The sequence below is a fragment of the Pseudophryne corroboree genome, chromosome 7 (assembly GCF_028390025.1).
Source record: "Pseudophryne corroboree isolate aPseCor3 chromosome 7, aPseCor3.hap2, whole genome shotgun sequence".
NCBI classification, from domain to species: Eukaryota; Metazoa; Chordata; class Amphibia; order Anura; family Myobatrachidae; genus Pseudophryne; species Pseudophryne corroboree.
In genome coordinates, this window is record NC_086450.1 from 321,439,277 (window position 1) to 321,583,455 (window position 144,179).

Below are 144,179 nucleotides of genomic sequence, written 5' to 3' on the forward strand. Positions count from 1 at the left end.
TCTGCCCTGTCCGAATGGACAAACAGATATAGGCTTTTTTGAGAAAAAAAACCCACCAATTTTACACTCGCCTGGTCCAGGCCAGGTCCAAGAGCATGTTCACTTTTCATGTGAGATGCTTCAAATCCACAGATTTGACTGGTTTTAAACCAATGTGTTTTGAGGAATCCCAGAACTACGTTGAGATCCCACAGTGCCACTGGAGGCACAAAAGGGGGTTGTATATGCAATACTCCCTTGACAAACTTCTGGACTTCAGGAACTGAAGCCAATTCTTTCTGGAAGAAAAATCGACAGGGCCGAAATTTGAACCTTAATGGACCCCAATTTGAGGCCCATAGACACCCCTGTTTGCAGGAAATGCAGGAATCGACCGAGTTGAAATTTCTTCGTGGGGCCTTCCTGGCCTCACACCACGCAACATATTTTCGCCACATGTGGTGATAATGTTGTGCGGTCACCTCCTTTCTGGCTTTGACCAGGGTAGGAATGACCTCTTCCTGAATGCCTTTTCCCTTAGGATCCGGCGTTCCACCGCCATGCCGTCAAACGCAGCTGCGGTAAGTCTTGGAACAGACATGGTACTTGCTGAAACAAGTCCCTTCTTAGCGGCAGAGGCCATAAGTCCTCTGTGAGCATCTCTTGAAGTTCCGGGTACCAAGTCCTTCTTGGCCAATCCGGAGCCATGAGTATAGTTCTTACTCCTCTACGTCTTATAATTCTCAGTACCTTAGGTATGAAAAGCAGAGGATGGAACACATACACCGACTGGTACACCCACGGTGTTACCAGAACGTCCACAGCTATTGCCTGAGGGTCTCTTAACCTGGCGCAATACCTGTCCCGTTTTTTGTTCAGACGGGACGCCATCATGTCCACCTTTGGTAATTCCCAACGGTTTACAATCATGTGGAAAACTTCCCCATGAAGTTCCCACTCTGCCGGGTGGAGGTCGTGCCTACTGAGGAAGTCTGCTTCCCAGTTTCCATTCCCGGAATGAAACACTGCTGACAGTGCTATCACATGATTTTCCGCCCAGCGAAAAGTCCTTGCAGTTTTTGCCACTGCCCTCCTGCTTCTTGTGCCGCCCTGTCTATTTACGTGGGCGACTGCCGTGATGTTTTATCCCACTGGATCAATACCGGCTGACCTTGAAGCAGAGGTCTTGCTAAGCGTAGAGCATTATAAATTTACCCTTAGCTATATTTATGTGGAGAAAAGTCTCCAGACTTGATCACACTCCCTGGAAATTTTTTCCTTGTGTGACTGCTCCCCAGCCTCTCGGGCTGGCCTCCGTGGTCACCAACATCCAAAACTGAATGCCGAATCTGCGGCCCTCTAGAAGATGAGCACTCTGTAACCACCACAGGAGAGACACCCTTGTCCTTGGATATAGGGTTATCCGCTGATGCATCTGAAGATGCGATCCGGACCATTTGTCCAGCAGATCCCACTGAAAAGTTCTTGCATGAAATCTGCCGACTGGAATTGCTTCGAAGGAAGTCACCATTTTTTTACCATGGCCCTTGTGCAATGATGCACTGATTTTAGGAGGTTCCTGACTAGCTCGGATAACTCCCTGGCTTTCTCTTCCGGGAGAAACACCTTTTTCTGGACTGTGTCCAGAATCATCCCTAAGCACAGGAGACTTGTTGTCGGGATCAGCTGCGAATTTGGAATATTTAGAATCCACCCCTGCTGTTGTAACAGTATCCGAGATAGTGCTACTCCGACCTCCAACTGTTCCCTGGACTTTGCCCTTATCAGGAGATCGTCCAAGTAAGGGATAATTAAGACGCCTTTTCTTCGAAGAAGAACCATCATTTCGGCCATTACCTTGGTAAAGACCCGGGGTGCCGTGGACAATCCAAACGGCAGCGTCTGAAACTGATAGTGACAGTTCTGTACCACGAACCTGAGGTACCCTTAGTGATAAGGGCAAATTTGGGACATGGAGGTAAGCATCCCTGATGTCTCGGGACACCATATAGTCCCCTTCTTCCCGGTTCGTTATCACTGCTCTGAGTGACTCCATCTTGATTTGAACCTTTGTAAGTGTTCAAATTTTTTTAGATTTAGAATAGGTCTCACCTAGCCTTCTGGCTTCAGTACCACAATATAGTGTGGAATAATACCCCTTTTCTTGTTGTATGAGGGGTAATTTAATTATCACCTGCTGGGAATACAGCCCGTGAATTGTTTCCCATACTGCCTCCTTGTCGGAGGGAGACCTTGGTAAAGCAGACTTCAGGAGCCTGCGCAGGGGAAACGTCTCGACATTCCAATCTGTACCCCTGGGATACTACTTGTAGGATCCAGGGGTCCTGTACGGTCTCAGCGTCCTGCGGAGAGCTTGTCAGAAGCGGTGGAACGCTTCTGTTCCTGGGAATGGGCTGCCTGCTGCAGTCTTCTTCCCTTTCCTCTATCCCTGGGCAGATATGACTCTTATAGGGACGAAAGGACTGAAGCTGAAAAGACGGTGTCTTTTTCTGCAGAGATGTGACTTAGGGTAAAAACGGTGGATTTTCCAGCAGTTGCCGTGGCCACCAGGTCCGATGGACCGACCCCAAATAACTCCTCTTCCTTTATACGGCAATACACCTTTGTGCCGTTTGGAATCTGCATCACCTGACCACTGTCGTGTCCATAAACATCTTCTGGCAGATATGGACATCGCACTTACTCTTGATGCCAGAGTGCAAATATCCCTCTGTGCATCTCGCATATATAGAAATGCATCCTTTAAATGCTCTATAGTCAATAAAATACTGTCCCTGTCAAGGGTATCAATATTTTTAGTCAGGGAATCCGACCAAGCCACCCCAGATCTGCACATCCAGGCTGAGGCGATCGCTGGTCGCAGTATAACACCAGTATGTGTGTATATACTTTTTATGATATTTTCCAGCCTCCTGTCAGCTGGCTCCTTGAGGACGGCCCTATCTATAGACGGTACCGCCACTTGTTCTGATAAGCGTGTGAGCGCCTTATCCACCCTAAGGGGTGTTTCCCAACGCGCCCTAACTTCTGGCGGGAAAGGGTATACCGCCCATATTTTCTATCGGGGGGAACCCACGCATCATCACACACTTCATTTAATTTATCTGATTCAGGAAAAACTACGGTAGTTTTTTCACATCCCACATAATACCCTCTTTTGTGGTACTTGTAGTATCAGAAATATGTAACACCTCCTTCATTGCCCTTAACGTGTGGCCCTAATAAGGAATACGTTTGTTTATTCACCGTCGACACTGGATTCAGTGTCCCTGTCTGTGTCTGTGTCGACCGACTAAAGTAAACGGGCGTTTTAAAACCCCCGACGGTGTTTTTGAGACGTCTGGACCGGTACTAATTGTTTGTCGGCCGTCTCATGTCGTCAACCGACCTTGCCGCGTGTTGACATTATCACGTAATTCCCTAAATAAGCCATCCATTCCGGTGTCGACTCCCTAGAGAGTGACATCACCATTACAGGCAATTTCTCCGCCTCCTCACTAACATCGTCCTCATACATGTCGACACACACGTACCGACACACAGCACACACACAGGGAATGCTCTGATAGAGGACAGGACCCACTAGCCCTTTGGAGAGACAGAGGGAGAGTTTGCCAGCACACACCAAAAACGCTATAATTATATAGGGACAACCTTATATAAGTGTTTTCCCTTATAGCATCTTTTTTATATATTTCTAACGCCAAATTAGTGCCCCCCCTCTCTGTTTTAACCCTGTTTCTGTAGTGCAGTGCAGGGGAGAGCCTGGGAGCCTTCCCTCCAGCCTTTCTGTGAGGGAAAATGGCGCTGTGTGCTGAGGAGATAGGCCCCGCCCCTTTTTCGGCGGCCTCGTCTCCCGCTCTTAACGGATTCTGGCAGGGGTTAAATATCTCCATATAGCCCCCGGAGGCTATATGTGAGGTATTTTTAGCCAAAAATAGGTTTTCATTGCCTCCCAGGGCGCCCCCCTCCCAGCGCCCTGCACCCTCAGTGACTGCCGTGTGAAGTGTGCTGAGAGGAAATGGCGCACAGCTGCAGTGCTGTGCGCTACCTTAAGAAGACTGAGGAGTCTTCATGCCGCCGATTCTGGACCTTCTTCTTGTTTCAGCATCTGCAAGGGGGCCGGCGGCGAGGCTCCGGTGACCATCCAGGCTGTACCTGTGATCGTCCCTCTGGAGCTAATGTCCAGTAGCCAAAGAAGCCAATCCATCCTGCACGCAGGTGAGTTCACTTCTTCTCCCCTAAGTCCCTCGTTGCAGTGATCCTGTTGCCAGCAGGACTCACTGTAAAATAAAAAACCTAAGCTAAACTTTTCTAAGCAGCTCTTTAGGAGAGCCACCTAGATTGCACCCTTCTCGGCCGGGCACAAAAATCTAACTGAGGCTTGGAGGAGGGTCATAGGGGGAGGAGCCAGTGCACACCACCTGATCCTAAAGCTTTACTTTTTGTGCCCTGTCTCCTGCGGAGCCGCTATTCCCCATGGTCCTTTCAGGAACCCCAGCATCCACTAGGACGATAGAGAAATACCGAGCGAACAACTCGGAATGAGGGCCTATGTAAATAAAAAAAACAATAAAAAAATGTGAAAAAAGAAACCCACGAGATTTTCACAAATAAGTCTCCAGACTCCGTGGAGGGGAAAATATCCAATCTTGATCCTGTGGTATAAACCAGTTTAATTGCATCCCCGCATTAATTCCGAAATTATCTTAATCCCTGAAAGTGGAGAAGGGGGTACAAATTTGGAGGCTTTGGCCCCTAGTTTTTCAGCTTGTCCAGTAATGTGTTAATTATACATTTGCTTGGTTGAAGTCCTTTCCGTTCCACACCAATATAGGAGTGGAAGTGAAAGCCTCTGTGTTGTTCCTGATTGCATGTGCCTCTCTAATTTTTAATCACCTTCTTAACATTGTCCTCTTCCTCTTGCCTCTTATCATGATGTGAAAAGTCATCAAATATGGAGGTGGTATGTTTGTAGCTAGGTATGATTCGGAGAACTTGGCGAGCTTTTGCCAGGGGGACCACCTGTCGCTGAAATTATGGGTTTATTAAACTGTGTATGTCCTGCTTAAACAACATAAGGGTGGATGGGAGGGCCTGCATTATGTGCTCTTTGGGGCCTAGTTTTTAAAACTGCCATCCTGTCTGCTACTGCAGTGCCACTCCTAGATGGACCAGGTGTTTGTTCCGCCCACTTGTGTTGCTTAGCTTAGTCATCCAGCTACCTCGGTGCAACCTTTTGGCCTAAAAACAATATTGTGAGGTGTGAGGTGTCATTGAGGTTAATAATATTGAAGGATCAAAAATACCCCCAAATTCTGTGATTTTAGTTGTTTTTATGTTTTGTTTTGTTTTCAAAATAATCCAGATCCAAAACCAAAACACGAAAGGGTGGTTTTGGCAAAACCAATCCAGATCCAAAACACGAACGGAGATCCAGATCCCAAACCAAAACACAAAACCCGAAAAGTGTCCGCCGCACATCTCTAATTTAAACACATCTTAAATATATTTTAAACCTGTTGCAGACTATTAAGTATACTCTGCTTTATACACCAATGCAATGCAGATCAGCTGCAGTGGTTTACACAAATGTATATTTTTACACAGCTTATTATATTTATATGTGTGCAATACTGTTGGCACTAATACCAGCTCCCAGAACTGGAACTTGTCTATTCCATGTCCCGACATCATGCAGCCTGGCTCTAAACCATACTTGCCTATATTTGGGCTGCTCCCTCTGGGAGGGAGCAGCCAGGTCACAAAGGAGGGGGCGCAGAGGAGGTGGAACGAGGGCATTATGACGCGATTGCATCATTGTAGCCCCACCCACTGCTTTACAATGCCTGCATTACCAGCATTTTAAAGCAGAGGGCGGGGCTACGATGGCGCGATTTAACACGAATCGCGTCATCTCCCCGCCCCCTTCTGCCTTACAGGTTGCCGCACAGTTGAGGGAAGCTGGAGGATGAGGTGAGCAGAGGAGGGTGAGCGGCATGCGGGAGACTTTCCCACTTTCCCAGGGAGCAAGGAGTGCCACCCAATTTTCGGGAGCCTTCCAGCCTTTCCGGGAGAGTAGGCAATTAAGCTCTAAAGGCTCCCATCCACTAGTGTGATATGGCCACTTTTCATCCGATTCCGAGCTTTCAGAACGAGGGATCGGATGAAAAGTGTCACATCGCATGTCATTTTCCTCTGACTCTGATCCAAGGCGCGTACCTGTGCTCCTCGGATCGGAGTCGCAGATCGTCATGGCTGAAATTTATATTTATTGCAATCAGAGATAAAAAGGTGCACATCAGAGTGCATTTGTACACCTGTGATCCTATTGCAGACGATAGCTCGGAGGAGTCACTTGACTGGCACCTTGGACACACCCATCTACATGCCCAGCAGCAGCGGATGTGATATATCGGATGTAAAAAAAACACTCAAGTAGCAAATCGTAATCGCAGGACTCCCGGGAAGCTGCTGGGCAGATCGGGGGTAAATCGACTAAACTGCGACTTGTAGTTCAGATAAGTCACACTAGTGGATGGGGGCCTTAAGTTTTCCTGGCTCTAGTCCTGCTCCTTGCCAACAGCTATCACATGGGCAACTGGCCCCTCAGTGCTGATTGGTCCATTCAAAAATTATGCAGATGCATGATGGTTAACCCCTTAGTGCTATGGCTGCAATCTTGGCATGTGTGTCTGGTCTCTGGCCACAGTTGCTCAGAGGTCCGATGGTGCGACCAGTATGCGTCGGCTGTTTCTGATGTTCCCGCTTATGTACAAGAACAGCAGGTGTAAGACACTGGCAGTGGGCAACTCTGTGCACAAGATGGTGGCTGAGCTATAGTATATTTTACAAGTACTGCAAGTGAAATTGCAGCTTCGCATGCAACTGCATGCAAGACTCAGGCCCAGAGACCACTGCATCAGTGTCAGATGACAAGGATACACTTCCTTTTGCACATGTGCAGAATGGATATCCTCAGTAGCAGCCATGGAACAAAGTGGACAGCATGATTGCATAGGATGGCACTGTATCAGTGACAGCTCAGCTGGCTCTAGTTGCAGCTCATGCAACCATGCCAGTTAACTGGTCAAAACTGAGTGCAATTGTAAAGAAGAGCATTTGTGCGTTTGCTGTTTCTGATGTTCCCGGTTATGTACATGAGCAGCAAAAGTGCTATTAATTTACACTGTGTTTTAAATATACTAGCGCCAGGAAGTGCAAAATGTCACTTGTTCTCAAACTGTGTGCAGTGGCACCATGAGATGCTTTGTGGTACTTGCAAAGATAACACAGGTTTGTTGATCGAGGACCAATTCCAAATTATTTATGGTCAATGTCACAGACAAAACCAGTGCTTGTAGCTTCCAATCATAAAGTATGTAGACAAGCAACACAGCCCTGTCCATAGCCACATACCTGACCCTAAGGATGACATATACAGTAAACACAATTTACTTATTTTAAGATTTTTTTTTCTGAACATCTTAATAAGAAACAATAAGAAATAATTTTTATACTCTAGGGCGCCGTGAATAAAAAAAAGTTTGGGAACCACTGTCACATGTGATTTGGTTCACATTAGCATGTGTGATCTTGTGGAATGTGAGTCACAGGAATGCACCAGAGCAGTGGTTCCCAAATTCAGGGGTCTATTTACTAAGCCTTGGATGGAGATAAAGTGCACAGAGATAAAGTACCAGCCAATCAGCTTATAAATGTCATTTTTCAAACACAGCTTGTGACACAGCAGTTAGGAGCTGATTGGCTGGTACTTTATCTCCATGCACTTTATCTCCATCCAAGGCTTAGTAAATATCAATCCTTAAGCACCCCAATAGTGCAGGTCCTAAAGATATCCATGGCTCAGCACAGATGGTTATATAAAATTTATTGAGGTACTAATTAAGTCACCTGTGGTCTCCTTACTTCTGCTGTTCCCATCTTTTCCACCTCCTCAATCTCTCCGTCTCATCAGGCACTGTCCCCTCCACCTTCAAGCATGCACAAGTCTCCCCTATTCTTAAAAAACCTACCCTTGACCCACACACTCTCTCCAACTACTGACCCATCTCTTTCCTCCCTTTGGCCTCTAAACTCCTTGAGCATATTGTCTACAACTGCCTTACTGCCTTCCTTTCCTCCCACTCTCTGCTTGACCCATTCTAGTCTGGCTTCCGTCCTCTCCACTCCACTGAAACTGCCCTCACGAAATTCTGCAATGACCTTTCTGCGAAGTGCCACTACTCTGCCTATTCTCCTTGACCTCTCTGCTGCTTTTGAAACCGTGGACCACCCTCTCCTCCTGCAAATAAAACATTCCCTTGGTCTGCATGATACTGCCCTTTCCTGACTATTTTCTTACCTCTCTGACTGTTCCTACTCTGTCTTCTCTCATGACTCCACTTCCCCCCCCCCCCCACACTTCCACTAACTGTAGGTACCCCCCAAGGTTCTGTTCTTGGTCCTCTCCTTTTCTCTCTCTATATGTCCTCTTTAGGTGAGCCCATTCATTCTTTTGACTTACAATATAAAATTTCTATGCTGATGATACGCAAATCTATCCACCTTTAAGAGGTGCACCCAGCCATTACACTGAGGTCAACGAACGCTACTGTGATTCTGTCAGCACCAGTGAGGGGATGAATGGAGGAGCTGCCCACTGAGGAAGCACCAGTCCACAAAATATGTTAAAATGTGGGACAGACAGGGCCTATGTTGTTTTGGAGATAACGCAGGATGACAGGGGCGCTGAGTGGAGAGAAGGAGGTACTGATTACCCAGGCCCAGGCTTGTCTGTAGTTTTTCAAGTTTCATTTTGTTCAATAAGAGCAAAACACAGCCAGCTTTTACTACTGAAAGATGTTGATAGATAATTTAATATAGAGATGTTGGAAGAAGATGGTGATATGAGGGGATGTGAAGATGATGAAGAGACTTGATGATGTACAATAAAATGATACAGTAGGTGGCAGTAAACACACCCATCAGGCAGCACTAAGCATACCCACCCCTGTGGAGCATATGTAGGTCTTTAGAAGCATTAAGGCACACCTCCCAAGTCCAGTGACGTGCGGTGGGGTGAGGCAGGTGAGACAGAGCCTTTCCTGTCATACTAATTTTTGTGCCAGGGTTTTGACTGTATAAAGTATATGAAAAATACGAAGAGTATGTTTGAAATATCTTCAGTACATTATTCTAGTCATTTTTATAGCCAAAACTCTGGCGTAAAAAGTCTATGGCAGGTGAGGCAGTGCCTCATCTGTCTATCTTTTCTACACATCTCTGATCAATACACACCAAATTTCCAGGAGTTTATATTGCTGCACCTGTGTATAATGCCCACATGTACCCTTTGGCTCATATATTGCATGTAAATCTGGCTCTGGTGCAAGCCAGTACCTCCTGAGCCACTTACATCACCTCACGTCCCTGCTCCTAACTTCCTCAACTGAAATGCCAAGCTGTCGAGCAACATACCCCATTTTTGCCACACTGGGGTCATAACCAGTGTTCTGGTAGCTGCTGGGCATAACCCCAGTTATTCTTTCCAGTGAACAGATGCCACACATAAGGGCACTGCATCTGCTGCTGGTCAGAGCTACAGGTGAGAGGGGGCCTCTCACCTTCCCCTCCACATGAGACACTGCAGCCCATGGTTGGAATGACAGGACAGTACGAAAAGTGGGACTGTCCCACCAAAATCAGTACGATTGGGAGGTATGATTAAGTGCACCTTCAAAATGTTGTTATTGGGCTCACAAAGCTCTACTTACACCCTTGAAAGCATTGTTTGTTTGCTTGATTCTTGACATTTCAACCTGCAACTTTGTCATAATTGCTTTTAAAAATGAAATAATGTTTTACATTTAAAGTATACATTTATTAAATCTTCTAAACAAGACAAGTGGAGATGTTTCTAACACATCAGATTCTAGCTATCGTTTTATAGAATGCACTAGATTAATGACAGCTAGAATCTGTCTTTAGATGATTGCATACATTTCCCCCCTAGTCACAATCACTAGCAAAGAAGGTATTACACATTACAGTATATACACACCACCCAGAAGCAAGTGATTCCAGGTGTTGGCAAATGGGGATGCAGTCATAATGCTGACAAGACAATGTAGGCAGTAATAATGTCCACATTGTTGAAATGTTGACATTCTGTAGGCAGGGCCGGTTCTAGCCCTTGCGGCGCCCAGGGCAAAAATAGGGGCATGGCTTCATACAGGGGCGTGGTCAGTTACGCCCCCTGTAGAGTTGTGCCCCCATTTGTGCCCCCTGTAGAGTTGTGCCCCCATTTGTGCCTCCTGTAGAGTAGTGCCCCCATTTGTGCCCCCTGTAGAGTAGTGCCCCCATTTGTGCCCCCTGTAGGGTAGTGACCCTATTTGTGCCCCCTGTAGAGTAGCGCCGCTTCAAAAAAAAAATTAATACTTACTATCCCCGCTCCTGTTTCCCGACCGCTGCTGACCTCCGCCGCGCCGCTCTTCGGATCTATGGGAGAGACGTCATGACGTCTGTCCCATAGCACAGCATAGACACTAGACGTCAATTATGACCCCTAGCGTCTATGTGCCGCTCCCACAATGCTGTGCGGTGCGCGATGGCGCACCTCTACACGAAGGGAAACTAGACGGGTAGCGTCTACCTGTCTAGTTTCCTTCACAGCACCGCACAGCACCGGGGGGCACTGACTACAGTAGCGGATCTTGCCATGTCGCGGCGCCCTCCGGAAGGTGGCGCCCTGGGCAAAAATCCCGTGTGGCTGTAGCACGATCCGCTACTGTCTGTAGGGAACGTAAAGCTAGTATTAAGCTGCAGCTGCAGTGGGTTAGGCTTAGACTACAGGAGCGGAAGTCCTCATCAGCTGAGTGCCGGATCCGGCAAGACACCGCTGGAGCCACTGGGCCTGCCGAACCAGGTCAATCCCCACTGAACCACCAGGATTGTTTTGACAACTTTCTTCTCATGTCAACATGATGAATGTCAATGTAGCTAAGCATTTTCATGCTGACACTATTAATTTTGACATGATGATGTCGACAAAATATACCACACCCAGTGAATAAGCCTAGTGCTCCATGTGTTGTCCTACAATTAGGGGAACCACGCCAGTGTGTAGTTGATACTTACAGTTGGTGAAAAACAACATGTCCCTGGCAGTAAATGAACCTTAACATCATTTATCAATTACCACACTACGGCAGGGTGGCAAAGTAAGTCCATCCTGGCATTAGACAAACAATTAGAATATTTAAAACACAGCACTAGATGCTAATTACATACTTTCAAACTCTCATGATTTGTACATGAGAATCCTGTAATTTTGCTTTATCCCAAGCCTCCTAATTAGCATCTTAAATATTAATGTGGAGTACAGGCGTATCCTTGCGGCACCTCTTCCCTTCCTTTTGCTGACCCTGTGAGGACACTGAACACGATCACTTTACTATTCTGCATTGATTTGCATTCAGTGCAGGACAGAATACTGAACTGTGTGCTGATGGGAGTTACACACATCTACAGAATATCTACTAGGGTATGTGCAGTACACCATACACTGAGCAACATGGACTCTGCAATATAGTGTACACTGATCACCATGGATTGACCTCTATAATGCACACTTGGGGCCTAATTCAGATACGGGTGCAGTCCAGATTCGGCAACAAATGAACGATGATTTCAGGATTGCAGGAGCCACAGTTGCTGCAACCCCAGTCACAGTGCACTGTACACCGCAGCTTGTTTGACAAGCTGCGGGCATTTGGGGGAGAAGGGAACCGCTGCTCAAAACGGAGGCATACCAAAGTCAGAGACTGCGTCTTCCGATGCAGATATTCTGACCATGGCACCTTTGTTATGGTGAACATTCTAAACCGTTACTCAGATGTCTGATGCAGGTCCGGACTGCCCATCTGGCACTTCTGGCAAATGCCAGAAGGCCTGATGAGTTGGTGGGCCGGTCCAGTCACACAGAGAGCTAGGAAGGCCACACGCAGCTCTCTGCTATGGCCCCTCCCCCTGACTGACGGCACGCCCCTGTGTGCCATGTCACGTGCCCATGCCCTCCCGCCTGTATCCATGGAAATGCCCCCGTCGGTGATGGGTGCACGCCCTCTCTATCATGGCGTGCACGCACCTTTGGCACGCAAATGCCAGGGCTAATTTCGGCCCCCAGTCCGTCCCTGGTCTGATGGTCCACCTGATGTTGCCAATGGTGATCTGATGCTCCATCTATGCACACAAGCAGCGAATCTAAGAAGGCACAGGTGGGAATTTCATTTCAAAAGATGACACCTGTATCACTTACATACCTTCTCTGATCCGAAGACGCAGCACCGATCACTCCTAAGTCCACCTCTGAATCACACCCTTGGTTATTGTAGAATTCATTTTAAACAAGGTGGATTTTTTTCAGCAACACGATTTTGTCTAGATTGTATTATAGTATTTTTTTCTTTTATGTATTTTGTTCTCAACACTCTATACAGTGCTCCATGTTTATTCATTTTTTTAGACAAAGGGACATATTTGTGAAGACATGCAGGCAACTCCTGAAATAATAACACCTTGCTTCTTTAAAATGCCACCTTTTAGTGCGGGGAAACATGTTGAAGATACGAGGGTCTGCACTAACCTTCTTTTCTAACTACCTGCATTCACCTGCAAACTCCATCTCTATCAGGAACAGACATAAGGGTTCCTGTTCGTGGCTGGAGCACATCTCTCGTCAGCTACAACTGCAATTGTTCACCAGCCAGCTTGAGTCCGGTCCTGCCAACAAAACGGGACACACACTAACACTGTGTGCTACAGCATCACTTGCCCCGTGTGGCATCTCTCCGTGTGGGCTCCTGTGCCGCTAGCCAGCAGGCTACGGACCGGACCTGTGCCACTGCCGGAAGACTCTCATTACAACTAGTGATGAGCGGGTTCGGTTCCTCGGAAACCGAACCCCCCCGAACTTCACCCATTTTACACGGGTCCGAGGCATACTCGGATTCTCCCGTATGGCTCGGTTAACCTGAGCGCGCCCGAACGTCATCATCCCGCTGTCGGATTCTCGCGAGATTCGGATTCTATATAAGCAGCCGCGCGTCGCCGCCATTTTCACTCGTGCATTGGAAATGTTAGGGAGAGGACGTGGCTGGCGTCCTCTCCGTTTATTGTTGAACTTGATTGATTGTGCTTTATTGCTTAATTGTGGGGAGGACTGGGGAGCAGCTGTATAATATAGGAGGAGTACAGTGCAGAGTTTTGCTGATCAGTGACCACCAGTTTTATCCGTTCTCTGCCTGAAAAAAACGCTCCTTATCTGTGCTCAGTGTGCTGCATATATCTGTGCTCACACTGCTTAATTGTGGGGACTGGGGAGCAGCTGTATATATAGCAGGAGTACAGTGCAGAGTTTTGCTGACAGTGACTATCAGTATACGTTGTCTGCCTGAAAAACACTCCATATCTGTGCACAGTGTGCTGCTTTATTGTGGGGACTGGGGACCACCAGTATAATATAATATTATATAGGAGGAGTAGTACAGTGCAGAATTTTGCTGACCAGTGACCACCAGTATACGTTGTCTGTCTGAAAAACACTCCATATCTGTGCTGCATTGTAGACAGTATATAGTAGGAGTACAGTGCATAATTTTGCTGACCACCAGTATATAATATATTGGAGTACGGTACAGAAGGCCACTGCTGTACCAACCTCTGTGTCGTCAAGTATACTATCCATCCATACCTGTGGTGCATTTCAGTTTTGCACAGTTTGCTGACCACCAGTATATAATATATAGCATTACGGTACAGTAGGCCACTGCTGTACCTACCTTTGTGTCGTCAAGTATACTATCCATCCATACCTGTGGTGCATTTCAGTTTTGCACAGTTTGCTGACCACCAGTATATAATATATAGCATTACGGTACAGTAGGCCACTGCTGTACCTACCTCTGTGTGGTCAAGTATACTATCCATCCATACCTGTGGTGCATTTAATTTTTGCACAGTTTGCTGACCACCAGTATATAATATATAGCAGTACGGTACAGTAGGCCACTGCTGTACCTACCTCTGTGTCGTCAAGTATACTATCCATCCATACCTGTGGTGCATTTCAGTTTTGCACAGTTTGCTGACCACCAGTATATAATATATAGCAGTACGGTACAGTAGGCCACTGCTGTACCTACCTCTGTGTCGTCAAGTATACTATCCATCCATACCTGTGGTGCATTTCATTTTTGCACAGTTAGCTGACCACCAGTATATAATATATAGCAGTACGGTACAGTAGGCCACTGCTGTACCTACCTCTGTGTCGTCAAGTATACTATCCATCCATACCTGTGGTGCATTTCATTTTTGCACAGTTTGCTGACCACCAGTATATCATATATAGCAGTACGGTACAGTAGGCCACTGCTGTACCTATCTCTGTGTCGTCAAGTATACTATCCATCCATACCTGTGGTGCATTTCAGTTTTGCACAGTTTGCTGACCACCAGTATATAATATATAGCAGTACGGTACAGTAGGCCACTGCTGTACCTACCTCTGTGTCGTCAAGTATACTATCCATCCATACCTGTGGTGCATTTCATTTTTGCACAGTTTGCTGACCACCAGTATATAATATATAGCAGTACGGTACAGTAGGCCACTGCTGTAACTACCTCTGTGTCGTCAAGTATAATATCCATCCATACCTGTGGTGCATTTCAGTTTTGCACAGTTTGCTGACCACCAGTATATAATATATAGCAGTACGGTACAGTAGGCCACTGCTATACCTACCTCTGTGTCGTCAAGTATACTATCCATCCATACCTGTGGTGCATTTCAGTTTTGCACAGTTTGCTGACCACCAGTATATAATATATAGCAGTACGGTACAGTAGGCCACTGCTGTACCTACCTCTGTGTCGTCAAGTATACTATCCATCCATACCTGTGGTGCATTTCAGTTGTGCGCAGTATATATAGTAGTAGGCCATTGCTACTGATACTGGCATATAATTCCACACATTAAAAAATGGAGAACAAAAATGTGGAGGTTAAAATAGGGAAAGATCAAGATCCACTTCCACATCGTGCTGAAGCTGCTGCCACTAGTCATGGCCGAGACGATGAAATGTCATCAACGTCGTCTGCCAAGGCCGATGCCCAATGTCATAGTACAGAGCATGTAAAATCCAAAAAACAAAAGTTCAGTAAAATGACCCAAAAATCAAAATTGAAAGCGTCTGATGAGAAGCGTAAACTTGCCAATATGCCATTTACGACACGGAGTGGCAAGGAACGGCTGAGGCCCTGGCCTATGTTCATGGCTAGTGGTTCAGATTCACATAAGGATGGAAGCACTCATCCTCTCGCTAGAAAAATTAAAAGACTTAAGCTGGCAAAAGCACAGCAAAGAACTGTGCGTTCTTCTAAATCACAAATCCCCAAGGAGAGTCCAATTGTGTCGGTTGCGATGCCTGACCTTCCCAACACTGGACGGGAAGAGCTTGCGCCTTCCTCCATTTGCACGCCCCCTGCAAGTGCTGGAAGGAGCACCCGCAGTCCAGTTCCTGATAGTCAAATTGAAGATGTCACTGTTGAAGTACACCAGGATGAGGATATGGGTGTTGCTGGCGCTGGGGAGGAAATTGACAAGGACGATTCTGATGGTGAGGTGGTTTGTTTAAGTCAGGCACCCGGGGAGACACCTGTTGTCCGTGGGAGGAATATGGCCATTGACATGCCTGGTCAAAATACAAAAAAAATCAGCTCTTCTGTGTGGAATTATTTCAACACAAATGAGGACATCAGGTGTCAAGCCATGTGTTGCCTTTGTCAAGCTGTAATAAGTAGGGGTAAGGACGTTAACCACCTAGGAACATCCTCCCTTATACGTCACCTGGACCGCATTCATCAGAAGTCAGTGACAAGTTCAAAAACTTTGGGTGACAGCGGAAGCAGTCCACTGACAACTAAATCCCTTGTAACCAAGCTCCTGCAAACCACACCACCAACTCCCTCAGTGTCAATTTCCTCCTTACCCAGGAAAGCCAATAGTCCTGCAGGCCATGTCACTGGCAAGTCTGACGAGTTCTCTCGTGCCTGGGATTCCTCCGATGCATCCTTGAGTGTAACGCCTACTGCTGCTGGCGCTGCTGCTGTTGTTGCTGCTGGGAGTCGATGGTCATCCCAGAGGGGAAGTCGGAAGACCACTTGTACTACTTCCAGTAAGCAATTGACTGTCCAACAGTCCTTTTGCGAGGAAGATGAAATATCACAGCAGTCATCCTGCTGCAAAGCAGATAACTCAGGCCTTGGCAGCCTGGGCGGTGAGAAACGTGGTTCCGGTATCCACCGTTAATTCAGAGGCAACTAGAGACTTGATTGAGGTACTGTGTCCCCGGTACCAAATACCATCTAGGTTCCATTTCTCTAGGCAGGCGATACCGAAAATGTACACAGACCTCAGAAAAAGAGTCACCAGTGTCCTAAAAAATGCAGTTGTACCCAATGTCCACTTAACCACGGACATGTGGACAAGTGGAGCAGGGCAGACTCAGGACTATATGACTGTGACAGCCCACTGGGTAGATGTATCGCCTCCCGCAGCAAGAACAGAAGCGGCGGCACCAGTAGCAGCATCTCGCAAATGCCAACTCGTTCCTAGGCAGGCTACGCTTTGTATCACCGCTTTCCAGAAGAGGCACACAGCTGACAACCTCTTACGGAAACTGAGGAAGATCATCGCAGAATGGCTTACCCCAATTGGACTCTCCTGGGGATTTGTGACATCGGACAACGCCAGCAATATTGTGCGTGCATTACATCTGGGCAAATTCCAGCACATCCCATGTTTTGCACATACATTGAATTTGGTGGTGCAGAATTATTTAAAAAACGACAGGGGCGTGCAAGAAATGCTGTCGGTGGCCCGAAGAATTGCAGGCCACTTTCGGCATTCAGCCACGGCGTGCCGAAGACTGGAGCACCACCAGACATTCCTGAACCTGCCCTGCCATCATCTGAAGCAAGAGGTGGTAACGAGGTGGAATTCAACCCTCTATATGCTTCAGAGGATGGAGGAGCAGCAAAAGGCCATTCAAGCCTATACATCTGCCCACGATATAGGCAAAGGAGGGGGAATGCACCTGACTCAAGCGCAGTGGAGAATGATTTCAACGTTGTGCAAGGTTCTGCAACCCTTTGAACTTGCCACACGTGAAGTCAGTTCAGACACTGCCAGCCTGAGTCAGGTCATTTCCCTCATCAGGCTTTTGCAGAAGAAGCTGGAGACATTGAAGGAGGAGCTAAAACAGAGCGATTCCGCTAGGCATGTGGGACTTGTGGATGGAGCCCTTAATTCGCTTAACCAGGATTCACAGGTGGTCAATCTGTTGAAATCAGAGCACTACATTTTGGCCACCGTGCTCGATCCTAGATTTAAAACCTACGTTGTATCTCTCTTTCCGGCAGACACAAGTCTGCAGAGGTTCAAAGACCTGCTGGTGAGAAAATTGTCAAGTCAAGCGGAACGTGACCCGTCAACATCTCCTCCTTCACATTCTCCCGCAACTGGGGGTGCGAGGAAAAGGTTAAGAATTCCGAGCCCACCCGCTGGCGGTGATGCAGGGCAGTCTGGAGCGAGTGCTGACATCTGGTCCGGACTGAAGGACCTGCCAACGATTACTGACATGTCGTCTACTGTCACTGCATATGATTCTCTTACCATTGAAAGAATGGTGGAGGATTATATGAGTGACCGCATCCAAGTAGGCACGTCAGACAGTCCGTACTTATACTGGCAGGAAAAAGAGGCAATTTGGAGGCCCTTGCACAAACTGGCTTTATTCTACCTAAGTTGCCCTCCCTCCAGTGTGTACTCCGAAAGAGTGTTTAGTGCAGCCGCTCACCTTGTCAGCAATCGGCGTACGATGTTACTTCCAGAAAATGTGGAGAAGATGATGTTCATCAAAATGAATTATAATCAATTCCTCCGTGGAGACATTCACCAGCACCAATTGCCTCCAGAAAGTACACAGGGACCTGAGATGGTGGATTCCAGTGGAGACGAATTAATAATCTGTGAGGAGGGGGATGTACACAGTGAAAGGGGTGAGGAATCGGAGGATGATGATGAGGTGGACATCTTGCCTCTGTAGAGCCAGTTTGTGCAAGGAGAGATTGATTGCTTCTTTCTCTATCGTCCTAGTGGATGCTGGGGTTCCTGAAAGGACCATGGGGAATAGCGGCTCCGCAGGAGACAGGGCACAAAAAGTAAAGCTTTAGGATCAGGTGGTGTGCACTGGCTCCTCCCCCTATGACCCTCCTCCAAGCCTCAGTTAGATTTTTGTGCCCGGCCGAGAAGGGTGCAATCTAGGTGGCTCTCCTAAAGAGCTGCTTAGAAAAGTTTAGCTTAGGTTTTTTATTTTACAGTGAGTCCTGCTGGCAACAGGATCACTGCAACGAGGGACTTAGGGGAGAAGAAGTGAACTCACCTGCGTGCAGGATGGATTGGCTTCTTTGGCTACTGGACATTAGCTCCAGAGGGACGATCACAGGTACAGCCTGGATGGTCACCGGAGCCTCGCCGCCGGCCCCCTTGCAGATGCTGAAACAAGAAGAAGGTCCAGAATCGGCGGCATGAAGACTCCTCAGTCTTCTTAAGGTAGCGCACAGCACTGCAGCTGTGCGCCATTTCCTCTCAGCACACTTCACACGGCAGTCACTGAGGGTGCAGGGCGCTGGGAGGGGGGCGCCCTGGGAGGCAATGAAAACCCATTTTTGGCTAAAAATACCTCACATATAGCCTCCGGGGGCTATATGGAGATATTTAACCCCTGCCAGAATCCGTTAAGAGCGGGAGACGAGGCCGCCGAAAAAGGGGCGGGGCCTATCTCCTCAGCACACAGCGCCATTTTCCCTCACAGAAAGGCTGGAGGGAAGGCTCCCAGGCTCTCCCCTGCACTGCACTACAGAAACAGGGTTAAAACAGAGAGGGGGGGCACTAATTTGGCGTTAGATATATATAAAAAAGATGCTATAAGGGAAAACACTTATATAAGGTTGTCCCTATATAATTATAGCGTTTTTGGTGTGTGCTGGCAAACTCTCCCTCTGTCTCTCCAAAGGGCTAGTAGGTCCTGTCCTCTATCAGAGCATTCCCTGTGTGTGTGCTGTGTGTCGGTACGTGTGTGTCGACATGTATGAGGACGATGTTGGTGAGGAGGCGGAGCAATTGCCTGTAATGGTGATGTCACTCTCTAGGGAGTCGACACCGGAATGGATGGCTTATTTAGGGAATTACGTGATAATGTCAACACGCGCCAAGGTCGGTTGACGACATGAGACGGCCGACAAACAATTAGTACCGGTCCAGACGTCTCAAAAACACCGTCAGGGGTTTTAAAACGCCCGTTTACTTTAGTCGGTCGACACAGACAGGGACACTGAATCCAGTGTCGACGGTGAATAAACAAACGTATTCCTTATTAGGGCCACACGTTAAGGGCAATGAAGGAGGTGTTACATATTTCTGATACTACAAGTACCACAAAAGAGGGTATTATGTGGGATGTGAAAAAACTACCGTAGTTTTTCCTGAATCAGATAAATTAAATGAAGTGTGTGATGATGCGTGGGTTCCCCCCGATAGAAAATATGGGCGGTATACCCTTTCCCGCCAGAAGTTAGGGCGCGTTGGGAAACACCCCTTAGGGTGGATAAGGCGCTCACACGCTTATCAGAACAAGTGGCGGTACCGTCTATAGATAGGGCCGTCCTCAAGGAGCCAGCTGACAGGAGGCTGGAAAAATATCATAAAAAGTATATACACACATACTGGTGTTATACTGCGACCAGCGATCGCCTCAGCCTGGATGTGCAGAGCTGGGGTGGCTTGGTCGGATTCCCTGACTAAAAATATTGATACCCTTGACAGGGACAGTATTTTATTGACTATAGAGCATTTAAAGGATGCATTTCTATATATGCGAGATGCACAGAGGGATATTTGCACTCTGGCATCAAGAGTAAGTGCGATGTCCATATCTGCCAGAAGATGTTTATGGACACGACAGTGGTCAGGTGATGCAGATTCCAAACGGCACAAAGGTGTAGTGCCGTATAAAGGAAGAGGAGTTATTTGGGGTCGGTCCATCGGACCTGGTGGCCACGGCAACTGCTGGAAAATCCACCGTTTTTACCCTAAGTCACATCTCTGCAGAAAAAGACACCGTCTTTTCAGCTTCAGTCCTTTCGTCCCTATAAGAGTCATATCTGCCCAGGGATAGAGGAAAGGGAAGAAGACTGCAGCAGGCAGCCCATTCCCAGGAACAGAAGCGTTCCACCGCTTCTGACAAGCTCTCAGCATGACGCTGAGACCGTACAGGACCCCTGGATCCTACAAGTAGTATCCCAGGGGTACAGATTGGAATGTCGAGACGTTTCCCCTGCGCAGGCTCCTGAAGTCTGCTTTACCAAGGTCTCCCTCCGACAAGGAGGCAGTATGGGAAACAATTCACGAGCTGTATTCCCAGCAGGTGATAATTAAATTACCCCTCATACAACAAGAAAAGGGGTATTATTCCACACTATATTGTGGTACTGAAGCCAGAAGGCTAGGTGAGACCTATTCTAAATCTAAAAAAATTTGAACACTTACCAAGGTTCAAATCAAGATGGAGTCACTCAGAGCAGTGATAACGAACCGGGAAGAAGGGGACTATCTGGTGTCCCGAGACATCAGGGATGCTTACCTCCATGTCCCAAATTTGCCCTTATCACTAAGGGTACCTCAGGTTCGTGGTACAGAACTGTCACTATCAGTTTCAGACGCTGCCGTTTGGATTGTCCACGGCACCCCGGGTCTTTACCAAGGTAATGGCCGAAATGATGGTTCTTCTTCGAAGAAAAGGCGTCTTAATTATCCCTTACTTGGACGATCTCCTGATAAGGGCAAAGTCCAGGGAACAGTTGGAGGTCGGAGTAGCACTATCTCGGATACTGTTACAACAGCAGGGGTGGATTCTAAATATTCCAAAATCGCAGCTGATCCCGACAACAAGTCTCCTGTGCTTAGGGATGATTCTGGACACAGTCCAGAAAAAGGTGTTTCTCCCGGAAGAGAAAGCCAGGGAGTTATCCGAGCTAGTCAGGAACCTCCTAAAATCAGTGCATCATTGCACAAGGGCCATGGTAAAAAAATGGTGACTTCCTTCGAAGCAATTCCAGTCGGCAGATTTCATGCAAGAACCTTTCAGTGGGATCTGCTGGACAAATGGTCCGGATCGCATCTTCAGATGCATCAGCGGATAACCCTATATCCAAGGACAAGGGTGTCTCTCCTGTGGTGGTTACAGAGTGCTCATCTTCTAGAGGGCCGCAGATTCGGCATTCAGTTTTGGATGTTGGTGACCACGGAGGCCAGCCCGAGAGGCTGGGGAGCAGTCACACAAGGAAAAAATTTCCAGGGAGTGTGATCAAGTCTGGAGACTTTTCTCCACATAAATATAGCTAAGGGTAAATTTATAATGCTTTAAGCTTAGCAAGACCTCTGCTTCAAGGTCAGCCGGTATTGATCCAGTGGGATAAAACATCACGGCAGTCGCCCACGTAAATAGACAGGGCGGCACAAGAAGCAGGAGGGCAGTGGCAAAAACTGCAAGGACTTTTCGCTGGGCGGAAAATCATGTGATAGCACTGTCAGCAGTGTTTCATTCCGGGAATGGAAACTGGGAAGCAGACTTCCTCAGTAGGCACGACCTCCACCCGGCAGAGTGGGAACTTCATGGGGAAGTTTTCCACATAATTGTAAACCGTTGGGAATTACCAAAGGTGGACATGAGTGGACGTTCTGGTAACACCGTGGGTGTACCAGTCGGTGTATGTGTTCCATCCTCTGCTTTTCATACCTAAGGTACTGAGAATTATAAGACGTAGAGGAGTAAGAACTATACTCATGGCTCCGGATTGGCCAAGAAGGACTTGGTACCCGGAACTTCAAGAGATGCTCACAGAGGACTTATGGCCTCTGCCGCTAAGAAGGGACTTGTTTCAGCAAGTACCATGTCTGTTCCAAGACTTACCGCAGCTGCGTTTGACGGCATGGCGGTGGAACGCCGGATCCTAAGGGAAAAGGCATTCAGGAAGAGGTCATTCCTACCCTGGTCAAAGCCAGAAAGGAGGTGACCGCACAACATTATCACCACATGTGGCGAAAATATGTTGCGTGGTGTGAGGCCAGGAAGGCCCCACGAAGAAATTTCAACTCGGTCGATTCCTGCATTTCCTGCAAACAGGAGTGTCTATGGGCCTCAAATTGGGGTCCATTAAGGTTCAAATTTCGGCCCTGTCGATTTTTCTTCCAGAAAGAATTGGCTTCAGTTCCTGAAGTCCAGAAGTTTGTCAAGGGAGTATTGCATATACAACCCCCTTTTGTGCCTCCAGTGGCACTGTGGGATCTCAACGTAGTTCTGGGATTCCTCAAAACACATTGGTTTAAAACCAGTCAAATCTGTGGATTGAAGCATCTCACATGAAAAGTGAACATGCTCTTGGACCTGGCCTGGACCAGGCGAGTGTCAAATTGGTGGTTTTTTTTCTCAAAAAAAGCCCATATCTGTTTGTCCATTCGGACAGGGCAGAGCTGCGGACTCGTCCCCAGTTCTCTCCCTAAGGTGGTGTCAGTGTTTCACCTGAACCAGCTTATTGTGGTGTCTTGCGCCTACTAGGGACTTGGAGGACTCCAAGTTGCTAGATGTGGTCAGGGCCCTGAAAATATAGGTTCCAGGACGGCTGGAGTCAGGAAAACTGATTTGCTGTTATCCTGTATGCACCCAACAAACTGGGTGCTCTTGCTTTTAAGCAGACTTTTGCTAGTTGGATGTGTAATACAATTCAGCTTGCACATTCTGTGGCAGGCCTGCCACAGCCAAAATATGTAAATGCCCATTCCACAAGGAAGGTGAGCTCATCTTGGGCGGCTGCCCGAGGGGTCTCGGCTTTACAACTTTGCCGAGCGGCTATTTAGTCAGGGGCAAACACGTTTGTAAAATCCTACAAATTTGATACCCTGGCTAAGGAGGACCTGGAGTTCTCTCATTCGGTGCTGCAGAGTCATCCGCACTCTCCCGCCCGTTTGGGAGCTTTGGTATAATCCCCATGGTCCTTTCAGGAACCCCAGCATCCACTAGGACGATAGAGAAAATAAGAATTTACTTACCGATAATTCTATTTCTCGGAGTCCGTAGTGGATGCTGGGCGCCCATCCCAAGTGCGGATTATCTGCATTACTTGTACATAGTTACAAAAATCGGGTTATTATTTGTTGTGAGCCATCTTTTCAGAGGCTCCGCTGTTATCATACTGTTAACTGGGTTCAGATCACAGGTTGTACAGTGTGATTGGTGTGGCTGGTATGAGTCTTACCCGGGATTCATAAATCCTTCCTTATTGTGTACGCTCGTCCGGGCACAGTATCCTAACTGAGGCTTGGAGGAGGGTCATAGGGGGAGGAGCCAGTGCACACCACCTGATCCTAAAGCTTTACTTTTTGTGCCCTGTCTCCTGCGGAGCCGCTATTCCCCATGGTCCTTTCAGGAACCCCAGCATCCACTACGGACTCCGAGAAATAGAATTATCGGTAAGTAAATTCTTATTTTTTTTGGTGGGGGCCCAAACCAACCAGTCATTTCAGTCACAGTCGTGTGGCAGACCCTGTCGCTGAAATGATGGGTTCGTTAAAGTGTGCAATTCCCTCTTGCACCTCTTTTTTCTTTCATTTTTCTTTGCATCATGTGCTGTTTGGGGACAATTTTTTTGAAGTGCCATCCTGCCTGACACTGCAGTGCCACTCCTAGATGGGCCAGGTGTTTGTGTCGGCCACTTGTGTCGCTTAGCTTAGTCACACAGCGACCTTGGTGCGCCTCTTGTTTTCTTTGCATCATGTGCTGTTTGGGGACAATTTTTTTGAAGTGCCATCCTGCCTGACACTGCAGTGCCACTCCTAGATGGGCCAGGTGTTTGTGTCGGCCACTTGTGTCGCTTAGCTTAGTCACACCGCGACCTTGGTGCGCCTCTTTTTTTCTTTGCATCATGTGCTGTTTGGGGACAATTTTTTTGAAGTGCCATCCTGCCTGACACTGCAGTGCCACTCCTAGATGGTCCAGGTGTTTGTGTCGGCCACTTGGGTCGCTAAGCTTAGTCACACAGCGACCTTGGTGCGCCTCTTTTTTTCTTTGCATCATGTGCTGTTTGGGGACAATTTTTTTGAAGTGCCATCCTGCCTGACACTGCAGTGCCACTCCTAGATGGGCCAGGTGTTTGTGTCGGCCACTTGGGTCGCTTAGCTTAGCCATCCAGCGACCTTGGTGCGCCTCTTTTTTTCTTTGCATCATGTGCTGTTTGGGGACAATTTTTTTGAAGTGCCATCCTGCCTGACACTGCAGTGCCACTCCTAGATGGGCCAGGTGTTTGTGTCGGCCACTTGGGTCGCTTAGCTTAGCCATCCAGCGACCTTGGTGCAAATTTTAGGACTTAAAATAATATTGTGAGGTGTTCAGAATAGACTGAAAATGAGTGGAAATTATGGTTATTGAGGTTAATAATACTATGGGATCAAAATGACCCCCAAATTCTATGATTTAAGCTGTTTTTGAGGGTTTTTTGTAAAAAAAAACAGAATCCAAAACACACCCGAATCCGACAAAAAATTTTCAGGGAGGTTTTGCCAAAACGCGTCCGAATCCAAAACACGGCCGCGGAACCGAATCCAAAACCAAAACACAAAACCCGAAAAATGTCCGGTGCACATCACTAATTACAACTGTGTGTTGCTCCAGCTGTATCATCGCTGTGTGCGGCTCATTCACACACACGAGCCACCGCATTCCCCACCGGTAAGCCACGGTCATATCTTATCACCGTGTGCGGATCCCGGTGGTGTGGTCATATCAGTCATGGGACAGCATACCATCGAGCACTTAGCTATTTACAACCATTACCGCTGTCAATGATCCCTTAGAGCTGAGGAGTACACTGGCCACAAATTCATTAATTGAATTGTGTGCTACCCATCTATAGAGAGTCTTCCCCTATAGAAATTGTATGGCAGCGTTGAGACTGGCTGTATTGGAACTGAGAGTCTCCGCTGTCTGGACACCATTTATCTGGTAATATACCATTTATCTATGTTTCATTTATATTGGAGATGTTGCATAGTGCAGATGTTTCATGAAATAACACCAGCCAAATACATCTGGTTGATTAATCCTTTATAATACTGGTGTTGTTCTAATTGTGATTTTTTTTTTATCCATTTATTATTAACAATTTTCTTTGCATTAATATTAAGCGCCCATTGGGAATATTTGTTTTTGGTTTCTGTTTTAAGAGGCTGGCATACCTCTTTCCCAATTGGCTGCATCTATTAAGAGCCACATTCAGTACAGCGCCTTAAAGATATCTTTTGTTGTTATCCTGAAATAATAGTGCATAACACAGCAATACTCTTTTTGGGGGGACATTAAACCTGCCTGGTGATAAGTAATTTACTTTTGTGATTACTTTACTTCCTGATTTGGGGTCATCAGACCACACACGTGTGACTGGTCATTGCCCAGGGATCCGTCTCCCAGTTAATTTTGTGATCTGTAACTCATAGGTAACAATGGCTAATGCTATCTTCACAATCTGGACCTTTGTATGGGAGCTACTTATGCCATAAAAAGGAGGTATCAGAAATATCTGAGGCAATCCCCTGTACACATATCTCCAGTGGTTCTTAATATTTTGTTATATTTGTTGGTAACCGCCCACACACCCCAGGAATGGATGTTTTGAGCGGGATATCCCACAAATAGTCTTTGATCAATATGCCATATAATAGATTTGCTTTCAGCACTTTACCTATATAAGGTCTCTCTTCCAATGCCCTGCAGCTCTATTTAAACTATTAGTCTTCACTGTTCCAATGTATTTCTCCGGAACCCTCGCCAGGAGTGGCCGCCGCGCATGTGTGGTCAGCGGGACCGCTCATGCGTATGAGTCCGGCTACCAGTCTGATCACATGGCAGTGATGGACTCATTTACAGCCACTGTCCCAGAGACTGTTCATTCATACATCTGCCCAGTGTAATCGCATATTGCAATGTATTTCTGGATGCTGCTAATATTGCACCCAGACTGCACTGAGTATGCGATTAATGGCCCTCATTCCGAGTTAATCGCTCGCTAGCTGCTTTTAGCAGCATTGCAAGCGCTAGGCCGCCGCCCTCTGGGAGTGTATCTTAGCTTAGCAGTATTGCGAACGAAAGAGTAGCAAAATTGCTACTAAATATTTTCTTGCAGTTTCTGAGTAGCTCCAGACCTACTCCTAGATTGCGATCACCTCAGTCCGTTTAGTTCCTGGTTTGACGTCACAAACGCCCTGCGTTCGGCCAGCCACTCCCCCGTTTCTCCAGCCACTCCTGCGTTTTTCCCTGGCACGCCTGCGTTTTTTAGCACACTCCCAGAAAACGCTCAGTTGCCACCCAGAAACGCCCCTTTCCTGTCAATCACTCACCGATCAGCAGTGCGACTGAAAAGCGCCGCACGGACACAAGCAAATCTACTAAGTTTTGTGTTAAATAACTTAGCGCATGCGCGCTGCGTACCATGCGCATTTTCCACCTAATCGCTGCGTTGTGAAAATCGGCAACGAGCGATCAACTCGGAATGACCACCAATGAGTAACTCCTGTGCGACTGGACATCAATGCTACCTGAATATGGGCCAAAGAGTGGGGTTAGTAGTGTCAAAGTCAGGGAGACAGAAAATTTAGATTTAAGCTTAAACGCTACTTTGTTAGTAATAAAATAACAAAACCAGCTGAGAACAGAATACAGAGCTCTAGACCCCAGAATAGAATAGGAGTGAATCATACTGCTTCAGAGCATTTCAGAGGTTCCAGCATGTAATTAATCAGCCAGCAGTGTAAAAATTAAACAGACAGGGTAAAGCCAGCAGTTATTTTTAACATCCTCTGACATAAGGATAGCTAAAATTAAACACTGCCATCTGCTATGTACTGTATGTGATTTTCCTAAAGATTACTGTATTACAGTTATAAAGGAATTTACAGGGATTTTCTGATATATATATATATATATATATATATATATATCTATATATATATATATATATATATATATGAAGTATACTAAATTCCCTCTCTTCCCAATACTAGTATCTTGGCTGGGTGTCTGTCTCCTCTCATTCCTAACAGTCACCTGGTTTAGTTGTGTGCCAGTAGTCATATTGAGCTGGGACATCTGCCAGTTCTCTGTTGCTGCTCGCTGCCTTTATAACACAGGAGAGCCAACACAGCAGCTCTAAGGGGGATCGGTGAGGATGCCTGCTATCACTATAATGACAGCAGCATCCCGTCCACCACACTGCCGGCAGCGGGGGAGCGCATCGCTTGCCACAGGTTATATTTTCCCTCTATGGGTGTTGTGGACATCCATAGAGGGAGAATCACCTACCTCGCTGGTATTCCAGTGGCGGTATCGTACCCCTGTCAGGATTTCGGCATCTGTATTGCGACCATCGGAATACTGGCGGTCACTATTTTAAATGCATACTCTATGTGTGGAGCAATAGGGAAGCCCCTGGTCATAGCCCCAATTAGCATAGACTGCTGGCATGAGACCGAAAAGTGTTCCCTCCTGGGATATCTGGGGGAAGAGGAGGATGATGGCGGCACCACGACGCGAGTGCTGTGTACAGAGCACCAGTGACATATATGGGGGACATGTACTAAGCAGTGATAAAAGTGGAGAAGTGAGCCAGTGAAGAAGCTGCCCATGGCAACCAATCAGCTGCTCTGTATACTTTTACCATATGCAAATTATAAATGTTACGTCGATGCTGATTGGTTGCCACGGGCAACTTCTCCACTGGCTCACTTCTCCACTTTTATCACTGCTTAGTACATGTCCCCCATAATCAGCAAGAGTAACCAGCACTTTACATAGAGTATGTGGAGCAGGAAAATTAGATCATTCCTCCATCACAGCAGAAAAGAACCTGTCTTTTTTCAGGGCATGGTGGCAGATACATGGATAATGGGAGCATATGTGACAATGAGTTGGCTTTGACAGCAAGAATAGTGGGGGACATAAGTGATAAGGAGAGAGGGACACCTATGTTATAGGGGAGATATGATGGGAGTCATGTATAACAAGGGTACAGTGTGGGTATGTGTGACAACAAGAGTGTTGGATGGAGCCCATAGAGTAACTATAGCTCAGGAGCGGCCCACAGATCATCTTAAACCATCACTGAAAGGAGGGTATTAAGGATCTGATTCATACATTAAACCCGGTGGTTTACACATACATCTCTGATGTTTAGAGATATGCACAGATGCCGCACTGCACATGAGCAGGTCTCGCAGTGCCACCAAGCTGCGTCATGATTGACATGCTGTGGCCATTTGGGAGCCGGGAGGAATGCTCTCTGCATTTCCAGAAAAGGGGGACGTGTCAACCACGATTTCTTTAAGTGGCAACGCCAGTGTCTGCGTCTTTCAATGCAGATTTTTTGAACCCGCGGATGGGCAGGACTCACCCATTTATAGTAGAGATGAGCGGGTTCGGATTTACTCGGTTCTTAACGCCAGAATTATTGCAAAATCAGATTTTCCGGATTTTTCTTATTGGCTAACCAAAACACGTGACATCCGAGAGCCAATAAGGAGATTCGAGTAAATCCGAGTAAAACCGAACTCGCTCATCTCTAATTTATAGTAAGCTTACTCAGATGACCGATCCTGTCACCATTGCAACCGAGGGTCGCTATTGTGACTTGATGCTGCACTTGGATCTGAGATCATGTCAGGAGGCATCTTTTTACCTTCAGATGCCTCTTGCAGGCATTAGCATATTTTCGCACAGCAGCTGCATCCAACGTTGAATCTGCTGTGCATAAGCGTCAATCTCTGACTCAGGCCCTAAGTACATTTATTTACTAAATTGACAATCTCTTTAAGGATATGTGGTTCACTTTATTACAGGTTGAGTATCCCATATCCAAATATTCCGAAATACGGAATATTCCGAAATACGGACTTTTTTGAGTGAGACTGAGATAGTGAAACCTTTGTTTTCTCTATCGTCCTAGTGGATGCTGGGGTTCCTGAAAAGACCATGGGGAATAGCGGCTCCGCAGGAGACAGGGCACAAAAAGTAAAGCTTTAGGATCAGGTGGTGTGCACTGGCTCCTCCCCCTATGACCCTCCTCCAAGCCTCAGTTAGGTTTTTGTGCCCGGCCGAGAAGGGTGCAATCTAGGTGGCTCTCCTAAAGAGCTGCTTAGAAAAGTTTAGCTTAGGTTTTTTATTTTACAGTGAGTCCTGCTGGCAACAGGATCACTGCATCGAGGGACTTAGGGGAGAAGAAGTGAACTCACCTGCGTGCAGGATGGATTGGCTTCTTTGGCTACTGGACATTAGCTCCAGAGGGACGATCACAGGTACATCCTGGATGGTCACCGGAGCCTCGCCGCCGGCCCCCTTGCAGATGCTGAAAAGAGAAGAAGGTCCAGAATCGGCGGCAGAAGACTCCTCAGTCTTCTTAAGGTAGCGCACAGCACTGCAGCTGTGCGCCATTGCTCTCAGCACACTTCACACGGCAGTCACTGAGGGTGCAGGGCGCTGGGGGGGGGCGCCCTGGGCAGCAATGAAAATCCTTTTTTTGGCAAAAAATACCTCACATATAGCCTCCGGGGCTATATGGAGATATTTAACCCCTGCCAGAATCCATTTTTAAGCGGGAGACGAGCCCGCCGAAAAGGGGGCGGGGCCTATCTCCTCAGCATACAGCGCCATTTCCTCACACAGTTCCGCTGGTCAGGAAGGCTCCCAGGCTCTCCCCTGCACTGCACTACAGAAACAGGGTTAAATCAAGAGAGGGGGGGCAAAATTTGGCGAAATTGTGATTTTATAAAAGCAGCTATAAGGGAGCACTTATTATAAGGCTATCCCTGTAAAATATAGCGCTTTGGTGTGTGCTGGCAAACTCTCCCTCTGTCTCCCCAAGGGGCTAGTGGGGTCCTGTCCTCTATCAGAGCATTCCCTGTGTGTGTGTGCTATATGTCGGTACGTGTGTGTCGACATGTATGAGGACGATGTTGGTGAGGAGGCGGAGCAAATTGCCTGTAATGGTGATGTCACTCTCTAGGGAGTCGACACCGGAATGGATGGCTTATTTATGGAATTACGTGATAATGTCAACACGCTGCAAGGTCGGTTGGCGACATGAGACGGCTGGCAAACAAATTAGTACCTGTCCAGGCGTCTCAAACACCGTCAGGGGCGTTAAAACGTCCTTTTACCTCAGTCGGTCGACAGACACAGACACGGACACTGATTTCAGTGTCGACGGTGAAGAAACAAACGTATTTCCCTTTAGGGCCACACGTTACATGTTAAGGGCAATGAAGGAGGTGTTACATATTTCTGATACTACAAGTACCACAAAAGAGGGTATTATGTGGGATGTGAAAAAACTACCTGTAGTTTTTCCTGAATCAGATAAATTAAAGGAAGTGTGTGATGATGCGTGGGTTCCCCCCGATAGAAAATTATTGGCGGTATACCCTTTCCCGCCAGAAGTTAGGGCGCGTTGGGAAACACCCCTTAGGGTGGATAAGGCGCTCACACGCTTATCAAAACAAGTGGCGGTACCGTCTATAGATAGGGCCGTCCTCAAGGAGCCAGCTGACAGGAGGCTGGAAAATATCATAAAAAGTATATACACACATACTGGTGTTATACTGCGACCAGCGATCGCCTCAGCCTGGATGTGCAGAGCTGGGGTGGCTTGGTCGGATTCCCTGACTAAAAATATTGATACCCTTGACAGGGACAGTATTTTATTGACTATAGAGCATTTAAAGGATGCATTTCTATATATACGAGATGCACAGAGGGATATTTGCACTCTGGCATCAAGAGTAAGTGCGATGTCCATATCTGCCACAAGATGTTTATGGACACGACAGTGGTCAGGTGATGCAGATTCCAAACGGCACAAAGGTGTATTGCCGTATAAAGGAAGAGGAGTTATTTGGGGTCGGTCCATCGGACCTGGTGGCCACGGCAACTGCTGGAAAATCCACCGTTTTTACCCTAAGTCACATCTCTGCAGAAAAAGACACCGTCTTTTCAGCCTCAGTCCTTTCGTCCCTATAAGAGTCATATCTGCCCAGGGATAGAGGAAAGGGAAGAAGACTGCAGCAGGCAGCCCATTCCCAGGAACAGAAGCCTTCCACCGCTTCTGCCAAGCTCTCAGCATGACGCTGGGACCGTACAGGACCCCTGGATCCTACAAGTAGTATCCCAGGGGTACAGATTGGAATGTCGAGACGTTTCCCCCTCGCAGGCTCCTGAAGTCTGCTTTACCAAGGTCTCCCTCCGACAAGGAGGCAGTATGGGAAACAATTCACAAGCTGTATTCCCAGCAGGTGATAATCAAATTACCCCTCCTACAACAAGGAAAGGGGTATTATTCCACACTATATTGTGGTACTGAAGCCAGAAGGCTAGGTGAGACCTATTCTAAATCTAAAAAAATTTGAACACTTACAAAGGTTCAAATCAAGATGGAGTCACTCAGAGCAGTGATAACGAACCAGGAAGAAGGGGACTATATAGTGTCCCGGGACATCAGGGATGCTTACCTCCATGTCCCAAATTTGCCCTTCTCACTAAGGGTACTTCAGGTTCGTGGTACAGAACTGTCACTATCAGTTTCAGACGCTGCCGTTTGGATTGTACACGGCACCCCGGGTCTTTACCAAGGTAATGGCCGAAATGATGATTCTTCTTCAAAGAAAAGGCGTCTTAATTATCCCTTACTTGGACGATCTCCTGATAAGGGCAAAGTCCAGGGAACAGTTGGAGGTCGGAGTAGCACTATCTCGGATACTGCTACAACAGCACGGGTGGATTCTAAATATTCCAAAATCGCAGCTGTTCCCGACGACACGTCTGCTGTGCCTAGGGATGATTCTGGACACAGTCCAGAAAAAGGTGTTTCTCCCAGAAGAGAAAGCCAGGGAGTTATCCGAGCTAGTCAGGAACCTCCTAAAACCAGGAAAAGAGGCTTCCTACGAAGCAATTCCATTCGGCAGATTTCACGCAAGAACTTTTCAGTGGGATCTGCTGGACAAATGGTCCGGATCGCATCTTCAGATGCATCAGCGGATAACCCTATATCCAAGGACAAGGGTGTCTCTCCTGTGGTGGTTACAGAGTGCTCATCTTCTAGAGGGCCGCAGATTCGGCATTCAGGATTGGATGCTGGTGACCACGGAGGCCAGCCCGAGAGGCTGGGGAGCAGTCACACAAGGAAAAAATTTCCAGGGAGTGTGATCAAGTCTGGAGACTTTTCTCCACATAAATATACTGGAGCTAAGGGTAATTTTATAATGCTCTAAGCTTAGCAAGACCTCTGCTTCAAGGTCAGCCGGTATTGATCCAGTGGGAAAAACATCACGGCAGTCGCCCACGTAAACAGACAGGGCGGCACAAGAAGCAGGAGGGCAATGGCAAAAACTGCAAGGACTTTTCGCTGGGCGGAAAATCATGTGATAGCACTGTCAGCAGTGTTTCATTCCGGGAATGGAAACTGGGAAGCAAACTTCCTCAGCAGGCACGACCTCACCCGGGAGAGTGGAAACTTCATCGGGAAGTTTTTCCACATGATTGTGAACCATTGGGAAATTCCAAAGGTGGACATGATGGCGTCCCGTCTGAACAAAAAACGGGACAGGTATTGCGCCAGGTCAAGAGACCCTCAGGCAATAGCTGTGGACGTTCTGGTAACACCGTGGGTGTACCAGTCGGTGTATGTGTTCCCTCCTCTGCTTCTCATACCTAAGGTACTGAGAATTATAAGACGTGGAGGAGTAAGAACTATACTCATGGCTCCGGATTGGCCAAGAAGGACTTGGTACCCGGAACTTCAAGAGATGCTCACAGAGGACTTATGGCCTCTGCCGCTAAGAAGGGACTTGCTTCAGCAAGTACCATGTCTGTTCCAAGACTTACCGCAGCTGCGTTTGACGGCATGGCGGTGGAACGCCGGATCCTAAGGGAAAAAGGCATTCCGGAAGAGGTCATTCCTACCCTGGTCAAAGCCAGGAAGGAGGTGACCGCACAACATTATCACCACATGGGGCGAAAATATGTTGCGTGGTGTGAGGCCAGGAAGGCCCCACGAAGAAATTTCAACTCGGTCGATTCCTGCATTTCCTGCAAACAGGAGTGTCTATGGGCCTCAAATTGGGGTCCATTAAGGTTCAAATTTCGGCCCTGTCGATTTTCTTCCAGAAAGAATTGGCTTCAGTTCCTGAAGTCCAGAAGTTTGTCAAGGGAGTATTGCATATACAACCCCCTTTTGTGCCTCCAGTGGCACTGTGGGATCTCAACGTAGTTCTGGGATTCCTCAAATCACATTGGTTTAAAACCAGTCAAATCTGTGGATTTGAAGCATCTCACATGAAAAGTGACCATGCTCTTGGCCCTGGCCTGGGCCAGGCGAGTGTCAAATTGGTGGGTTTTTTTTCTCAAAAAAGCCCATATCTGTTTGTCCATTCGGACAGGGCAGAGCTGCGGACTCGTCCCCAGTTCTCTCCCTAAGGTGGTGTCAGTGTTTCACCTGAACCAGCTTATTGTGGTGCCTTGCGCCTACTAGGGACTTGGAGGACTCCAAGTTGCTAGATGTTGTCAGGGCCCTGAAAATATAGGTTCCAGGTCGGCTGGAGTCAGGAAAACTGACTTGCTGTTATCCTGTATGCACCCAACAAACTGGGTGCTCTTGCTTCTAAGCAGACTATTGCTAGTTGGATGTGTAATACAATTCAGCTTGCACATTCTGTGGCAGGCCTGCCACAGCCAAAATATGTAAATGCCCATTCCACAAGGAAGGTGGGCTCATCTTGGGCGGCTGCCCGAGGGGTCTCGGCTTTACAACTTTGCCGAGCGGCTACTTAGTCAGGGGCAAACACGTTTGTAAAATCCTACAAATTTGATACCCTGGCTAAGGAGGACCTGGAGTTCTCTCATTCGGTGCTGCAGAGTCATCCGCACTCTCCCGCCCGTTTGGGAGCTTTGGTATAATCCCCATGGTCTTTTCAGGAACCCCAGCATCCACTAGGACGATAGAGAAAATAAGAATTTACTTACCGATAATTCTATTTCTCGGAGTCCGTAGTGGATGCTGGGCGCCCATCCCAAGTGCGGATTATCTGCAATACTTGTACATAGTTACAAAAATCGGGTTATTATTGTTGTGAGCCATCTTTTCAGAGGCTCCGCTGTTATCATACTGTTAACTGGGTTCAGATCACAGGTTGTACAGTGTGATTGGTGTGGCTGGTATGAGTCTTACCCGGGATTCAAAATCCTTCCTTATTGTGTACGCTCGTCCGGGCACAGTATCCTAACTGAGGCTTGGAGGAGGGTCATAGGGGGAGGAGCCAGTGCACACCACCTGATCCTAAAGCTTTACTTTTTGTGCCCTGTCTCCTGCGGAGCCGCTATTCCCCATGGTCTTTTCAGGAACCCCAGCATCCACTACGGACTCCGAGAAATAGAATTATCGGTAAGTAAATTCTTATTTTCTGATGGCTCAATGTAACAAACTTTGTTTAATACACAAAATTATTCCAAATATTGTATTAAATGACCTTCAGGCTGTGTGTATAAGGTGTATATGAAACATAAATGCATTCTGTGCTTAGACTTGGGTCCCATCACCATGATATCTCATTATGGTATGCAATTATTCCAAAATACGGAAAAATCCCATATCCAAAAAACCTCTGGTCCCAAGCATTTTGGATAAGGGATACTCAACCTGTACTTGATACAAAAAGAAAACAAAAATGTAATCACTGAACTAGTAACTTGTCACAGCTGTAGGGCGGTTGTGTGTTTATGAAGGGTGTACTAGGTGGATTTAGGGGTGAGGGTGCCCATAGGCACAACAGTAATGGCCACCTCCTGCCTGCCTAATTTTATTATTTTATTATTTTTATTGATTGGTTATAACTCCTCATTTGATGATAGCCAATTTAATAGAATAATAAAAAAAGCCACTAACCACAGTATGACATTTAAAAAAAAATTATGTATACATATTTACTAAGTAGGACAGCTTACACGAGCAGTATGTGCATGCATGTCCTACCCGCTGACACTCCATTCAAGATGGCATATGGTACGGTACCGTGGAAATATTTTGCAGTTACAGGTACTTTTTGGGCTGACAGTACCAACACAAGCATCCAAGTGCCGCCCCCAAACAAGTGCTGCCCCTAGGCATGTGCCTCACGTACCTAATGGGAAATTTGCCACTGCTAGAGATGACACTGTACTTGCTTAGTACCATCATTATAACAGTTTATTTATTCAGGAACCAATAAAAGGGATGTAGTTACATTGCCGGCAGTCAGGATCCCCACGGTCAGGATACTGACGCCGGAATCCTGACCACTGACAATGTCACCAGCTGGAATCCCGGCTAACGGGCTATTCCCACTTGTGACACAACACCCATAGAGTGGTAATAGAACCTGTGGAGAGCGCAGTGAGGCATTGAGCTTACAGCGTGGCGAGTGCAGCGAGTCCACAAGTGGCTTCGTTATGCTCCCCCCTGCCAGCATTCTAGCGGCTGGGATCCTGGTGTCGGTATGCTGACCACCGGGATCCCGGACGCCGGCATCCCATACCCAACTCCAATAAAATTAGGCAGCAATGAACAGAGAATATATAATCATTCACAACAATCCTAGCCCAGCAACGTTCATGTGTTGAACAAGAAGGAAACTGAAGACCTAGAAGAAACCCATGCAAAAGCAGGGGAAACAAAAAACCCACACAGATAGGGTTCTGGTACCAAGTTTGCAATTGCCTAAAAAGCCTATGATAATTAGACACACAGCTTTTCTTACTACTTTGACATTTCTACCAAATGAATGCAGGACTGTAGGGAGGCCCTTATTGTGTATGTGCATCAGTAAATCCCAAGAATAATGTAGAAACTATAGAACCATTATGTCCACTCAGGTGCCCTTAACCGCAGATAGGGGTATGTATTATAGTCTTTCCCCTCACTTTCACTTTGAGACACATTTATAGAGTTTATAATTAACTCCTCCCACTATGTTCATTTATATAGGTCATTTTAGACCATCGTTGAGATACTGCATATTAGTGTATGGACACTTTTTTCCGTAATGGAGCCACATCACGCTGAGATTTTTCATACTAATTATTAGTCTGGTATGTGTCCTCATTTCCTCTCACCACCACCTATTTCCTATCTTCTTTAATTTATAGTCTAAAGTAATTTATTATTCATTAACTAGATATCATATCCAGATAACCTGGCTTGAATAGAGGCTTATACATTTCATCAGATTTTCTTCACATCATTGGGGTTAATTCCAAGTTGATCGCAGCAGGATTTTTTTTAGCAAGTGGGCAAAACCATGTGCACTTCAGGGGAGGCAGATATAACGTGCAGAAAGAGTTAGATTTGGGTTGGTTATTTTGTTTCTGTGCAGGGTAAATACTGGCTGCTTTATTTTTACACTGCAAATTAGATTGCAGATTGAACACACCACACCCAAATCTAACTCTCTCTGCACATGTTATATCTGCCTCCCCTGCAGTGCACATGGTTTTGCCCAATTGCTAACAAAAATCCTGCTGCGATCAACTTGGAATTACCCCCCTTGTTTGAGCATTTTGGTATGTATGGTTTCACATATGTTGTAGCTTACCATTCCCAAATGTAGTCCACGTGGATCGTAAAGTATGAAAAAGTTCTAAAAATGAAATTTGAAAAACTCATGTCGACCTAGAGTCCCTGTCGACATAGAAACCATGCCGACCTATTTACTGTCGACCCATAGTGGGCGACCTAGACAGTGTCGACCTACTTACTGTCGACCTAAAGACCGGATCCCTGTCCTGCATTGTGTGTAGCCCCCCATCAGAGTGTCTTGCATTGTGCTGTCATGTGTGTGCTCCGCAAACCCTGACTCATTGGCACTGCCAGATCCTGCACAGTACCATCCCTGACATCCTGGCATTGCCAGGCCTCACTGATACATCACCCCCTAAGGTTTTGTATTGTCCTCTGCCTCCGTATGTTTTATTTATTGTCCTCTGCTTCCCAACTGTTTTGAATTGTCCTTTCCCCCTATTTTTTTGTACTGCCCTCCCTGTGGATAATTTACCTTTGTATGCCCAGGTCCTTCTTGTGAGCCTCTACTGCTCCAGGTTATGCCACTGATAATCTCTCCAGACGACATCATCATATGAGGAGGGACACTGAAATCAGGGGGCGTGGATTCGCGGGAAGGGCTGCGATCACCATTTTTGCCGCTGTGGGGGCCATGCCAAGCACAGTGGAGCAGTTATATTAACCTGGAGAAGGCATAAGGAAGTGATAAACCAGTGATAAGCGCAAGGTGATAAACGCGCCGGCCAATCAGCTCCAATATGTGATTAACAGTTAAGAGCTGATTGGCTGGTGTGTTTACCACCTTGCACTTATCACTGGTTTATCACATCCTTATGCTGTCTCCAGGTTAACACTTCTACCCCTCTGTGAGCTGCTGGCATGCCTCCTGTCCCTCTCCAGGTGAATAGACGTTGTGCACATGTGAGAGGGTCTACCAACTCAAACCCCCCAGCGCAGGACACTGCGACCCGCAGGTGGGACAGCGGGACAGTCCCAGAAAAATGGGACCATCCCACGAAAATGGGGACAGTTGGGAGGTATGCATACCCTCCAACATTTTACACATAAAAATCGGTACAAATTAGAAAAGGAGGCGTGGCCACGGGTACGCCCCTTTTTGTATACTGTCAATGGAAGTTTGGAGAGCAAAAAATCGGTAGAGACCATAAAAAAAATAGGATTTTAATTACCTGCCGGTAAATCCTTTTCTCGTAGTCCGTAGAGGATGCTGGGGCCCATTTTAGTACCATGGGGGTATAGACGGTACCGCAGGAGCCTTCGGCACTTTAAAACTTTTCAACAGTGTGAACTGGCTCCTCCCTCTATGCCCCTCCTCCAGAACTCAGTATAGGAACTGTGCCCGAGGAGACGGACATTCGAGAGAGAGGAATTACTATTAAACATGTGGCGAGATTCACACCAGCTCACACCATCCATAAACAACATGCCAACCAGCATGCATAACGCAAGAGCAACAGCTGTTAACATCTTAACACATGAAAAATGTGCAAAAAGATATACGTAATCAGCAGGAAAAATGAGCACTGGGCGGGCGCCCAGCATCCTCTACGGACTACGAGAAAAGGTTTTACCGGCAGGTAATTAAAATCCTATTTTTTCTTACGTCCTAGAGGATGCTGGGGTCCATTTTAGTACCATGGTGATGTACCAAAGCTCCCAGTACGGGCGGGAAAGTGCTAATGTTCCTGCAGCACTGACTGACTAAATCTTAGGTCGTCAGCAGCCAAGGTGTCAAACTTATAAAACTTAGCAAACGTGTTTGCACCTGACCAAGTAGCAGCTCGACAGATTTGTAAAGCCGAGACACCCTGGACAGCCGCGCAAGACGAACCCACATTCTTGTAGAGTGGGCTTTTACCAAAGTCGGTAACTGCAATCCTGCCATGGAATGAGCGTGCTGAATGGTACCCCTGATCCAGCGCGCAATAGTCTGCTTAGAAGCAGGACCCCCAATCTTGTTGGGGTCATAGAGGACAAACAAAGATTCTGTTTTCCTTATCCTTGCTGTTCTTGCAACACAAATCCTCAACTCTCCGACGACATCCAAGGATTTTGAGACGGCTGAGGTGTCAGAAGCCACTGGCACCACCACTGGTTGGTTGATATGAAAAGAAGACACAACCTTCGGAAGAAAGTGGTGACGTGTTCTCAGTTCAGCCCTATCTTCATGAAATATTAAGTAAGGACTCTAGTGTGAGAGAGCTCCTAACTCAGACACCCGTCTGCCTGAGGCCAAGGCCAATAGCATGACCACTTTCCAAGTGAGAAACTTCAACTCTATGTCTTGTAGAGGTTCAAATCAGTCCAATTTAAGGAACTGCAACACCACATTAAGATCCCATGGTGCCGCAGGAGGCACAAAGGGCGGTTGGATGCGCAGAACCCCCTTTACGAACGTCTGGACCTCAGGAAGAGAAGCCAATTGTTTTTGAAAGAAAACTGACAAGGTCAAAATCTGAACCTTGATAGATCCTAATCTCAATCCAGCATCCACACCCACCTGTAGAAATAGGAGAAGACGTCCTAATTGAAACTCCACCGCAGGACACTTCTTGGATTCACACCAAGATACATATTTCCTCCAAATACGATGGTAATGTTTGGACGTTACCCTTTTCCTGGCCAGAATAAGTATGGAAATGACTTCATTGGGAATACCCTTACGAGCTAGGATCTGGCGCTCAACAGCCATGCCGTCAAACGCAGCCGCGGTAAGTCCTGATAAACTAAAGGCACCTGCTGAAGCAGGACCTCGCGAAGAGGAAGAGGCCGAGGATCTTCCAGTAATAACTCTTGAAGATTTGGATACCAGGCCCTCCTTGGCCAGTCTGGAGCAATGAGAATTGCTCAAACTCTTGTTCTTCTGATGATCTTGAGAACCTTTCGAACAAGTGGAAGTGGAGGGAACAGATACACCGACTGAAACACTCACTGGGTTACCAGTGCAACCACTGCTATTGCTTGTGGGTCTCTCGACCTGGAACAATATGTCGGAAGCTTCTTGTTGAGATGAGATGCCATCATGTCCACTTGAGGAACGCCCCAACGACTTGTTACCTCCGCAAAGACTTCTGGGTGTAGGCCCCATTCTCCTGGATGGAGATCGTGTCTGCTGAGGAAGTATGCTTCCCAGTTGTCCACTCCCAGAATGAAAATTGCCGACAGAGCTTTTGCATGTCTTTCTGCCCAGAGGAGTATCTTTGTCACCTCTGCCATTGCCGCACTGCTTTTTGTTCCGCTTTGACTGGATCTCTATGGGACGACCTTGAAGAAGGTGTGCCGCTTGATGAAGGCTGTTGTACACAGCTCTCAACTCCAGAATGTTTATGTGAAGGCGAGTTTCTTGACTTGACCATCTTCCTTGGAAGCTTTCTCCTTGCGTGACTGCTCCCCATCCTCGGAGACTTGCATCCGTGGTTACAAGGATCCAGGCCTGAATCCCGAACCTGCGTCCCTCCAGGAGGTGAGAAATTTGTAGCCACCACAGGAGCGAAATTCTGGCTTTCGCCAACAAGATTATCCTTTGATGCATGTGGAGATGCGACCCTGACCACTTGTCCTGTAGATCCCACTGGAAGACCCTGGCATGGAATCGGCCATATTGTAGCGCCTCGTAAGCCGCTACCATTTTCCCCAACAGGCGAATGAACAGATGAATTGATACTGTTCTTGGTCTCAAAAGTTGTTTGACCATGCTCTGGATCTCCTGAGCCTTTTCCACCGGTAGAAATATTCTCTGTACCTCGGTGTCCAGTATCATTCCCAAAAATTATAATCTCATTGTCGGTTCCAACTGGGATTTTGGAAAGTTGATGATCCAACCGTGCTGTTGAAGCACCTTCAGGGATAATGCTATGTTCTGGAGTAGCTTGTCCCTGGATCTCGCTTTTATGAGATCGTCCAGGTATGGAATTATGTTGACTCCTTGTTTGCGAAGGAGAACCATCATCTCCGCCATCACCTTGGTGAATATTCTCGGAGCCGTGGAGAGCCCGAACGGTAATGTCTGGAATTGGTAGTGGCAATCCTGAACCGCAAACCTCGAGTATGCCTGATGTGGCGGGTAAATGGGGACATGCAAGTAAGCATCCTTGATGTCCACTGACACCAGAAATTCCTTTTCTTCCAAGCTTCCACTGCTCTCAAGGATTCCATCTTGAATTTGAATCTTTTCAAATAAAGATTCAGAGATTTTAAGTTTAAAATCGGTCTGACCGAGCCATCCGGCTTCGGCACCACAAACAGGCTTGAATAAAAACCTTGGTTTCTTTGTTCGGCAGGAACCAAGGCAATTATTTTGTCTTGACATAATTTGTGTATTGCGTTCAGGACATTTGTGCCATCCTGAGCAGAACTGGCAAAAATCGGCATGGGGGAAGGTCTTGAAATTCCAACCTGTAACTTTGGGATACTATCTGTAATATCCAAGGATCCAGGTCTGAGTGAAGCCAGTACTGGCTGAAATATAATAGACGTGCCCCCACCCGATCGCACTCCCGCAGAGGAGCCCCAGCGTCATGCTGTGGCTTTTGTAGAAGTAGTTGCTGACTTCTGCTCCTGGGAGCTTGACGGTGTTGTAGATTTTCTACCTTTTCCTCTCCCTTTTCCTGTGACAAAAGGGGTACTCTTAGCCTTTTTGTACTTGTTGGGCCGAAAGGACTGCATAGTATGAGAATTATATACTTTTTAAGCCGGTGTAGCTGCCGATGGCAGAAATACTGACTTCCCAGATGTAGTAGTTGATATCATTGCATCTAGTTTCCAAAGAGGGCCTTCCCATTGTAGGGGAGCGCCCCAATTTTCTTTTGGACTCAGCGTCAGCATTCCATTGGCGGATCCAGAGCACCCTGCGGCTGAAATCGCCATAGTAGAGGCCCTTGAGCCCAGTAAGCCTATGTCCTTCATAGCCTCAACCAAGTAACCTGCAGAATCTTTGATATGACCTAGAATCTGCCGCATATCATCTTTATCGACCGTGTCAATATTAACAATTAAATTGTCTGCCCACTTTTCCACTGCGTTACCTACCCACACAGAAGCAATTGCGGCCTGAGTAACGTACCTGTAGCAACATAGATGGACTTTAAACTTAGTCGTCTCTAATTTGCGGTCAGCAGGTTCTTTTAATGAAGCTGACCCTGGGGCAGGTAAAATGATTTTATTTGACAACCTAGAGACTGAGGTGTCTATCATTGGGGGTGACTCCCACTTACGCCTATCCTCTTCAGGGAAAGGGTACGCTATCCTTAGACGGAGGAAAAGTCACCACCTGTTTATTTAATTTTAAATAATCTTTTACCTCAGGTAGAGGTGTTGTGTCAGGAAATTCCAACACCTCTTTTATAGTGACTATCATACATTGAATGCTCTTGGCCAGTTTGGGATCTACCCCCCTCAAAACTCCAGTGTCGAGTTCAGTGTCGGAATCTGTGTCCGTGTCCCTTTGCATAATTTGGGTCAGAGACCTTTTCTGGGAACAGGAGGGGTCCCGAGTGGGTGACGAGGAGGAATCAGCAAACAGAGCATCCTCCACAGACTGTCTTGCTTTGTCTGTTGTTCAGACTCAGAGAATTTACATATTACTCTGCAGCTTTCTCACCCACACAGGCTCAGAACACTCTTGTGCCTCCAAAAAGGATTCCTCTGGGGAAGAACGTTCTCTAGACATGTTACACACGTGTACAGTCACACCTCTCACACACACAGGGGAGCTATTGGGGACAGATCTACCTAAAGTCTGTCAGAGAGACCCAGAGGGGATTGCCAGTTTACACCACGCACCCTATATGTATTACATACACTGAATATACATATATACCAAAACAGCGCTTTATATCCAATGTGAAGCCCGCATACTTCATTAAATGATGTGCTCCCCTCCCCTTCTATAACACCCTGGTACTTGTATCAACTATGTGTGAGGAGAAGCAGCCTGCAGGATCAGCGCTCCGGCGTCTCTGTGAGGAGAAAATGGCGCCAAATGAGTGTTACAAGCAATTCTGAGGTGAAGCCCCGCCCCCTGTAATGGCGCGGTTCAGCCACAGTAATATTTATACTGGTGGGGGTAGTGTACATCAGCGGCTCACATGTATGTACATTTTGCCAGTGAGAGTAAGGATTTATCATGTCCCTCAGAGCGCGCTCCCCCCCTCCGCGTGCCCTGCACCCTGTGCTGAGAGACATGTTAATGCGCAGCGTCCCACGCTGCGCTGGTACCTTTATGCCGCCATGATGACTGGAGGGCCCCTCTCTGCAGGTCTCCGGTTAATACTCACCAGTCTCTGACTTCTGGCCATACTTACCGACATTCTGGCTGCTCTCTGCGGGAGAGAGCAGCCAGGTCGGCTCAACAAGCGGGCCGGGGAGCGCTGTGACGTAAGGAGGGGGTGGGCCGGAGGCGGGATGGGGGCGGAGCAAGGGCAAGGCTGGGTTATGGTGATGCCTCCTTTAAGCCACGCCCCTGCTCTGTAATGCCGCGATTACCGGCATTACACTGCAAGGGGCGTGGCTATGATGACGCGATTCAGCATGAATCGCATCATCGACTGCCCGGACCGCCCACTTTACACACAAAGTGGGCGGACGGGTAGGGGGGACCCTTCAGATCGGGAGACTTGCCTGCTCTTCCGGGGGGCCGGGAGGGTCACCCGATTTTCGGGAGCCTTCTGGCCATTCCGGGAGAGTAAGCAAGTATGCTTCTGGCTCTGTTAGGGGGTGGCGGCAGTGTTGTGGGAGTGAGTAGCAGCCAGGCAAGGGCCGTGTTCAGTACCCTTCATTAGCTAATGGTGTCCTGTCAGCGTAAGCAGAGCCATTAAACTAACTGAGAAGTTGGTTCCTACTTCCCCCCCTAAGTCCCACGAAGCAGGGAAGCTGTTCCCAGCAGCTTTCCTGTAAAATAAAAAACCTAACAAAGTCTTTTTCAGCAAAACTCAGTAGAGCTTCACTGATGTGCAGCCAGTCTCCCGGGCACATTTTCTAAACTGAGGTCTGGAGGAGGGGCATAGAGGGAGGAGCCAGTTCACACTGTTGGAAAGTCTTAAAGTGCCGAAGGCTCCTGCGGAACCGTCTATATCCCAATGGTACTAAAATGGACCCCAGCATCCTCTAGGACATAAGAGAAAACAGGATTTTAATATCTACCGGTAAATCCTTTCCTCCTAGTCCGTAGAGGATGCTGGGGTCCACTTATTGACCATGGGGTATAGACGGTTCCGCAGGAGCCATGGGCACTCTTAAGACTTTTCAATAAGTGTGAACAGACTCCTCCCTCTATGCCCCTCCTCCAGACTTCAGTTATAGGAACTGTGCCCAGAGAGACGGACATTTCGAGGAAAGGATTTACTTTAATACTAGTGGTGAGATACATACCAGCTCACACCTCAACCATGCTGCACACATGGCAATCAACATAACACACGCCAACAGGCATGAACCAATTGCAGCAACATGCTGAAAGTAACATAACACAACTTGTGTATAACTAAACTGCAGGTAGAGTACGCACTGGGACGGGCGCCCAGTATACCCCATGGTCAATAAGTGGACCCCAGCATCCTCTACGGACTAGGAGAAAAGGATTTACCGGTAGGTATTAAAATCCTGTTTTCTCATACCAAAGCTCCAGTACGGGCGGGAGAGTGCGGATGACCCTGCAGCACCGATTAACCGAACTTGAGGTCTTCATCTGCCAAGGTATCAAACTTATAGAATTTTGCAAACGTGTTTGACCCCGACCAAGTAGCTGCTCGGCAAAGCTGTAATGCCGAGACCCCCTGGGCAGCCGCCCAGGATGAGCCCACCTTCCTTGTGGAATGGGCCTTCACCGACTTCGGCAACGGCAATCCAGCCATAGAATGAGCTTGCTGAATCGTATCTCTGATCCAACGCGCAATAGTCTGCTTGGAAGCAGGACACCCAATCTTGTTGGGAGCATACAGGACTAACAAAGACTCTGTTTTCCGAATTCGAGCTGTTCTAGCGATATAAATTTTCAAAGCTCTAACCACATCTAGAGACTTTGACTCAGTGAACGTGTCAGTAACCACTGGCACCACAATAGGTTGGTTTATGTGGAAAGAAGAAACCACCTTAGGAAGAAAATGTTGGCGAATTCGCAACTCTGCCCTATCGTCATGGAAGATCAGGTAAAGGCTCTTGTGAGACAAGGCCCCCAATTCCGACACCCGCCGTGCGGATGCCAATGCCAAAAGCATCACCACTTTCCAAGTGAGAAACTTCAACTCTATCTCTCGTAGAAGCTCAAACCAATCCGATTGAAGGAACTGCAACACCACATTAAGGTCCCATGGTGCCACCAGAGGCACAAATGGAGGCTGGATGTGCAGAACGCCTTTCACGAAGGTCTGAACCTCTGGAAGAGAGGCCAATTGTTTTTGGAAGAACACTAACAAGGCCGAAATCTGGACCTTGATTGACCCCAATTTGAGGCCCGCCTCCACACCAGCCTGCAGAAAATGGAGAAAACGTCCCAAGTGAAACTCTTCCGTAGGAGTCTTCTTGGATTCACACCAAGACACATATTTTCTCCAAATACGGTGGTAATGTTTCGACGTTACTCCTTTCCTGGCCTGAATAAGTGTGGGAATGACTTTTTTCAGAATACCTTTACGGGCTAGGATCCGGCGCTCAACAGCCATGCCATCAAACGTAGCCGCGGTAAGTCCTGATACACGCACGGCCCCTGCTGCAGCAGGTCCTCGCGAAGAGGAAGAGGCCGAGGATCTTCTATGAGCAACTCCTGAAGATCTGGGTACCAAGCCCTCCTTGGCCAGTCTGGGGCAATGAAGATTGCTCGAACCCTTGTTCTTCTTATGATCCTGAGAACTTTTGGGATCAGCGGAAGTGGAGGGAAGACATACACTGACCGAAATACCCACTGGGTTACTAGCGCATCCACCGCTATTGCTTGAGGGTCTCTCAACCTGGAACAATATTTCTGAAGCTTCTTGTTGAGACGAGATGCCATCATGTCTACTTGAGGAACTCCGCAAAGACTTGTCACCTCCGCGAAGACTTCTTGGTGGAGGCCCCACTTTCCTGGATGGAGATTGTGTCTGCTGAGGAAGTCTGCTTCCCAGTTGTCCACACCCGGAATTAAAATTGCCGACAGAGCTTTTGCATGCCTTTCTGCCCAGAGGAGGATCTTTGTCACCTCTGCCATTGCTGCTCTGCTTTTCGTTCCGCCCTGCCTGTTTATGTACGCGACTGCTGTTACATTGTCCGACTGGATCTGCACGGGATGATCTTGAAGAAGATGTACCGCTTGTCGAAGGCTGTTGTAAATGGCTCTCAATTCCAGCACGTTTATGTGAAGGCAGGCTTCCTGACTTGACCATTTTCCTTGGAAGCTTTCCCCCTGAGTGACAGCTCCCCAGCCTCTGAGACTTGCATCCGTGGTTACCAGGACCCAGTCCTGAATCTCGAATCTGCGTCCCTTTAGTAGGTGCGGACTGTGTAGCCACCACAGGAGTGAAATCCTGGCTTTTGATGACAGGACAATTTTTCGGTGCATGTGAAGGTGGGATCCTGACCACTTGTCTAACAGGTCCCACTGGAATACTCTGGCATGGAACCTGCCAAACTGTATGGCCTCGTAGGCCGCCACCATATTCCCCAACAACCGAATGCACTGATGGATCGACACACTGGATGGTTTCAATAACTGATTTACCATTTTCTGGATTTCCAGAGCCTTTTCCACCGGAAGAAATACTCCCTGAACTTCTGTGTCCAGAATCATCCCGAGAAAAGACAATCTTGTCGTCGGTTCCAACTGTGACTTTGGATCATTTATGATCCAACCGTATTGTTGGAGTATCGACACGGAGAGCGCAATGTTTTTTAACAAATGCTCCCTAGATCTCGCCTTTATCAGAAGATCGTCCAGATAAGGAATTATATTGACTCCCTTTTGTCGAAGGAGGTCCACCAGCTTGTATCCCTGGGATACTATTTGCAATACCCAGGGATCCAGGCCAGACAGAATCCAACCTTGGCTGAACAGTTTGAGAGGTGCCCCCACCCGAGCGGCCTCCCGCAAGGGAGTTCCAGCGTCATGCTGAAGATTTTGCAGAAGTAGGGGTAGACTTCTGCTCCTGGGAACCTGGAGCCGCTGTGGGCTTCTTTCCCCTTCCTCTCCGCCTTCCTGCAAAGAAGGGGGAACCTCTCGCTATTTTGTATTTTATTGGGCTGAAAGGACTGCATGTGTGTGTGATAGGTCTTTTTTGCCGGTGCAGAGGGCAAAAACGTTGACTTACCTGCGGTAGCCGCCGAGACTAACGCATCCAGACCATCGCCAAATAAGGTCTCACCTTTATATGGGAGAGCCTCCATGTTTCTTTTGGAATCCGCATCCGCGTTCCACTGGCGAATCCACAATGCCCGCCTAGCTGATACCGCCATGGTAGCGGCTTGTGAACTCAAGAGTCCAATATCTTTCATCGCTTCTAGCATGTAGGCGGCAGCGTCTTTGATATACCCTAACTTAAGGAGTATCTCATCTTTCTCAACCGTGTCAATTTCTGATGACACGCTGTCTGACCATTTTTCAATAGCACGACTGACCCACGCGCAGGCAATAGTGGGTCTGAGCAGTGTACCATTGGCAACATAAATGGATTTCAATGTAGTTTCCATCTTACGGTCTGCCGGCTCTTTTAGTGAAGCCGTGACAGGTGCATGGAGAATTACCTTCTTTGTCAACCTGGATAGTGCACTGTCTAACAAAGGGGGCGATTCCCATTTTTTCCTGTCCTCTGCTGGGAAAGGGTAAGCTACCTGAATCCACTTAGGAATATGAAATTCTTTCTCAGGATTCACCCACATCCCTGCAAAGAGAGCATTTAGCTTGTGGGAAGGAGGGAACGTGACTTTGGATTTCTTTTCCTTACATAAATAAGCCTTCTCCTGAGGTACAGGCGAGGCTTCTGTAACTTCCAACACGTCCCTTATAGCCACAATCATATATTGTATATTTTTTGCCAATTTATGATCTATTTCTCTAGAGTCACTATCGTCGACACAAGAATCAGAGTCTGTGTCTGTATCAGTATTCACAAATGGTCTCTTATGTGACCCAGAGGGACCGCCTGCAGAAGGAAGAACTGAGTCCTGAAAAATCACATCTTCCACAGATTTTCTCCAGCATTCAGCCTGAGATTCAGACTTATCTAACCTCCTGTTAATCAGATGCATACTGTCACGTATTTCTTTCACCCATGCAGGCTCTTGGTGTGCCGGCAGCGCCACCACATTACAACTCTGTGTCCCTAAAATGCCTTCCTCCGGGGAGGAACTCCCTGCCTCAGACATGCCTTACACGTGTACAGCACACACTCACAGACACACTGGGACTTTTAGGAGACAGACCCACAGCAAAATCTGTCAGAGGGACACAGTATAGGAGCAGCCAGCTCACAACCCCAGCGCATACTTACCTACATTTTATTTCTCCTCTCCGGGAGAAGCCCGGAGAGGAGACGCTGCAGGTGTCTTCGGGGGGCGGCGCCGGACTGTGACCTCACTAAGCGATTTGCGTCATTTTAACCCCTTCTCCACCCGACGGACCCGCGAATGCGGGAGGTTATCTCTCCATCCTGCTCGCATCACTAGGGTGTGAGCAGGATGCGGGAGACCTGCCCACTCTTCCGGGGTTGCGGGGGGCTACCCCAAAAAACGGGAGCCTCCCGCAGCTTCCGGGAGAGTAGGTAAGTATGCCCCAGCGCCAGTATGTAATGTCTGTGAACACAGAGTGCCCACAGACAACAGCGCTTTTACACAGTATTTCACACTTGTAATGCACCACAAAATGCTTTGTGCCCCCCTTAGTTGCACCTTGTACTTGTGTCAGAAGTGGAGGAAAGTCTAGCCTTGTCTCTGCAGCCTGAGGAGAAAGAGGAAATGGCGCTGAGCAGTGTGCTGGCTGCCTGAGGAAGAAGCTCCTCCCCCGCAAATGGTGCGTTTTTCACTCAGCAATGATTGTAATATTTATACTGGCGGGGGTAGGGCTGTGCCAGCGGCATCTTATGCCCCCATTTGCGCCAGTTTTTAGGTATTATTTGCTGCCCAGGGCGCCCCCCGCGCCCTGCAGTGCTCTGTGTGTGTGGGCAGCAATGGCACGCTGCGCTCCCGCCAGCCGCGCCGTACCTCAGCTGTCACTTTACTTGATAGAAGATCATCTTCTCATACTCACCTGTCTTCAGACTTCTGGCTCTGTGAGGGGGGTGACGGCGTGCTGTGGGAGTAAGCATCTAGACACGGCTAGCGTTCAATACCCTTCAGGAGCTAATGGAGTCCTGTCAGCCAGAAGCAGCGCCATGAAACTCTTCAGGAAGTTGGTTCCTACTTCTGCCCCCTCAGTCCCATGAAGCAGGGAGTCTGTTGCCAGCAGTTCTCCCTGAAAATAAAAAACCTAACATAAGTATTTTCAGAGAAACTCAGTAAAGCTCCTCAGAGTGCATCCAGTCTGCCTGGGCACATTTCTAAAACTGAAGTCTGGAGGAGGGGCATAGAGGGAGGAGCCAGTTCACACCCATTGAAAAGTCTTAAGAGTGCCCATGGCTCCTGCAGAACCATCTATACCCCATGGTCAATAAGTGGACCCCAGCATCCTCTAGGACTATGAGAAAAAGGTACTGTTACTAGGGACTGTGGGGGGAGAAGGAGTGGATCACCCTGACTGTACACTGGTTAGTGACACTCATCCATCACATGGCAAATACCATAGCGGCCACACACACACACACACACACACACACACACACACAGATAGAATGTGTGTAAAACAGTAAGCCTCCAACAAGATAAACATAACAGAAACAGAAGAATGATTTATAATTTTAGAAGTTTATTAGTGTATTATATGTGCTTAGGTAGCCAGTTTATTAAAAAAAAAAAATGACACATCGGTTAACATTGGTCTCACACTACCAATGTTTAGGTCTAAAGTAAACAATGTTTTGTAACCAATTTTGAAAAACATCATTTAACCGATGTTTTCTTTCGATGTCTCATCGAGGCGAGCTTGTATTTCACCGTTATTTAATTTGAATTCCTGCACACGAAGAAACACCAAGACGCAAAGTTCAGTCACGTGATCCCGACTTATCATGTGACCCTCGCTCGTTCCTTGTTGCTAGGCCCTCCCCTCTTTGCTGCTGTTACTAAGCCAGACGCTCGTCCACGCATGTGATTGGCGGCTGCTCTCTGCAGACGTCATCGCACTCTATAAATATGAGGGTACCATTATGTAAATGAGAGAGCTGGGCTGCTGCTGGGTTGTGGTGTGTTCGGTGAGGATGCGGCTCTGTAGCCCACACCGTGCCTGGGATCGTTGACCACCGTGGCCGCCAACGTCAGCCCGAACGTGGTAAGCGCTGTTGCCGCATGCCATCTGTAGATGTCGGTCTCTGTGTATCGCCTGCCTATGGCCCTTGCCGAGGAGCAGATTTGGAAACACAGCATTGTGTGAGTGCATGGCATGCCAGCAGCGCTGTCTGTCACCTCACTGACTGCTGCTGTGCCGGTGGCACTTCGCCCCGTGGTGTGATTACATGCATGGCTACTTTAGTCCAGCCCTTAACGGGTTACTGCAATAATTCTGCTCTCTGGTACGTTCCATGGTTTCCCTGCGTAGTGAATCCTCCGGCATTTCCTTTGTGTCCCTGCTGCAAGTATAGCGTTCGTGCAGTATCTTATGTGCGGTGTAGTTACATTGTAGCTGCTGCATAGGGTGTGCAGGACCTCATAGGCGGTGTATGTAGCTGCTGCATAGGGTGTGCAGGACATCATAAGTGGTGTAGTTACTTTGTATAGCGCTGCACAGGTTATGATGGATCTTATGGGCGGTGTATATAGGTGCATAAGGTGTGCAGTATCTTATGTGCGGTGTAGCTACATTGTAGCTGCTGCATAGGGTGTGCAGGACATCATAAGTGGTGTAGTTACTTTGTATAGCGCTGCACAGGTTATGATGGATCTTATGGGCGGTGTATATAGGTGCATAAGGTGTGCAGTATCTTATGTGCGGTGTAGCTACATTGTAGCTGCTGCATAGGGTGTGCAGGACCTCATAAGTGGTGTAGTTACTTTGTATAGCGCTGCACAGGTTATGATGGATCTTATGGGCGGTGTATATAGGTGCATAAGGTGTGCAGTATCTTATGTGCGGTGTAGCTACATTGTAGCTGCTGCATAGGGTGTGCAGGACATCATAAGTGGTGTAGTTACTTTGTATAGCGCTGCACAGGTTATGATGGATCTTATGGGCGGTGTATATAGGTGCATAAGGTGTGCAGTATCTTATGTGCGGTGTAGCTACATTGTAGCTGCTGCATAGGGTGTGCAGGACCTCATAAGTGGTGTAGTTACTTTGTATAGCGCTGCACAGGTTATGATGGATCTAATGGGCGGTGTAGTTAGTGTATATAGGTGCATAAGGTGTGCAGTATCTTATGTGCTGTGTAGTTACATTGTAGCTGCTGCATAGGGTGTGCAGGACCTCATAGGCGGTGTATGTAGCTGCTGCATAGGGTGTGCAGGACATCATAAGTGGTGTAGTTACATTGTATAGCGCTGCAGATGTTATGATGGATCTTATGGGCAGTGTCGTTAGTGTATATAACTGTACAGGTGCATAAGGTGTGCAGTATCTTATGTGCGGTGTAGCTACATTGTAGCTGCTGCATAGGGTGTGCAGGACCTCATAAGTGGTGTAGTTACTTTGTATAGCGCTGCACAGGTTATGATGGATCTAATGGGCGGTGTAGTTAGTGTATATAGGTGCATAAGGTGTGCAGTATCTTATGTGCTGTGTAGTTACATTGTAGCTGCTGCATAGGGTGTGCAGGACCTCATAGGCGGTGTATGTAGCTGCTGCATAGGGTGTGCAGGACATCATAAGTGGTGTAGTTACATTGTATAGCGCTGCAGATGTTATGATGGATCTTATGGGCAGTGTCGTTAGTGTATATAACTGTACAGGTGCATAAGGTGTGCAGTATCTTATGTGCGGTGTAGTTACATTGTAGCTGCTGCATAGGGTGTGCAGGACATCATAAGTGGTGTAGTTACATTGTATAGCGCTGCAGATGTTATGATGGATCTTATGGGCGGTGTCGTTAGTGTATATAACTGTACAGGTGCATAAGGTGTGCAGTATCTTATGTGCGGTGTAGTTACATTGTAGCTGCTGCATAGGGTGTGCGGGATCTCATGGGCATTGTAGTTTGAGTATATAGCTGCACAGGTGGTGTATAGGTGCACGAGGTTTGCAGGATCTCATAGTTACTTTGTATATAGCTGCACAGGTTATGATGGATCTTATGGGCGTTGTAGTTAGTGTATATAGCTGCATATGGTGTGCAGGATCTCATGGGCGTTGTAGTTGGTGTATAGGTGCCCGAGGTGTGCAGTATCTCATGAATGGTGTTACATTGCATATAGCTGCTGCACAAGGTGTGTAGGATCTAGTGCAGTTACCCTTTATACCTGTAAGAGGTGTGTAGTTACATTGTGTATATACTGTACAGGTTATGCAGTGAGATCTGCTGCAGCTGTCACCTCCACTTGTGATCATCAGCCCATGAAACATTGCAGCACATTGTGTGCATACTGTGCATTGCCCAGCAGTACTGGAACATATATTGCCTTTATTTATATTTGATGCTGGATTATTGGGTACCAGGTTGCCCGATTAGTTTTTTCTTGAGTGGTTCTTTATAGCTAGACTGTCTGATGTGGGATTTCCTCTGGATTTAGTTTCAATCTGTAGGGAAATAAACATTGTCCCTCCTGCCAGCAGTGCTAGCTGAGGATACATGATACTGGGAGCATACTTCTCTAACATCCATCTGCTTCTGGTTTGGAGCCGCGCTGGGCCTATGTTCCAAATCTGCTGTAACATACAGTAGGAGGAGAAGCCAGAGGAAAATGTGTTAGGAACCAGAGAGGATATTGTTTTATTTCCCAATTAATTTCACATCCTGTGTTGCAAACATGTTCCTGATATTATGTCAGCAAGTCTGCAGCCATTATTAGATACTCAATCCAAGGACAGATGCCCTTTCACTGGCAGCAGCTAACTCCACAAGAGAAGTGACCCCTATCAGGTTATGTTTGTGTAGCCATTGGCATATTTACCTACATCAAAGACTAATGTTCCCTACACACTGGCCGATCCGCCGCCGAGCTGCCCGACGGTGGATACGGCCGACGAGCGACCCGGCGGTGGGGGGGGCAGTGACGGGGGGAGTGAAGTTTCTTCACTCCCCCCAGTCACGCGGCTCCATTGAAGTGCAGGCAAATATGGACGAGATCGTCCATATTGGCCTGCACGCACAGCCGACGGGGGACCAGCGATGAACGAGCACGGGGCCGCGCATCGTTCATCGCTGAAGCCTCCACACTGAAAGATATGAACGAGACTAACATTGCCATGAACGTTATTAGGAAGCTTTTTAGCCGATTTCCCTTGGTCAGAAGCCGTTTTTGGGTTCTGCTGCCACTTGTCACATGATTTATTGGTTCCCTCTGAGATATTATTAAATGTGTACATGTAGTTACGCTTTTATGTTGTATATTTCCTATCTAGAAATGTTGTATTTCCTTTTGCTATCTCAGCATGTTCTGCAGCACTTTACAGTAAGAGCAGTGTACATACGATACTGCAAATCTTATGTTATGAGTCATGTGACTATTTACGAGTTACTTTTTTTTTTATATGTACTTCTTTGAAGCAGACATGACTTATGGACTTGGTTTCCTTATATGAAGAACACTTAGTTAGCGTTTATTTATAATACATGCAGATGATTTTGCTGGATGAGAAACTTTTTTTGGGAAATATGATCTATTCCGAGTATGTCTGTCCCCTCTCTAGGTGGACCTAAAGGGAGTTTGGATATCTATCGTACTGCTCACTTAAAGCCTTATGCTGACCATACACCTTAAGTTTTTCTGTACAACCAAACAATTTGCTGGTTAGAACAAAAATCTGCAATGTACGGGAGCAAATGGCAATCATTTGCTCCTAAATGCTGGGAAAAGGACAAAGACGGCCGTTCCAACAAACTGGTTAAATCCATTTGAATTAACCAATTTGTCTGAGCAACCGTTTTTGTCCATTTTGTGGTGTTTGGAAGCAAATGGTCAATTGTCATTTGCTCCCATACACTGTCAGATTTTCGGTCCAACCAGTGAATTGGTTGATTGGACAGATAATCTTAAATTGTATGACCATCTTAAGAAACCTAAAATGCACATAGATGGGAACAAGTTCATCAGACAACTAACATATTCTGTGTCACCTGGATTTGTATTAAGTCGGCTAAGTGGAAAGCTGGTTGGAACAGTATGGGTAGTTCAGTCCTTGCTGCATCTTTGTCAGGCAGCTCTTGTTTTCAGAATAAAGGGGAAAAGTGATGCCCTCTGGATTTGCCTGTGGCTGAATGGCTCGATAGAGCCCCCCAAATCTGCATCAGCGGCGCTGAAAAGATTTCTCCCCCCGTCATTTGCGTAATGGGGCGTGGTCACGGTTTCCGCAGTTAGGCCACACACTCTGTTCCTTGGCCCGTCAAACCTTGATACACCCCTGTACATAACACTCTTATCCCCTTCTTGTTGTGATCAAGCATAAGCAATAAGTTTTACAACAATGAATACCTTTTTTGAGGGGAAAATGGATAGTTCTAATGAGTTTGGAACAAGCAAGAAACAGGGTAGGAGTAATTCTGGCTGCAAAGTGAATGAAATAAGGACCTATTTATTGGCTCAAGTTCAGAACATGTGGCCCACTGGGTTGGCTCAACTAAACTTCAGAACATCAGTAAACTTCAGAATATTAAGTAAATGAATTTAATACTTGGAGAGGCAATTCAGTTGTCCACTTTTCTCATTGTCCGCACTGACCATGAGCTGTGCTGTGTGTGACAGGAAGATGACTGACTAAAATGAGAGAACGCCCCCAAGTGGTGTTCACGCCTTTTTACATAGCTGCTGCTGTGCCTATGTGACAGCTCCTGAGCCGAATGGAGCCTCCCACACAGTCCCTACCACTGCTGGAGAGGGGACATGTCTGCGGTCCAGGTCCTCTGTAGGCATGTTCCCATAGTAATGCTAGCAGCTGGTGCCGCCACCTCCTGCACAGTTCCTGCCGCTTCTGAAGGAGTGATTGTCTGTGATCTCTCTAGGGGCGGCAGGTGTACCAAAGGATGCTAGTATTCTCATGGGAGCATGTCTGAGGTCTGGGTTCTCTGCATACATGTTTACTGATGTCCAGAAGCGGTTAAGTTATGGTAGCCCCATGTTTTGAACTTGAACTCTTTTTTTTTTTTTTCCTACTAAAATGTAAAAACAGGTGGGAAAGGCATGGAACCATTTGATGTTTCATCAGACCTTCAGTTGATGATTCCTCACCATAACTAGGTTACTCTCTTGAGTTTCCCCGATTATGTTCTGATTATTTATTTTGTTTATTCTTTGACACTGTGAGGCTGCAGTTGCACTCAACTGTGTGATTCTTTGGGCTGTTGGCTGTCTCCATAGTCACAACTGAAGAGACTTGACTGCTGCTGCGTTGTTGCTGTTTGGCAGGGTGAAAGCCAATGAGCAGCAGCACATGTGACACTAATGCAGGCTGCTTTTGGTAGTCAGTCACTGCGTGTAGTCAGATGAGGAGCATTGTTGCCAATTCCGCTTGTATCTAGTGGCATTGGGCTTTTATTTTTTTTGGGGGGTGGGGGGAAAGGTGTTTGTTTTTTTTTGTTTTTGTTTTTTGACAGAGCGCCAGTGAGAATGGAGGAGAGGATTGTCACGGTGCATGCTAGTGTGTGTGTGTGTGTAGGGTTGCACTCGGGTCTGGCAGGTCCTACAGGTGTGGGGCTGCACTTGGGGGTCGGTATCCAGACTCTGGGTCAACACTAGAAATAGGTCGACACTACCATTGGGTCGACGTGAACAAGGTTGACATACAAAAAAAGGTTGACATGAGTTTTTAAGAAAAAATCTTTTAACTTTGCGATCCATGTGGACTACGATTGGAAACGGTAATCTGTGCTGAGTGCAGCGATGCACCACAGTGCACTAATTGGGGTTCCCGGTTATTGTATGAAGAAAACAACACCAAAAAAACATGAAGAACTCATGTAGACCTTTTGTTCATGTCGACCTATTTCTAGTGTCGACCTAGACACTGTTGACCCTGAGTCCCATACCCTTGGGGGTCTGGAAGATGCAGCATTGAATGAGCAATAAACTTTGTGGTTTGTTGGACTCTTTGGGGGCTTTTCCGGATTGGTTTTGGCTTGTTTTTCACTAAGGTTGCTTGGTTTCGTTTCAGAGTTGGAACCCTGATGAGGGCATAGTGTGAGAAGTGAAGGAGACTTAAGTTGAGAGAGGAGATAGAAAAAATGTAAATAAAGGAGACTCAGGCAGAGTGCGTGAATTCTGGACTGAAGGAGTGGTTAAAAAAAGAAAGAAAAAAAGATTGAATTTAGAGAGAAGAGACCGTGAGACAGTGAGGAGAGAATCAGACTCGAGAGGAGTCAGTGAGGGGAAGCAGGGGAGGCAGTGCCTCCCCTGTCATAATGATTAAAATAATAAAAAAAGATTTAGAACAGTCTGTTATAAATATCTTCTTTTATTATTTTAACCATTCCTCCCCCCCCCTCCCCCCCAAAAAATAGAAAATCCCTTAATTGTAGGGTGTGAGGCAGCGGGAGAGGTGCTTCCCGCTGCTAACATTAAAGTCCGGGCAGCGAGGGACGGGCAGGGGGCAGGGCAAAGCAATGGGCTGTGAAAGCCCATTGAAAACGCATGGGGAAGCGGCACCTTTACTGGTGCCTCAATGACAGGGGCGTGCATTCAGCTCCGATGAATGCACGCCCCTGTCAGTCCCCCAGATGTGATTGGCCCAGCGAATCCAGTGCTGGATCCGCTGTCCAATCACCCCCATCCCCGGATACAGCAGGCGCCGTGGGCTGTGTGGGTGCCCGCTGCAGCCGGCGTCGCTGACTGACGCTAGAGGTCATAACTGACCTCTAGTGTCTTAGCGGCGCTGCTATGGGAGAGACGTCATGACGTCTCTCCCATGGTAGAGAGGAGCCGGCAGCAGGAGTGGTAAGTATGTGTGTGTATTTAAAAAAAAAAAATGTGTGTGTGTGTGTGTTTGCAGCGCTACGGGGGCACTGGCACTGCGACAAGGGCCACTGCTACTGGGGACAAATCTACTGGGGGTACAGCTACAGGGGGGCACATGTACAAAGAGATAACTGTGGCCAAGCCCCTTCCCTATGAAGGAGCCACCCCCTGGGCGCCACAAAGTCTAGAACCGCCCTGTGTCCAATCAACAGCAGGCGGTGCTGGAAGTGGCTGCGCCTGTGTGCCTGAGACAGAGTTCCTCCTCCGGCGCTGCTCCTGTGTGCGGTGGCTGGGTAGGAATCCCCCCCTCCCCCCTCGTTCCTTCTCCGGCGCCTGCTTCGTCCTCCCAGCCAGCAGCAGCACTCTCCCCTGTCTGTGCTAACATCCTCCCGCATCAGTGAGTGCATAATATTCATTCATTCATGTCTCTCTCTCTCCTCCTGTGGATTACTTCGTTTGTAAGTATAATTTTCATTTTTACAGGTATCCCTATTGGATTCTACATGGACGTGATCGGCGTGGGATGTAGGTAAGTAATCTCTCTCTCATTTTTACAGGTACCCCTATTGGATTCTACATGGACAAGTGGACGTGACCGGCGTGGGATGTAGGTAAGTATGTGTGAGTGTGTAAGTGTGTTTTAATAAATTTTTACTTTTATGGTGTGTGTGTTGTGTTTTTATTTGGGTATTTTTGTTGTTGTAGAACTACAGGTACCAGCGGGCCCGTTATTTCCCCGCATGCTGGTACTTGAGGTTCTCCAAGTACCAGCAAGCGGGGGAGGCTTGCTGGATCTTGTAGTTCCACAACAAAAAACAATATTCTTTTTTTTTTTTACACACTTATGGTTATCAGCCTGGCACCCACCGCTCAGGGGTGCTGGGGACAGCCTTGGGCTTCACCCCTGGCCCTTGGGTGCCTGGAGGGTGGGGACCCCTTGATTTAAGGGGTCCCCACTCCTCCAGGGAACCCCGGCCAGGGGTGATTAGTTGTGGGGGGGGTGTAATGCCACCGCCGTGGGGACCTACATAAATGTGTCCCCCGGCTGTGGCATTATGTCCCTGGCTAGTGGAGCCCGGTGCTGGTTTTAAAAATACGGGGACCCCTACATCTTTTGTCCCCCGTGTTTTTGGAACCGGGACCGGACTAAGAGCCTGGTGCTGGTTGTCTAAATACGGGGAACCCCTGTCCAATTTCCCCCCCCCCAGTATTTAAACAACCAGGGCCGTCTCAAAAAGCCAGAGGCTAGTTATACTTAGGAGGGGGAACCTCACACATTTTTTTTAATTTTTTTTTTTTTAATTTTTTTTTTTTAACCCATTCAAAATTGCATTCATGTCCTCCTCCCACTCCCTTCCCAAACACTAATTTTTTTTTTATAAAAATGTACAATATATCACAAGTATGATGAGCAGGCAGGCAGCGGACATTGGCGGCATCGGACTGAATTGCAAATTAGTGGCGGAGGGCTGAGTCAGTTCATGGTGGGCGAGTTTGCAAGCCATTGGCGGTGGCAGCGGGCATCGGCTCAGAGGCAGTAGCGGGCATTGGCTCGGCGGCGGTAGGGGTCATCGGCAGGATTCGGCGGACATTATGGCTGTAGTGCCTCACCAGCCACTGACCTCACGCACGCCACTGGAGGCAGTGTGACTTGTTTGTGGAGGTTGGAGCAGGACTTGGAGAGGACTTTAAAATACTGTATAATATAACAAGATCAGCCTCACTCAGATTCAGTCCCAGCTCCATCAACATCGCAGTTCAACCAGCACCCACCACGCATATTTTTTTCAGAAGAATATACTGTATGCCTACAGATGATTCCAGCGATGAACATTTGCCTAGTAATGATGAAGTATCAAGTGAAGAAAACAATGACTTTCCATCAGAGGCTGAAGTTTTAGAAGAAACGTATGAAAAGGCAGTAGAATTGTCCGTAACAACTACAGGAATTGTGATAAATAATGCAGAATAGCTAATACAAAACAAAATATTTCTGGAAAAGCACCATTCAAGGAAACGATCATGAAATCCAGGTCTCCGGAAAAAAATGTAAAGCAGCTTTAGCTAGAGAAAAGGGAAATAAATATGGCCACCATTTATCAAGCATTGGAGAGTGATAAATGGCACAGTGATAAAGTACCAGCCAATCAGCTCCTAAATGACATGTCACGGGCTGTGTTTGAAAAATGGCAGTTAGGAGCTGATTGGTCTCTCCAAGACTTGATAAATGTGGGCCTGTATTTCAGATTGCTAAACAGGTACATGCTACTGTTACAAAGACCACTATTCTGTGCTTGCTGTACTATATAAGAAACTGTTAATAAATAAATGTCACATCGTTTGCACAGTCTGCCTCCATAATGTGTGAATTGTCCTTTAAAACATAATTGAATTCATCCTGGAGTATCCCCCACAGACTGCTTGTTCATTGTAGCAGCCATCCTCTGCTTCCTACATATCCGCATGTAAGGTGACCTAATGTTTGTGGAGTGGTGTTGTGTGTCCGGGTAGCTGTATACATCTGGGTTTAGGAAACCATCAAATAATAAAAATTGCAGCACTGAAAGGAGAGCCCTAATGTAGTGCAGGCACACTGTTATCATGTCACTGGGGTCATGTCCTATTGCTGTCTTCTGCACATTGCAGACATTTTCCTGTTTGGGACTATGTACATGCTGTGATATAGATGTAGCATTACTATGGTGCATCTCACCACCTTAGTAAATGGTTACAAGGACAAAGATGTCTTCCATTGATATTTCTCTTACATCCTAGAGGATGCTGGGGACTCCAAAAGGACCATGGGGTATAGACGGGATCCGCAGGAGCTTAGGCACACTAAAAAGACTTTGACTGGGTGTGAACTGGCTCCTCCCTCTATGCCCCTCCCCCAGACCTCAGTTAGACTTTGTGCCCAGGAGTGACTGGACACACACTAGGGGAGCTCTACTGAGTTTCTCTAGAAAGACTTTTGTTAGGTTTTTTATTTTCAGGGAGACCTGCTGGCTACAGGCTCCCTGCATCGTGGGATTGAGGGGAGAGAAGTCAGACCTACTTCTACTTAGTTTAAGGGCTCTGCTTCTTAGGCTACTGGACACCATTAGCTCCAGAGGGTTCGATCACTTGGTTCGCCTAGCTGCTTGTTCCCAGAGCCGCCCCGTCACCCCCCTCACAGAAGACAGAAGCCGGGTGAGTATTAGAAGAACCGAAGACTTCAGACGGCAGAAGACTTCAGTAACGGAGGTACAGCGCAGCGGTAGCGCTGCGCTCCATGCTCCCACACACATCACCAACTGCACTTACAGGGAGCAGGGCGCTGGGTGGGGAGCGCCCTGGGCAGCAGTTACTGAGGTCATTAGGACAGGCTAAAGGCATATTCGGTACCCGGGCACAGTATATAATACCCCCGCCAGTATAAATATTTCAAAATTGAGCGGGACCAGCGCCATTTTCTTCTCCCCACGGCCGCTGCAGAGACGCTGGCCTGGGCCTCCAAGCTCCTTACAAGTAAAAGGGAGCAAAACGGGGGGTGGGGGGGGGGGGCACAGACAAATTGGTGCTTTTTTATCATTAAGGGCAGCACTATTAACATATATTATCGTGGTGTGGTATATGGGCGCTGGGGTGTGAGCTGGCATACTCCCACTGTGTTTCTCTCTCCCGGCTTCCCTGTAGGCTGTCCCCTTTATTTGGCCAGTGTGGGTGTGTCAGTACTACGTGTCTGCATGTCTGAGGCTGAGTGTTCTTCCCCGGAGGAAGTTACTGGGGGCGCAGAAAAGGGTCTGGAAATGTCTGTCGGCACAGCCGACTGCTGATTGGGTTACTATGCTAAGTACACTTAATGCTAATGTGGCTTTATTGTCTAAGAGGCTTGATAAATCTGATTCTTGGACACAAACGTGGAGAAAATCCATGGAGGATGCTTTGTCTCAGGTACAGACCCCCTCAGGGTCACAAAAACGTTCATTTACCCAGATGGTAGATACAGATGCCAACATGGACTCTGATTCCGATGTCGATTTTAATGAGGCTACTTTACACCCAAAGGTAGTTAAGAGTATTCAGTACATGATTGTGGCTATTAAAGATGTTTTACATATCTCTGACGAACCTGCTGTTCAGGACACAAGGATTTGCCTATTTAAGGGGAAAAGACCTGAGGTGAAGTTTCCCCCCTCTCATGAAATGAATGCTCTTTGTGAAAAGGCTTGGGAGTCGCTGGATAAGATGTGGCAGATTCCCAAGAGAATTTTTTTGGCGTATCCTTTCCCCTCTGATGACAGGGACAAATGGGAGTCGTCTCCAAATGTCGACAAGGCTCTATCCCGTTTGTCCAAGAAGGTGGCGCTTCCGTCCCCTGACACGGCTGCTCTCAAGGATCCGGCGGATCGTAAGCTGGAGACGTCTTTGAAGGACATTTTCGTTAATACTGGTGCGTTGCTCAGACCTGCTGTGGCGTCGGTATGGGTGAGTAGTGCTATTGCTAAATGGGCTGATAATTTAGCTTCTGATATGGATACCCTTGATAAGGATAATATTCTTTTGACTCTTGGTTATATTAAGGACGCTGCAGACTACCTAAAGGATGCGGCGAGAGATGTTGGCCTCTTGGGATCAAGAGCTAATGCCATGGCGGTCTCGGCCAGGAGGGCGCTGTGGATCCATCAATGGAATGCTGATGCCGACTCCAAGAAAAATATGGAAGCTCTCCTCTTCAAAGGTAGTGTCTTGTTTGGTGACGGCCTTGCTGACCTGGTGTCTACCGCTCCTGCGGGTAAGTAATCCTTTCTTCCTTATGTTCCCACTCAACAGAAAAAGGGGCCCCATCAGCAGATGCAGTCCTTTCGGCCTAATAAATACAGACGAGGTAAGGGCTCGTCCTTCCTCGCTTCAAAGGGTAGAGGAAGGGGAAAGAAGTCGCCTGCAGGGTCAGGCACCCAGGACCAAAAGTTCTCCCCCGCCTCTACCAAGTCCACCGCATGACGCTGGGGCTCCCCTGCGGGAGTCCGTGCCGGTGGGGGGCCGTCTCCGAATCTTCAATCAGGTCTGGTTTCATTCAGCCCTGGATCCTTGGGTCTTAGACATAGTATCCCAAGGGTACAAACTGGAGTTTCAGGAGATGCCCCCCCGCCGCTTTTTCAAATCGGCCTTGCCAGTTTCTCTTCCAGAAAGAGAAGTGGTAAATGCTGCGATACAAAAGTTGTCAACAGAAGGGTCATTGTCCCCGTTCCCCCGTCCCAACGGAGGGAAGGGTTTTATTCGAGCCTCTTTGTCGTACCGAAGCCGGACGGTTCGGTCAGACTGATTCTGAACCTAAAATCCCTCAATCCATACTTGAAAACTTTCAAGTTCAAGATGGAATCTCTTCGAGCTGTGATCTCCAGCCTAGAAGGGGGGGATTTTATGGCGTCAGTCGACATAAAGGAAGCCTACTTGCACGTCCCGACATATCCTCCGCATCAGGCCTTCCTGAGATTTGAGGTGCAGGATTGTCATTACCAATTTCAGACGTTGCCGTTTGGGCTTTCCACGGCCCCGAGGGTTTTCACCAAGGTTATGGCAGAGATGATGGTACTCCTTCGCAAGCGAGGCGTCACAATTATCCCGTACTTGGACGATCTCCTGATAAAGGTGAGGTCCAGGGAACAATTGTTAAAGAATGTGGCTCTCTCCCTGTCGGTTCTGCAACATCACGGTTGGATTCTAAATTTGCCAAAGTCTCAGTTGATCCCGGCCACTCGGCTGCCCTTCCTGGGCATGATCCTAGACACGGAGCTACAAAGTGTTTCTTCCGGAGGACAAAGCTCTGGAAATCCAGACCATGGTGAGGGAGCTTCTGAGGCCGACAAGTGTGTTGATTCATCAATGCACTCGGGTTCTAGGGAAGATGGTTGCGGCTTACGAAGCCACTCCGTTTGGCAGGTTTCATGCCCGGGTGTTTCAGTGGATCTGCTGAACAAATGGTCTGGGTCTCACCTGCACATGCACCGGAAAATAAGTCTATCTTCCAGGGCCAGGATTTCTCTCCTGTGGTGGCTGCAAGGCTCTCACCTTCTAGAGGGACGCCGATTCGGAATCCAGGACTGGGTCCTGCTGACAACAGATGCAAGTCTCCGAGGCTGGGGCGCAGTCACGCAAGGAAGAAATTTCCAGGGAAAATAGTCAAGTCAGGAATCTTGTCTCCACATAAATGTTCTCGAGTTAAGAGCCATTTACAACGGCCTGCTGCAAGCGAAGAAACTTCTTCAGGGTCTCCCTGTCCTGATCCAGTCGGACAACATAACAGCGGTGGCGTACGTAAACCGCCAAGGCGGAACAAGGAGCAGGGCGGCAATGGCGGAGGCCACAAGAATTCTTCGCTGGGCGGAACAGCACGTGAGCGCTCTGTCAGCAGTCTTCCTCCCGGGCGTGGACAGCTGGGAAGCAGACTTCCTCAGCAGACACGATCTCCATCCGAGAGAGTGGGCTCTTCATCAAGAGATATTTGCAGAAGTGACAAGGCGTTGGGGAATTCCTCTGATAGACATGATGGCGTTTCGCCTCAACAAGAAGCTTCTGAGGTATTGTTCCAGGTCAAGGGACCCCCAAGCCAGTGCAGTGGACGCCATGGTAACTCCGTGGGTGTTCAGTCGGTGTATGTGTTCCCTCCGCTTCCTCTCATTCCAAAGGTGCTGAGGATCGTACGACGAACAAGGGTTCAGGCAATACTCGTCGTTCCAGATTGGCCATGGAGGTCCTGGTATCCGGATCTTCAGGAATTGCTTGTAGAAGATCCTTGGCCGCTTCCTCTAAGAGAGGACCTGTTACTGCAGGGGCCCTGCGTGTTTCCGGACTTACCGTGGCTGCGTTTGACGCCGTGGAAGTTGAGCGCCAAATCTTTGCACAGAAAGATTCCCGGGGAGGTCATCCCCACTCTCCTTAAAGCTAGGAAGGAGGTTACGGCGAAACATTATCACCATATTTGGAGAAAGTATGTGTCGTGGTGTGAAACCAAAGCAGCTCCTGCGGAGGAGTTTCACTTGGGTCGTTTTCTCCATTTTTTGCAGGCAGGCGTGGATGCTGGCCTGAAATTGGGTTCCATCAAAGTGCAGATTTCGGCATTATCTATTTTCTTTCAAAAAGAATTGGCCATACTTCCTGAGGTTCAGACTTTCGTGAAGGGAGTGCTGCATATCCATCCTCCATTTGTGCCACCCGTGGCGCCGTGGGATCTTGAAGTGGTGTTGCAGTTACTTATGTCTCACTGGTTTGAACCTTTGCGTAAGGTTGAGTTAAAGTTTCTCACTTGGAAAGTGGTCATGCTTTTGGCTCTGGCGTCTGCCAGACGAGTGTCCGAGTTGGCGGCTTTGTCTCACAAGAGGCCATATTTGATCTTTCATTCGGATAGAGCGGAATTGAGGACTCGTCAACAATTTCTGCCGAAGGTGGTTTCTTCGTTTCACATAAACCAACCTATTGTGGTACCTGTGGCTACAGATGCTGTAGCGGTCCCAAAATCTCTTGACGTTGTAAGAGCTTTGAAAATTTATGTCGCTAGAACGGCTCTTACTAGGAGGTCAGAGGCTCTGTTAGTCCTGTATTCTTCCAACAAGATTGGAAATCCTGCTTCTAAGCAAACTATTGCACGCTGGATTTGTAATACGATTCAGCAAGCTCATTCTTCGGCTGGGCTACCGTTGCCGAAGTCGGTAAAGGCCCATTCTACCAGGAAGGTGGGCTCATCTTGGGCGGCTGCCCGAGGGGTCTCGGCACTTCAACTTTGCCGAGCATCTACGTGGTCGGGTTCTAACACTTTTGCTAAGTTCTACAAGTTTGATACCCAGGCTGATGAGGACCTCATGTTTGCTCAATCAGTGCTGCAGAGTCGTCCGCACTCTCCCGCCTGGTCTGGAGCTTTGGTATAGACCCCATGGTCTTTTGGAGTCCCCAGCATCCTCTAGGACGTAAGAGAAATTAGGTTTTTAATACCTACCGGTAAATCCTTTTCTCCTAGTCCGTAGAGGATGCTGGGCGCCCATCCCAGTGCGGACTGTTTCTTGCAGTTGTATTGATACTGGTTATTTTTGGTTACACGTAGGTTGTGTATCCGTTATATTCAGCTTGTTGCTAGTTCATACTGTTATCTGGTTTCCTGCTACTCCGGTTGTACGGTATGTTTGTGGTGTGGGCTGGTATGTTTCTCGCCCTTAGTTTAACAAAAATCCTTTCCTCAAAATGTCCGTCTCTCCTGGGCACAGTTCCTATAACTGAGGTCTGGGGGAGGGGCATAGAGGGAGGAGCCAGTTCACACCCAGTCAAAGTCTTTTTAGTGTGCCCAAGCTCCTGCGGATCCCGTCTATACCCCATAGTCCTTTTGGAGTCCCCAGCATCCTCTACGGACTAGGAGAAAAGGATTTACTGGTAGGTATTAAAATCCTATTATTAAATGGCACCTTTTAAGTTTTTACATTGTTAAATCAGCACATGTAAGGTTAAGGTTGGCAGCCTGAGCTGAGCATTCTCTTTTGCTGTGTCGTTATGATTATTCGTAAGCCTCTAACCTGTGAACATACCTTTCAGCATCTGCGTTCCTTTTAGGCAGCAACTAGGTTATTTCTACCTGCACATTTACCACTGCAATATGCTGTGACTTTGTATCCATAAGGCTGTTTCCAATTTGATATTCGAAAAATTATGGTGACTCCAAATAAAAAAACATGATTGAGCTTGAACTGACGTGGTAGCAGTCACTTGCGGAGGAGGAGTGGGCATAATTAGAGGCCTTTGTTGGTCCCAATGTGTTCAGCTGCAGTGATTGCAAGTAAAAAAGGATACTGCTAAGAAACCTATGCTCTATATATACTATAAGAGCAAGTGTGTGTATGAGGTCATTGGACCCCATGGGATCCCTAGTCATACCCATTTATATGCTAGTAAGAGCAGCACTGGTTTACACCAGAATATATGAAACCTTAAAGTAATTTCATGATGCTTCGGTTTTCTCACTGGGGCATATTAAAAACACATAATAGTAAATGCTGTGTAATGGGCACTTGTGGCTTATGTGGGCAAGCCAGTCACTAAGCATACATATTCTTGTTACACCAGGCTATTTATGTATAGTCTATTTGTAATTATGTACAAATGACAGAACTGCAATGTAGTACTTGGGCCACGTCACGCTAAAGTTTTTGCCCAGCGTGTATGCATAGTGATCATCGTTGGGCTTAAAAGAGCTCAGTGCATACACACTGAGCGCTTTTCCCCCCTGCCCAGCGATGTCAGCGGGGGTGATCGGCTTTCCATAGCAGTACGCTATGGAAAGCTGCTCACCCTGCCGTTCATCTACTAGTAATACCAGTAGATGAACGGCGACCGCCGGCGATGAAGTGGAAGCGCGCATCAGCGCTAATCGCTGGGGCATACATACTGGGCGGCTTTGAGCTGAAAGCAGCTCAACACACCAAAAGTGACCTGCTTTCATCTCAAAATCGCCCAGTGTGTATGGGCCTTTACTATGATGTTTTGTGACAGATTCCTGTTCTCTTCATGAACTTGTTCCCGTTTCATCAGCAGATATTGGGCAACTTTTTAACGGATCACACATAAAATGACTGTATAGTGTTCATTTTTAGTTAGTTATCAAAATACATTACATTCATGCAAGGTTTGTTTTCCATTTGAGGAAACTAGAACTTCCTGGGTTCTAAATGTCCCATAGCAGATGCTTGCTCATGAAGCGCTTTACTCACCCGTTTATATAGGTCTTCCCTGCTGGTAGCTGTTGTTCTGTGCAGGCTCACTATAGTGGTTAAACGTGGCCACATTCTGGTAAAACATGCGTGATCACCGTGTGATGGCAAGAATGGATCTGTCACTTAAACTACCAAATCTAATGGCCAATAAAAACGTTCTGCTTGGGACTCACAGCCAAAAACTGACCCAACTGGTAACATATGTGGCCAAATTGACTATCTGCGTGTGGGACCAGCTTCCCTCTCATCTACCCTCTATCAGTCTCCTTGGGTAACAACATCTGTCAAATCAAAAGCTATGTGACAGGGATTCTCAAACTGTGTGCCATGGCTCCCAATCATAAAACATGTGGACAAACAGAAGCAAATCTTGTTTCTCACTACATAACTGAACCTAAAGGCCCATACACACTTGCCGATAAAATGAGATGTCGCTCATTTTCCCCCTCCCTGAGCGACGTCGCTCATTTTATCGGCAAGTGTGTATGCCACCAGTGACGACCAATGCGCGGGTCGGTAACGATTGTAGCTGTCGGCAGTGCATGCATGCAGGGTCTGGACTGTCGCCCAGGACCTGCATGCACGGCTGGCGGAGGCGTGACGTCACTGAGCGATATGAGCGGTCATATCGCTCAGACTGTACAGTCGGCGCGCCGGCCGGCCCGGGAGGGGAAACCTTAGACGACGTCGCTCATAGAGCGACATCGTCTAATGTGTACGGACCTTAAGGATGACATATAAAAACAATCTACTTAATTAAAAAATGTTTTTCAAGATTTCTCAATAAAAAAACTTTTGGCCGTGGGTGATGTGAAAAAAATTCTGATATTCTAGGGCGCCATGATTAAAAAAAAAGTTTATGAACCGCTGCTCTATGAAATGAAAAGGACGCGACAAGGTAAGTGTGTGTGCGTGCATGCTTAATAACTTACAGATGGCTCCTGCTTCTTTCATATAGGTGGGGACATGTATCAGCCCTTCTAAGGAAAACAGCTGGAGATGGTGCTCCTAGCTGTCATTTCTATAGAGTGTTCTTCATCATTGAAAGCTAGTATCTGGTTGCTATGGGCAACTCCTCCATATGTACCTTTTTAGAGGGTTTGATGCATCTCCCCCCACAGAATTCAAAAACAAAACTATAGAATGTGTTACTTCATCTAGCCTAGAAGCCAGATAAGTGTGCTGAAGTTTTTCTTCTGGAAAGTGGAGGAGAGTAGCAGGGGAAATGCTGTAACACGAACAGTTCTAAATATATATGAGAAGGTGTATATCCTGATACGGCACAGCCGACATAGATGTGTAAATAGATATTTCTATGGCTGGGTCCACAGGTTATCCACAGGATAACATTGGGATATGTTGGAGTGACAGCGGAAATGGCACCAAACGGTCACAAGTTTTCTGGCCTCCCAGGGTGCATCGGGGCTTCACCATATAATCCCGCCCACTGACTCGGTCAAATCAGTTTTCTCTGACGTCATAGTGGATGCTGGGAACTCCGTAAGGACCATGGGGAATAGACGGGCTCCGCAGGAGACTGGGCACTCTAAAAGAAAGATTAGGTACTATCTGGTGTGCACTGGCTCCTCCCACTATGACCCTCCTCCAGACCTCAGTTAGATTTCTGTGCCCGGCCGAGCTGGATGCACACTAGGGGCTCTCCTGAGCTCCTAGAAAGAAAGTTTATTTTAGTTTTTTTATTTTACAGTGAGACCTGCTGGCAACAGGCTCACTGCATCGAGGGACTAAGGGGAGAAGAAGCGAACCTACCTGAGGGATCGACCGCAGGACCCGTCCTTGGTGTTCGTTCCCGGAGCCGCGCCGCCGTCCCCCTTACAGAGCCAGAAGCAAGAAGATGGTCCGGAAAATCGGCGGCAGAAGACTTCAGTCTTCACCAAGGTAGCGCACAGCACTGCAGCTGTGCGCCATTGCTCCTCATGCACACCTCACACTCCGGTCACTGATGGGTGCAGGGCGCTGGGGGGGGGGGGGGGGGGGCGCCCGCGCCCTGAGGGCAATATAAACACCTTGGCTGGCAAAATAATCACAATATATAGCCCCAGAGGCTATATATGTGATAAATACCCCTGCCAGAATCCATAAAAAAGCGGGAGAAAAGTCCGCGAAAAAGGGGCGGAGCTATCTCCCTCAGTACACTGGCGCCATTTTCTCTTCACAGTGCAGCTGGAAGACAGCTCCCCAGGCTCTCCCCTGTAGTTTTCAGGCTCAAAGGGTTAAAAAGAGGGGGGGGCACAAAATTTAGGCGCAATATTGTATATACAAGCAGCTATTGGGGAAAATTCACTCAGTTATAGTGTTAATCCCCACATTATATAGCGCTCTGGTGTGTGCTGGCATACTCTCTCTCTGTCTCCCCAAAGGGCTTTGTGGGGTCCTGTCCTCAGAGCATTCCCTGTGTGTGTGCGGTGTCGGTACGGCTGTGTCGACATGTTGATGAGGAGGCTTATGTGGTGACGGAGCAGATGCCGATAAATGTGATGTCGCCCCCTGTGGGGCCGACACCAGAGTGGATGGATAGGTGGAAGGTATTAACCGACCGTGTCAACTCCTTACATAAAAGGCTGGATGACGTAACAGCTATGGGACAGCCGGCTTTTCAGCCCGCGCCTGCCCAGGCGTCTCAAAGGCCATCAGGGGCTCAAAAACGCCCGCTCCCTCAGATGGCAGACACAGATGTCGACACGGAGTCTGACTCCAGTGTCGACGAGGTCGAGACATATACACAATCCACTAGGAACATCCGTGACTTGATCCCGGCAATAAAAAATGTTACACATTTCTGACATTAACCCAAGTACCACTAAAAAAAAGGGTTTTATGTTTGGGGAGAAAAAGCAGGTAGTGTTTTGTTCCCCCATCAGATGAGTGAATGAAGTGTGTGAAAAAGCGTGGGTTCCCCCGATAAGAAACTGGTAATTTCTAAAAAGTTACTGATGGCGTACCCTTTCCCGCCAGAGGATAAGTTACGCTGGGAGATATCCCCTAGGGTGGATAAGGCGCTCACACGTTTGTCAAAAAAGGTGGCACTGCTGTCTTAGGATACGGCCACTTTGAAGGTACCTGTTGATAAAAAGCAGGAGGCTATCCTGAAGTCTGTATTTACACACTCAGGTACTAGACTGAGACCTGCAGATAGGACTGCTACAGCGTGGTCTGTGACCCTGTCAAACAGGGATACTAGTTTGCTAACAAAAGAGCATATTAAAGACGTTGTCTTATATATGAGGGATGCACAGAGGGATATTTTGCCGGCTGGCATCCAGAATTAATGTAATGTCCATTCTGTCAGGAGGGTATTAGAGACCCGACACTGGACAGGTGATTCTGATTTTAAAAGGCGCATATAAGGGTGAGGAATTGTTTGGGGATGGTCTCTGGGACCTCGTATCCACAGCAACAGCTGGGAAGAAAACATTTTTTTACCTCAGGTTTCCTCACAGCCTAAGAAAGCACTGTATTATCAGGTACAGTCCTTTCGGCTTCAGAAAAGCAAGCGGGTCAAAGGCGCTTCCTTTCTGCACAGAGACAAGGGAAGAGGGAAAAAGCTGCACCAGTCAGCCAGTTCCCAGAATCAAAATTCTTCCCCCGCTTCCTCTGAGTCCACCGCATGACGCGGGGGCTCCACAGGCGTAGCCAGGTACGGTTGGGGGCCGCCTCAAAAAAAAAAAAAAAGTGGGCTCGCTCACAGTGGATCCCTGGTTCCTTCAAGTAGTATCTCAGGGGTACAAGCTGGAATTCGAGGCGTCTTCCCCCCCCCCCCCCCCCGCCGTTTCCTCAAATCTGCCTTGCCGGCAACTCCCTCGGGCAGGGAGGCTGTGCTAGAGGCAATTCACAAGCTGTATTCCCAGCAGGTGATAGTCAAGGTGCCCCTACTTCAACAAGGAGGGGGTTACTATTCCACACTGTTTGTGGTACCGAAACCGGACGGTTCGGTGAGACCCATTTTAAATTTGAAATCCTTGAACACATACATAAAAAATTCAAGTTCAAGATGGAATCGCTCAGGGCGGTTATTGCAAGCCTGGACGAGGGGGATTACATGGTATCCCTGGACATCAAGGATGCTTACCTGCATGTCCCCATTTACCATCCTCACCAGGAGTACCTCAGATTTGTGGTACAGGATTGCCATTACCAATCCCAGACACTGCCGTTTGGACTGTCCACGGCACCGAGGGTGTTTACCAAGGTAATGGCAGAAATGATGATACTCCTTCAAAAAAAAAGGGAGTTTTAATTATCCCGTACTTGGACGATCTCCTTATAAAGGCGAGGTCCAAGGAGCAGTTGTTGGTCGGAGTAGCACTATCTCGGGAAGTGCTACAACAGCACGGATGGATTCTAAACATTCCAAAGTCACAGCTGGTTCCTTCCACACGCCTACTGTTCCTGGGGATGGTTCTGGACACAGAACAGAAAAAAGTTTCTCCCGCAGGAGAAAGCCAAGGAGCTGTCATCTCTAGTCAGAGACCTCCTGAAACCAAAACAGGTATCGGTGCATCACTGCACACGAGTCCTGGGAAAAATGGTTGCTTCATACGAAGCAATCCCATTCGGCAGGTTCCATGCAAGAACCTTTCAGTGGGACCTCTTGGACAAGTGGTCGGGATCGCATCTTCAGATGCATCGGCTGATAACCCTGTCTCCAAGGACCAGGGTGTCTCTGCTGTGGTGGCTGCAGAGTGCTCATCTTCTAGAGGGCCGCAGATTCGGCATACAGGACTGGGTCCTGGTGACCACGGATGCCAGCCTTCGAGGCTGGGGGGCAGTCACACAGGGAAGAAATTTCCAAGGACTTTGGTCAAGTCAGAAGTCGTCCCTACACATAAATATTCTGGAACTGAGGGCCATTTACAATGCCCTAAGTCAGGCAAGGCCCCTGCTTCAAAACCAGCCGATACTGATCCAATCAGACAACATCACGGCAGTCGCCCATGTAAACCGACAGGGCGGCACAAGAAGCAGGATGGCGATGGCAGAAGCCACAAGGATTCTCCGACGGGCGGAAAATCACGTCTTAGCACTGTCAGCAGTGTTCATTCCGGGAGTGGACAACTGGGAAGCAGACTTCCTCAGCAGACACGACCTACACCCGGGAGAGTGGGGACTTCATCCAGAAGTCTTCCAACTGTTGGTAAACCGTTGGGAAAGGCCACAGGTGGACATGATGGTGTCCCGCCTCAACAAAAAGCTAAAGTGATATTGCGCCAGGTCAAGGGACCCTCAGGCAATAGCTGTGGACGCTCTAGTGACACCGTGGGTGTACCAGTCGGTTTATGTGTTCCCTCCTCTGCCTCTCATACCAAAGGTACTGAGAATAATAAGAAGGCGAGGAGTAAGAAAGATACTCGTGGTTCCGGATTGGCCAAGAAGAGCTTGGTACCCAGAACTTCAAGAAATGATATCAGAGGACCCATGACCTCTACCGCTCAGACAGGATCTGCTACAGCAGGGGCCCTGTCTGTTCCAAGACTTACCGCGGCTGCGTTTGACGACATGGCGGTTGAATTCCAGATCCTAAAGGAAAAGGGCATTCCGGAAGAAGTCATTCCTACGCTGATAAAAGCCAGGAAAGATGTAACCGCAAACCATTATCACCGTAGTTGGCGAAAATATGTTGCGTGGTGAGGCCAGGAAGGCCCCAACAGAGGAATTTCAGCTGGGTCGTTTTCTGCACTTCCTACAGTCGGGAGTGACTATGGGCCTAAAATTGGGTTCCATTAAGGTCCAGATTTCGGCTCTGTCTATTTTCTTCCAGAAAGAACTGGCTTCACTGCCTGAAGTTCAGACATTTGTAAAGGGAGTGATACATATTCAGCCCCCTTTTGTGCCTCCTGTGGCACCTTGGGATCTCAACGTGGTGTTGAGTTTCCTAAAATCACATTGGTTTGAGCCACTTGAGACTGTGGATCTGAAATATCTCACGTGGAAAGTGGTCATGTTATTGGCCTTGGCTTCGGCCAGGCGTGTGTCAGAATTGGCGGCTTTGTCATGTAAAAGCCCTTATCTGATTTTCCATATGGATAGGGCAGAATTGAGGACTCGTCCCCAGTTTCTCCCTAAGGTGGTATCAGCTTTTCACTTGAACCAACCTATTGTAGTGCCTGCGGCTACTAGGGACTTGGAGGATTCCAAGTTACTGGACGTAGTCAGGGCCTTGAAAATGTATGTTTCCAGGACGGCTGGAGTCAGGAAAACTGACTCGCTTTTTATCCTGTATGCACCCAACAAAATAGGTGCTCCTGCTTCTAAGCAGACTATTGCTCGCTGGATTTGTAGCACAATTCAGCTGGCGCATTCTGCGGCTGTATTGCCGCATCCTAAATCAGTGAAAGCCCATTCCACGAGGAAGGTGGGCTCATCTTGGGCGGCTGCCCGAGGGTTCTCGGCTTTACAACTTTGCCGAGCTGCAACTTGGTCAGGGGCAAACACGTTTGCTAAATTCTACAAATTTGATACCCTGGCTGAGGAGGACCTGGAGTTCTCTCATTCGGTGCTGCAGAGTCATCCGCACTCTCCCGCCCGTTTGGGAGCTTTGGTATAATCCCCATGGTTCTTAAGGAGTTCCCAGCATCCACTAGGACGTCAGAGAAAATAAGATTTTACTCACCGGTAAATCTATTTCTCGTAGTCCGTAGTGGATGCTGGGCGCCCATCCCAAGTGCGGATTGTCTGCAATACTTGTATATAGTTATTGCCTAACTAAAGGGTTATTGTTGAGCCATCTGTTGAGAGGCTCAGTTATATTTCATACTGTTAACTGGGTATAGTATTACGAGTTATACGGTGTGATTGGTGTGGCTGGTATGAGTCTTACCCGGGATTCAAAATCCTTCCTTATTGTGTCAGCTCTAACGGGCACAGTATCCTAACTGAGGTCTGGAGGAGGGTCATAGTGGGAGGAGCCAGTGCACACCAGATAGTACCTAATCTTTCTTTTAGAGTGCCCAGTCTCCTGCGGAGCCCGTCTATTCCCCATGGTCCTTACGGAGTTCCCAGCATCCACTACGGACTACGAGAAATAGATTTACCGGTGAGTAAAATCTTATTTTTTGTTTGGTGCGGCAGGAGCCGGACCATGGTCACTGGGCTGCTGTTAATAGCAGCCTGAAGCTTTTAATTATTTTTATTTTTATAGTCTTACTATGTTTTTTTTGAGTGACTTTTCTTAACAGCGTCTTAAACGCATATTAGAAAGAGTCGCTCCAACAACTCTCCACCGGGTCGCAGCAACGCTTACCTTCACGGTATAGTGCTGTCTTGACGGGCGTCTGTGTCGGATGATTCTAGCAGGTCCAGCAGACGTATCCAGGCTGTGGCCGGAGCATGGGGAGAAGGTAAGTCAATGGATTTCCTCTTACTAGAGGTTCCGGAGGAGACTACAAACAGTGTGTTGTTGCGCCGACCACTCTTAGGTGCGACAGCGCTATGCTTTAGGGATCATAGGCACCAGGACTAGGTTGAGGCCGCGATCCTTAGAGTTTAAGTCAACAGGGGGAATTAGATGCTCTCCTGGCCGCCCCTCCTCCAAGTTCATGACCAGTTTCCTGCGCATGTCCCGTCCATGAACTGAATGACCTCACTTCCGTCTCAGACGCTACCACGAGGTACTCTGTCGCAGCTTAGACGCTGCGGTTGTGTACACTAGAAATTGCCGGACCGAGTCGCAGGCTTTAGCGTCTGCATACATGTGGCATTCACTGAGCGTCCGTATCCGTTAGTGAGCGTCCGTGTCTTTCATCAGTTATCAGAACGGCAGTGTACACCAGTAGCGTCTGAATCCACTCAGCGTCTTACGAGCGTATTTGATGGATATGGAAGTGTGGTGAGTCTCCCTGTATCCCGCTCTATGGAGGAAGGGTTATACAGTACTAAAATTCTCTCCACTTGTTAGTATGAATTGTTAATTTTGGTACATATTGCATATGAGACCTGTATATTACTGTTTCTGCATGTTATGTTTGAAAAAAAAAAAAACAGTTAAAAACAGAAATACAATTGTCCCACTTACTTGTAAGTTATATAATGGTGATTGTATTCTCATATGACAATGTCTAATGTTTTAACATGTGTCTGACTGCTAGTATGTGTGCTGACTTTTTTATAAGTTGTCAGGTCTGTTCTGAACCTCAATTCAGGTGCACGGTTGTGGTCAGATTGATCTCACTTCTATATATTTATATATAGGTGATTTTCAGTCACAAATTGTGTAGTCATAAACAGAATATTACCATGTCTGTGAGCGGCAAAAGTGACTAGGAGAATTTATCAGGCACTCCTACATCCTTAACATGTTTATCTTGTAAAACAGTGTTAATTGGTATAGGCCAGTTGGTCACTTATGAGGGGTTATGTGCGAACTGTTTTGCTTTTCAGCAAAGTAAAAAGCAGGAATTGGTTCAACAGCCAGCAGAGCCACCATGGAGTATGTTCGCACAGACTTTGTCTTCAATTGCGGACAGATTAACTCCGGCAGTGCCACCCCAGGGAATAGGTTACACTATTAACCCATACATGCAGCTCCCTTCCTATGGTTTGGTTCCAGTAGCTTCTACAAGTAACCAAGGTACAGGTAAGACAGATACGTCTATGTTGCAGACTACACAAGATGATACAACAGATGATACAGTATATTCAAATACTCTGTATGATGATCAATCGCAGAGTTTCAGCTCAGGATGTAGCTGAACTTATTGATGCAATGAAGGCTATTCTCTCTTTGGAGGAAACAGCCAAAACAGTGTCAAAATCTAAAGCACCTGTGTTTAAATGAACAAAAACAGTTAAGACTAAATTCCCAGCGTCAGAGGAGCTGACGGAAATGATGGAAGAATCCTGGGCGACGCCCAGTAAAAATTATAATATTCAGAAAAAATGGGATTCTTATTATCCATTTCCAGCTGCGGATTGTTCAAAAAGAGAAGTTCCTCCGAAAGTAGATGCACATGTACTGCGACTCGTGCATAAATCTGCTTTACCATTGTCATCTACCTCACTAAATGATGTCACAGACAGAAGGGTAGATAGCTTCTTGAAAAATATATTTTCTCTCTCAGCAGTGGTAAGGCCTGCTATGGCGTCAGCCTGGATGGCAAAGGCAATGGTAGAATGGATGGAGGAACTAGAGAATGGCCTCTCCTCTCTTAATAGGGAGCAGGAGTATCATCTGGGCCGTTTAAGACAAGCTGCCCAATATTTGGAAGAAGCAGCAATTGATATGGGTACAATTGCTTCTAAAGCATCAGCCTTGACAGTAGCCACTCGTAGAGCAGTTTGGCTACGCACTTGGAAAGCAGATGCTGAATCCAAGAAAGAATTGGAAGCATTGCCTTTCAATGATAATATATTGTTTGGGAAACAATTGTCTGATATTCTAGAATCGGAAGCTGAATCCAAAAGGTCAGATTTCCGGCTAGTTATAACCCTAAGACTAGGGGTTCAAAGTTTCGGCCATTTCGATGGCAAGGCAAGGCGAAAGCTAAAGAGGAGTCTAAGCAACCCCAGTTCAATAGATCAGCCAGGGGTAGCAAGCAATGGGCTAGTAGAAAGCCAGCTTCCAAGCCTGAACAGAAACCATCAGCCTGAAGAGACGGGCCTCCGCCTGGAGGATTCCATTGTTTGGGGCTGACTCCTTCATTTTGCACACATATGGCAACAGTCGACGACAGATGCTTGGGTGCAGAAGGTGGTATCTCGCGGGTATGGGTTCCCATTCAGGAGACAGCCTCCTCAAAGATTTTTTTGCACCAGCCTGTCTCGTATAGAGTCGAAGGCCAATACCCTGCAAGAAGCAGTCCAAAAATTGCTTCAGTCGGGTGTGATTATCCCAGTACCCCCATCACAAAGGGGACAGGGTTTTTACTCCAATTTATTTTTGATTCAGAAGCCAAATGGATCATTCCGACCAATTCTCAATCTCAAAATGTTAAACAAATACATTTGGATTCCAAGGTTCCACATGGAGACATTACACTCCATAGTGTTGGCTATGGAACCGGGAGATTACATGGTATCTCTGGATATACAGGATGCTTACCTACATGTGCCTATAGCAAGGTCTCATCAATTTTACCTCAGGTTTGCCATCCTACAGCAACATTTTCAGTTCCAAGCCTTGCCCTTCGGGCTAGCAACAGCACCCAGGGTGTTTACCAAAATTATGGTGGTGATGGCAGCTTATCTCTGCGAGCAGGGGATAAGAATATTTCCATACCTCGACAACCTGTTAATCCTAGCACATTCGCAGCAGTTACTTTTGAGCCATCTTCAACAGACAGTAGTTTGTCTACAAAGACACGGGTGGCTCATAAATTGGGAAAAGTCGTCTCTGAATCCGTCACTGCGGATGGTTCATCTGGGGTCCATATTGGATTCAGGTCTACAGAGTTTTCTTACCAGAGAAAAAGATAGTCAAGGTGCAGGTCATGACTCAGGAGGCGTTGCACACTCAGACAATGTCAGTCCATGCAGCAATTTGACTGTTGGGTTTGATGGTGTCAACCTTCGACATGGTGGAATATGCGCAATTCCACTCCAGACCACTACAGCACCTTATTCTGTCCAAATGGAACGAAAATCATCAGACAATAAAAAAGCAGATGATAAAGTTTCTGCTAAACGTAAAAAGGTCTCTAGCGTGGTGGCTACAGACAGACCATTTAAACAAGGGGAGACCCTTTTGGATAAAAGAATGGCAAGTCCTGACAACAGATGCCAGTCTTCAAGGCTGGGGAGCGGTACTCGAAAGCCTTTGGTTCCAGGGAAAATGGACCGTAAGGGAAAGTCGCCTGCCAATAAATCTGTTGGAAATAAAGGCCATTAATATGACTAGTTCAGGCAAAGTACAGTCTGCAAAGACGAGTCCAGATTCGCTCAGACAATGCAACAGCAGTAGCGTACCTCAATCATCAGGAGGAACTCACAGCAAAAGATTGATGGAGGAAGTAACTCCCATACTAAGGTGGGCAGAACACCATCTTCCAGCATTGTCAGCAGTGTTTGTTCCAGGTGTACTGAACTGGGAAGCGGATTTTCTCAGTCGACACACCATTCAGGAAACCGAATGGGCATTACACCCAGAAGTGTTTCAGACTATAGTGAACAGATGGGGTCTACCAGAGATAGACCTCATGGCATCTCGTCTAAACAACAAAGTTCCGAGGTACGGATCAAGAACAAAGGATCCCGGAGTGGTCCTTGTAGACGCACTGTCAGTGAAATGGAAATTTCATCTGGCATATATGTTCCCTCCAATCTCTCTGTTACCCAGAGTAGTGAGGAAAATAAAGCAAGCAAAGGGAGCCATAATTCTAATAGCTCCAGCTTGGCCAAGAAGGCATTGGTACACAGATCTACTAAGGATGTCCGTGGAAGCACCGATACTGCTCCCTCAACGTCCAGATCTGCTAATGCAGGGTCCTTGTGGTCACAGCCATCTGGATCGTCTCTCGTTGACGGCGTGGCTGTTGAAACCTCTATCCTAGAAGCTAGAGGATTTTCAAAACAAGTAATTCAATCTATGCTTAGAGCAAGAAAGCCTTCTTCAGCTCGTATTTATCATCGAATATGGCAAGCCTATATTCATTGGTGTAGTGAAAAAAAGTTTGAATCCAAGATCTTTTAAAGTATCCAGGATTTTGGATTTCCTTCAAGCAGGATTGGATAAGGGTTTGAAAGTAGCTTCCTTGAGAGTTCAAGTATCGGCATTAACTGTATGGTTTCAGCGAAAGATTGCTGACTTACAGGATGTACGTACTTTTCTTTCAGGGAGTTGTACACATTCAACCTCCATTTGTTCCTCCTGCAGCTCCCTGGGATTTGAATCTAGTTCTTAAATTCCTTCAGGGACCTCTGTTTGAACCACTTAAGAGAGCAGATCTTAAATGGTTAACGGCTAAAGTACTCTTTCTACTGGCAATGGCCTCCGCTAAAAGAGTATCAGATTTAGGAGCACTGTCGTGTAAGTCTCCTTTCCTAAGTTTTTTTCCAGATAAAGCAGTTCTCGGAACTAGATCTGGTTATCTTCCGAAGGTGGTTCCAAAGTTTCACCTTAACGAAGAGATTGTAGTCCCAGCTTTTCAGGTATCGGGACTTTCTGCGGGAGAAGCGTCGCTGGACGTGGTCCGAGCATTAAGAATCTACATAGATCGTACTAGTGCCATCAGAAAAACAGATTCTCTCCATCCTCTACAGATTTCATAGAAGAGGATGGCCTGCTAGTAAACAGACGCTGGCAAGATGGCTCCGAATGGTAATATCAGAAGCTTATTCTCGTGCAGATCTCCCTACACCGGCTAATGTCTCTGCTCACTCTACACGTAAGGTAGGTCCTCATGGGCAGCACAACATGGTGGTTCAGCAGAACAGATTTGTAAGGCAGCCACATGGTCTTCCATAAACACATTCATCAGACATTATGCCTTTGATACTTTTGCCTCTCATGACGCAGAATTCGGGCGAAAGGTTCTCCTGTGTAATCAGGAGCGTCCCCACCACTAAAATTGGCTTTGGGAATCCCAATGTTATCCTGTGGACCCAGCCAGAGAAATATACGTTATGGTAAGAACTTACCGTTGATAACGTGATTTCTCTTATGTCCACAGGGGTCCCACCCTGACGCACCTGATTTGAGGATCTTAACAATCACTAAACCTCTTCCCTCTTGCATGGAAGGGTGTGCATGTGTGTTCTTATCGCCTGAATAGGTTTCTACCTGATGCTCCTGCCTAATTGCTGTGGAAAGAACTGATATGACTGAGTCAGTGGGCGGGATTATATGGTGAAGCCCCGATGCATCCTGGGAGGCCAGAAAGCTCGTGACCGTTTGGTGCCATTTCCGCTGTCGCTCCGGCATATCTCAATGTTATCCTGTGGATACCTGTGGACATAAGAGAAATCACGTTATCAACGGTAAGTTCTTACCATAACGTATATTTCTTTGTGTGTTGCTGTTACATGTAAAGTTCACATGCTGCTCTCTCCTGTTGGTATTAATGTTTGCTATCCTGTTAGCCCCGTTATGAGCGGCGGCTTATCGGGGCTTCTGATGCTGCTCTGTGTACTGGCTCCTGACCGCTGCTGGTGCAGCGCTGTCTTCCAGCTCCCCGGTCCCATGATCGCCGCCAGGGTCAGGGAAGAGGGAGCTGCTGCGCTGCTCTGGCTTCCCCACTGGGGGAAGCTCCTGGGCTGCGGCACCCTCAGTGCAGACCCAGCCTGCTGCTGCAGCGAGCTTCGGACACTGCAGCTCACGCTGTCTACTCGGGGATTTTGTTTCACCTGCCTCAAGCAGGTGAAACCAAATCCCCGGAAACAGCCCTGTTTTCAAGCGAAAACCGAGCTGTGTCTCACGAAATTACACAGGTTTCACTGAACCTGTGTGTTTTCGGGAGAAAGATTGCCTGTAAAAATGAAAAGGCCCTATCAGGATAGCCTGTAAAAAAAACAAAAAAAAACAACAACCCCAAAACCCCCCTCACAAATTGGTGAAACATCGGGAAAAATCTCAAACATCAGTTTTTCGCACCTGATGTTTCACCGGGGCTAATTGAATATTCCCCTTAGCCTTGAAAAGTGATACATCGCGGTGATAAAGTACCGGCCAATCTGCTCCTGTCATTTTTCAAACCCAGCCTATGACCTGGCAGTTTGAAGCTGATTGGCTGGTACTTTATCACCACAAAATGTATCACTTTTCAAGGCTTAGTACATCTCCCCCACTGCCTGATGAGACTTAAAGCAAATCTTTCTCCTACGCACAGATACCCCATTTTCTGACATGAACCAGTTGCACACATGCACTAGAAATAAGTAACTTCAAGGAAGGAGGTACACTTTTATGAAAGCTTGGGGCACTTTACCATTAACTACACACTGGGGTAATCGTATTGACAGTTTACCAAGAGCCAGTGACAGTTCTAAGGGGTCTATTCATGAAGCAGTGCAAAGTGTTGAGAAAATCTACACCCCATGAAGACATTATTGTTGCCAATTGTTTTCCTAGTGTCTGTATCTGTTATACCCCTTTCACACAGAAAAATGCAGGGTCTTACCCGGGAATACGGGATCGTGCAGGGACATTCCCAAGTAAGACACCTTGCATACCGCAGTCAGCAGCCCGGCATATTGCCAGGTTGCTGACGTCAGCGGTGACGGCGCAAGAGATCACATGATCTCCAAGCGCCGCCTTTTACATAGAGAGCGAACGGGAGCCGGGGCGCATTGACCCGGCTCCCGTTCACACTGAGAAAATTCCCGGGTTGATGCGCGTTCATGTGCAATAACACGGGAAATTTTGGTCTGTGTGAAAGGGGTATTAGTGTGCAAGAGATTTTGGCTATCTCATTTAAATAAGGGGATGAGTGAGGGAGTGTCATATGTAGGATGATTTTACAGGGTGGCTGTAATAGGTTGATTGTACAGGGTGGGAGAGTGTCACTATCTGTGCACATAGGAAGTTTTGATAGGGTGGGGAGTGTCACTAAAATAGGGTGATATTACACAGTGGGGGAGTGTCAGTATTGTAGTAATAAATAGTGTCAGCCATTATAACTCAGTGCATTATATGCTCTGTGGTTAGTTCTAGTTAGGTTTACCTACTTGAACTCATCACATTGCTAGTGCGCTTTTCTTTGGCAAGCCTGAACAATGAGCTTTACGTTGCTCCCCCCTCGTGCCACCATGGGAACACCCAGCTCCCTGGCTCCCCCCTTCTGTCGTGGTAACACTGAGCCCGGCTCGCCCCTCTTGCTGCAGTAACACTCAGCGGCTGGCTGCCCCCTCCCACCACAAGAACACTCAGTGATTGATGACAGCGGAACGCGTTATGGGGACCCACCCATTTTGGCGATGTGGGTCCCCAGTCCACAAAACTGGGTAAAATACGCACTATAGTGCATTTTTGCAATCACTGAATGTGATGGTTACCTGAAGACTGGTCATGTGCTGTTTAAAGAAATATCATCTTTTAAAAAGTTACAATATAAATCACCCATACTGAATTGGAAAAAATACACAAGACAATTTGTTGCTTTTAAAAAACTTTATAAATTAGAAAATATCACAGTATACAGCCAATTCCGGGCAGGCTTCATTGCCTGTATCATGAGAATAAGTGCCTTTTTTGCGCGTACTATCCCAACAGAACATTAGAAGAATCGGGCATAATTCTCACAACAGTCCATAGAGGCTAACACAGTGCTGCGAACATGCACCAGGTGAAGAAGAAATAGTGCACGTTTTCGAACAGTCTCTTGAAGGCGCACAAGGAGTGGTCTCATCACAACGAACATCAAAAGTCCGGGACATTGAGGTCCTAAAACCAACACTGCGGAACTATTGACCTCAGTATAGTTCACTTGGAGCAACAGTGTAGGAAAAGGTCAACAACAGATTTTTACACTGACTAAAAAAATAAATTATAAATTAAAAAAACGAGGGTCGCCCAGGACCAAGCCCTGTGAAGGTGGCATGTCTGAGTACATGCCACTGGGCGGTGTGCTGGGCTGTGTAGGTCCCGCCGGAAAATAAGACATCTGATAAGGATTTCCCGGCGCATACTGCATGGGATGGTGATGTGGATGGGGGAACATTTTAGAGATGACGCCTGGCAGATGTTACTATCTCATCGACCAGTGTTTTGTGGATCCTCTATTGATCCTCAGTCATCTGCCTCATCTCCGCCGCAGTGAAATTGGCAAAGGTTTGCTCATAATCCGGTGGCATATTCAGAACCTCCTCAGCATGTGTAAAATAACTGCTGCGAGCTGGAGGCGGCAGAGGTGACCCTCCTGGATGTCCTCCGTTGTTTGGGAGGACGTGGCTGAGGTGCTGCAGATTCCTCAGACACGACAACCTCTGCAGATTCCGGAGTCGACTGCTCCACCTCCAGCTCCTGGGTAAGATCCTTCAAAAGTATTGAAAAACTGCAAATTAAATCCAAGTTAAAAGTTTGTCCGAACAATACAATACAAATGTGTGTGTACTTACCAGATCCAGACTCTCCTGGGCCGCCTCTTCCACGAGGATTGGAGATTCTGGATCCAGGCTTCCTAGTGACCTTGTCCACGGCTCCTGCTCCAAAGTCAACTTGAAGAGGTCATAGTACCACAGCGCCACTTATAGACCTAATCTGTCCCGGCTCCGGATCGTTGTGAATCTTCCACCTTCTTGTGCTCCTTTATGAAGACTGTTCAGAAATTAGCAATCTTCTTCACCCAAGCAATGTCCGTAGAACTTGATACTAAAAAATTTTTGAGAACAGTTCGTGCGCAATACTTATAGCAGCTGGTATACGGTTACCTTCTGACAAGCCTGAGGACGGACTTAAGGACCAGTATCCAGTAAGATCCATGTATAATGGGATTATCCGGAAATCCCTGTACCATCTCCCATGCGCTTTCAGAACTGCCTAAAAACAGTTCTGAATGATCTGGTAATTAGTTTGTCTTTCCTTGCTGCTTGCAGAGATTTGCACAATACCTGACCTTTTATATTTTATAAATAAATGTGTGTCATATATGTATGCTATTAAAACGGTGTTTCACTATATGCACTTTATATTTATTTATTTTCATGACACTACAAATACGAATGATGGAAACCTGTGAATAAGCATCAGCAAGAATAAGAAGCGCTAGTTAAGTCTCAGTCCCTATTTTTTATATGTTTTTTTTATATGTTGTGCAATGTCCGTAGAACTGTTTTGGCCTCTACGGTACTCGATCAACTGTTGAAAGGCTTGATTCTTCTTGGTCCTGTTGGAATAGTCCGCGCTCTTCACTCTCCACAGGCACTCATTCTCATGATAAATTTCAGAAATGCAGTGGTTAAAAAAACACATCTGCCCCCCGCCACGCACACACACTACCCGGCGGTGTGGACCATTTTGAAAAAAAAAATATATATATATATATATATATATATATATATATATAATATACACGCACACGCACACACACCCACACCCATACTGAAGGTATGCATTCAGGTAATACTGACGCTGGAATCCCCACAGCACAGGGCTGTCTCAATGCCTACTAGCACCCTGAGCGAGAAAATTTGAAAATCCTCCCCACCCCCCAACACCCATGGAGCGCGCGCTCCTGGAAAAGTGGACGTGGCCTCGCAACTTTATATTATCAGACTATAGATATATTTTCACACCCCTCTACACACACAATTAGCAGCCTTACACATAACGCCCACAGTAGTGTACTTTACACATGTCTCAGTATAGTGTGCAGTGCCAGATACACATACACCCCCAGTAGTGCTAGATACACATTATATGCTCCCACCAGTGGCAGATACACACATGTCCCCAGCAGTGCAGTGCCAGATGCACATTGTATGCCCCCAACAGTGCCAGATACACATTGTATGCCCCCAACAGTGCCAGATACACATTATATATTTTGAGAAAAAAAACACGGTAATTTACTAAACTACCCTGTTTTTTTTTTTTTGTTTTTTTTCCAATTCGAATTCACCGATGTCTGTGTAATTCGTATTGCCGACAGTGTTTTACGGGAGTGAATAGTAAAACACTGCCGGACTTTACACAATGAAGCCTGCCTGGATCAGGGAGATCTGTGCAGGGCTTCATTGTGTACAGTATTTAAATTTAAATATTTAAAAGTTTGTTTTTAAATTGCTTGGGGTCACCCCTCCTAAGCATAACCAGCCTCGGGCTCTTTGAGCTGGTCCTGGCTGTTTAAATACAGAGGAAAAAATGCATAGGGTTCCCCCGTATTTAGACAACCAGCACCGGGCTCTTGGTCCGGTCCTGGTTCCAAAAATATGGGGGACAAAAGACGTAGGGGTCCCGCGTATTTTTGAAACCAGCACCAGGCTCCACTAGCTAGAGAGAGAATACCACAGCCATGAGACACATTTATACTGGTCCCTGTGGCCGTGGCATTACCCACCCAACTAGTCATCCCTGGCCGGGGTTTCCTGGGGGAGTGGGGACTCCTTAAATCAAGGGTTCACCCCCCACCAGGCACCCAAGGGCCAGGGGTGATGCCCGAGGCTGTCTTGCTGTTAGTGCGATATGCACTAACTTTCTGAGTGATTTTGACTATATAGTCAAAATCGTTCAGATTTATCTCTGTGTGTATGGACCTTAAGTATTCATCCATACACACATCAGTATCTTGGTAAAGCTGCCCTGCAGACCATAGTGGAGATAAATTAGTTAACCCTTCTCTGCCCCTACTTGTAGTAGCTAAGATTGTCCGAGATGCTTTGAGCAATCCTACAGATTTATCAATCCAAAAACGGCATTTGAGCATGGCTCTCGCTTCACCAGGATGTGACTAATTGCCAGGGCTGATTCGTGTAGAAGATTGCTGTTTTGTCACTTGTTAGGGAGGTGGCTGAGAGCAGCTGAGGCCCAGTCACCCAGGGCTGGAATTTTCCATAGACCATACATGTGTGTAGCAGTTGGTTGGGCATGAGCCATACAGCACCGCACTCCGCAGCAGTATATGCTGTATGACCATACTTACTAGGCTCATGCATACTGGGCATTCATTTGCCCAATTGATTAAAGAGATATTGTTATAGTATTTTGTCTGATAACTATTCATCTACAAAGACTAAACCCTCACAACTGATGCTATAAGGAGCAAAGTTCTTGTAAGGATCGCCTGCGCAGGAGCCGCTGTTCCTGGAATATATCATTTACATGCAGCTGTTTATATCTGCTAAACCCACCAAGAATTCAGATCATTTACGTGGTTCAGATCTAGCAGAGCAATCCACTAATGTACTTCATTCATCCTGTGTAGGGCCCAGCAGTGTAGGGAAAGGGTTTTCAGATAAGCAGACAACAGGTTGAGTCTCCCTTATCCAAAATGCTTGGGACCAGACGTATTTTGGGTATCGGATTTTTCCGTATTTTGGAATAATTGCATACCATAATGAGATATCATGGCGATGGGACCCAAGTCTAAGCACAGAATGCATTTATGTTTAATATACACCTAATACACACAGCCTGAAGGTCATTTTATACAATATTTTTAATAACTTTGTGTATTAAACAAAGTTTGTATACGTATTTCGGAATATTTGGATATGAGATACTCAACCTGTATTTTAGAAAGTGACAGAGCATATCTGAATTCAAGATTACTTATAAGTGAGGAGTCCAGAACATAAAGGGTGTAAGTTCATAGGAAAGGTCTTTCTGGAGCAGGAGAATCAGAGCCATTAGTACAGGTTAGGCCTTCATATGTCACCTGGGCCCTGGAATATGATTAGTGCACCAATGCATCCGTATTATTATTATTTTTAAGAACATTGTCCTTTTTCCACTGGAAATCTTTCACACCATTCTGTTTACTTACGATTCAGATGTCCAAACACAGCCAAATTGTCAGACTAAAGGTGGGTACACGCTGGCTGATATATAGGCCGTTCTCTTGAACGGCCGATATATCGCGGGTCCGTCGACCAGTGTGTACGGCCGATACGTCTGTGAACTCCGTTGTTCACAGACGTATCGCGACGGCCCCGCTGCACAGCCGACCAATATATCTACCGATATATTGGCGCGTCGCTGTGCGTGTACAGCCAATCAGCCGACCACCCGTACACATGCTGCGGCAGGCGGCGGTGATTGACAGCTGAACTGGGCGGGCGTGTGTACATGGCCGCCCAGTTCATGACGTCAGTCCCCGACGGATCGGGCAGTGTGTATACTCAACACACTGCCCGATCCATCCATAGATATATCTGCCGATCAATTGATCGGCAGATATATCTACCAGTGTGTACCCACCTTAACTCAATATGGTTCCATACAACAGTATCATATGGTTTTGTACCTAATAGAAAGTACAAGGTGACTTTTATGACTTCAGCAACACCATGAGTGTCCTAAAAGGAAATATGATCATAATCTGTAAAGACCCTGCAGGGTGTTCAGGAAGTCCATCCGCTGGAGCCAGACATAATGACATATGTTCTCTCTTGGGTTTTTGTTTATTGTAATGCTTACATCTAGGATACAGTTTACTGAACACTGGGTTTCTGTACCCAAAGGCGGTTGTTTGGGATTTTGCAGCATTAACTAAATGGCTAATAGGTTAAGGGAAGAGGTTTAAGTGGATTAGAGTAGAAACCTTACTAATAACAGCTAATGCTTGTTTCCAGGTTGGTTGTTTGGCACTACAATGCCAGGACAAATGTAAAACGCACCTTATGCCCTGTGGCAATGCTGTTGCACATAATCCTCAGAGTAAAACAGATGGAGTGTGGCAGCATCCAATTGGGAATTTGTTTTTATCCTCAAGTATATGGTGTATGTGGCACATATGGTTTTAGGGGCACAGTTATAGCATATGGCATATGTGTGGTTGAACAGGGTTAGTGCATGAGGCTATTGCATGTGACATGAGTGGGCATGTAGGAAATAAATAAATAGGACAGAATTTTCCACAAATTATACGGACATGGTGGGGGAACAATCTAATCCTCACAGGAGCTGTCTTTTATCATACCTCCTAACATGACCCTTTCCAGGAGGGACAGAATACTCTGCTCCTGGACTTCCCTCTTAATATATGATTGCTATCACCTGTGCTGAAACACCTTTCATATCCATTAACCTGTTCAAAACAGGTGCCAGCAATCATATATTAAGACAAAGTCCAGGAGCAGAGCATTGTGTCCCTCCTGGAGAGGGTCATGTTGGGAGGTATGCTTTTATGTATGATTTGTTATACCCACTAGCTGGTTCTCAGAAGCTTTCTGGGACCTTACAAATAAATGATGATGAAACATTGTGCATGGCTGATATCCGTACACATTGGCGCTCACTTTGGGAGATTTTTCTGAACTGAAGCACTGTCCCTCTGTGTCAAATAATAATCTTTTTTTTTTTTTTGTTCCCTTCCCTGTGGCTTGTGAATACACTGACCCCTGACCACTGGTGATTAGTCCTGTCATGCCAAGACTGAATCTAATTGCTTTGTGAAAATGCAGCAGTAGTTGTTGAGCCATGTGAAAGCTGCATCCACATTAACCCATCTATGGAGGGAATGCTTTTCATTGCTTTCACCGCAGCTTTCTCAAAGCTTTATACTCTGTATATCTGACAACATAAAAGGCTGCAGTCCTTTGCTGTGTAACCGTGCTTTAGATTGTTATCGAGCAATGCTTTTATATCAGTCTGGCAAATGGTTTACTGGTTCTCATTTTAATTCAGTCACTCGGAGTTACTGCTCTGCTAATGCTTTAGATTACATTTTATCAGCCATTAATTGGCGTCTGTACTCATTTTATAAATGGAAACCTGCAGTGAGAATATCCTTTTCCTGTGTGGAATGCTTGTGTACATTTATAGAAATACATGGACAATAAAGCTTTGTATACGTAGACTGTATTTCCCTTTGTTCTCTGGGCAGAGTATTAGGAAGCACATTAGTGTCCTCTGCAGTTGGTCTATACTGCAGCTGCTGATGGGGGAGGCTGCGATACATTCAGAGGGGTTGGGTACGGGATCCCAGCAGCTGAAATCCTGGCAGTCAAAATCCTGACGCTGGAATCCCGACTGCCAGAATGTCAACAGGGGGGCGAGCACAACAAAGCCCCATGCGGGCTTGCCACAGTTTCTATTCCCCCTTCATGGGTGTCATGGACACCCAGGAGAGGGAGTAGCTGTGGCGCCGCACAAAACTGCATATTAATCTGGTTTTATTTTTAGTTTTTGCAGAATAATGAATAAACTGCAATAACACTATTTGATTCTGATGCCATTATATCAAGGGATTAAGTGAATGTTGAAATCTTATAATGGATTGATATTCTATATCTGAGCACTTGGAGGTAGAAGGCTCTATAAAAATGTAACACTGTTATAAACTGTAGACCTTTAAATCCACTTCTCAATGTTCCATTATATAAATGCTTTATATTATGAAAAATATTGTTGAATGTAGGATGGTTTATTGTTATTTAGCCTGAAATCGAAGCACCCATGTATGATTATATTTTTATTTTTATATTTATGCAGTTTCCCAACTGAAGCAAGGCTTGAAGACTAGATTAGATTTCATCCACTGAACACCAGTCCCAGCCATGTCTATAATGGACCATAACCCCACCACAGGGGTAGTCACAGTAATTGTTATCCTTATTGCCATAGCAGCCCTCGGTGCCTTAATTCTAGGTTGCTGGTGTTATCTTCGCTTGCAAAAGATCAGCCAATCAGAAGATGAGGAGAGTATTGTTGGGGAAGGAGAGACCAAAGAGCCTTTTCTTTTGGTTCAATATTCTGCCAAAGGACCCCGAGTGGAAAAGAAAACCAAGTTAACCCCTAATGGCACGGAGAGTCATAGCTAAGTCTCTGCGTCGATCCAGCCGAGATGTTACAAGAAAGCAGAACTACTACTGTGAAAATAGACTCATGTCCTGGCCGGCCGGAAGGCGAATTCTCTCGATGGCGGCCCTTCTATGGCTAACTCTGCATGTGCAGTACTCTTTCCTACAATCCTCTATTTTCATACCATGTGTTACTTGAATGTGCTTCATCCACCGTAAAGGGACCTCTTCCCCGGAATGTGAACATACTGATCCCGTAACCAGTATAATGTGCTTGCGTTGTTTAAGCATCCCTCTAAATTTGTCTTTATAGGACGGCAAAAGTAATTCAACAAAGGAACTACAAGATTTTTCTCTGCAACAACGTCTAATCACAGATGGATTTTATTATATTTGTAATTTCAATGTTTGCTAGTGTCATTTAACACTACGTTTCCATCTCCTTTTTCCTGTAGCAAGTGAAAGGTGGAAAATGACATGGCTTGTTAAATTAAGCTTTACAACTGCAGTGACGCTGCCGATCCTGGTGGATCACCGTAGGGAGCCAGTGATCGGGAACATGCCTTACGAGTGAGTGACCAGGAGGCTCCCTGAGAGGAAGCGGCAGATGAGCAGTTACACAATTTTATTTTTTCTAATAATGAAATCAGCATTTTAGATATTCACTACAAAACTGACATTTGTATGTTCTCATTGTGTTAAGTTATTGTATAAATGAATAATGTAGACGCATAATAAGGTGGTTTTCTTTTATACAAACCACAGTACTGTGTTATCTGTTTGTTTTAATTACAATCATTGTAAGGTAATGTTGCATTCTGCAGAATGCAACATTAAATTCACTTTTTTGTGAAAACTGGTCTAAAGTTGGGTTGAATTTGGTTATTTTGGTACCAGATGACCTTCTTGTTAGACTTAATGCCAAATTATGTTAAGTAACCTGTATTCCAAGTGTACCCACTATATCAGTTCCCACTGCAGGCAGACATTTTATGTTATGAGCTAATATTGTCTATCAGTGCTGTGTAAAATTTTCACATATACCCCTTTTCCACTAAAAACCTGGGTATGACATGGGAAATATAATTTCAAGCCATGTGACAGTGGGCTTGAAACCCTGTTCATACCGCAGGCTGGACTCGGGTTAGTTGCGGGTCTTCCCTCTGCCAGCACTTAAATGACATCCTCTCCAAATGTCGGTGAAGTGGCTGTCCATAAGCTTTTAGCAGGACCTGGGTTGGATGACCTGGGTCACTGTTTTCACTGCAGCCTTACCTGGGTCCGACCTTGGTCGGATTCCCAGGTCACTGGACCCAGGTTATTTTTCAGCAATGGAATAGGGGTAATAGTAGGCTTGACTTCAAGGCTACATACTCACTGGCGTTTTTTAACCACATAGGGCAGGGGGGTATGCAATTAGGTCCGTTCTTTTAGCCTAGCCGAAAAACTGGACTTTTCGCTATTTTTAGGGTAAACAGGGATTTGCCCTATTCAATAGCGGGGCCGTTTTTCAGTTAGGCTAAAAATTCAACAGGAGCGAAAAACATATGGATTGGTGAATCCACATGTTTTCTCACCTGTTCTGGTGAAAACACGGGCCGTTTGAGGCATTTTTTGCCAATGCCTTTTCACACAAAAAGGTGAAAAGACACTGGTGAAATTTTCCCTAAAACAATGGGTGAAAATGGCCTCCATTCAATAGGCAGGGAGGCAAAATCAATAGTTCAGAGATTCCTGTAGCTAATTGCATACCCCCTTCCCCCCCATCCCCCAATACTCTACATTTCTAGATACATTTTCTTTCATCCACTAGGGGACACTGGAGCTTACGCTGGGGTATATAGGCTTGGTTGCTGGGAGCTAGGCACATGATAATTAGAAAAGTGTGTAGCGCCTCCCCCTCTAGTACCCACATCTGCGTTGTTGCGCATCTGAGAACAAGAAAAGTTCAAAATGAAGCATCACAATGCAGCTTAGATGCTAGTGACCGCACATGTATTATATGGTCTCATTTGGTACAATTCTTTTTTTTTTTTTTTTTTCTGTTTATTTGCCCTTAAATGTATCATTTTAACAGTTGTGAGTACATAGCCTAAATGAGTGCTTCTCAACTCTGGGTCCTCCAGTATCTCCCAACAGGTCATGTTTTGTGGATTTCTATAATGAACGGGTGAGTTCGTTCTTTTTGTTTCAGTAATTATATCACCTATATCCACAGACAAATCCTGAAAACATGACCTGTTTGGGGTTCAAGATGGTTGAGGTTGAGAACTGCCGGCCTTAAGGATACCAAAACATTAATCATGGAATATGACCAATTAATGTGTTGGTATACAGTATAACGCAATAACAATGTTCATGAATTTACTAATTTTAAATTGAGACAACCAGTTTTTATACTTATTTATGGTAAATAGAATTATGATGGAAGTAGTTTTAAAAAAAATTAATAAAAAATTAAGTGGAAATATATTTACGAAGCCGTGGCTTTTGCAAGCCGTCGGCTCTTGGCAGCTTTCAGGTTAAAACTGAAAGCGGCATTAACATTACATCGAAAACCATGCATGCTTTACACTTAATGGTAGTGCTGCTTTAGAGTTTCACCTGAAACCTTACTGAGAAGTAGTGGCTTTTGTAAATATAGCCCATTGTGTTGAAGTGATTTATGGAACACAAGCCTCTGGCATTCTTTAATTTGGTTTTGAATTTGCTTCCTCTCTTGGGCTTTTAGAGTAAAACATAACATCCTGCAATCTTCTAACTTTAATGAAATGTTCTTTTAAATGTTTTTATAAGAGATATGTATTCTATTAATCGGGTAATTTAGTTTACAAAATGTCAATCACACTTAAGTAGCTTACACAGACATATGATGAAAATCCCCCTGAATCATTTGCAATTATCCTTATTGCCTGGATAATGGTGAAGTAAGCAGTTACTCATCCGTGCATATATCTTACTAACCCTAGTTATAAAAAATAAGAGCAGCCCTGGACATACCCTGTGTGACGATCTCTGCGATGCTGGAGCCGGCTTTGACGTCAGACATCCCCCCTCCGTTCTCCTAGAAACTCCTGCGTTTTCCTTACCACTCCCCGAAAACGGCCGCCAATGGACAGGTGATGCTCCGGAACACCTTCCTTCTGTCAATCTTCTTGCAGTCGCCGCTGCGACCGGTTTCTTTGTTTCCAGCGTCGTAGCTCGGCCCAACGTCTCGTGCGCACACCTGACTTGATCGCACTGCTGCGATCGGGTCGGAATGACCCCCATAGTGTGATCAGAGCAGGACAACAACTAGCAGTGGCAGAGAAATAATGGTAGTACATTTATAATAACTGTTTTGGGGTATTAACTGTCAAATTTAAATTGCCAGATTTATTGCAAATATCAAACTAGCTTTCGATGGACTACTTATTGTACATCATATTGAATGCAATGATTTTTCACTTATTTCAAATTTGAAATTAGCTTTTTTCGTTTCCTCTCTGGCTGTAGTAGAAGACAAATGTTACATTTGAATGCTAAATAAAACCTAAGAGACTTAATACATTTTCTAATTTTATTTTTTTTGTAGATATAACCTGAATTATTGCAGCTTTCAAGTAAAACTAAATGCAGGCAACTACTGATTTTAAAATACAATTGTCAACTTTCTTATCAAAAGAATACGCAACAGCAGGTCCTTTGTTAAGTGAACCACTGCAGCAGCTAATACTCCTGACATTGGGGGTAATTCCAAGTTGATCGCAGCAGGAAATTTTTTAGCAGTTGGCCAAAACCATGTGCACTGCAGGGGAGGCAGATATAACATGTGCAGAGAGAGATAGATTTGGGTGTGGTGAGTTCAATCTGCAATCTAAATTGCAGTGTAAAAATAAAGCAGCCAGTATTTACCCTGCACAGAAACAAAATAACCCACCCAAATCTAACTCTCTCTGCAAATGTTATATCTGCCCCCCCACCCCCTGCAGTGCACATGGTTTTGCCCTACTGCTAAAAAAAATTCTGCTGTGATCAACTTGGAATTACCCCCATTGTTAGTAACATACTCTTCTATAGAAGTAGTCATGTGAAATGCTTGATATTGCAGTACATGCTTAGTACAACTGGAAGTGCATGTGCATTCTAGCAAGCTCCTGTCTGCTCTAAAGGCCGATCGATGCAGGCTAACGACTGATACGGACTACATTGTGCCCAGAGGCATGTAGTCCGTGTCAGACCCCCCCTGCACACACTATATTTCTCTAACGTCCTAAGTGGATGCTGGGGACTCTGTAAGGACCATGGGGATTAGTGGCTCCGCAGGAGACTGGGCACAACTATAAAGAAAGCTTTTAGACTACTGGTGTGCACTGGCTTCTCCCACTAAGACCCTCCTCCAGACTTCAGTTAGATTCTTGTGCCCAGCTGAGCTGGATGCACACTAGGGGCTCTCCTGAGCACCTAGAAAGAAAGTATATTTAGGTTTTTTATTTTACAGTGAGATCTGCTGGCAACAGACTCACTGCAGCGAGGGACTAAGGGGAGAAGAAGCGAACCTACCTAACAGGTGGTAGTTTGGGCTTCTTAGGCTACTGGACACCATTAGCTCCAGAGGGATCGACCGCAGGACCCGACCTTGGTGTTCGTTCCCGGAGCCGCGCCGCCGTCCCCCTTACAGAGCCAGAAGCAACGAAGAGGTCCGGAAAATCGGCGGCAGAAGACTTCGGTCTTCACCAAGGTAGCGCACAGCACTGCAGCTGTGCGCCATTGCTCCTCATGTACACCTCACACTTCGGTCACTGATGGGTGTAGGGCGCTTGGGGGGGGGGGGGGGGGGGCGCGCCGCGCCCTGAGGGTAATATATGACACCTTGGCTGGCAAATATACATCATATATAGTCCTAGAGGCTATGTAGATGTAAAATTACCCCTGCCAGTATTCCAGAAAAAGCGGGAGAAAGTCCGCCGAAAAGGGTGCGGGGCTTCTCCCTCAGCACACTGGCGCCATTTTTCCCTCACAGCTCCGCTGGAAGGAAGCTCCCCTGGCTCTCCCCTGCAGTCTGAACGCTACAGAAGGGTAAAAAAGAGAGGGGGGGCACTAAATTTAGGCGCAGTATAGATAATATATATATATATATAAGATATATAAAAAAGCATTATATAGCGCTCTGGTGTGTGCTGGCATACTCTGTCTCCCCAAAGGGCTTTGTGGGGTCCTGTCCTCTGTCAGAGCATTTCCTGTGTGTTTGCGGTGTGTCGGTACGGCTGTGTCGACATGTTTGATGAGGAGGCTTATGTGGAGGCGGAGCAGATGCCTGTAAATGTGATGTCACCCCCTGCGGGGTCGACACCTGAGTGGATGGTGCTGTGGAAGGAATTACGTGATAGTGTCGACTCCTTACATAAAAGGTTTGACGACATACCAAATGTGGGACAGCCGGCTTCTCAGCCTGTGTCTGCCCAGGCGTCTCAAAAGCCATCAGGGGCTCTAAAACGCCCGCTACCTCAGATGGTTGACACAGATGTCGACACGGATACTGACTCCAGTGTCGACGACGAGGGGACTAATGTAACTTCCAGTAGGGCCACACGTTACATGATTGAGGCAATGAAAAATGTGTTGCACATTTCTGATGTTACCCCCGGTACCACAAAAAAGGGTATAATGCTTGGAGAGAAAAAACTACCAGTAGCTTTTCCTCCATCTGAAGAGTTAAATGAAGTGTGTGAAGAAGCGTGGGCTTCCCCTGATAAAAAGCTGGTAATTTCTAAGAGGTTACTAATGGCGTACCCTTTCCCGCCAGAGGATAGGTCACGCTGGGAAACATCCCCTAGGGTGGATAAAGCGCTCACACGCTTGTCAAAGAAGGTGGCACTACCGTCTCCGGATACGGCCGCCCTGAAGGAATCTGCTGATAGAAAGCAGGAGGCTATCCTGAAATCTATATATACACACACAGGTGTTATATTGAGACCGGCTATAGCTTCAGCCTGGATGTGCAGTGCTGCTGCTGCGTGGTCAGATTCCCTGTCAGAAAATATAGATACCCTAGACAGGGACACTATTTTGCTAAACGTAGAGCATATAAAAGACGCACTTTTATACATGAGGGATGCACAGAGGGATATTTGCCGGCTGGCATCCAAAATTAGTGCAATGTCCATTTCTGCCAGGAGAGGGTTATGGACTCGGCAGTGGACAGGTGATGCAGATTCCAAACGACACATGGAAGTTCTGCCTTATAAGGTTGAGGAATTGTTCAGGGATGGTCTCTCGGACCTCGTTTCCACAGCAACAGCTGGGAAGTCTACATTTTTACCCCATGTTCCCTCACAACCAAAGAAAGCACCGTATTATCAGGTACAGTCCTTTCGGCCCAATAGGGGCAAGCGGGTTAAAGGTGCGTCCTTTCTGCCCAGAGGCAGAGGTAGGGGAAAGAAGCTGCAGCATACAGCCAGTTCCCAGGAGCAAAAGTCCTCCCCCGCTTCCTCTAAGTCCACAGCATGACGCTGGGGCTTCACAGGCGGAGCCAGGTACGGTGGGGGCCCGTCTCAAAAATTTCAGCAATCAGTGGGCTCGCTCACGGGTGGATCCCTGGATCCTTCACGTAGTATCTCAGGGGTACAAGCTGGAATTCGAGACGTCTCCCCCCCGCCGTTTCCTCAAATCTGCCTTGCCAACCACTCCCTCAGGCAGGGAGGCAGTGTTACAGGCAATTCAAAAGCTGTATTCACAACAAGTGATAGTAAAGGTGCCCCTACTTCAACAAGGAAGGGGTTACTATTCCACAATGTTTGTGGTACCGAAACCGGATGGTTCGGTGAGACCCATTTTAAATTTGAAATCCTTGAACACATATATAAAAAAATTCAAGTTCAAGATGGAATCGCTCAGGGCGGTTATTGCAAGCCTGGACGAGGGGGATTACATGGTATCGCTGGACATCAAGGATGCTTACCTACATGTCCCCATTTACCATCCTCACCAGGAGTACCTCAGGTTTGTGGTACAAGATTGTCATTACCAATTCCAGACGTTGCCGTTCGGTCTCTCCACGGCTCCGAGGGTCTTTACCAAGGTAATGGCGGAAATGATGATACTCCTTCGACAGAAGGGAGTTTTAATTATCCCGTACTTGGACGATCTCCTGATAAAGGCGAGGTCCAGAGAGCAGTTGTTGGTAGGGGCAGCACTATCTCGGGAAGTGCTACAACAGCACGGCTGGATTCTAAACATTCCAAAGTCACAGCTGGTCCCTACGACACGCCTGCTGTTCCTAGGGATGGTTCTGGACACAGAACAGAGAAAAGTGTTTCTCCCGGAGCAAAAGGCCAAGGAGCTGTCATCTCTAGTCAGAGGCCTCCTAAAACCAAAACAGGTGTCGGTGCATCACTGCACGCGGATCCTGGGAAAAATGGTAGCTTCCTACGAAGCGATTCCATTCGGCAGGTTTCATGCAAGAACCTTTCAGTGGGACCTGTTGGACAAGTGGTCCGGATCGCATCTTCAGATGCATCGTCTGATAACCCTGTCTCCGAGGACAAGGGTGTCTCTGCTGTGGTGGCTGCAGAGTGCTCATCTTCTAGAGGGCCGCAGATTCGGCATACAGGACTGGGTCCTGGTGACCACGGAGGCCAGCCTTCGAGGCTGGGGAGCAATCACACAGGGAAGAAACTTCCAAGGACTATGGTCAAGTCAGGAGACTTCCCTGCACATAAATATTCTGGAACTAAGGGCCATTTACAATGCCCTAAGTCAGGCAAAACCCCTGCTTCAAAACCAGCCGGTACTGATCCAGTCAGACAACATCACGGCGGTCGCCCATGTAAATCGACAGGGCGGCACGAGAAGCAGGACGGCGATGGCAGAAGCCACAAGGATTCTCCGATGGGCGGAAAATCACGTGTTAGCACTGTCAGCAGTGTTCATTCCGGGAGTGGACAACTGGGAAGCAGACTTCCTCAGCAGGCACGACCTCCACCCGGGAGAGTGGGGACTTCATCCGGAATTCTTTCAAATGATTGTAAACCAGTGGGAAAAGCCACAGGTGGACATGATGGCGTCCCGCCTAAACAAAAAGCTAGAAAAATATTGCGCCAGGTCGAGAGACCCGCAGGCGATAGCTGTTGGACGCTCTGGTAACACCGTGGGTGTACCGATCGGTTTATGTGTTCCCTCCTCTTCCTCTCATACCAAAGGTACTGAGGATAATAAGGAGAAGAGGAGTAAGAACCATACTCATTGTTCCGGATTGGCCAAGAAGAGCGTGGTATCCGGAACTTCAAGAAATGATGTCAGAGGACCCATGGCCTCTACCGCTCAGACAGGGCCCCTGCTGCAGCAGGTCTTGTCTGTTCCAAGACTTACCGCGGCTGCGTTTGACGGCATGGCGGTTGAACACCGGATCCTGAAGGAAAAGGGCATTCCGGAGGAAGTCATTCCTACGCTGATTAAAGCTAGGAAAGAAGTAACCGCAAACCATTATCACCGCATATGGCGAAAATATGTTGCGTGGTGTGAGGCCAGGAAGGCCCCAACGGAAGAATTTCAGCTGGGCCGGTTCCTGCACTTCCTACAGTCAGGGGTGACTATGGGCCTTAAATTGGGTTCCATTAAGGTCCAGATTTCGGCTCTATCGATTTTCTTCCAGAGAGAATTGGCTTCACTACCTGAAGTTCAGACTTTTGTTAAGGGAGTGCTGCATATTCAGCCCCCTTTTGTGCCTCCAGTGGCACCTTGGGATCTCAACGTGGTGTTGGATTTCCTAAAGTCACATTGGTTTGAGCCACTGAAAACCGTGGATTTGAAATATCTCACGTGGAAAGTGGTCATGTTGTTGGCCTTGGCTTCGGCCAGGCGTGTTTCAGAATTGGCGGCTTTGTCATGTAAAAGCCCTTATCTGATTTTCCATATGGATAGGGCAGAATTGAGGACTCGACCCCAGTTTCTCCCCAAAGTGGTATCAGCTTTTCATCTGAACCAACCTATCGTGGTGCCTGCGGCTACAAATGACTTGGAGGCTTCCAAGTTGTTGGATGTAGTCAGGGCCCTAAAAATTTATGTTTCCAGGACAGCTGGAGTCAGGAAGACTGACTCGCTCTTTATCCTGTATGCGCCCAACAAGTTGGGGGCACCTGCTTCAAAGCAGACTATTGCTCGCTGGATCTGTAGTACGATTCAGCTTGCACATTCTGTGGCTGGACTGCCGCATCCTAAATCCGTAAAAGCCCATTCCACGAGGAAGGTGGGCTCTTCTTGGGCGGCTGCCCGAGGGATCTCGGCTCTTCAACTTTGCCGAGCAGCTACTTGGTCGGGGTCAAACACGTTTGTCAAATTCTACAAATTTGACACCCTGGCTGAGGAGGACCTTGAATTCTCTCATTCGGTGCTGCAGAGTAATCCGCACTCTCCCGCCCGTTCGGGAGCTTTGGTATAATCCCCATGGTCCTTACGGAGTCCCCAGCATCCACTTAGGACGTTAGAGAAAATAAGAATTTACTCACCGGTAATTCTATTTCTCATAGTCCGTAGTGGATGTTGGGCGCCCATCCCAAGTGCGGATTGTCTGCAATACTTGTATATAGTTATTGCTTAACTTAAGGGTTATTGTTGAGCCATCTGTTGAGAGGCTCAGTTGTTATCATACTGTTAACTGGGTATTGTATCACGAGTTATACGGTGTGATTGGTGTGGCTGGTATGAGTCTTACCCGGGATTCAAAATCCTTCCTTATTGTGTCAGCTCTTCCGGGCACAGTATCCTAACTGAAGTCTGGAGGAGGGTCTTAGTGGGAGGAGCCAGTGCACACTAGTAGTCTAAAAGCTTTCTTTATAGTTGTGCCCAGTCTCCTGCGGAGCCGCTAATCCCCATGGTCCTTACGGAGTCCCCAGCATCCACTACGGACTATGAGAAATAGAATTACCGGTGAGTAAATTCTTATTTTTCCTGCGATTCCAATCCCGCGGGACTGTGCATCGGTATCGCAAGTGCATACACACTGTGTGATATGGATTATGTAGTCCAAATCGCACCGTGTATGCAGCTTAACTTTTCATCTGACGAAGTCAGGATCTGTGTACTGGGTAAAAAGAGATTGTTTGAGGAAGATATTAAGGGTTTTTACATTTTAACAAAAATGCAGCCAGTGATACCTTTTCTTAAACATTCATTGTGGTAAAGGGCCTTCTGAGTTTGGGTCACTTACTACTCTTGGTTTACTGGCGATTAGTGGTTGACAGTTGCACAGGTTTTGTTTACAGGCTGTAATGAAGATTGACATTGTTAAAAAGTTATATAAATAACATTTAATTTGAAATACTCTCTAAAGGGGAAGTGTGTTTACTTTAACATTATTTACTTGTAAAGAAAAGAAAAAAACATTGAGTCCAACTGCTGTTAGTTTGCCAATTGTCATATGATTTCCTTAGCAACTACAGTCACCTGACAAGACACTCCTTGCCCAATGTTTAGTCGTTCCAAGACCTTTCTCAAGCCCATCTCTCCACCCTAGCCTATCCTGCCTTCACCTGTTGCTTCTCCCTTGGAGCGTTTATCCAACTAACACCCAATCTCCACTCTAAAGCTGGGCAGGCTACATACCGCCGTGATGTGATGTAACAATCTAGCTCATTGCTGTACACACTGCACAATCCGCTGTACGACGGCACAATATATTCCATGCTTAATGTAACTACTCTGTGTTGTACGTCGCATCATCCCATCTGATGTGCAGCACATCAGACAGAAAGATACAACTGTACAATATATCAAGCTATTTGAGATTACACATACCATCACAAGATCATAGATGTATAGTGTGTACCCAGATTTCTAGTGCGGGGTACACTGGGCTCCACAGGGAATGACATTGGGGTGTAGAGTAGGATCATGATCCGAGGCACCAACAGTCTCAAAGCTTTGACCTTCTTTCCAAGATGCATAGCGCTGCCGCCTCCTCTATAACCCTGCCTCCGTGCACAGGAGCTCAGTTTTGTAGTTGGTGCCTTGCAGTAAGCAGGCACTTAACAGGGGCGTTGCTCCAGCAGTTCTAAAAGAAGCTTTTAAGAAAATTTGAAGACTTCAAGGGCTGCAGCAGAGATACTGACAGTGTTAGATGTCAGTGAGACATCTCCTGCTGCAGCTCCATCACCTCCCCCAGCGGCGCTGTACACTCCCGCGCCCTGGTTGCGGGTACATACAGCGGAGGTTAGTAACAGATGACCGCTGCGCTCTCGGATTGCGTGGCCGCACTACAGGGAGGAGGAAAGGGGTCCCCGCAACGAGACCCGCTGTAAATCGTGATCCCGCACGGCCCGCCTCCCACCAGCCGTGCGGGATTGTGATTTACAGCGGGTCCCGTGGACACTGTGGCAGTACAGGGACCCCACTAGACCACCAGGGCATGGGCACAGGTCTGTTTTCTCTCAAAAACCGTTTTCTTAAGCCCCCAGTACGCGGTGGTGAAGTCCAGCAAGGGGATAAGGCTTAGACCTGTAGCCCCTCCCCCAGCCCTAGAGCGCCATTTAGAGTAAATGTTCCCGCCCTGGAGGTGCATATCTCTCTCTCTCTCTCTCTCTCTCTCTCAGTCAGTGTTTGGGCACCATTACACAGAGCAGCACTGTTCCTGGGACTGTTTGAACAAATCCTCCTCTGTAAAGCCGCCTGCCTGTCAGCGCTGTGCATTTTACAGGACACTTTAAGTATTCTACATGTCTGCTGACAGTGTTAGTTAAGAAAAAGTGCATTTAGTCAGGGTTATTTAGTACAAGTACCCTGTGATATACATCCAGTCTTTACTGTGCATTGTTATATCTAATTCAGTGTATTGCTGTACATAGTACTACTCTGTATTGCTAGTCCAGTGCAGTTTTATTGCATGTCATAATTTCTGCATTGTACAAACTGTGGCTTTGTGTGTGTGCATATAGCTGCTGTGTGACCTCCATTTCGTGTCTCTGACTCAGATTGCTATCCCTATATTCTATAACCTGAGGGGGCTAAGTGCGTCAGGTTTATCATTTAATATAGGTGTTTCACAAGATATACTCAGTGTGTATTTCTCTAACGTCCTAGTGGATGCTGGGGACTCCGTAAGGACCATGGGGAATAGCGGGCTCCGCAGGAGACTAGGCACTCTAAAGAAAGATTTAGTACTATCTGGTGTGCACTGGCTCCTCCCTCTATGCCCCTCCTCCAGACCCCAGTTAGAATCTGTGCCCGGCCAGAGCTGGGTGCTCCTAGTGGGCTCTCCTGAGCTTGCTAGAAAAGAAAGTATTTTGTCAGGTTTTTTTTATTTTCAGAGAGTTTCTGCTGGCCACAGACTCTCTGCTACATGGGACTGAGGGGAGAGAAGCAAACCTACTCACTGCAGCTAAGTTGCGCTTCTTAGGCTACTGGACACCATTAGCTCCAGAGGGATCGAACACAGGTACCTAACCTTGATCGTCCGTTCCCGGAACCGCGCCACCGTCCCCCTCGCAGAGCCAGAAGTACAGAAGCAGCAGAAGCAAGAAGACATCGAAATCGGCGGCAGAAGACTCCTGTCTTCACTTAAGGTAGCGCACAGCACTGCAACTGTGCGCCATTGCTCCCACAGCACACCCGCACACTCCGGTCACTGTAGGGGGGAGGGGGGGGGGGCCCTGGGCAGCAATTAAGATACCTTTTGGCAAAATTATACATATATACAGTCAGGCACTGTATATATGTACGAGCCCCCGCCATTATTTTTACACAGAGACGGGACAGAAGCCTGCCGATGAGGGGGCGGGGCCTTCCTCAGCACTCACCAGCGCCATTTTGTCTCCACAGATCCGCTGAGAGAAGCTCCCCAGGCTCTCCCCTGCAATAGAAGAGGGTAAAAAGAGAGGGGGGGCATATAAATTTGGTGCAAAAACAATATATACAGCAACTACCGGGTGAACACTAAGTTACTGTGTGATTCCTGGGTCATATAGCGCTGGGGTGTGTGCTGGCATACTCTCTCTCTGTCTCTCCAAAGGGCCTTGTGGGGGAACTGTCTTCAAATAGAGCATCCCCTGTGTGTGTGTGGTGTGTCGGTACGTGTGTGTCGACATGTCTGAGGTAAAAGGCTCCCCTAAGGAGGAGATAGGGCAAATGTGTGTGAGAGGGTGTCTCCGTCGACAATGCCGACACCTGTTTGGATATGTGTAAGTGCTGAGGTGAATTTATTGCACAAAAGATTAGAGAACAGACAGGAAATCTACCCATGTCTGTCCCTATGTCACAGAGACCTTCAGAGTCTCACAATGCTCACTGTCCAAAATAATAAACACTGGTATCGACACGGAGTTTGACTCCAGTGTCGACTACGATAATGCAAAGTTACAGCCAAAATGGCTGAAAGGTATTCAATATATGATTATTGTAATAAAAGACGATTTGCATATCACTGATGACTCATTTGTCCCTGACACAAGGGAACACATGTTAAAGGGAAGAAAGCTGAGGTAAATTTCCCTCCTCTCATGAGGAAAAAGAGCGGGAATCTCCAGACAAGAGACTGCAGCTTCCCACAAAAAAAATAATTCTCAGGCAGTATCCTTTCCCCACTAGGGCCAGGATGTGATGGGAATCTTCCCCTAGGGTGTCACGTTTGCACAGAAGGTAGCACTAGCTATTCTCAGGTATCCTGCAGATAGCGTGCACATTCTAGTACGCTACTCAGACCGGCGATTGTGTCGGCATGGGTTTATAGCGCGGTGGCAGCGTGGATAGGTACCTTATCAGCAGAGATTGAGACCCTAGTAGGCATACATATATATATATATATATATATATATATAGAGAGAGAGAGATATAGATATATATATATATATAGAAGTTGCTGTCTTAAGAGATAGGTAGGTATATATATATATATATATAAACATGCCCAAAGAGACATGAGTATACTGGGTCCTAGAGTCAAAGCTATGTCGATTTCTGCTTGACGTGTCCTGTAGAATAAGCAATGGAACAGCTAGTTCCCAGGGAAGTCCTCCCCGAACTCTGCAAAAAATCCACCGCATGTCGCTGGAGCTCCACAGGCGGAGCTAGGCCCGGAGGGGGCACGCTTTCGTAAGTTCAGCCACAAGTGGGTTCACTCCCTATTAGTTCCCTGGGCAATAGATGTTGTGTCTCCGGGATACAAGCTGGATTTGGAGAAGATGCCTCCTCACTGACGGCCCTGCCGGCTTCCCCCTGCGAGGGGGTAACAGGGTTAACTGCAATTCACAAGTTGTATTTTCAACAGGTGGTGGTCAAGGTTCCCTTCCTTCGACAAGGAGGGGGTTATTATTCCACCAGGTTGTAGTCCCAAAACCGGAAGGTTCGGTCAGACCCATATTGAATTTAAAATCCCTGAACATATACCTGGAAAGGTTCAAGTGCAAGATGAAATCGCTAAGAGCAGTCATTGCAAGCCTAAAAAAGGGGGAGATTTTATGGTGTCTCGGGGCAAAAGGGATGCATACCTTCGTGTCCCCATTTATCCACCTAATCAGGCGTACCTCAGAATTGCGGTACAGAATTGTCATTACCAATTTCTGACGTGGCTGGTTGGTCTCTCCACGGCCTTGAGAATATTCACCAAGGTAATGGCGGAAATGATGGTGCTCCTGCGGAAGCAAGGTGTCACTATTATCACGTACTTGGACGATCTCATAAAAGCGAGATCAAGAGAGCAGTTGCTGAACAGCGTATCGCTTTCTCCGGAAGTGAACGGCAACACGGCTGGATTCTATATATTCCAAAGTCGCAGTTGGTTCTTACAGCTCATCTGCCTCTTCTAGGCATGATCCTAGACACAGACCAGAAAAAGGTTTATCTCCCGATAGAGAGAGCTCAGGAGCTCGTGACACTGGTCAGGAATCTATTAAAACTAAAACAGGTGTCAGTGCATCACTGCACTCGAGTCCTGGGAAGGAGGGTGGCATCATACGAGGCCATTCCCTTCGGCAGGTTCCATACCTTCCAATGGGACTTACTGGACAAGTGGTCCGGATCACATCTTCGGATGCATCGGTTAATCACCCTATCCCCCAGAGCAAGGGTGTCTCTCCTGTGGTGACTGCAGAGTGCTCACCTTCTCGAAGGTCGCAGATTCGGCATTCAGGACTGGGTCCTGGTGACCACGGATGCAAGCCTCCGAGGGTGGGGGGGCAGTCACACAGGGAAGACATTTCCAAGGGCTGTGGTCAAGGCAGGAGACTTGCCTTCACATCAATATCCTGGAACTAAGGGCAATATACAACGCCCTAAGTCAAGCGGAGACCTGCTTCGCGACCAACCGGTTCTGATCCAGTCAGACAATATCACTGCAGTGACTCATGTAAACCGCCAAGGCGGCACAAGGAGCAGGGTGGCGATGGTAGAAGCCACCAGAATTCTTCGCTGGGCGGAGAATCACGTAAGCACACTGTCAGCAGTGTTCATTCCGGGAGTGGACAACTGGGAAGCAGACTTCCTCAGCAGGCACGACCTCCACCCGGGAGAGTGGGGACTTCACCAAGAAGTCTTCACGCAGATTGCAAATCGACGGGAACTGCCACAGGTGGACATGATGGCGTCCCGCCTCGACAAAAAGCTAAAATGGTATTACGCCAGGTCAAGGGACCCTCAGGCGATAGCTGTGGACGCACTAGTAACACCGTGGGTGTTCCAGTCGGTCTATGTGTTTCCTCCTCTTCCTCTCATACCAAAGGTGCTGAGAATTGTAAGAAAAAGAGGAGTGAGAACAATACTCATTGTTCCGGATTGGCCATGAAGGACTTGGTACCCGGAACTGCAAGAAATGCTCACAGAGGACCCATGGCCTCCGCCTCTCAGACAGGACCTGTTGCAACAAGGGCCCTGTCTGTTCCAAGACTTACCGCGGCTGCGTTTGACGGCATGGCGGTTGAACGCCGGATCCTAGCGGAAAAAGGCATTCCGGATGAAGTTATTCCTACGCTGATAAAGGCTAGGAAGGACGTGACAGCAAAGCATTATCACCGTATATGGCGAAAATATGTGCTTGGTGTGAGGCCAGGAAGACCCTACAGAAGAATTCCAGCTGGGTCGATTCCTGCACTTCCTACAGTCAGGAGTGACTATGGGCCTAAAATTAGGGTCCATACAGGTCCAGATTTCGGCCCTATCCATTTTCTTTCAAAGAGAACTGGCTTCACTGCCTGAGGTTCAGACGTTTGTTAAGGGAGTGCTGCATATTCAGCGCCCTTTTGTGCCACCAGTGGCACTTTGGGATCTTAACGTGGTGTTGGGTTTCCTGAAATCCCACTGGTTTGAGCCACTTAAGACTGTGGAGCTAAAGTATCTCACGTGGAAAGTGGTCATGCTGTTGGCCTTAGCTTCGGCTAGGCGTGTGTCAGAATTGGCGGCTTTGTCATGTAAAAGCCCCTATCTGGTTTTCCAGATGGACAGGGCAGAATTGCGGACTCGTCCGCAATTTCTGCAAAAGGTGGTGTCATCTTTTCATTTGAACCAACCTATTGTGGTGCCTGCGGCTACTTGTGACTTGGAAGATTCCAAGTTGCTTGACGTAGTCCGGGCTTTGAAGAATTATGTAACCAGAACGGCTGGGGTCAGGAAGACTGACTCGCTGTTTATCCTGTATGCATCCAACAAAGTGGGTGCTCCTGCTTCAAAGCAAGCTATTGCTCGCTGGATCTGTAACACGATTCAGCAGGCTCATTCTGCGGCTGGATTGCCGCATCCAAAATCAGTGAAAGCCCATTCCACAAGGAAGGTGGGCTCTTCTTGGGCGGCTGCCCGAGGGGTCTCGGCATTACAGCTTTGCCGAGCTGCTACTTGGTCGGGTTCAAACACATTTGCAAAATTCTACAAGTTTGATACCCTGGCTGAGGAGGACCTTGTGTTTGCCCATTCGGTGCTGCAGAGTCATCCGCACTCTCCCGCCCGTTTGGGAGCTTTGGTATAATCCCCATGGTCCTTACAGAGTCCCCAGCATCCACTAGGACGTTAGAGAAAATAAGATTTTACTCACCGGTAAATCTATTTCTCGTAGTCCGTAGTGGATGCTGGGCGCCCGTCCCAAGTGCGGACTTCTTCTGCAATACTTGTATATAGTTATTGCTATTCTAAGGGTTATTTTATGGTTGCATCAGGTTTATCTGATGCTCTGTTTATGGTTATGTAGCATCGGTTGAGTGATGCTCAGTTGTTGTTCATACTGTTAAGTGGGTAAGTTTATCACAAGTTGTACAGTGTGATTGGTGTGGCTGGTATGAGTCTTAACCTGGATTCCAAAATCCTTTCCTTGTAATGTCAGCTCTTCCGGGCACAGTTTCCTTAACTGGGGTCTGGAGGAGGGGCATAGAGGGAGGAGCCAGTGCACACCAGATAGTACTAAATCTTTCTTTAGAGTGCCCAGTCTGCTGCGGAGCCCGCTATACCCCATGGTCCTTACGGAGTCCCCAGCATCCACTACGGACTACGAGAAATAGATTTACCGGTGAGTAAAATCTTATTTTTTCTCTGTGATTTTTAGTCACCATATACCTCTTGAATTCCCTGTTTGTGCTGTTACACTGCACAAGGGGTTCTTGTCAGGTATTGTCCTGCTGATATTGTACTGGGTTGCCCTGCATTGAGCTTTCGGATATGTCCGCTACAAGGGGCAACGGAGCTGGGGCTGATCCCACATTGTGTGGTGGTGATGATGCAGACGCATTTGAGGAAAATATAGCAGCTGAGGGTTCAGGTTCTGGGAGCTCCTTACCCCCCCCCCCCCCCCCCCTCCCCGTGGGATCGTAGCAACGGGGCTTCAAATTGACCCGCCTTGGGCTACTTTCTCCACGCTTTTTGAATACGCTGGTAACTAGATTAACGCCCCCTATGGGACCTCCTGTGCCGGTACAACTGCTTCTGGTCTCCGCGGTTAACCCACCTTGGGCAGATCAACTGTCTGCTCAGTTACAGCAATTGAACCAATCACTGACTACTCAGAAGTCTAACCCTCGCCTGCCTAAGACCAAGGGGGTCCTCTAAGTGGGCCATTTCACCCCTCGCCAGTGGATTCGCAGGTGGCGTGGCTAGTGGTATCCTCAGCTCTGCCAGTAACTACCGTCATGTCTTTGAAAGAACCGACAGATAAGCGTGCGGAGGGTTGTTTAAAGGCAATTTACTCCTTAGCAGGTGCTGCGCACCAGCCCACCATTGCAGCGACATGGGCTGCAGAGGCTATTGAAGCGTGGGCTCAGGAGTTGGAAGCTGAGATGTCTTCCAATGCTTCCGATCATGCTAGACATTGCTTATCGTATATTGTCACAGCGTCTCATTACATTAAAGAGGCGGCTTCTGATGCCGGTATCCTGGCGGCCAAGGCTTCTACTACGTCCATACTGGCTCGCCGGATTCTTTGGTTGCGGTCCTGGTCCATGGATCTGGACACTAAGAAAACCCTGGAGGTACTCCCTTTTAAGGGAGACATCCTTTTCGGAGAAGACCTCAACAAGATTGTGGCTAACTTAGCTTCTGCTAAAACAGCTTGTTTACCTAGTACTGCTCCTTCGGTACCGAAGGCTAAGAGTACTTCATTTTGCTCCTTTCATCCTTCAGTGAAAGCAAGGGGTCAGGCGTACCCGAAACAGGCTCGCAGTTCCAAACCCAATAAGCCCAAACCCAAACGGGCCTGGGCTGCCCGTCAGCCTCCTTCCAAGACTGATAAGCCTGCTGCATGACGGGATGGGGATCCCACGGTGAGGGGGTCGACTTCTAGGGTATACCCAGGAGTGTTTGAAGACCACTTCCGATGCCTGGGTACGGGAAGTCGTCACTTGAGGTTACGCCGTATCTTTCAAAAATCATCCCCCTCATCGATTTTGCCTGACAGACGTCCCTTCGGATCAGGTGAAGGCAAAAACTCTTCATTCGGTGGTACAGTCTTTCCTGGACACAGGAGTGGTAGCACAGGTGCATCTGGCTCAAAGAGGCAAGGGGTACTATTCACCGCTGTTCCTAGTCCCGAAACCAAATGGGTCATCCTGGCCCATTCTCAACCTTAAGTTCTTGAACAAATTTGTGAAGGTCTCCAAGTTTCATATGGAAACTCTTTGCTCTATTCTGGCATTAGAACCTGGGGATTATATGGTCTCCCTGGACATACAGGATGCTTACCTGCATATTCCCATTGCAATGTCTCATCACCAATACCTGAGGTTTGCGGTTGGCAACCTCCATTACCAATTTTGGGCGTTACCTTTTGGTTTGACCACGGCTCCGCGAGTCTTCACCAAGGTCATGGCGGTAATGACGGCTGTACTCCTCCATCAAGGGGTCAGGATCCTACCGTACCTAGACGACTTGTTGATCCTGTCAAATTCCCCAGAAATTCTCCTACGCCATCTGGATCTCACTATCCAGTTTCTGCAAGCCCACGGGTGGCTCATCAACTGGATGAAATCTTTCCTGGTCCCTGCTAAGAGCATGGTGCACCTGGGGGGCGTTGCTGGACACTCACAACCAGCGTTTGTTCTTGTCTCAGGAGAAAGTTCTGAAGCTTCAGGACAGGATTCGATGCTTCCTATCTTGTCCGCAAGTGTCGATACATTAGGCAATGCAAGTGCTAGGTGTCATGGTGTCTGCTTTCGACATGGTGGGGTATGCTCAATTCCATTCTCGCCTTCTGCAGAAGCTGATTCTTGCCAAGTGGGGCGGCCTGCCTCACAGGATCAGGTCTCAAATGATCTCCTTGTCTCCGGAGGTATGTCTGTCACTGAGCTGGTGGCTTCAGGACCAACGATTGAGCAGGGGTCGTCCCTTCTGGATCTCCCACTGGGTCCTTCTGACGACGGATGCCACTCTGAGAGGTTGGGGCGTGGTGTTGGAGCAACACTTCCTTCAGGGTCGGTGGACCAAGGAGGAGTCTTTCCTCCCGATAAACATTCTGGAATTGCGGGCGGTGATCAACTCATTGAACTTGGCCCAGCATTTAATACAGAACAGACCTGTTCAAGTACAGTCGGACAACGCCACCACGGTGGCGTACATCAATAATCAAGGCGGCACTCAAAGCCGCATGGCAATGAGGGAAGTATCAAGAATTCTTCAGTGGGCGGAACACCATCTGCCAGCCATATCGGCAGTATTCATTCCGGGGGTCCTAAACTGGGAAGCGGACTTTCTCAGTCGTCAGGACGTACACGCCGGAGAGTGGAGACTCCATCCAGAAGTATTTCAACTCCTCGTGGACAGGTGGGTCCTTCCAGATGTGGACCTGATGGCGTCTCACACGTTTCCGGTCTTCGGAGCATGGACAAGGGATCCTCTAGCAGCGTTCGTGGACGCACTGGCAATTCCATGGAACTTTCAGCTGCCATACGCGTTTCCTCAGGTGTCACTCCAGAGTAATAAGGAAGTTCAAGCGAGAAGGAGGAATCCTATTTCTGATCGCTCCTGCGTGGCCCAGACGGCATTGGTTCTCAGACCTTCTGGGTCTCTTGATAGAGTGTCCCCTTCTACTTCCACAACGCCCAGATCTCCTTGTTCAGAGTCCCTGTGTATATCAGGATTAAGCCCGGTTGGCTTTCACGGCGTGGCTCTTGAAGTTTCCGTCTTGAGGGCCAAAGGTTTTTCTGAGGCTGTCATTCAAACTATGTTGAAGGCCCGGAAACCGGCTTCTGCTCATATTTACCATAGAGTCTGGAATTCTTACTTTGCTTGGTACGCATCTAACAATCATGACGCTTACAAGTTTAGTATGGCCAAACTTTTCGCCTTTCTACAACAGGGCCTGGACTTGGGCCTTCGTCTGTCTACGTTCACTCAGGATGTGTTGCCGATACAACCTCCCTATGTCCCGCCTGTGGCCCCTTGCGACTTGTCGGTGGTTTTGGAGGCCTTGCAAGGGTCTCCTTTTGAGCCTCTTGAAGCTGCAGACCTTAAGTGGCTTTCTATTAAGGTGTTGTTTCTGCTGGCTATTGCCTCTGCTAGACGGGTGTCAGATTTGGGTGCCTTATCTTGTAGGTCACCATATCTGATTTTTCACCGTGATCGGGCGGTTCTTAGAACACTTCCCGGGTATTTACCTAAGGTGGTGCCTTCTTTCCACCTTAATCAGGAAATTGTGGTTCCGGCCTTTCTGAATTGTCTTCCAAAGAGCGGTCTTTGGATGTGGTACGGGCTCTCCGTATCTACGTGAAGAGAACTGCCTCCATCAGGAAGTCGGATTCTCTCTTTGTTCTGTTTGGTTTTCACAAACGTGGCTGGCCTGCTCACAAGCAGACCCTACCCAGATGAATTAGAATGGTGATTGCACATGCTTATGTACAGGCTGGCGTTCCAGCTCCTGCCACCATAAAGGCCCATTCTACTCGGTCGGTTGGACCTTCTTGGGCGGTCCGCCGTGGTGCGACCCTTGAACAATTGTGCAAGGCGGCTACGTGGTCCTCAGTGAACACGTTCATAAGGTTTTATGCCTTTGATTCTTCCGCCTCCCAGGATGCTTCCTTTGGACGCCGGGTTCTTGTGCCCGCTACAGTGCATCCCCTCCCATAAGGAACTGCTTTAGGACATCCCCAATGTCATTCCCTGTGGAGCCCAGTGTACCCCGCAGCAGAAAACGAGATTTATGGTAAGAACTTACCGTTGTTAAATCTTTCTGCGAGGTACACTGGGCTCCACAGGGCGCCCACCCCGACGCACTTAGCTTCTTTGGGTTGGTATGGCATTAGCCGCTGACACTTTCTCCTGTCGAGAGAATGTGGGGTATGGCTACTAACAGCAGTTGTCTCTTTTGCCTACTACTGCATTGGACTGATTAACAAAAACTGAGCTCCTGTGCACGGAGGTGGGGTTATAGAGGAGGCAGTGCTATGCATTCTGGGAACAGTCAAAGCTTTGAGGCTGTTGGTGCCTCGGATCAAGATCCTATTCTACACCCCAATGTCATTCCCTGTGGTGCCCAGTGTACCTTGCAGAAAGAGATTTAACAACGGGAAGTTCTTACCATAATTCTAATTTTTTTCGTACCTTTCGTCCTCAAGGAAAAGCAAAATGTCTCGGATATGCCTGACCATTTTGTGCTTCCAAAACCACTAAGCCCAAGGCAAAGCAGTCCTGGGTGGCCCGTCAGCCTGCTTCTAAACAAGACAAGCCTGCCGCATGACGGTGCGGGTCTCCTCCTGGGGGACTAAAGACCACTTCAGATGCATGGCTGTGAGAAGTTGCCTCTCCCGGGTACGCAGTTTCTTTCAAGAAACATCCCCCTCGGATCCACTAAAGGCACAAAGTCTGCAGCAGGCTGTGAGTTCCCTCCTGGATACAGGAGTGGTAGTGCCGGTACCTTTGTCCCAAAGGGGCAGTGGTTACTTCTCGACCCTGTTTCTAGTCCCGAAACCCAATGGGTCACTCCAGCCTATACTCAACCTCCAATCACTAAACAAGTTTGTGAGAGTGTCCACGTTCTGTATAGACACGCTGCACTCAATTGTGCTGGCGATGGAAACCGGAGACTATATGGTATCCCTGGATATTCAGGATGCGTACCTGCATATACCTATTTCCAAGTCACGGCAGCAGTATCTGCGGTTTGCTATTGGCAACCTACACTATTAGTTACAGGCTGTGCCATTTGGACTGGTTATGGCTCCTCGGATCTTCACTAAGGTCATGGCCGTAATGACGGCACATCTCCGTCACCAGGGAGTCAGGATCCTGCCGTATCTGGATTACTTGGTGATCCTGGCAAACTCCCACGATGTTCTCCTCAGTCATCTACAACTGACTGTAAGTTTCCTATAAGCCCACGGGTGGCTCATCAATTGGAAGCTCAGAGCATGGTGCACCTGGGGGCACTCCTGGACACATAGTCAACGTCTGTTCCTGTCTCCGGAGAAAGTCCTGAAGCTTCAGGACAGGATAAGATGATTTCTCTGTCGCCACAGTGTCGATGCACTCGGCGATGCAAGTACTTGGCCTGATGGTGTCGGCATTCGACATGGTAGAGTATGCTCAATTTCATTCCTGCCCTCTGCAGAGGTTATTCCTTTCCAAGTGGGATGGCCTACCTCATCGGATCAGATCTCGCATTATTTCCTTGACTCTGGAGGTCCGTCAATTGCTGGCTCCAGGACCAGCAATTGAGCAGGGGCCGTCCCTTCTGGATCCCTGACTGGGTCCTGCTGAAGACAGATGCGGATGGGGTGCGGTGTTGGAGCAATACTCCTTTCCAGGGTCGTTGGACTAAGGAGTCCCTCCTCCCAAGGAAAATTCTGGTACTGCGGGTGGTGTTCAATGCATTAACTCTTGCCCTGCCTCTGGTACAGAACAGGCCTGTTCAAGTATGATCAGACAGCGTCACCACGGTGGCATACATTAACCATCAAGGCGGCACTCGAAGCCGCATGGAAGTGTCAAAAATCCTTCAATGGGCAGAACGTCATCTGCCAGCAATATCGGCAGTGTTCATTCCGGGGCGTCCAAAACTGGGAAGCGGACTTCCTCAGTCGCCAGAAAGTGGAGTCTTCATCTGGAAGTCTTTCAACCAGATGTAGACCTGATGGCGTCTCGACACAATCACAAAGTTCCGGTCTTCGGATCAAGGACAAGGGATCCTCAAGCAGCGTTCATGGATGCAGTAGCCATTCCATGGAACTTTCGGCTGCCTTACTTGTTCCCTCCAGTGTCACTCCTGCCCAGGGTCCTGCGGAAGTTCAAGCTAGAAGAATTAATACTAGTTCTAGGCGTTCCTGCGTGGCCCAGACGGCATTGGTTTTCAGACCTGCAGGGACTATTGACCGAGCGTCCCCTTCTACTTTCTCAATGACCAAACCTACTCATACAGGGCCCTTGTCTCTATCCAGACTTGGCCAGACTGGCTTTGACGGCGTGGCTCTTGAAGCATCACTCCTGAGGGCCAAAGGATTCTCTGAGGCAGTCATTCAAACTATGTTGAAAGCCCGTAAGCCAACGTCTGCTGTGATCTATTTTAGGGTCTGGAATTCTTCACCTGGTGTGCTGATGAGAACTATGATGGGTACAGATTCAAAACATCCAGAATCCTGGCTTTTTGCAACAAGGCCTGGACTTAGGCCTTAGCCAGGCCTCCCTCCAGGTTCACATATCTGCCTTGTCGGTGTGGTTTCAGAGAAAAATTGCGTCTATACCTGAGGTTCATACATTCACTAAGGGTGTGTTACGGATTCAGCCTCCCTATGTCCCTCCTGTGGCTCTATGGGATCTGTCTGTTGTCCTGAATGCCCTGCAAGAGTCTCCATTTGAACCTCTTGAATCAGTGGATCTTAAATAGTTCACAGCCAAGGTCCTTTTTCTGTTGGCTATTGCCTCTGCTAGGAAGGTGTCGGGACTTAGGCGCTTTGTCTTGTCGTCCACCCTTTATAATATTCCATCCTGACCAGGCAGTTCTGAGAACTCGCCTAGGTTACTTACCTAAAGTGGTGTCATCTTTTCATCTTTAACCAAGAGATTGTGGTTCCGGCCTTTATCTCTTCTGACTTGTCCTCCAAAGAACGGTCTTTGGATGTGGTAAGGACTCCGTATATATGTGGAGAGGACTGCCTCTATCAGGAGGTCGGATACCCTTTTTGTACTGTTTGGTTTCCACGAACGTGTCTGGCCTGCGAATAAGCAAACCTTGACCAGATGGATTAGAATGGTGATTGCACAAGCTTATGCGCAGGCTGGACTCCCAGCTCCTGCTGCTGTTAAAGCCCATTCTACTTGGTCTGTTGGACCTTCTTGGGCGGCCCGCCATGGCGCGTCCACAGAACAATTGTGCAAGGCGGATATGTGGTCCTCAGTGAATGTGTTCATTAGGTTCTATGCCTTTGATACTTCCACCTCCCAGGATGCTTCCTTTGGACGCCGGGTTCTCATACCAGCTAAGGCGCGTCCCCTTCCTTATGGAACTGCTTTAGGACATTACCCGATGTTTTCCCTGTGGAACAGTGTACCCTGCTGCAGAAAAGGAGGGTTATGGTAGACCTACCATGGTTAACTCTTTCTGCGTAGTACACTGGGTTCCACAGGGCGCCCATCCTGACGCAGTTAGCTTCTATGGGTTTGTATGTCATTAGCCACTAGTCCCTTCTACTGTCGTGAGAATGTGGTTATATGTGACTAACATCTGCCTTCTCTCTTACCTGCTCCTACATTGGACTGGTTAACGAAACTGCGCTCACAGTGCCTGGAGGTGGGGTTATAGAGGAGGCCCCAATGCATCCTGGAACAGCCTAAAGCTAGCCTGTTGGTGCCTCTGGATCAAGATACACTCTACACCTGATGTTTTCCTTGTGGAACCCAGTGTATCTCACAGAAAGAGTTAACTATGGGAAGTCTACCATAACTCTCCTTTTGCTGGGTTAGTAATTATCCCACCTGCTGCCACAGACAAATAAACAAATTTGTTAGTGGTACATGAAGATAGTGGATGTTGACTGTAAACCAGGGGTGGGCAATTATTTCAGCTGGGGGGCCGCTTAACACTTCCAGCGAATATTCGAGGGCCACACACAAAATACTCAAAGAGAGTCCCCTTTTTACACATTACGGCAGACAGCGTGCCCTTTTTTTACACATTACGGCAGATAGCGTCCCCCTTTTTACACATTAAGGCAGACAGCATCCCTTTTTACACATTACAGCACACAGCGTCCCCTTTTTACACATTACAGCAGACAGCGCCCCCGTTTTTACACATTACGGCAGACATCGTCCCCTTTTCACACATTACGGCAGACAGCGCCCCCGTTTTTACACATTATGGCAGACATCATCCCCTTTTTACACATTACGGCAGACATCATCCCCCTTTTTACACATTGCGGCAGACATCGTTCCCCTTTTTACACATTACGGCAGACAGTGCCCCTGTTTTTACACATTACGGCAGACATCGTCCCCCTTTTCTCTATCGTCCTAGTGGATGCTGGGGTTCCTGAAAGGACCATGGGGAATAGCGGCTCCGCAGGAGACAGGGCACAAAAAGTAAAGCTTTTCCAGATCAGGTGGTGTGCACTGGCTCCTCCCCCTATGACCCTCCTCCAGACTCCAGTTAGATTTTTGTGCCCGGCCGAGAAGGGTGCAATTCTAGGTGGCTCTCATAAAGAGCTGCTTAGAGAAAGTTTAGCTTAGGTTTTTTATTTTACAGTGATTCCTGCTGGCAACAGGATCACTGCAACGAGGGACAGAGGGGAGAAGAAGTGAACTCACCTGCGTGCAGGATGGATTGGCTTCTTGGCTACTGGACATCAGCTCCAGAGGGACGATCACAGGTACAGCCTGGATGGTCACCGGAGCCGCGCCGCCGGCCCCCTTGCAGATGCTGAAGTAAGAAGAGGTCCAGAATCGGCGGCTGAAGACTCCTGCAGTCTTCTAAAGGTAGCGCACAGCACTGCAGCTGTGCGCCATTTTCCGCTCAGCACACTTCACACGCAGTCGCTGGGGGGGGGCGCCCTGGGAGGCAAATGTAAACCTATATAAAGGCTAAAAATACCTCACATATAGCCCCCAGAGGCTATATGGAGATATTTAACCCCTGCCTGTATTCACAAAATAGCGGGAGACGAGCCCGCCGAAAAAGGGGCGGGGCCTATCTCCTCAGCACACGGCGCCATTTCCTCTCACAGCTCCGCTGGTCAGGACGGCTCCCAGGTCTCTCCCCTGCACTGCACTACAGAAACAGGGTAAAACAGAGAGGGGGGGCAAATTTAATGGCAATATCTTGATATATATAAAGCAGCTATAAGGGAGCACTTATTATAAGGCTATCCCTGTCATATATAGCGCTTTTTGGTGTGTGCTGGCAGACTCTCCCTCTGTCTCCCCAAAGGGCTAGTGGGTCCTGTCTTCGTTTAGAGCATTCCCTGTGTGTCTGCTGTGTGTCGGTACGTGTGTGTCGACATGTATGAGGACGATATTGGTGTGGAGGCGGAGCAATTGCCAAATATGGGGATGTCACCTCCTAGGGGGTCGACACCAGAATGGATGCCTTTATTTATGGAATTACGGGATAGTGTCAACACGCTAAAGCAGTCGTTTGACGACATGAGGCGGCCGGACAATCAATTAGTGCCTGTCCAGGCGCCTCAAACACCGTCAGGGGCTGTAAAACGCCCTTTGCCTCAGTCGGTCGACACAGACCCAGACACAGGCACTGATTCCAGTGGTGACGGTGACGAATCAACCGTATTTTCCAGTAGGGCCACACGTTATATGATTTTGGCAATGAAGGAGGCGTTACATTTAGCTGATACTACAGGTACCACTAAACAGGGTATTATGTGGGGTGTGAAAAAACTACCTATAGTTTTTCCTGAATCAGAAGAATTAAATGACGTGTGTGATGAAGCGTGGGTTGCCCCTGATAAAAAGCTGATAATTTCAAAGAAATTATTGGCATTATACCCTTTCCCGCCAGAGGTTAGGGAGCGCTGGGAAACACCTCCTAGGGTGGACAAGGCGCTAACACGCTTATCAAAACAAGTGGCGTTACCTTCTCCTGAGACGGCCGTACTTAAAGATCCATCAGATAGGAGGATGGAAAATATCCAAAAAAGTATATACACACATGCAGGTGTTATACTACGACCAGCTATAGCGACTGCCTGGATGTGCAGTGCTGGGGTAGTTTGGTCAGAGTCCCTGATTGAAAATATTGATACCCTGGACAGGGACAATATTTTACTGTCGTTAGAACAAATAAAGGATGCATTTCTTTATATGCGTGATGCACAGAGGGATATCTGCACACTGGCATCACGGGTAAGTGCTATGTCCATTTCGGCCAGAAGAGCGTTTTTTGGACGCGACAGTGGACAGGCGATGCGGATTCAAAACGGCATATGGAAGTTTTGCCGTATAAAGGGGAGGAGTTATTTGGAGTCGGTCTATCAGATTTGGTGGCCACGGCTACAGCCGGGAAATCCACCTTTCTACCTCAAGTCACTCCCCAACAGAAAAAGGCACCGACTTTTCAACCGCAGCCCTTTCGTTCCTTTAAAAATAAGAGAGCAAAGGGCTATTCATATCTGCCACGAGGCAGAGGTCGAGGGAAGAAACAGCAACAGGCAGCTCCTTCCCAGGAACAGAAGCCCTCCCCGGCTTCTACAAAAGCCTCAGCATGACGCTGGGGCTTCTCAAGCGGACTCGGGGACGGTGGGAGGTCGTCTCAAAAATTACAGCGCGCAGTGGGCTCACTCGCAGGTAGATCCCTGGATCCTGCAGATAATATCTCAGGGGTACAGGTTGGAATTAGAGACAGATCCACCTCGCCGTTTCCTGAAGTCTGCTTTACCAACGTCCCCTTCCGAAAGGGAGACGGTTTTGGAAGCCATTCACAAGCTGTACTCTCAGCAGGTGATAGTCAAGGTACCTCTTCTACAACAAGGGAAGGGGTATTATTCCACTCTATTTGTGGTACCGAAGCCGGATGGCTCGGTAAGGCCTATTCTAAATCTGAAGTCCTTGAACCTGTACATAAAAGAAGTTCAAGTTCAAGATGGAGTCACTCAGAGCAGTGATAGCGAACCTGGAAGAAGGGGACTTTATGGTATCCTTGGACATCAAGGATGCGTATCTCCACGTTCCAATTTACCCCTCACACCAGGGGTACCTCAGGTTCGTTGTACAAAACTGTCACTATCAGTTTCAGACGCTGCCGTTTGGTTTGTCCACGGCACCTCGGGTCTTTACAAAGGTAATGGCCGAGATGATGATTCTTCTTCGAAGAAAAGGCGTATTAATTATCCCATACTTGGACGATCTCCTAATAAGGGCAAGGTCCAGAGAACAGCTAGAGATGGGATTAGCAATATCTCAAGAGGTGCTAAAGCAGCACGGATGGATTCTGAATATTCCAAAATCCCAATTAATGCCGACAACTCGTCTGCTGTTCCTAGGGATGATTCTGGACACGGTTCAGAAAAAGGTTTTTCTTCCCGAGGAAAAAGCCAAGGAGTTATCCGACCTGGTCAGGAATCTCCTAAAACCAGGAAAGGTGTCTGTACATCAATGCACGCATCTTCAGATGCACCTGCGGATAACCCTGTCTCCAAGGACAAGGGTATCTCTTCTGTGCTGGTTGTAGAGGGCTCATCTATTGGAGGGCCGCAGATTCGGCATACAGGATTGGATCCTGGTGACCACGGACGCCAGCCTGAGAGGCTGGGGAGCAGTCACACAAGGAAGAAACTTCCAGGGAGTGTGGTCGAGCCTGGAAAAGTCTCTTCACATAAACATTCTGGAACTAAGAGCAATCTACAATGCTCTAAGCCAGGCGGAACCTCTGCTTCAAGGAAGACCGGTGTTGATCCAGTCGGACAACATCACGGCAGTCGCCCATGTAAACAGACAGGGCGGCACAAGAAGCAGGAGTGCAATGGCAGAAGCTGCCAGGATCCTTCGCTGGGCGGAGAATCACGTGATAGCACTGTCAGCAGTGTTCATCCCGGGAGTGGACAACTGGGAAGCAGACTTCCTCAGCAGACACGATCTTCACCCGGGAGAGTGGGGACTTCATCCAGAAGTTTTCCACATGCTAATAAACCATTGGGAAAGACCAATGGTGGACATGATGGCGTCTCGCCTCAACAAAAAACTGGACAGGTATTGCGCCAGGTCAAGAGATCCGCAGGCAATAGCTGTGGACGCGCTGGTAACACCTTGGGTGTACCAGTCGGTGTATGTGTTTCCTCCTCTGCCTCTCATACCAAAGGTATTGAGAATCATACGGCAAAGCGGAGTAAGAACGATACTAGTGGCTCCGGATTGGCCAAGAAGGTCTTGGTACCCGGAACTTCAAGAGATGGTCACGGACGATCCGTGGCCTCTACCTCTAAGACAGGACCTGCTTCAGCAGGGACCGTGTCTATTCCAAGACTTACCGCGGCTGCGTTTGACGGCATGGCGGTTGAACGCCAGATCCTAAAAGGAAAAGGCATTCCAGAAGAAGTCATTCCTACCTTGATTAAGGCAAGAAAGGAAGTCACCGCGAAGCATTATCACCGCATTTGGCGGAAATATGTTGCGTGGTGCGAGGATCGGAGTGCTCCGACGGAGGAATTTCAACTGGGTCGTTTCCTACATTTCCTGCAATCAGGATTGTCTATGGGTCTCAAATTGGGATCTATTAAGGTTCAAATTTCGGCCCTGTCAATATTCTTCCAAAAAGAATTGGCCTCAGTTCCTGAGGTCCAGACTTTTGTCAAAGGAGTACTGCATATACAGCCTCCTGTGGTGCCTCCGGTGGCACCGTGGGATCTAAATGTAGTTTTAGATTTCCTCAAATCCCATTGGTTTGAACCTCTAAAAAATGTGGATTTGAAATATCTCACATGGAAAGTGACTATGTTACTGGCCCTGGCGTCCGCCAGGAGAGTATCTGAACTGGCGGCTTTATCTTATAAAAGCCCTTATTTAATTTTCCATTCGGATAGGGCAGAGCTGCGGACGCGTCCGCATTTTCTCCCTAAGGTGGTATCAGCGTTTCACCTGAACCAGCCTATTGTAGTGCCTGCGGCTACAAGCGACTTGGAGGACTCCAAGTTGTTGGACGTTGTCAGAGCTTTAAAAATATACATTTCAAGGACGGCTGGAGTCAGAAAATCTGACTCGCTGTTTATACTGTATGCACCCAACAAGTTGGGTGCGCCTGCTTCTAAGCAGTCGATTGCTCGTTGGATTTGTAACAAAATTCAACTTGCACATTCTGTGGCAGGCCTGCCACAGCCTAAATCTGTTAAGGCCCATTCCACAAGGAAGGTGGGCTCATCTTGGGCGGCTGCCCGAGGGGTCTCGGCATTACAACTCTGCCGAGCAGCTACGTGGTCAGGGGAGAACACGTTTGTAAAATTCTACAAATTTGATACCCTGGCAAAGGAGGACCTGGAGTTCTCTCATTCGGTGCTGCAGAGTCATCCGCACTCTCCCGCCCGTTTGGGAGCTTTGGTATAATCCCCATGGTCCTTTCAGGAACCCCAGCATCCACTAGGACGATAGAGAAAATAAGAATTTACTTACCGATAATTCTATTTCTCGGAGTCCGTAGTGGATGCTGGGCGCCCATCCCAAGTGCGGATTATCTGCAATACTTGTACATAGTTATTGTTAACTAATTCGGGTTATTGTTTAGGGAGCCATCTTTCAGAGGCTCCTCTGTTATCATACTGTTAACTGGGTTTAGATCACAAGTTGTACGGTGTGATTGGTGTGGCTGGTATGAGTCTTACCCGGGATTCAAAATCCTCCCTTATTGTGTACGCTCGTCCGGGCACAGTACCTAACTGGAGTCTGGAGGAGGGTCATAGGGGGAGGAGCCAGTGCACACCACCTGATCTGGAAAAGCTTTACTTTTTGTGCCCTGTCTCCTGCGGAGCCGCTATTCCCCATGGTCCTTTCAGGAACCCCAGCATCCACTACGGACTCCGAGAAATAGAATTATCGGTAAGTAAATTCTTATTTTTACACATTACGGCAGACAGCGTCCCACTTTTTTACATATTATGGCAGACAGCGTCCCCTTTTTACACATTAAGGCAGACAGTCCCATACCCCCCTTCCCCTCCCCTAAACCCATATTGCAGTTTTTAACTCCGCGGCCTCCCCACCCCTAAACCTATATGGCAGCTGAAGCGCTGATCCAGGGGCTGGCTGGACAGGGGGTTTACCTGTTTGTCACAGTGGCAGACGATCCCCACTGTCCGATGATCCGCGCTGCTACTGCTGCCGCCTGGAGTCACTGCTGATGTGGCCTCTCCTGCTCCCGCTCGCTGGCCACCGCTTCTTCTCCTCACTCAGCCGCCGCTCCTGCTCACTGCAGTGCCCGCCCCCCGTGCCGCCCAGCGCGCGCATGGTAACAGAGGAAATCCCGGTCAGCTGACCCTGTGACGTGACCGGGATTTCCTCAGCGGCGCCGCGTCTGAGAGCAGTGCAATGACAAGCGGCCTGTCGGGCCGCTTGTCATTGCACTCTGGTGGGGCACAGCGGGCCAGGCACGATCGGTCTGTGGGCCGCATGTTGCCCACCCCTACTGTAAACCCTCATCTTTTCTACCCTACCATCTGAAATTAATTAACCTTGTGTACTTGTTCTGTTTACATGCATGTTGTAGGATTTGTCTTTGTCTGGCCCTGCAGAGTTTTTGTAGCAGCTTTACAAATAATTGCGGAGGACATAACCTACTCTAGTGAGGTTTTGGAACATTCATGGCCTCAAACACCCCCCCCCCCCCCCCCCCCCCCCCACCTTCCTCCGTTATCATGTGAGGATCGATGAGCTTCCTAGCACAGGAATATATTGTATTTATTTCTATTTTATTTTTATTTATCTGGAGCCATTAAGAAATCGCCACAGCGCAGTTATTGAGGCGAGCCTCTTAGAAAAATCATCATGAGGCTCATGTTAAAGTACAAAATGTGCAGTAATCAAATACATCAGAAGAACTGTCATTTGGGCTTTGCTCATCCTTTTTCCAGATTCACAAAATTTTGAAAAGGTTATTTGACTTTGGTATATTCCATTGGCATAACATTAGGCTTATACTGAGTGCAGGAGCTTTAAATTCTAAATGCCTGTGAATGTTTCACCTCTATACCAAGCTTATGGTGTGTACACACGATGAGATAAATCTGTGAGATTTTGACTATCTAGTCAAAATCTTATGAAAAGTTAGTGCATATCTCATGGTGCTAGGCAGCTTGCGATACAGATTCGATCCCGAAGCGCACTCCCGTGGGGTCGGTACCGCAAGGTTAAGGTGCATACACACGGAGCGATATAACTGAGCGATTTTGACTATATAGTCAAAATCGCTCAGAAAGTTAGTGCAGATCGCTCCGTGTGTACACAGGCAGCGATAGCGATGCGCGTCCCCGCCAGGTCGCTATCGCTGGGAAAAATAGTCAGTGCAGGCAAGTCAATTTTGGCTATGTCGCTGGGAAAGTTAGTTAAAATCGCTAGAGGCCAGCGATTTTTCCCAGCGATAGCGATGTTGCCGGCGGCGGTGGTGCGGGTGGTGGCGGCGGCGGTGCATACACACGGAGAGATTTTGACAGAGATTTTGACTAACTTTTCCCTTGAACTGGCAGTAGGAGATTTTGACTAACTTTACCAGAGATTTTGTCTAACTATGCAAGAGATTTTGGCTATGGGAGATTTTGGCTATGGGAGATTTTGACTATCTCATTTAAATAAGGGGATGAGTGTCATATATAGGACGATTTTACAGGGTGGCTGGTATTTAAATAGCTAAAAGTTAAAAAAATAATTTGCGTGGGGTTCCCCCTCCTATGTAAAACCAGCCTCGGGCTCTTTGAGCCAGTCCTGGTTGTTAAAATACAGAGGAAAAAATGAGTAGGGTTCCCCCATATTTAGACAACCAGCACCGGGCTCTGCGTCCGGTCCTGGTTTAAAAGATACGGGGGACAAAAGACATAGGGGTCCCCCGTATTTTTCAAACCAGCACCGGGCTCCACTAGCCAGGGAGATAATGCCACAGCCGGGGGACACTTTTATATTGGTCCCTGCGGCCGTGCCATTACCCCCCCAACTAGTCACCCCTGGCCGGGGTACACTGGAGGAGTGAGGACCCCTTAAATCAAGGGGTCCCCCCCCTCCAGCCACCCAAGGGCCAGGGGTGAAGCCCGAGGCTGTCCCCCCCATCCGTGGGCGGTGGATGGGAGGCTGATAGCCTTTCAATAGTAATATTGTTCTTTACAGGTGGCCTACAGGTCCCAGCAAGCCTGCCCCAGCATGCTGGCACTTGGAGAACCACAAGTGCCAGCATGCCCGGACATAAAGGGCCCGCTGGCACCTGTAAAGAAAATATTGGGAAAAAAACACGACACATTCTTTAAAAAATCCTTTATTAAACTGGGTCTTCACCTGGGAGGCGGCGGCCTTTAAGCTCTTTTGCATGGCCGCCGCCTTCCCAGGACTTCCAGCATCTTCACCTGGTGGGCGGCGGCTGCTAAGCTCTTTTGCATAGCCGCCGCCCATCCAGGACTTCCACGGCGTCTTCAGTCTTCAGGAGCTCTTCTCCGCTCCTCCTCCGCCGTCGGACTGAAAGCCGCTGCCTCGCGCTGACTTATATAAGTCAGCGGGAGGGGGCGGGGCGATGACGCGACGAGCCGTGATTGGCTCGCGGCGGCCATCTTGAATTTCAAAAATGACGCTGAGGCGCCATTTTTGAAACTGGTACCGCTCCGCTGCCAAACTCTGCAAGATAAAGGTAAATTTCCCCCGCCCGCACCGCCGCCGCCCGCACCGCAACCCGCCGCCGCCCGCACCGCCGCCGCAACCCGCCGTCGCCCACACCACCACCGCAACCCGCCGCCGCCCGCACCGCCGCCACAACCCGCCGCCGCCCGCACCACCGCTGCCTGCAACATCGCTATCGCTGGGAAAAATCGCTGGCCTCTTAAAGTATTAGCGATTTTGACTAACTTTTGCAGCGACATAGCCAAAATTGACTTGCCTGCACTGACTATTTTTCCCAGCGATAGCGACCTAGCGGGGACGCGCATCGCTATCGCTGCCTGTATACACACGGAGCGATCTGCACTAACTTTCTGAGCGATTTTGACTATATAGTCAAAATCGCTCAGTTATATCGCTCCGTGTGTATGCACCTTTAGATAGACTGTGCAGGCAAGTCAATCTTGACTATCTAGTGTACAATCTAGTACAAACTATAGTCAAAATTGGCACTTAGTCAAAATCGTACATAGACAAAATCTCAAGCACAGATAGTCAAAATCTGTACAATCTGTGCTATCTGGGCTCTGGGGGAGTTCAAGGGAAATTGCATAGTCACAATCAAACATAGCAGGGATCTCACCGTGGGAGCTCTTGTTTAGTTGAATTGCCTAGCCAATGAGGAGTTCTTGGAGCTGCCGTTGTAACTTCATTTTATGTTCTGTATGTTACTTTATTTTTTCTATAGCATTTGCTCTGGACCGTGGTCCCAAACTTTATAAAGAGAAATCCGTTAGGAGCAGCACTTGAGGTTACTCTAACAAACTTGTGCAGATTATAATATAGTTGCACTACCAGGAGATGATATTGAATAACCATCAAGGATTTGCCTGTACAATTGTACAGAGTTATTTTCTTAGTGTGTACTCAAGTAGTGTTAACATCTACAATAAAAAATGGAAATACCAATATAAGTGCACTCTATTCAATATGTAGCACTGTGTGGTTGTATTATTATCTTAAACATATCAGGTGAATAAATAAATTTAGCAAAAACACATTTTCTTAACATTTAATACTTCAGTCAAATGGTAGGGGAGAAAAAGAGAGGGGCACTCTGGCATCTGACCACTTCTGCTGTCCGCCATTGTCCTAAGGATTGGATGGAGGATGAGAGAATGGAAAGACAGTGTCCCTGAAATGAGGTAAGTGAATGGTCACTGGTCGATCCTGCAGGGATCAAATGCTCCCTGATAAAATTTTGGCCATTGCAGGAGTACACTTAATCCCCCGGTTTCCTGCGCCCCACTCAGAGAAAAAGAGGGAGGGGGTTTCGAGTTGATGAGTGTTGGAAAGAGTAGAAAAAAAATAGGGGGGAGGGACCAGTTTCCTTGCATCAATCCACTTCCGCTGCTCGTGGTCGTCCAATGGATAGGACCACGAGTGAGAGAGTGAGTTGGGCAGTGTGCCCGTGAAATATAGGTAGCCTTGCTATGCAAAAATCCACTCCCCCATAGGCAGCGTCTAGTTGATCACACGGGCTGCAGAAAGTTGCAGCAAGCGATCAACTCGGAATGACCCCCTCGACTCGAACGGTAGGTCCATCATGGGCAGCACAACGTGGTGCTTCAGCAGAACAGATATGTAAGGCAGCCACATGGTCTTCCATTAACACATTCATTAGACATTATGCCATGGATACCTTTGCCTTTCATGACGCTGAATTCGGGCGAAGGATTCTCCTGTCCAATCAGGAGCGTCCCCACCACTAAATTGCTTGGGGGAAATCCCAGTGTTATCCTGTAGATAACCTGTGGACCCTGTCGGAGAAATATACGTTATGGTAAGATCTTACCGTTGATAACGGTATTTCTCCTAAGTCCACAGGGATCCCACCCTGATGCACTTAATTTGAGGATCCTTTTACTCACTAACCTCTTCCTTCTTGTATGGAAGGGTGTGCATGTGTGTTCTTATCGCCTGATTAGGGCTATCTATGATGCTCCTGCCTTGAGCTTTGGAGGCGGGGATATATGGACGGGCCCGATTCATGCTGGGAGGCCAGAAAGCTTTGACCGATTGGTGCAAATCAGCTTCATCATATCCCATTGCTATCCTGTGGACTTAGGAGAAATACCGTTATCAGCGGTAAGTTCTTACCATAACGTATATATTTTTCTGTACCCTTCCCCAGATTTGTGCCTCGGTACAATCCTGTCTCTGAGGTCTACAGACAATTCCTTTAACTTCATGCTTGGTTTGTGCTCAGACAGGCCGTGTCAAGTGTAGGCCTATATATATATATATATATATATATATATATATATATATATATATATAGTGTGCCCTTCCAAATCATGTCCAATCAACAGAACTTGCTACTACTGAATTTAATTAAGCTGTAGGAACATCTCAAGGATGATCAGTGGAAACAGGATGCACCTGAGCTCATGGCAAAGGCTGTGAATACTTATGTACATGTGATTACTTAGTTTTGTATTTTTAATACATTTGGAAAAATCTAAAAAAAAAAAATTTCACGTCATTATGGGGTATTGTGTGTAGATTTTAGAAGGAAAAACTGAATTTATTCCATTTTGGAATAAGGCTGTAACAAACCAAATTGTGGAAAAAGTGAAGTGCTGTGAATACTTTCTGGATACACTGTATATTGGTAAAAGGTCTTATGTGGCATGGAATACTTATCCTGTATTTCCGCAAACTAGGGAAATATTGGGCCGTGTTACAGGTCCATTAAGTGCTCTTGACCACTTTAACAGGGTAATGTGCCGAAGATCTGGGTCATGCAAAGCAGCGGACCCACGTAAGGGAGAAGGCCAATTCCACTCGCCTCAATAGCAGTCCACACAATGGCAGGCCCGCAAGTCTCGCGCCATACAACTGAAGTATGCCTCATTTCTCTTACGTCCTAGAGGATGCTGGGGACTCCGTAAGGACCATGGGGTATAGACGGTCTCTGCAGGAGACATGGGCACTATAAAGAACTTTAGAATGGGTGTGCACTGGCTCCTCCCTCTATGCCCCTCCTCCAGACCTCAGTTGATTCCTGTGCCCAGAGGAGACTGGGTGCATTACAGGGGAGCTCTCCTGAGTTTCTCTGAAAAAAGAATTTTGTTAGGTTTTTTATTTTCAGGGAGCACTGCTGGCAACAGGCTCCCTGCATCGAGGAGAGAGAAGCAGACCTACTTAAGTGATAGGCTCTGCTTCTTAGGCTACTGGACACCATTAGCTCCAGAGGGAGTCGGAACGCAGGTCTCCCCTCGCCATTCGTCCCAGAGCCGCGCCGCCATCCTCACAGAGCCGGAAGATAGTAGTTATAAAAATCCCCCGCCAGTTATACAAAATTGAGCGGGCACGAAGCCCGCCGCTGGGGGGGGGCGGAGCTTGGTCCCACAACACTAACCAGCGCCATTTTCTCCACAGTGTACTGCAGAGAAGCTGGCTCCCCGGATTCTCCCCTGCTGCACACGGTGACACAGGGCTGAAAAGAGGGGGGGGGGGGGGGGGCACTTGTAAGGCGCAGTGAGTGTATTACACAGATAATTATATAGAAAAAAAGCGCTATATTATCTGGGAATTTGTTTCCAGTGTCAGTTGGCGCTGGGTGTGTGCTGGCATACTCTCTCTCTGTCTCTCCAAAGGGCCTTAGTGGGGAACTGTCTCCAAATATATCCCTGTGTGTGTGGGGGTGTCAGTACGAGTGTGTCGACGTGTCTGAAGCGGAAGGCTCATCTAAGGAGGAGGTGGAGCAGATGATTGTGATGTCTCCGTCGGCAACGCCGACACCCGATTGGTTGGACATGTGGAATGTTTTAAATGCAAATGTGACCTTATTACAGAAGAGGATGGACAAAGCAGAGTACAGGGAAGAAGCAGGGAGTCAATCCATGGCTTTGACTGTGTCACAGGGCCCTTCAGGGTCTCAAAAACGTTCTCTATCCCAAATAGTAGACACTGATACCGACACGGATTCTGACTCCAGTGTCGACTACGATGATGCAAGATTACACCCAAGTGTGGCCAAAAGTATTCATTATATGATCATTGCAATAAAAGATGTTTTGCATATCACAGATGACCCCTCTGTCCCTGACACGAGGGTGCGCATGTATAAGGAAAAGAAACCTGAGGTCACCTTTTCCCCATCTCATGAGCTGAACGAGTTATTTGAAAAAGCTTGGGAAACTCCAGACAAAAAACTGCAGATTCCCAAGAGGATTCTTATGGCGTATCCTTTCCCTGCACAGGACAGGGTACGGTGGGAATCCTCGCCCAGGGTAGACAAGATTTTAACGCGCTTGTCCAAGAAGGTGGCGCTACCGTCTTCTGACACGGCAGCCCTCAAGGATCCTGCTGATCGCAGACAGGAAACTACCTTAAAATCTATTTATACGCATACGAGTGCTTTACTCAAACCGGCAATAGCATCGGCATGGGTATGTAGCGCAGTTGCAGCTTGGACAGATACCTTGTCAGCTGACTTTGATACCCTTGATAGGGATACCATTTTATTGACTTTAGGTCATATTAAAGACGCAGTCTTATATACGAGAGACGCTCAAAGAGACGTTGGGCTGCTAGGTTCGAGAGCCAACACCATGGCGATTTCTGCTAGGCGTGCCCTGTGGACCCGCCAATGGACGGGTGATGCCGACTCAAAGAAGCATATGGAGGTTTTACCTTACAAGGGTGAAGTTTTATTCGGGGAAGGTCTTGCGGACCTGGTTTCAACAGCTACCGCAGGTAAATCTACCTTTTTGCCTTTTGTTCCCCCGCAGCAAAAGAAAACTCCACAATATCAGATGCAGTCCTTTCGGTCGCATAAGTCCAGAAGAGGTCGGGGCTCATTCTTCCTCGCCAGAGGTAAGGGTAGAGGGAAAAGAACGCCTGCATCGGCTAGTTCCCAGGAACAGAAGTCCTCCCCGGCTTCTACTAAATCCACCGAATGACGCTGGGGCTCCACTGAGGGAGTCCGCGCCGGTGGGGGCACGTCTTCGACTCTTCACACAGGTCTGGGTTCGGTCAGACTCGGATCCTTGGGCGATGGAAATTGTATCCCAAGGCTACAAACTGGAATTCGAAGAGGTGCCCCCTCGCCGATTTTTCAAGTCGGCCTTGCCAGCTTCTCCCCCAGAGAGGGCAGTAGTGTTAGCTGCGATTCAAAAGCTGTGTCAACAGCAGGTGATTATCAAGGTTCCCCTAGTCCAACAGGGAAAAGGGTACTATTCGACCCTGTTCGTGGTCCCGAAGCCGCATGGCTCGGTCAGACCCATTTTAAATCTAAAATTCCTAAACCTGTACTTGAAACCGTTCAAATTCAAGATGGAATCACTCCGGGCAGTGATCTCCAGTCTGGAAGGGGGGGATTTTATGGTGTCACTAGACATGAAGGATGCATACCTTCATGTCCCCATATATCCTCCTCATCAGGAGTACCTGAGATTCGCTGTACAGGACTGTCATTACCAGTTTCAGACGTTGCCGTTTGGGCTTTCCACGGCCCCAAGAATTTTCACCAAGGTGATGGCGGAGATGATGGTGCTCCTGCGCAGGCAGGGAGTCACAATTATCCCGTACTTGGACGATCTCCTGATAAAAGTGAGATCGAGAGAACAATTGCTGAAGAGCGTATCGCTCTCACTGAGAGTGCTACAACAGCACGGTTGGATTCTAAATCTGCCAAAATCACAGTTGATTCCAACGACTCGACTATCATTCCTAGGCATGATTCTGGACACGGAACGGAAGAGGGTTTTTCTCCCAATGGAAAAACCCCAGGACCTCCAGAACATGGTCAGAGACCTGCTAAAACGAAAAACAGTGTCTGTTCATCAATGCACTCGAGTTCTGGGGAAAATGGTGGCAGCCTACGAGGCCATCTCTTTCGGCAGGTTTCATGCAAGGACATTTCAGTGGGACCTTCTGGACAAGTGGTCCGGGTCCCATCTACAAATACATCAGAAGATAAGCCTGTCCCCCAGGGCCAGGGTGTCTCTCCTGTGGTGGCTGCTGAGTGCTCACCTTCTAGAGGGTCGCAGGTTCGGCATTCAAGACTGGGTTCTGATGACCATGGACGCGAGCCTCCGAGGATGGGGAGCAGTCACACAAGGAAGAAATTTTCAGGGACTATGGTCAAGCCAGGAGGCTTGTCTGCACATCAACGTACTGGAATTGAGGGCCATATACAACGGCCTATGACAAGCGGAGAATCTTCTTCGCGACCTACCGGTTCTGGTTCAATCAGACAACGTCACAGCAGTGGCTCATGTAAACCGCCAAGGCGGGACAAGGAGCAGAGTGGCAATGGCGGAAGCCACCAGGATTCTTCGCTGGGCGGAAAATCACGTAAGCGCTCTGTCAGCAGTCTTCATTCCAGGAGTGGACAACTGGGAAGCAGACTTCCTCAGTAGGCACGATCTCCATCCAGGAGAGTGGGGACTTCATCAAGAAGTTTTTGCAGAGATAACAAGTCTTTGGGGAATGCCTCACATAGACATGATGGCGTCGCGCCTCAACAAGAAGCTTTGGAGGTATTGTGCCAGGTCAAGGGACCCTCAGGCAGTAGCGGTGGACGCCCTGGTGACACCATGGGTGTTTCAGTCGGTCTATGTGTTCCCTCCTCTTCCTCTCATCTGAAAAATATTGAGAATCATAAGACGAACAAGAGTGCGGACAATACTCATTGTTCCAGATTGGCCTCGAAGGGCCTGGTACTCAGATCTTCAGGAAATGCTCACAGAAGATCAGTGGCCTCTTCCTCTCAGGGAGGACCTGTTACAGCAAGGGCCCTGCGTGTTCCAAGACTTACCGCAGTTACGTTTGACGGCATGGCGGTTGAACACCGAATCCTAGCTGGGAAAGGTATTCCGGAAGAAGTCATCCCTATGCTGATAAAGGCTAGGAAGGAGGTGACGGCGAAACATTATCACCGTATCTGGAGGAAATATGTTTCTTGGTGTGAAGCTAAACATGCTCCTACGGAGGATTTCCATCTGGGCCGTTTTCTCCACTTTCTACAGACAGGAGTGGATATGGGCCTGAAGTTAGGCTCCATTAAGGTACAGATTTCGGCCTTATCTATATTCTTTCAGAAGGAATTGGCTTCTCTCCCAGAAGTCCAGACTTTTGTAAAGGGAATGCTGCATATCCAGCCTCCTTTTGTGCCCCCAGTGGCACCTTAACGTGGTATTACGGTTCCTAAACTCTCACTGGTTTGAACCGCTTCAGACGGTTGAATTAAAGTTTCTCACTTGGAAGGTGGTCATGTTGTTGGCCTTGGCATCTGCGAGGCGGGTGTCCGAATTGGCGGCCTTGTCTCACAAGAGCCCCTATCTGATTTTCCATATGGATAGAGCGGAGTTGAGGACTCGTCCTCAATTTTTGCCCAAGGTGGTTTCATCGTTTCATATGAACCAACCTATTGTGGTGCCTGTGGCTACGGGTGACTTGGAGGACTCCAAGTCCCTGGATGTAGTCAGGGCCTTAAAAATCTATGTAGCCAGGACGGCTCGGGTTAGGAAAACGGAGGCGCTGTTTGTCCTGTATGCGGCCAACGAAGTTGGCGCTCCTGCTTCAAAGCAGACTATTGCTTGCTGGATCTGTAACACGATTCAGCAGGCTCATTCTACGGCAGGATTGCCGTTACCAAATTCAGTAAAGGCCCATCCCATAGGAAGGTGGGCTCTTCTTGGGCGGCTGCCCGAGGCGTATCGGCTTTACAGCTTTGCCGAGCAGCTACCTGGTCAGGTTCAAACACTTTTGCAAAGTTCTATAAGTTTGATACCCTGGCTGATGAGGACCTTGCGTTTGCTCAGTCGGTGCTGCAGAGTCGTCCGCACTCTCCCGCCCGGTCTGGAGCTTTAGTATAAACCCCATGGTCCTTACGGAGTCCCCAGCATCCTCTAGGACGTAAGAGAAAATAAGATTTTAAACCTACCGGTAAATCTTTTTCTCCTAGTCCGTAGAAGATGCTGGGCGCCCGTCCCAGTGCGGACTACTTTCTGCAAGGCTTGTATATAGTTATTGCTTACATAAGGGTTATGTTACAGTTATTAGAGAGAAGGGTGTTTTGGGAACCGCACAAGTCTTTAATTATAATGATCAGTAGCCTCTGAATAAACTGAATTATCCCGAATTGCTTCTAGATATAGCAACAAGGGGTATGGATAGTTAATCCTAGTCCCAATTAATCGTTGCTTTCAGTGGTGCTCCCAAGAGTCAATTTTAAGCAGACAGAAAAAAACAAAACAAAGAAGTGTTGGAAAGTAGACTCTTTTTTGGGAGCACTCTAATTCAGAGGGTGGAAATATGATTTATCAATACTGGTAAAATCATTTTTATTAGGTTATTCATTAAAAATTTTTTGGAGTATCTGCGTGAAAAATTATAAGCTTAGCGAAAATATAGAACACATTACACATGGTACGTGATATCCATATCACAATGTATCAATTGCCGGAAATTAATGGCTGTGGTTACAAAGTTCATTAATCATTACACATTCGAACTCATGTGATATATGACCATCATTTGTTCAGCAAGTATCCATCATGGATTACAGTAAATGCTGAGAATTAAATCATAGGTCATATGAAAGTCAGGTACCCAATAGTATATATGTATAGATGGGTGACACTGTATAGGGGAGTCAATTTCTTGCAGTACCAGGGTGTTCAGAGGTGGTCTCCCATCCTAGTACTAACCCGGCCTTTCACTGCTTAGCTTCCAAGGTCAGAAGAGATTGGGCATCTCCAGTGATGTATGACCGCAAATATTGTACTCTCCCTTTAGGATCACCAAAATGCGTGCAGCCACTTGGTTGGATTACCCTCTAGCTAGGCAGTCACAATTATGATATAGACATATTTAACAGCCTATTTTGTAACGGAAAAGTTACCAAGTATCCACAATTTAGGCTTGCCTTTTCACTGATGCGAACCGATTTTTTAAGATTCAAAATGCCCAATATTTTGGGTGTGGATGACACTATAGGGGAGTCAATTTGTTGCAGTACCTGGGTGTTCAAAAGTGGTCACCCATCCTTTTACTAACCCGGCCTTTCACTGCTTAGCTTCCAAGGTCAGAAGAGATTGGGCATTTCCAGTGAGGTATGACCGCAAATATTGTACTCATCCTCCTGAATCATCCAAATTTATAAGTAGTGATTGCCAAGGGTAGCAAATTATATATACATGTGGTACAATAAAGGATTAAGTAAGATAATATGTAGCCACCTGGCTTAATCACCTTGTAACATATCAACCACGAAAAACAATATACTCATGAGTGAGGGCCTGTTATGTGGGTAAAATTCCTGAACACCACACAATGTCCACAATTAGGACTTGCCTATCACTCCTGAAAATACCCAAAGAGCACCAGAACGGCCGGACAAAGATTAGTAACCATATAAGTGCAGGATAGAATTATGCTGCACAGAAATACATTTTCTAAATAGTCAATTTATAGTACACCCTTAAGCACTAAACCAGACAATAGATTAGAGGTGCCTGATGCTTGTAACCTCTAATAAATACCTGCATATATTGTGAGAAAGCAGGCTAGAAAAAGGTGCTTGTAGATGATTTGCACATGTGTTGGTTTGCTTGAGCCTATTAAATTCAAAATTGAGAGCATTTGCTGAGATTTGCCATTGTTGAATTTCAACAGAAAAAACACATTCAGTGCTTCCTATAAAATTGATATCAGCTTGCTGTTAATGTTTGTAGCCATGTGGGTATTGCTTGAGCCTAATAAGTTCAAACTTCAGAGCATTTGCTGAGATTAGCCATTATTGAATTTCCAAAGAAAAAACAGTCAGTGATACCTATAGAAATGATATCAGCTTGCAAATAGTGTTTATAACCAATGTGGATTAGTCCCAATTGTATACCTTGATGCTGAGGAAAAAATCCTTGTGGTATTATTAGTATGGACAGTTTATCCTGTATTGTTTTTTACCATGGTATAAATGTGGCAATACAGCTGGAAAGTATAAAGTCACTTGTATGGCTACTATGGCTCAAAGACAGGAAGGAAGAAAGAGAAGAGAAGAATAAAGAAGGAAAAAAACTTTTTGGCTGACAAGCTGATTATTAGTATGTGCAGTTCGCAATGAAGGGAGTGCAGGGTATACGATACCAGCTCCGATTGTTATGAGACCCGCCCGCTGCCGTGCCCGTGCTCCAGAAACTTCAGGGGCTGCTGCGGCGCGTGGTCAAGGTCTCCCCGTTCAGATAACGGAGCTTGCGGCCGTTGCCTGGTGACCGTCCTCGGGATTCCGGCTAGTGCGGTCACGTGTGCGCATCACGTGATCGCAGTACTTCCTCCTGACGTACGTTTCGCATAGAATGCTTGATCACAGAACGTGCGGTATCAGCTGGAAGTTGCAGTTTTTAAACAAGAGTGCTAATGATTGATTAAACCTGATAATTGTTTAACACTGGGTCAACATAGATTGGATCATTTAATTGCAAGGTTGAGGATAATGGATGTTTCTGTAGGACAACAATTAAGGAAGTGTGGATAATATATAAAACCTTATGATATATATTATGCATAATATATATCATAAGGTTTTATATATTATCCACACTTCCTTAATTGTTGTCCTACAGAAACATCCATTATCCTCAACCTTGCAATTAAATGATCCAATCTATGTTGACCCAGTGTTAAACAATTATCAGGTTTAATCAATCATTAGCACTCTTGTTTAAAAACTGCAACTTCCAGCTGATACCGCACGTCCTGTGATCAAGCATTCTATGCGAAACGTACGTCAGGAGGAAGTACTGCGATCACGTGATGCGCACACGTGACCGCACTAGCCGGAATCCCGAGGACGGTCACCAGGCAACGGCCGCAAGCTCCGTTATCTGAACGGGGAGACCTTGACCACACGCCGCAGCAGCCCCTGAAGTTTCTGGAGCACGGGCACGGCAGCGGGCGGGTCTCATAACAATCGGAGCTGGTATCGTATACCCTGCACTCCCTTCATTGCGAACTGCACATACTAATAATCAGCTTGTCAGCCAAAAAGTTTTTTTCCTTCTTTATTCTTCTCTTTCTTCCTTCCTGTCTTTGAGCCATAGTAGCCATACAAGTGACTTTATACTTTCCAGCTGTATTGCCACATTTATACCATGGTAAAGAGCAATACAGGATAAACTGTCCATACTAATAATACCACAAGGATTTTTTCCTCAGCATCAAGGTATACAATTGGGACTAATCCACATTGGTTATAAACACTATTTGCAAGCTGATATCATTTCTATAGGTATCACTGACTGTTTTTTCTTTGGAAATTCAATAATGGCTAATCTCAGCAAATGCTCTGAAGTTTGAACTTATTAGGCTCAAGCAATACCCACATGGCTACAAACATTAACAGCAAGCTGATATCAATTTTATAGGAAGCACTGAATGTGTTTTTTCTGTTGAAATTCAACAATGGCAAATCTCAGCAAATGCTCTCAATTTTGAATTTAATAGGCTCAAGCAAACCAACATATGTGCAAATCATCTACAAGCACCTTTTTCTAGCCTGCTTTCTCACAATATATGCAGGTATTTATCAGAGGTTACAAGCATCAGGCACCTCTAATCTATTGTCTGGTTTAGTGCTTAAGGGTGTACTATAAATTGACTATTTAGAAAATTTATTTCTGTGCAGCATAATTCTATCCTGCACTTATATGGTTACTAATCTTTGTCCGGCCGTTCTGGTGCTCTTTGGGTATTTTCAGGAGTCATAGGCAAGTCCTAATTGTGGACATTGTGTGGTGTTCAGGAATTTTACCCACATAACAGGCCCTCACTCATGAGTATATTGTTTTTCGTGGTTGATATGTTACAAGGTGATTAAGCCAGGTGGCTACATATTATCTTACTTAATCCTTTATTGTACCACATGTATATATAATTTGCTACCCTTGGCAATCACTACTTATAAATTTGGATGATTCAGGAGGATGAGTACAATATTTGCGGTCATACCTCACTGGAAATGCTCAATCTCTTCTGACCTTGGAAGCTAAGCAGTGAAAGGCCGGGTTAGTAAAAGGATGGGTGACCACTTTTGAACACCCAGGTACTGCAACAAATTGACTCCCCTATAGTGTCATCCACACCCAAAATATTGGGCATTTTGAATCTTAAAAAATCGGTTCGTATCAGTGAAAAGGCAAGCCTAAATTGTGGATACTTGGTAACTTTTCCGTTACAAAATAGGCTGTTAAATATGTCTATATCATAATTGTGACTGCCTAGCTAGAGGGTAATCCAACCAAGTGGCTGCACGCATTTTGGTGATCCTAAAGGGAGAGTACAATATTTGCGGTCATACATCACTGGAGATGCCCAATCTCTTCTGACCTTGGAAGCTAAGCAGTGAAAGGCCGGGTTAGTACTAGGATGGGAGACCACCTCTGAACACCCTGGTACTGCAAGAAATTGACTCCCCTATACAGTGTCACCCATCTATACATATATACTATTGGGTACCTGACTTTCATATGACCTATGATTTAATTCTCAGCATTTATTGTAATCCATGATGGATACTTGCTGAACAAATGATGGTCATATATCACATGAGTTCGAATGTGTAATGATTAATGAACTTTGTAACCACAGCCATTAATTTCCGGCAATTGATACATTGTGATATGGATATCACGTACCATGTGTAATGTGTTCTATATTTTCGCTAAGCTTATAATTTTTCACGCAGATACTCCAAATTTTTTTTAATGAATAACCTAATAAAAATGATTTTACCAGTATTGATAAATCATATTTCCACCCTCTGAATTAGAGTGCTCCCAAAAAAGAGTCTACTTTCCAACACTTCTTTGTTTTGGTTTTTTCTGTTATGTTACAGTTGTAATCAGTCTTTGCCTGATACTGTTTTGTTGCATACTGTTAACTGGCGGTGTATATTCCATGTTAAACGGTGTGGATGGTGTGGGCTGGTATGAATCTTGCCCTTGGATTAACAAAATCCTTTCCTCGTACTGTCCGTCTCCTCTGGGCACAGTTCTCTAACTGAGGTCTGGAGGAGGGGCATAGAGGGAGGAGCCAGTGCACACCCATTCTAGAGTTCTTTATAGTGCCCATGTCTCCTGTGGAGCCCGTCTATACCCCATGGTCCTTACGGAGTCCCCAGCATCCTCTACGGACTAGGAGAAAAAGATTTACCGGTAGGTTTAAAATCTTATTTTTAGGGTGTTCTTTTTCCCAGAAGCCCACGTTTTTACAGGCCAAGCTGAATCTAGGGTTGACTGCCATTTAGCATCCTCCATCTGTTGGATTCAAAATTCTTGAACTGTTTTCCTTTTGTGTCTATTTCACATAGGTTAGTAGCATTTTGGAGCTAGGTTCTCTATCTTGTATGTTTCCCTTTCTTATATTCCATTAGGATCAGGCAGTCCTAACAAAGCGGTCTTTTCAACAAAGTAGTCTCCTGGTTTTAAAATCAGAATATTGTTAATCTTTGTACTGTTGTAGGTGCAAAGGTGTACAGAACAATATGGCTTTCTTTGGTTCACAGAACGTAGTTTGGGCTTTGTGGATTCAGATCGCTCAAGCAGTCCATGGCTAGGTAGATTACAACCACCAATCATCAGGCTTAAGCTGGCCATACATCAGACCAACTTTCCTCCAACCATTCAACTTGGCTGTCCAACTAAAACACTGCCCCACACACCTAATAAACTTTTTCATCAGACCAGCCAACTTCTCTCCAACTTGTTCTGTCACAGAAGTAGGCGGACAGTGTCTGCTAACTTCTACATGTGTTGACTATATATGTTCTTTGTAAAGTAGAGGCCGCTGTGTGGTGACAGTGTGAGGGAGAACTAAAGAATGGTGTGTTGTGACAGGGTGAGGGATAACTACAGGGCGGTGTGTGGCAATCTAAGGTGGTCTGTGCTTTCTTCGGGCACCTGTTCCAGGTGGCTTAGATGGTTGTAAGCTCTCACGAGTAGGGCCCTCTTCCCTCATGTGCTTATCCTTTCTTACTTTAATTATCTTCAACTGCATCAACTCCAGCAGTCTTCTGCCACCTGATACTTATTCCAGTGTCATCTGCTGATGTAACTATGTTTATTTACCCTGTACTTGTCCTATACGGTTCCGGTATGAATGGTCGACCATGTTATGGTCGACAGTCATTTGGTCGACCACTATTGGTCGACATTGACATGGTCGACATGGACACATGAAAAGGTCGACATGAGTTTTTTTAACTTTTTTTGGTGTCGTTTTTTGCGTAAAGTGACTGGGAACCCCAATTAGTGCACCGCGTCCCCTCGCATGGCTCGCTTCGCTCGCCATGCTTCGGGCATGGTGCCTTCGCTTCGCTCGGCACAGATTACCGTTCCAATCGTAGTCCACGTGGATCGTAAAGTATGGAAAAGTTCCCCAAAAGAAAAAAAAGTTAAAAAACACATGTCGACCTTTTCATGTGTCGACCATGTGTCCATGTCGACCAATAGTGGTCGGCCTAATGACTGTCGACCATAACATGGTCGACCATGTGAACGGATACCGTCCTATACTGACATCAACTGTAAATTGCTGTTTTCCTGTTTGATTATTCATGTACTCTGTAATTGGGCGCTGCGGAACCCTTGTGGCGCCATATAAATAAAGGATAATAATAATGGTTTGCACTCCATTCTGCATAAGAAATCAAGTTGTTGTTTTTTTTAATCAATTAAGTGATTGGCATTCCCAATGCCTAAGCTTATGGTTACATCCCCTACCTCCCAACATTATCATAATAATGGGTTACATTACATTATTAGTAGAAGCACTAGCAGCTATCACTGTCTGCTCATTTGGTACTGGAGCAGCAGCAGCGGGTTAGGAGGCTGTACAGCCTCCTAGCACAGTGTGACAGGCATATGCAACTGCACTTTGCTCCGTGCAGTGCTGGGAGCAGCATCAGCTTCACAGAGATAACCCAGGACCCGGAGTCAGCTCTCACATACACCTTCTCTCCCCCCCCCCCCCCCCCCCAACCCACTGACAGCTCTCATATACACCCTCTACCGCTTGGTAGTATCATCAAGATATTAATGCACACTGAGTACTATTTTGCTAATAGCCAAAGCTATATAATAAAGTATCACGCCACTATTTGAGACAGTGCCTGAAAGTTAGACACATTATATGCTTTACTAACAATACTATATGCTGCATATATTCATATTATAAGAAAAAGAATCATAAATATGAATTCATGCACTCTGCACAGATTGAGCAATAAGATGAGAAAAGAATCTTAACTTAGAATAACTGCATTCAGCTTACACAAAAACCATATGTACGCAGTTAGCAGGCTAAATAGAACTGCAGTTTATTTTATGAAGGGTTTATATAATAGATGTATGTTTTAAAGGGAAGCATTTATCATCCTGGCTGTTGGGATGCTGGTGGTCATGTGACAGACGCCGGAATACTGACAGCACTCGGGAACAATGACGTGCAGTGAGGTGAGGCAGAGCCTTTCCTTTCACACTAACCTATAACCAGAGTTTTGACTATATCTAATATATAAAAATGAATATCTGTCCTTCTATACAAATCCACAGTTTACAAGCGAAGATCGTGAAATTTCACATACAAGCGTATTAAAACATGGCAGAGGCAACTAAAACAATTTGAAATCCCTAGCACCCCTAGGGGGGCAGACAGCAGCACAGAGTATATCAGGAGACAGCATAACTCCGGAATTGCTGGAGCAATGTACTGAAAAATTGGTACACATATGCCTTACAATCTGGGAACAAACACTGTGGGGGGAAGACTCCCCTAGCACCCCTAGGGGTGAGGCAGCAGCACTGAGTATTTCAGCAGACAGCATAACTCTGGAATGCCTGCAGCAATTTACAACAAACTGGGTACACATATGACTTACACTCAGGAAACAAACAATGTTGGGGTCAGACACTCTGAGCACCCCTAGGGGTGGGACAGCAGCACAGAGTATGTCAGCAGCCAGCCAAACTGTGGAAGGCCTGGAGCAATTGTCACCAAACTTGGTACACATCTGACTTAAAATCTGGGAACAAACTCTATGGGGGTGGACAGCAGCACAGAGAATTTCAGGAGACAGCATAACTCCAGAATGCCTAGACCAATTTACAACAAACTTTGTTCCCAACTTGTAAGTCAAATGTGTACCAACACTATGGGGGTAAGACACCCCTAGCACCCCTAGGGTTGAGGCAACAGCACAGAGTTTTTCAGCAGACAGCATAACTCTGGAATGCCTGGAGCAATTTACACCAAACTTGCTACACATATTACTTACACTCTGGTAAGAAACACTGTGGGGGTAACACACCACTAGCACCCCTAGGGGTGGGCCAGCAGCACAGAGTATATCAGGACATGCATGATATGTCAGTGATGACAGGGCTGCATGGGACAGAGGCAGTGACATGATGTGAGGAGGGGAATGGAGGTAGCACAAACCCACACACTGAGAGTTATATAGTGGAAGTAGCACGGTCCCCCAGCAGCACATTGGGTTTTCATTTTATTGATGTGTATAACATTTACATGCTTTTTTATAGTATGTTATTTATACTGTGTGTTTAATATTTAAACACATTCTTAAAATCCCGCACAACGCCGGGTACTCCAGCTAGTACAATATAATAAAAATACAAAGAATATATTAGAAATATCTTCTTTGCATTATGCTAATCATTTTTATAGTTAAAACTCTGGAGTAAAAAGTCTATGACAGGTAAGGCAGTGCCTCCCCGGTCTACCTTTTCTGCATATCTCTAATTAAAACTCACCACATTCCCAGCAGTATATACTGCTGCACCTGTGTACAATGCCCACGTGTACCCTTAGGCTCATATATGTGTGTAAACCTGGCTTTTGTACTAGTCAGCCAGCTGTTTACCTCACCGCACGTCCCTACTCGGGAGACAGGCTCCGAATCACCGACACATGGGATGCCGGAGATGAGTACTGGGGTTCAGCCTTAGCATTAGGGCCCGGCGGGGTGGGACGGGGGAAGGGGTGTTGCCGTAGCTGCTGCCCTCCCTGAGGGTTAGCCGTAGCCGACACCCCTGTAGGGTTAGCACTATTCGCCACATCTGCTGAGGGTTAGGGTAGGGGACAGGTAGCGGTGTAAAGATACTTACCCCCTCCGGTGTCGGCATAATCAGTGTCGGGATGCCGCGGTCCGTCATGTGACCACTGGCATCCCGACCGTCGGGATATTGTATGTATTCCGCTTTAATGTCAGTGCATTCAACTATGGTGGAAGTAATACATGAAGAATTTGCCACAGAGAAATAGATAAACTTAGAATTTTATATTAAGTACATGCAATTGTTTGAAACATAAGTGTAGATAACTGCTGTGGTTATAAGAGGGAGTCACTGTGTCATGCTGCTGGTATTGTATAGCATACAGATTGAACATTTATGATTAAATGTGAAAATATTATAGAGGCTAAAAAGGTCTAGATATATTTTATAAAGTGCCATCCATATGGTTCTGGGCAGCCATCATAAGACCAGGTAAGGACATAAGCAGAAGTTATCACCCATACATACAATAGCCTAGTTCTGGCACCCAGATGTGTGAACCCGTACGCTGGGGGTGACGGTGAATGAACACATTTTCAGCCTGACTTTCCTAAGCATCGTAGGAGGAATCTAATGTCCTAGCTGTAATCTAATGCATGTCACACAAGACATAATACAGTCATGAAGATAAGGGCACACGGCCATTAAACGTGTTTTGCTATAACTAGCTTTTCCAAGGCTAAAAATCAATAAAAGAATGTTTTGACAAAGTAAAGCCCCGTACACATGGTGGAGATGTGTGCTGAGCGATCTAGCACACATTTCTCCCCCTGCACACCGCGATGTGTGCTGAGCGAGGGGCCAAATTGCTGTTGCCGGCACCCTACACACAGAGAGATCCGTGCTTAATTTCTCAGCATTCTAGTTAGATTGTTTAGAATTTAAGCATGGATCTCTCCGTTGGTACCCCCCTTAAGAACCTATAGGCTCATTTATCAATGAGTGATAAATTTCACTGAGAGTGATAAATTGTATCAGCCAATTAGCTACTAACTGTAATTTTTCAAACACAGTCTGTAACATGGAAGTTAGGAGCTGATTGGTTGGTGCAATTTAATCACTCACTGTTATATTTATCACTCATTGATAAATAAGCCCACTGAGTCTGATAAAATCTGCAACTCTGTTTTTATTTTATTCCTAAGGCAACAGATCTGATCACTTACCATGAACGCAACTCCTCAAGAATGTTAAAACTTTACTACTATGAGCAGGGGCGGATTGGGAACAAAAAGCGGCCCTGGAGAAATTTGTACTAGTGGCCCCACATGGGCAGCACCGGAGGTGTAAGGTCTAGCCATGGGCCATGGCAGCAGCACCCTCCCCCCAAGACTTTCCAGATAGTGGGCATGTCCAGCATCAAGGGGAAAGTTAAAAAGAAACAAAAATAAATATTATGAGCACATTATATGATACACCTTCAGAATTTAGGAAACTATATAATTCTTTAGAAAGATATATTTTCTTGCTTATTACACCAACCGTATTCCAATCACTATTCACTCAATCTTATATGTTAGCCATGCAGGGAGACAGAGCATACACTAGATCATCTGCAATCACAGGCTAAGTGGCAGTAATTTTCATATATATAATTATATATAATTATTTTGCATCTTATTCATTATGTCTATTATGTTATTCATTATGGCGTCGGCCCACCGGGAATCTTCCCTGTAGACCCTATGGCCAATCCGCCTCTGACTATGAGTATGTAATAATCATGTCTTCCTAAAGTGATCCATTGTTTCACCAGAACTTATGTAGCCACACTGTCTAACCCACTGCTCAGTTCCTTATGAAATACAGAACCAACAACTTAGTTTTGCCTCACCTGCTTGTTTTTGATGCTCCAGATAGCTGGAGGGGGGCTACCTTGGGGAAAAATGTTTGCAAGGTTGAAGTGCAGGTTAGAACAGATTTGGTAATATGATCATATAAACAGGGAGAGAACTGTTAGGCTACAATCTTGCAATCTGTAGAAATATTGCAGTATTATTCACATTATTAATACACAAAGGCATCGGTGAGATCAGCATAAGGACGAAGGCTTAAAAACTCTATGAAAAAGTGTTGGGCAGAGTATGAAGCATTAAGAACGTTATTTGGGGAATAGAGATGTAATTTGTGACCATTTGTCTGCGATCCACTTGTGCTTTTATAATTTTTGCCCGATGTTTTGCTTCAGGCTTTTTAATTATGCCCTGGGATTTAAAAAAACAAAACAATTTTCTCATGAAAACACATAGGATCCAGGATGAGTTCCCAGACCCCTGGGGTGGTCTTCAGTATGCCGACTGTCCCGGATCCCGGCGCACAGTATACCGGTGCCGGAATCCCGACAGCCGACATACCAACACTTTTTCTCCCTCGTAGGGGTCCACGACCCCCCTGGAGGGAGAATAAAATAGCGTGCCTGCAGCGTGGCGAGCGCAGCGAGCCCGCAAGGGGCTCATTTGCACTCGCCACGCTGTCGGTATGCCAGTGGCCGGGCTCCCGGCGCCGGTATGCTGGTCGCCGGGAGCCCGGCCGCCGGCATACCATACTACACCCGCCCTCTGTGTGTTTCCGCGATAAAAAAAAATGGGGCTGATAGGGCTGGTTATTGGGGACTTTGCTTTGTCTGCCTAAGGCTAACAAAACAAAATCCCACGATAACTTCCGGCATCGGGAACAATTGGATATTCCTGGGGGGGGCTCAATTAGCTACTGTAAATTACAGGGGCTAATTGAATATCGGCCACAGAGATGGATAAAACATCACACCAAATTAATTAGCAATACAGGAAAAAATAAGCTTGGGGCCACAATCAATCAGTTAATAATTTAAATGGACAAATTTAGATATCCACCGGCCTTTGTGCAGCCAAACTGTTTATAGAGGAATTAATCAGAAATAGAGGGGCAGATGTACTAAGCCTGAAAAGTGATAAATTGGAGAGAGATAAAGTACCAACCACCCAGCTCCTGTTATTTTTCAAACACAGCCTGTACCATGGCAGATGCAAGATCATTGGCTGGTAGTTTATCTCTATTTACTTTATCACTTTTAAGGCTTAGTACAGATACGCCACAGTTCATAAAACGTCCAGGCTTTGGACTATAAATAGAAGCCACAGCAAGAAGGCCACAGGCGCTGAAGAAGGGACTCATTAGTCGAGAAATAAGTTGCCAGGAAATCCAACCTGTGACATCACAACATGAACATACACAGTACCTAGAGCACACCTGGCCAGAGCAACCCGCTGTATTTGCGCATGGCCCAGACAATGCTGCTCTATAACATTCCCCAGCAGCAAGAAAATATATTTAATGGACAAATATACTGCTTGATAATCTCCTCTGATGTAGTTCTGTGATCATTGCCAACTATAATTAGGATCTGTGAGCGGAACTTTCTTACATCTTTCACAAAGGTTTTGTCTCCATAATCAACTGAGAGCTTCTTCACTCAGCACTTACTATTACTCTCTTGCCAATTACATCTGTATTGAAGGTTTTGCAGGAATAGCTGCCACATATTAACACTTTCCTCACATCTCTAAACAGATGATTTTATTCAGCTATATGAAAGACAGCTGATGGTGATGTAATGGTTGGTGATGGTTTATCGATAGTCTGGGGCCCAATTTTATTTTTCTTTATTGATGATCAAATTGGTCTTATTATTTAACTACATAGCTATTTTCACACTGGATTTAGAAATCGTTCTTATTTTAACCCAGTTGCTTTATGGGACATGTGATGGAAAATAATAAATAATACTAATACACACAAATGTTACTGAACTTCATTACAAATAACACAATATGGGATATA

The 144,179-nt window shown here is 47.0% G+C and overlaps 1 protein-coding gene and 4 pseudogenes across 2 annotated transcripts; 3 read left to right on the plus strand and 2 right to left on the minus strand.

The window, feature by feature from the left end:
* Positions 1-12,139: 12,139 nt before the first annotated feature.
* Positions 12,140-92,613, plus strand: SNN (stannin). Of its 2 annotated transcripts, none has more exons than XM_063934303.1 (2): positions 12,140-12,278; positions 88,757-92,613. In XM_063934303.1, the coding sequence occupies exon 2, from the start codon at positions 88,822-88,824 to the stop codon at positions 89,083-89,085; it is 264 nt and encodes an 87-aa protein (XP_063790373.1). In that variant the 5' UTR covers positions 12,140-12,278; positions 88,757-88,821; the 3' UTR covers positions 89,086-92,613. The 2 variants fall into 2 exon arrangements, with proteins under 2 accessions (XP_063790373.1, XP_063790372.1); XM_063934302.1 differs by lacking the exon at positions 12,140-12,278 and adding an exon at positions 50,079-50,216.
* A 39,276-nt stretch (positions 92,614-131,889) lies between these two features.
* On the minus strand, positions 131,890-132,009 carry LOC134947118 (5S ribosomal RNA; annotated as a pseudogene).
* A 229-nt stretch (positions 132,010-132,238) lies between these two features.
* Positions 132,239-132,358, minus strand: LOC134947186 (5S ribosomal RNA; annotated as a pseudogene).
* Positions 132,359-135,223: 2,865 nt separating this feature from the next.
* Positions 135,224-135,343, plus strand: LOC134947357 (5S ribosomal RNA; annotated as a pseudogene).
* Positions 135,344-135,572: 229 nt separating this feature from the next.
* On the plus strand, positions 135,573-135,692 carry LOC134947119 (5S ribosomal RNA; annotated as a pseudogene).
* Positions 135,693-144,179: the final 8,487 nt, after the last annotated feature.

Excerpts from the sequence above, each read along its gene's own strand:
- SNN (XM_063934303.1), top strand. The coding sequence starts at position 88,822 with ATGTCTATAATGGACCATAACCCCACCACAGGGGTAGTCACAGTAATT.